The 144179-nt window shown below is 36.1% G+C and overlaps 8 protein-coding genes and 4 long non-coding RNA genes across 16 annotated transcripts; 9 read left to right on the top strand and 3 right to left on the bottom strand.

The window, feature by feature from the left end:
* Nucleotides 1–30578: 30578 nt before the first annotated feature.
* Nucleotides 30579–68764, top strand: LOC115958463 (uncharacterized protein ycf45). 3 transcript variants are annotated; one of them, XM_031076872.1, is made up of 9 exons: nucleotides 30579–31215; nucleotides 45068–45093; nucleotides 47793–47943; nucleotides 48494–48685; nucleotides 50302–50464; nucleotides 50571–50806; nucleotides 67624–67803; nucleotides 67890–68012; nucleotides 68163–68764. In XM_031076872.1, the coding sequence occupies exons 1-9, from the start codon at nucleotides 30772–30774 to the stop codon at nucleotides 68469–68471; spliced, it is 1824 nt and encodes a 607-aa protein (XP_030932732.1). In that variant the 5' UTR covers nucleotides 30579–30771; the 3' UTR covers nucleotides 68472–68764. The 3 variants fall into 3 exon arrangements, with proteins under 3 accessions (XP_030932732.1, XP_030932733.1, XP_030932731.1); XM_031076871.1 differs by lacking the exon at nucleotides 45068–45093 and adding an exon at nucleotides 46263–46477 and having other exon boundaries at nucleotides 30580–31215; XM_031076873.1 differs by lacking the exon at nucleotides 45068–45093 and having other exon boundaries at nucleotides 47779–47943.
* A 5363-nt stretch (nucleotides 68765–74127) lies between these two features.
* Nucleotides 74128–74980, top strand: LOC115956675 (serine/threonine-protein phosphatase 7 long form homolog). Its single transcript, XM_031074984.1, has 3 exons — nucleotides 74128–74217; nucleotides 74329–74882; nucleotides 74974–74980. The coding sequence occupies exons 1-3, from the start codon at nucleotides 74128–74130 to the stop codon at nucleotides 74978–74980; spliced, it is 651 nt and encodes a 216-aa protein (XP_030930844.1).
* Nucleotides 74981–74985: 5 nt separating this feature from the next.
* LOC115955288 lies at nucleotides 74986–75610 on the top strand. Its single transcript, XR_004084084.1, has 3 exons — nucleotides 74986–75110; nucleotides 75221–75308; nucleotides 75529–75610. It is a non-coding gene; the product is annotated as an uncharacterized LOC115955288 (long non-coding RNA).
* Nucleotides 75611–75643: 33 nt separating this feature from the next.
* LOC115958394 (filamin-binding LIM protein 1-like) lies at nucleotides 75644–77064 on the top strand. Of its 2 annotated transcripts, none has more exons than XR_004084523.1 (3): nucleotides 75644–75924; nucleotides 76017–76842; nucleotides 76937–77064. XR_004084523.1 is itself a non-coding variant. In XM_031076812.1 (3 exons), the coding sequence occupies exons 2-3, from the start codon at nucleotides 76413–76415 to the stop codon at nucleotides 76984–76986; spliced, it is 480 nt and encodes a 159-aa protein (XP_030932672.1). In that variant the 5' UTR covers nucleotides 75644–75924; nucleotides 76017–76412; the 3' UTR covers nucleotides 76987–77061. The 2 variants fall into 2 exon arrangements, 1 of the variants encoding a protein (XP_030932672.1); XM_031076812.1 differs by having other exon boundaries at nucleotides 76937–77061.
* Nucleotides 77065–77844: 780 nt separating this feature from the next.
* On the top strand, nucleotides 77845–78610 carry LOC115955314. Its single transcript, XR_004084093.1, has 3 exons — nucleotides 77845–77874; nucleotides 78145–78267; nucleotides 78525–78610. It is a non-coding gene; the product is annotated as an uncharacterized LOC115955314 (long non-coding RNA).
* A 190-nt stretch (nucleotides 78611–78800) lies between these two features.
* On the top strand, nucleotides 78801–80174 carry LOC115954789. Of its 2 annotated transcripts, none has more exons than XM_031072724.1 (4): nucleotides 78801–78918; nucleotides 79007–79132; nucleotides 79397–79533; nucleotides 80124–80174. In XM_031072724.1, the coding sequence occupies exons 1-4, from the start codon at nucleotides 78808–78810 to the stop codon at nucleotides 80158–80160; spliced, it is 411 nt and encodes a 136-aa protein (XP_030928584.1). In that variant the 5' UTR covers nucleotides 78801–78807; the 3' UTR covers nucleotides 80161–80174. The 2 variants fall into 2 exon arrangements, with proteins under 2 accessions (XP_030928584.1, XP_030928583.1); XM_031072723.1 differs by having other exon boundaries at nucleotides 79004–79132.
* A 3675-nt stretch (nucleotides 80175–83849) lies between these two features.
* On the top strand, nucleotides 83850–87864 carry LOC115955390. Its single transcript, XM_031073504.1, has 3 exons — nucleotides 83850–83875; nucleotides 84771–87538; nucleotides 87637–87864. The coding sequence occupies exons 1-2, from the start codon at nucleotides 83869–83871 to the stop codon at nucleotides 87536–87538; spliced, it is 2775 nt and encodes a 924-aa protein (XP_030929364.1). The 5' UTR covers nucleotides 83850–83868; the 3' UTR covers nucleotides 87637–87864.
* A 459-nt stretch (nucleotides 87865–88323) lies between these two features.
* On the bottom strand, nucleotides 88324–92385 carry LOC115956674 (serine/threonine-protein phosphatase 7 long form homolog). The gene is made up of 5 exons (XM_031074983.1): nucleotides 92275–92385; nucleotides 91407–92170; nucleotides 89636–89726; nucleotides 89130–89522; nucleotides 88324–88917 (listed from the first exon to the last, which is right to left on the bottom strand). The coding sequence occupies exons 1-5, from the start codon at nucleotides 92383–92385 to the stop codon at nucleotides 88324–88326; spliced, it is 1953 nt and encodes a 650-aa protein (XP_030930843.1).
* Nucleotides 92386–93046: 661 nt separating this feature from the next.
* LOC115956673 (high mobility group B protein 3-like) lies at nucleotides 93047–93897 on the top strand. Its single transcript, XM_031074982.1, has 5 exons — nucleotides 93047–93113; nucleotides 93221–93374; nucleotides 93454–93561; nucleotides 93649–93706; nucleotides 93820–93897. Exons 1-5 carry the CDS (start codon nucleotides 93047–93049, stop codon nucleotides 93880–93882), a joined length of 450 nt encoding a protein of 149 aa, XP_030930842.1. The 3' UTR covers nucleotides 93883–93897.
* Nucleotides 93898–100133: 6236 nt separating this feature from the next.
* LOC115956672 lies at nucleotides 100134–100886 on the top strand. The gene has a single exon (XM_031074980.1). It carries the CDS (start codon nucleotides 100134–100136, stop codon nucleotides 100884–100886), a length of 753 nt encoding a protein of 250 aa, XP_030930840.1.
* A 3173-nt stretch (nucleotides 100887–104059) lies between these two features.
* Nucleotides 104060–105428, bottom strand: LOC115954433. Its single transcript, XR_004083906.1, has 2 exons — nucleotides 105158–105428; nucleotides 104060–104194 (listed from the first exon to the last, which is right to left on the bottom strand). It is a non-coding gene; the product is annotated as an uncharacterized LOC115954433 (long non-coding RNA).
* A 3418-nt stretch (nucleotides 105429–108846) lies between these two features.
* On the bottom strand, nucleotides 108847–109411 carry LOC115954833. Its single transcript, XR_004083960.1, has 3 exons — nucleotides 109378–109411; nucleotides 109172–109229; nucleotides 108847–108938 (listed from the first exon to the last, which is right to left on the bottom strand). It is a non-coding gene; the product is annotated as an uncharacterized LOC115954833 (long non-coding RNA).
* Nucleotides 109412–144179: the final 34768 nt, after the last annotated feature.

Here is a 144179-nt window from a genome sequence, read left to right as displayed (position 1 = left end):
CCTTCATATTGTCACATTCTTTTCTTGCAACAAAAATCTTTTAGTGACATCCATCTTTGCGATGACATTTCCATAATGACATTCATCTAGGCAATGATGCTATAATTGGTACTTGTTTTTGAAGTTGTATTGGCCCTTGGGTTGGCAATGAAGCAATACTAGCACTAGTCTTTGTAATGAAGCCTTATCAACACTTGCATCTGCCATGAAGTTGTGTTAACACTTGTCCTTGTACTAAAGTCATGCCAACATTCATCTTTGCCATGATATTGTGTCAACAAGTATTTGCATTAAAGCCATGCCAATATTCATCTTTGCCATGATGTTGCATCAACATTCGTATTTGCATTGAAGCCATGCCAATATTCATCTTTGTCATGATGCTGCCTCAACACTTGTCTTTGTAATGAAGTTATGCCAACATTCATCTTTGTTATGATGCTGTGTCAACAGTTGTATTTGCATTGAAACCATGCCAACATTCATCTTTGCCATGATGCTGCCTCAATACTTATCTTTGTAATGAAGTCATGCCAACATTCATCCTTGTCATTATGCTACGTTAACACTCGTATTTGCATTGAAGTCACATCAACACTTGCATTTGCATTGAAGTCATGCCAACATTTGTCTTTGCCACGATGCCATGTCAACACTTGTCCTTACCATGAAGTTGCGCCGATCAACACTCATCTTTGGCATAAAGCCGCATCAACACTTGCATTTGTACCACAACCTTTTTTTTACAAAGTTGCACTAGCACTCATTTTGAGAAGAAATATAGTCCAAACATCAAAGGCACATAGCATTGTAGCCAGACTATAGAGATGCAAGAATTCCACCAAAAGATATGTGGTTCAGATTTTGAAGATAGAAGGTGACATCGCCTAGACTTTAGGGATGCCAAAAAAAACTTTGAATATGCAAGAAATGCCAACAAAACCTTGAAGATTGTAAGGAGTCCCTATCAAGACTTTGAAGATGCAAGGAAATGCCAACAAAACCTTGAAGATGCAAGGAGTCCCTATCAAGACTTTGAAGATGCAAAGAGATGCCATCAAGAATTTAAAGATGCAAGGAGAAGCTAACAAAACCTTGAAGATGCGAGAAAAATGTTGCCAACACTTCAAAGACACTAGAGTATGCTACGAAAACTTTGAAGATGTTAGAATATTTCACCAAAAATTTGACATTGCATGAACATGCCCTCAGAGGAGAGATAATGCAACACTAACTTCAAAGTTGTGAAGGGATGCCTCTAGAGGAGAGATGATGCAACACCAACTTTAGAAACATGATCTACTACAACTCAGAAAGGACATGATATTGTCTAGATTGCAGAGACATGATGTGACTTAGAAAAGTGGTGATGCTGTTCAAATTTCTGAGTTGTGAAACAACACCACTCAAAAGAGAGACAATATTGTTCGGTCTTGAGAGATGTGAAGCGATGCAATGTAAACTTTAGAGATGCAAGAAGATCCCTGTAGAAGATAGGCAATGCTGTGCAGATTTCAATGAGATCCCTTGTAAGACGAGGTTGAAGATTTTATTTTACTCCACAACTGAGAATCAACTTATGTTTATCATCACTTCAAGGAAAGCTTAAGTGATGCCTTGCCAATCAAAGGGATCTTGAAAGCACGTTAACAGCCTATGGGGAAACTCTTTAAGCTAAACTGGCAATCTTTTTTCTCATTCATGTGACTGAACTTAGTGGAAATTACTAAGCTGCCTATGTACCCCGATAGAGAGATCAAGTCATTACATACTTCAAAAAAAAAAAAATATATATATATATATATATATTTAGAAAGCGATTAATTTCTCTTTATTCATATTCTTTCAAAGGTAATGGGAAGACATCATGTACCCTTGCAGTGTTGTAGTAGGCTGTTTAAGCTCTTACGGAGGAGTGATCCTCGATTTTCAAGCGTAGAAGTGTTGCAAGAGCTTCCCATTGATAGGGTTAATCCTTGCATCATCATCGTCAATTAACTTGTGAGCTTCAATGGTCTTTGCCCCTTGCCTAAGAGTTGGAAGTACATCACAAGCAATAGTCACATGGTTTGACCCTACAACTTCATTAAAGTCTAGATCAATCTTGTTTTCTTTGTCAAGTTTCATGATTTTTTTATTTGAAAACAAAACATTTTTGGATTGGGTGTCCAATGATGCAATGGTATTTACAGTAGTTAGGGTCATCAACTTTCTCCATGTCTTTTGGTCACTTGAATTCTGGCAGTTCAATTAGTTTCATTTGCAGCAGTTGTTTTAAGATGTTTGATACATCTTCATCGGGGAACGATTATACTTTTTACTCCCATTCCTTAAAATTCAAACAACGCATCTCATTCTTTTGCCATCTTTTAAGCCATTTTTTATTTACCTTTGCTCCTCTTCATAGAACCTTGACTACGGTAATGTTAACAACCATTAAGTCTTTGTGATTGTCTTTTGCATTCCTATCATTCCTCCTTACTTCCTTCCTTTCTTTCCTTTCCTCAGGTATGGGAGGTTTGGTATTTCCGTTTCTAGCAATGCTCAGCTCCATGTTGTGTGCACAAGTTGCTAACTCTTCAAATGTTCGGGGCTTTATCCCTTGAAGAATGTAAAGAAGTCCCCAATTCATGCCTTGGATGCAAATCTCTACAGCAGATATTTCAGAAAGCCTATCTTTGCAATCCAAACTTAAAGAATGCTATCGATTGATATAATCAACCATTGGCTCATTTTCCCATTGTTTGGTATTAGTAAGCTCCATTATACTCACCGTACGACGTGTGCTATAGAATCGGTCAAAAAGCTCTCTTTTAAGCTGTTCCCAGCTGTTGATTAACTCAAGTTCTAAGTTTGAATACCAATCAAAAGCATTCCTCTTGAGTGAACAGACAAACTACTTTACAAGGAGGCCTCCTTGAGTCCTTGCATTCTCATAAGTTTCTACAAAGTGAGCAATGTGTTACTTAGGATTTCCTTTGGCATAAAACTGCAAGAACTTAGGTGGTTGATACCCATTTGGCATTCTTGCCTACTCACTCCTAAGTGCAGGAAATCGTAGCAATATAATTCTCAGAGTACTAAGGTTGAACCACAAGGAGCGGGGTAAATTCAAAGACAATATAATTTAAAAAAAAAAAACTTTTAGTGAAGATGAAGAATAATTTTTGCCTGGTAATTGTAAACAAGAATAACTGTGAAAGTTGATTTAAGCAATAATGTAAATACTAGGGCATCAGGGTGTTTCGCTATATCAATATGAAATTCTTTGTGATCTAAGAAATTATATGTTTCATAATTGATTGTTCTTGTACAATTAAATATTTATGATTCGGTTGAACTAAGACAATTCAAGAGCGCATGATAACCTAAATTAATAATGCAGTTAGAAAAGTTTTTAGAAAAACCCATTCACTTTAAACCTGATTTCTATTTCAAACTATTAGAAATTCATCTAAATAATAAGAAAAACATGATTGAACTTATTGAAAGCATGGAAGAACTAATACATCAAAAGAAATCTAATTGAACAATCAAATATATTGTTGATAAAATCCTAAAAAGAATCATATTGAATATTCATACTGTATAGAAGAAACATAACCCCTAGCCCTAGCAAAGAGTTTAGGCTACCATTAGATAAAGGAAAATACAAGGCTCTCTTTGCCCCATTTCGTTCCACATAGCCTCCTTTCAAGACCCTAACGTAAAAAGTGTCCAAAGAAAATAAAACTTTTACTATTTTAATTTTCGTCCAAATTTATAGTAGTAACTTGTGAGTTAATTTCCGCCTTCAAAAATTGTGAATTTCAAAAAACTCAAAACTGGAGAGTTGTAGATATTTAAGTCACGGTACCAACCCATCCAGCTTGTGTCAATTGGATTTTTGAGGAGAGAGATACGCCTAAATACTGATCAGTGCTCAAATCTGATTTTTCCTTTTTAGATTGTGCCTCATTGATTTCTTTCCTTATTTGAAGCTTCCAAATATGGTACACGACCCAAGCACTCTAGTTGCACCTCCTTAGACATTTAAGTATGGTTCTTTAGCTCCTCTTTAATTCTATTTTGGCCTCCATTCTCTCACAAACTTCTGTAAACTCATATTTTTCACATGATTTCCTGAATGTAGAAAATTACACGCAATGAATGACATCTTATTTAAGAAATTATGTAAAGATAAATAATAGAGACTAATGCAAATCATGGCTTAATTATAAAAATTAAGTATAGTAATAAGGAGATATTGCCCACATAAATATATAAAACGTATACATTTTAAGGCGTTATCAATTCTCATGTTGTTAATGTGTTTTGTATAAGATTTTGAATATGTAAGAGAACTTGTAGAAGAACCTCTAAAATGTGCCTAGATGGTATTTATTATTATGTCTTGCAATTGCTAAATTGATAACGAAGCAACCGAAATAGATTGTTCTCGTCGAGGAATGACTTTAGTTTCTTTCCCTTTGTCATCCTTTATGGATTTGAAGTTGGATGGGAACTTATGACCATGGCTTGATTCACCCAGATCTTGTACTTTAAGTTTATTTACTAGAGTTGCAATTTGGAGGTTCTTATCTTGAAGTGCTTTTGTAAGAAGTGAAAGTTCAAAAACGTGTAAAAACACCTTTGAACGTTTAGACCCCCAAAAACCAACTTAACCAATTCAAGCAATATGTCAAACAACTAGTGTGCGGAAACTTAACATATGCTATAATATGAAATTGGTTAAAAACTATCTAAGTCATAACAAAATACAATCCACAGCAGATAATAAAAAGGCAAAGATAGAGAGGAAGGAAGATGCAAACACAAAGACAACACGCGATGTGTTATCGAAGAGGAAACCGAAGCCCTCGGCGTAAAACCTCTCCGCCGCCCTCCAAGCGGTAAACAATCCACTAGAAAATACAGTTGGGATACATGGACAGCAATAGACCCTCCAAGCCTAATCTACCCAGTGCACCTAAGCCCTCCAAGCTTCTTGCTCCAACGAGGTTGCGCCGAACCTTTTTTTTTTCTAGCTTCCCAGATTCCGCTACTAGACCATAGCATCTGCCATCCTTGGCATCTTCCAATGCTTCCCAAAACTCCAAAAACACTCAACACTCTAAATGGGTGTGGGTAGTGTTTGGATAGAAATCTCCTCTCAATAGGTATGACAATGAGAGAGGGAATGAGAAGAGACTACAAAGATTTCTCTCTAAGAATGAGTAGCTCTCTCTAATTGGGTGGGTATTTTGAAGAAACCTCTCTTAGGGTTTTTCTTTCTGAATAGCCACGCATATCTTGTGGGAATGAGGGGTATTTATACTGGTGTGAGATTGGAATACGAAGAGTCAGTTTTTCCAAAAACAGGGCTGGTTGGCGACTTGACCTCGTGACTTGACTAAGTAGCGAGTTCAAGTCGCGAGCTAACTTAATGGCCAGTCTGGATTTTTGTCATGTAGTGCTCCAGGTGGCGTGATTGTTCAGCTCCCCTGTATGCTCTGCACGTGAGCAACTTTTGGCAGCTTGCAAGTCGCAAGCCACCCGCGAGTCCTAGCCGCGAGTCTCTGCTTCACTGCACTGTCTTGAGCATTTCTTCACACTCTCTCACACACTACCCTTACATGATTCCCACCTAAATACAATGTTTCTAAGTGCTGTATTACAAGCAAATTTGTCATGGAATAAAGCCAACACATGGTTGATTAAATTCAACCTTACAATCTCCCCCTTTGGCTATTCCGTGACAAAACACCCTAAAACAGACTCTAGACTTAAACGTGAGTTTGGGAACAATGGCAAAACTCACTCACACCTAAATCTAGAAACTGTGAAGCACTTGAATCATATGAACATGAATCTCCTGAAACACAACAATACACCATGATTATTGTATGTAGAAAATTATAAAATGCATATGAAACAGGCAATATGAGATCAAGCAAAGATGGAGTTAAGAAACAAATCATGACTTGATCAACCAAGTGAACACCACAAGGTAGTGATCACAGTGCTCATTCACACTTGAAATGAACACAAGGACATACAAGTTAACAAGCACAAGGCAAGACACTTGTATGTTCAACACTCAACCAATGCATAACACACAAGGTATATGCATCTAGGAACAATCCTACAAGGGCACAAGAGTGACAGTACATAAACCAAAATGCAGGACATTTAGATTAAAGTACTGATTTCAACATAGCATAAAGGCTGCACTAAGCAAGGTACAAACCATATAGTCTACAAATATGCATAAAAACATAACCCTAAAAGCTTACATAAGCAACATGGGTGCAAACACATTATATTGAATAAAAACTTAAACAATATAAACTAAAAATGCATAAAGTTTCTCCCCTTCAAAGTGATGAGAAGCTGTGATGCACTAGGAACATATATACTTGTAACCTGAAACACTTGCACAAAACACATTAGACCCTCAAGGTAAAGCAAGTAATAAAAGGACAAGTATAATGTAACAAGCAAATTGCAATCAAGTAAGCATGATGTAAAACATATGAGCAACTTGATCAAACATCAAAATAGTCATATAGAAATGACTACAATGATCACATAGCAAAGCAATTGATCATCCGAACATGCATTCAATGAAGCACAATAGCATAAGGAAGTATGCATGTCCAAAACAAAAAATGATGCGAAGAGAACCACAAAACATAACTCAAAGCACCATAAAGCCTGTGCTTGTTCAAAACAAAGTTTTCTTATTATCTCAATGTCTTCTCCCCCTTGGTATATGCATCTCCCCTATGGAATATCTCTCCCCCTACAAATGTGCATGAGAAATAGAATTTCTCCCCCTAAGGATGTGCACAAGAGTCATATAGAAACGACAAAATACTCCGGAATATTCTCTAGAGTATACTCTCCCCCTTTTTGTCAGGAATAGACAAAGGGTCAAGAAGAAACGAGGGCAAGAGATGAAGGTACGAACAATGCTAATGATGCATGAGGGGTGCAAGATGAATGAGAAAATGAAGCTCAAACCCATGACAAAGTAAAATGCTACAAAGCATAAGACAGACATGACATGCTAGGATGAAGAAGCAAGGTATAGATCAATGCATGACAAGGGTAGCAAAGGTGTGTGCAAGAGGTGGCTAAGTGCAATGCATGACCAATGCATGAAAAATGCACATGTGGGGCAAGGTGTGTTAAATACACAACCAATGAACCAAACATGTTCCTAATGAGGAAACATGAGAAACCCCAAAGTTTGGTACTCATCGGAGTCCAAACAAGTGAAAAAATGTCTAAGAGACATTTTATCAAACACCTAGCATGCACACTATGAACAATAATGTGAAACAATGCATGAACATCATGAAATTCACCCTTAATACATGTTCTTTCTACCACAAGAGTCCAACATCCAATGCATATTAACAAAAGAAACCAATCCCATGAAGAAATTTGACAAAAATTAAGTTTTTCCAACCCCAATGATAAAAATCCCAACCAAGAGCACATAACTCTCCAAAACATAATCCAAGGATCAAAAATAATGAAAAGAATTTATAATTACCTTAGAAATGTTAATGGAATGAAAAAATATTCAAATTGGTTGGGTTTTGATGTAAAAATATTGAAAGAGGGGTTTTAGAGAGGATGAGAGAGGTTTAAAACAAGTTTCCCACAAAAAGCCCTTTAAAAAGCTGTTTCTGGGCGTTTCGCGACTGGGCGAGTCGCGAGGTTCAGTCGCGAAAATTTTCGCGAGTCGCGAGTGAGTCGCGAGCAAGCCGCGAGTGAGTTGCCAAAAGCTTCTGGATGAGCTCGCGACTGGGGTTTCGCGACTGGCGAGTCGCCAGCTGAGCCGCGAAAAACTCTGACACCTGTTTTTCAATACAGAACATGTTTAAACATTGAAAAACAAAGTAAGCACTAAACATAAACATAAAAAGTGATAAAAATCACTTCCAAAAACATATAAAATGATCAAAAATCTTTTTGGATTAATCCATATAAGATGGAGCACACACACATCACATTTAGACAAGTACAATCTAACAAATGAATAAGACATTCATTGAACATTAGGCATGTGTGTTGTGTGTGTGTATCAAATGTGGAATAGTCCTTAGTCTAGAGTGAAGTTTCAATGATCAATTCAATCAAGTCATACACAACTAGTGCTAAGTCAAGTGGTCTATCTCAATTATAGAAATGAGCATATATGACCTCCCACAAGAAAATGATTACATATGATGAAGCTTTTCATTTGGCTTCTTTACAATTCATAACATTTGATCATTTTGAATCAAAACATCTCATTTTGAGATCGATGCCTGAAATTTGTGATATTTCAATTTGATGAACAAGTCTTTGGCTTTTTGGGCATCATATAATTTCATTTAAGTCACTTTCCCTTTTTCCTAGTAGAATACTAGTATGTGCGACGGATTTTGCAGCTCATTATCCCTTTTCATTTTGAGATTTATATTTATTGAGTTCTTTAAGCAATAAAAATAAAAGAGTGGGAAGAGATATAAGCACAAGTCTACGCATGTATCAATACCAACATGACTATTGACTAATCATTCATGACAAACTTGAAGATCGATTTACAACAATCACACAAAGATGTCAAGATTTTTCCCACAAAGATATAAGTGCAAAAATAACAAGCTAAGCTCGTAAATGCACAAAGCCATTTGTACAAAGGTACAAGGTCAAACTCACATGTGATATGTGCTCAAACATATACGATCAAACTTTTTGAATTTTTCACTTTTTATGTGGTTTTGGATTTTTTACTCACATAAAATTGAAATATAACAGTAAGATCAAAAACAAAACAATGCATATAAATAGATGCAAGATGCACAAAATGCATGAAGTTATGACATTTAATGCATGAAGGGTCCTACAAAAATCGAAAGAATTAGATCAAGGACCAAAAGAGCAAAAGCTCAACCATAGGAACCCTTCCTCATCCAAACGGAACGATTGTTTGGAATGAGTGTCTCAAGAGAAGTGAGACGAGGGTTGGAAGAATGGGAACCGGAGATGCACATAGTCAAGGAGTTAAGAGCATTAAACATTTTCTTTAACAACATGTTATTTTCACTCAAAACCGGTTTACTCTTTTTAGCACAACTTTCAAAAAGCTCAAGTTTTTCTCTTCTTTTGATTCTTTTAAAAGCATGAAACTTAGAGCATTGAGGTCTTAAATGACCAAAGGCACCACAATGGTGACAAACAATGTGTTTAGGTCCACTAGGCTTTTTGAGAAGGGATCTTGCAACATGGTTTTGTTCCCTCTTCAACTTATGACATTGAGGTCTTATATGACCAATCACACCGCAATGGTGGCAAGTTGGAACAAACTTAGATCCATTCAAAACCTTAGGTTGAGACCTAAATGAAGGCTTTGACTTAACAGTCTTGCTCTCCACCTTTTGATTTCTTTTATGTGGAGGAACGTACACCAATTTGTCCTTTAAGGTAGAACACACACTAGGCACAAAATCGGGTACCACAACATGATTGCAACAAATATTTTCATCCTTTTTAACAACAGGTTCAGCAATCAAACACTTGGCATGCATCTTAAGAGATTCATTTTCACATTTAAGATCATCAACAAGTTTGTTAGACAAAACAAGTTTAGCATCCAAGTCCATATTCAAACATTCAAACTCTTTCAGCTTTTCAAGAGAAATTTCAGCAAGTTTTTTATATTTCTCAACCAATTTGTTGGATTCATTGAGCTTAGCAATCAAATCATCCTTTTCACAAAATAACTTGCTCAAATTCTTTTGAAACTTCTTAGCATTTTTCTTCAAGAGTTTGTCATCAACACCCATAGATTCAAATAACATGTCATCACATTTATAAGGATTAACACTCATAGAGTCATTTTCACAAACACGTGGCATGTTACATTCATCACCAACCAAATCATGCAAAGAGGCATACAAAGCACAATCCATGGCAAATAAACACAAGGGGTCAAGGATCACACTTAGGTATTTAAACCACCACAAGTGTACCTGCTCTGATACCAATTGAAAGTTCAAAAACGTGTAAAAACACCTTTGAACGTTTAGACCCCCAAAAACCAACTTAACCAATTCAAGCAATATGTCAAACAACTAGTGTGCGGAAACTTAACATATGCTATAATATGAAATTGGTTAAAAACTATCTAAACCATAACAAAATACAATCCACAGCAGATAATAAAAAGGCAAAGATAGAGAGGAAGGAAGATGCAAACACAAAGACAACACGCGATGTGTTATCGAAGAGGAAACCGAAGCCCTCGGCGTAAAACCAGCAAAATACAATCCACAGCCTCTACGTAAAACCTCTCCGCCGCCCTCTAAGCAGTAAACAATCCACTAGAAAATACAGTTGGGATACATGGACAGCAATAGACCCTCCAAGCCTAATCTACCCAGTGCACCTAAGCCCTCCAAGCTTCTTGCTCCAACGAGGTTGCGCCGAACCTTTTTCTTTTCTAGCTTCCCGGATTCCGCTACTAGACCATAGCATCCGCCATCCTTGGCATCTTCCAATACTTCCCAAAGCTCCAAAAACACTCAACACTCTAAATGGGTGTGGGTAGTGTTTGGATAGAAATCTCCTCTCAATAGGTATGACAATGAGAGAGGGAATGAGAAGGGACTACAAAGATTTCTCTCTAAGAATGAGTAGCTCTCTCTAATTGGGTGGGTGTTTTGAAGAAACCTCTCTTAGGGTTTTTCTTTCTGAATAGCCACGCATATCTTGTGGGAATGAGGGGTATTTATACTGGTGTGAGATTGGAATACGAAGAGTCAGTTTTTCCAAAAACAGGGCTGGCTGGCGACTTGACCTCGCGACTTGACTGAGTAGCGAGTTCAAGTCGCGAACTAACTTAATGGCAAGTCTGGATTTTTGTCGTGTAGTGCTCCAGGTGGCGTGATTGTTCAGCTCCCCTGCATGCTCTGCACGTGAGCAACTTTTGGCGGCTTGCAAGCCGCGAGCCACCCGCGAGTCCTAGCCGCGAGTCTCTGCTTTACTGCACTGTCTTGAGCATTTCTTCACACTCTCTCACACACTACCCTTACATGATTCCCACCTAAATATAAGGTTTCTAAGTGCTGTATTACAAGCAAATTTGTCATGGAATAAAGCCAACACATGGTTGATTAAATTCAATCTTACAAGAAGGACAACCCTTTGTTCCATTTCAGCCATCTTTTCTTTTATGTTAGAGGTATTAGTCATCATGACTGACACAACTTCCCAAGATGATGGAGAAGAAAGTGAATTAAAGTGAGGATGTGAAATCTCATCTTTTGGGTACCCTATAGTGGGAGAGAAATCATGTGACCAACTTCTTGTGGAGGAAGAAGGGGATTTGCCCCCCTACACTTAGTTGTTCCAAGGTGGAGATGTCCTTGTTGATAACCTTATTTCTTTCAATAGGGTCTAAGGAGATTATTGTTTGGACCTTGGCTTCCTTGGTTGATTGTGAGCTTTAGGTTGGCTACAATTGATTGCACCAATGCAGTTGTTGGTGGTAGCTATACCAAGTCTAACTGAAGTAGCTATTGTTGTAGCTTAAATGTTATTGCTAGAGGCCATTGAAGCTAGTAGCAAGATGATGGAGATTTCTTTCTTTGAAGGAGAAGGAGATGAAAGGCAGAGACATCCCACTAAGCATACCAAAATCTATTGACGACTAAATTTCTAGTTTGAAATAAATCAAACAAGTAAAATAATTTCACAAATGTGAATTTGTATTGATGAATGTATGGTACAATTCTCTATAATTACAAAAGAGTGATCCTTTGATTCGATCTCCTCAAAAGACTTATTTGTTGGAATTGTGGTAATGTGCTTTTGACTCAAACACCAAATATCCTTCAATTTGTTTAAGGAATTGCTCGAAGATCTTTGAAGCAGAATTATAATGAATCTCTAGCTATGCGCTTGTTAAAAATCCTTTGTTCTTCTCTGTCTTCTATGTTTTTCGTGTTCTTCTCGTGTTCTTCATCTTTGAAGGTTTGTGGTGGAAATTCTTCGGAGTTTTGGAGGCTTGAATTTGTAAAGTTTCATTGATTTGTAGTTTCTTGAAGTTTCTAGAGGCTTTTGAGCTTGATTCTAGTGAACTTTGAGATCTAGGAAAATGATTTGAATGATTTTGCTTCGAATGTTCTTAGTATTCAAGGTTGAAGTTCTTGAAGTTCCTAGAGGCTTTAGGGCTTGATTCTAGCAGAGTTTCTATGCTACTAAATCTTCTTTGATGTTGCTTGAAGTGTGAATATCTTCCAAGATATGTTCCAAGATGTCTTGGTGTGTGTAGAAATGCCTTAAGAAGGCTTCTATTTATAGGAGTTTGGGGGGGAGGGGGGGGTGAGAGACACATGGCGGAGTTTGATTAGTGACACATGTCACTACTTGATTGGAAAAGCTTTAAGACGTTTCCTTTAAGACATATGGCATTGTTTGATTGGCCGAAATGTCTTAATTTTCAAGATGACACATATCAGCAATCAATTGGATCATTTATGTCATTGCTTACACGCATCGATGTGTGGCTTTACACGCGTCGATGTGTGGCATATGTCATTCTTACACGCGCCAGTGTGTGATTGGTTTTTGCATGCTTTTTATGCTTTTTTTTAATGACACTTGGCAAATCTCTATTGGTTTGTGAATGGTGATAGCAGAACCTAGTAGTAGTATGTGGCGCTTTGTAATTAGCTATACTATGTGGACTTGGTAGTATGATACATCAGCTGGTGATAAGTTTAGAATTTTCCCTCTCTACATCTTTTATTTCGAGGCGTGCCGTAAGTTATAAGATAAGTATATTTACTATATAAAACTAAACTAAGTGATCTGATTGAGCTTGAACTGAAAATCAACCAATTCGATTAATGCAACTGTGGACACAAATTTCTCAATAGTAGAAAATCATACAATTGAAAAAAAAGTGTTCCATATATATATATATTTGTATTAGTCAAGTAGTGGGTACAATCTCTGTTTTGACTCTTTTACGAAAAATGCTCTTCTGATTCTATCTTCTTTGTGGTCATGGCTCAAACGCGAAATTTTCTTCACTTTGGTTGGAAGATGGATTGAATGGTCTTCACAACGAATCTTTGGTTTTGAGCTTATTAGAGATTTGTTGTTGTAGGCACCGCATTTTGTACCCCTTACAACTCGGGCCCTTGTTCCCTAATGATGCTGAAATTCTAAGGCCCAAGGTTAGTTTGGGGCCCAATTAGATTACAACTTGATTTGAGAGGTGTTAAAATGGAAAATATAACTTTTTATGTGAAAATAAATCTATTTTTGTAAAATAAAAGGTCAAGGAAACCCTCGGCTTGTGTATGCAGGTCTACTGCATGCGTAAGTAAGCACAGACTTGCGCACACAGCTAGGGTTTTAGAAACCTATGAAAGACAAGTTTTCTGCATTAAAGATTAAGGTTTGGAATGAATCTCACATCATCTGGGAGCCGTTTCAAACCCCCATTTTTCAACTATATAAAGCCTTACAAGATATATTTCGAAAACATAGAGAAAATCTTAAGGGAAAACCTAAGATTCATTAGAAATAGTGGATCAAAGAGGGAGTTATTCACAAAACATCCTCAAGTCAATCTTATTTTGATTGGGACCTTTTCTAGTCTTGATCCTCGAGTTTTGAAATTTACTAATCATTTTTGTTTGGTTGTAAATTGATTTGATTGAAGGGAACAGTCAAAATCAAGCCAAAAGAGCTTTTGTTTTGAGGTATATGTTCTAACCTCTTTTCTTTCATTTTTGCCTTTAATCTTGTTTCTTTGCTTTGTATATGTGTTAACTTGTTTGTTTACTTTAGGTTTTAGTTGTTTTTTGTTGTAAAGCATGCTAGGTTGCTAGATTTGTTGTGCTTTCAGTTTTTGTTCTTGCTTTTTGGGTTAGGGTTCTTTAGGCATGTCTGCATGCACATGCTTTTGCATGCATACGTAGGCTCAAAGTATTCATACACGTATAATTGGCCTGTGTATGTAGACCTATGTATGTGCACGCATACTCATGCCCAGAAACCTTAAATCTGAGTTTTTCTACTTCTGTTTCTTTGTTACTTCCATATCATATGCCTTTGTTTGGTCTCTTTTTGTGCTTTCTAAGTCTCTGTTCCTTTGTTTAGTCGTTTGTTTGTCTTTAACATGCTAGATTAGGGTTTTCTTTTTGTTTCTTGCTTTAATACCATGAACATGCATTAATATGATTAAGCATTAATGCCATAGGTGTTGTGATGCAGTGAGATAAGTGTGGAAAGACATGCATTTACTTGGACATGCATTGATTTGGATATGATTTTGTTTGGATGATGAAACATGGCAACAACATGTTTGTTTGATTCTTCCATGATATGATGTCATATGAGATAAGAAATATGATAGATGTATGCTAGAGTTTGTGATGTGATGATAAGCATGATAAATGTATGCTAGGGTTTGTGATGTGATGATAAGCATGATAGATGTATGTTAGGTTTGGGATGAAATGACATGTTGTTTGTTTAGATGTATGCTAGTGTGTGTGTGTGTGTGTGTTTAAGATGCAATGTTGAATGTGTCTTTAATAGGATTAAGACATAGGACAATGAGTGAAAGCTGACCTACAAGTTGGGCGGTTTGGGTGCCTAACACCTTCCTAAAATTGTACCTTAACTCTAAACCCATACTCTAGTAGTGAGATCAATCATTCCACGTAAGGGCACTATATTCATGGTTCCTAAACCATAAAACTAGGTGGCGACTCCTTGTTTCTTTGCCTAGGTCCATTTGGCCGAGGTGTACTCCCCAAACCCAAATGAAAAAATGGCACTGATCACGCATTGCACCCACAATTATCCTTCAAGTTCTTCAAATCCTACGAATGTTCTTCAAGACCTTCAAATGTTCTTCAATTTATTCAAAGATTCTTGAGATATAATTTCTCCTGAGTTTAGACTTCTTGAGAAACTTGGTGTTCAAAATGAGAGGGGATGTCCTCTATTTATAATGGTTTCAGGGGATAAGCTCCACTTTGAATTGATATGCTTGAAGATATGTAGTAGACTCTTGATTGGCCCAAATTTTGCTTAGAGATAATTATCTTTATTTATCTATTTTGATAAATATCATGTTTTGATAAAGATAATAATCAACAAAGATAAATAATTATCTCTATTTTATTTATTTATTTTAATAAAGATAATTATCCATCAATTTCGAATTGAAAATTTATCTTTATTATATTTATTTATTTTAATAAAGATAATTATCTATCAATTTTGAATAAGAAATTTATCTTTATTTTGTGGACTAAATGACACGTGGTAAATTTTAATATGCCAATGTGATGAAAATTTGGATGACATATGTCATCATTTGATTTAATTAATTTAATGACATATTAATTTAGAATTTGTCACTAAATTTTGATATAGCATTTTATAATTGGCTTAAAATTTTGCCTCCTACAGTAGCAATTGATGGTGAGTCTGACCCTTCAAAATCCAACAAGAGATCGGGTTGAGTTCCAGGTTTCCTCCTTTAAGAGCAACCACATCAACTCATTTAAATTTTTTGTCTATTTTACACGAAAAAACCTACTTTTTTTATTTTACACATCCACTTTTACAAAACACTCCTCTTTTATTTAAATAATCAATTTTCTCAATTATTTTATTATTTCTCTCAACTAACCCATTTTTATATGCGTGCTCTCTCTCTCTCTCTCTCTACCCATTTTTTCTGATTTGTTGCTCTCCCTCTTCTATCTCTCTATACCCATCTCTCTCCCTCTCGGTCTATCTCTCTATACCCATCTCTCTCCCTTTCGGTCACAAGCACCGATCCACATCATCTTGGTCACAGCACCGATCCATAGCTCCGATCCACAGCTCTGATCTCCATAGCTCCGATCCACAAGCACCGATCTCCTTAGCTCCGATCAGGCAAGACCCATACCCACGAGCTCTGATCAAGCGAGACCCATGAGCTCCGTTCGTTACAATCAAGCACCAATCTGTCTCTTTGTTGTTTGTTCGTTTGGGTTTGTTTGTGTGTGGGTGTGTTTGTGTATATCCGTGTATTTTTTTTTTTTTTTTTTGAGCAAGTTTATCTTTGTGTTGATTTTTTTGTGTAGATGTGTTTATGTGTGGGTGTGTTTGTGTGCATCTGAGGAAAAAGAAGAAGATGAGGAAATGAGAAGTTACTAAGTTTGTTGAGCACGGAGAAGAGAGAGAAAAAAGGGAGCGAACGGGAAATTAATAAAATAATAAATGGACAAGCTATAGCGACCGTGTATATTTACACAGTTACTATAGCTTGTGTAGAGATATACATATTTTTACACAATTTTAGAAGTACTGATGTGGAGCATTTCTAGGTCAAAATGTGTAAAAAGAGCAATTTTTTGTATTTTGTAAAATTATCTATGAACTGATGTGAATGCTCTAAAACCCAATAATGAGCCTCATTTGATTGACAAATCACTTCTACCTTTGCTGATCTCCATTGTTCTTCATCGTGTGTTGCCTTTCCAATGAGATCTCGACAGATCTGACAAGATCTAGCAAGTGTCCAGCAGACATAATAGCTTTGCCATGACTATCTAATATCCACCAAACCTGATGGTTTCAACCAAACCAACCATTGGATTAGTGAGGCCATGGCGGTTCAGAGACTTGTGTGCTCACGATTGGCAATGGGTGGCGCAATTCAACACTCGAAGTTGTTGGGTCAAGTGGTGGGTGAACCCAAACTCAATCCGACTTAACTCACGAGTACCCCTAATAAAAAAAATAGTTTGGGAGAGTAAAATGGGAGGATTGCTAAGGGCATTGGTCCCAACGTGAGCCCACCCCCTATACTCAGCTTTTATAGTTACTAATATTTTTCTTCCTCATTTATTTATATGGAAATAAAATATAAACAAATCATATACTAAATATGATTACACATTGTGGTTAATGCAAGTGTACTTTCAAATGTTAGTTTTTGTAGCTAGTTGTAGTATAATATCTAATTCTATAGCAAATTTTGTAAGTTTCTAGAGTATTAACCCAAGATAAAGTGATACTGGCTTCAAATTCTCTATCTACTGGGGATAGTTTTTCAGTCTTTTTCTTGCTTATAAAGTATGCTAGCATGCTAGGTAATCACCATGGAGTACTGTAGACGTTCAAGCTACGTTGTCACCATAAATTACTCACTACTGAATTTAATAAGAGAGCCTTACAATTGCAGGCAACATGGTAGCATTTAGCCCAAGTGTTCACAAGGGTACAACTCGACCTGATCGGGCCAAGCATGGGAGCAGCTCTCTTAAGCTGACATCTTGGCAGTTTTTCTACATTCGTGGCCTTGGCTTAACGCAGGTAATTTTTATGGTTTGATGGTAGCATAAAATAAGGCTCACGGCTAGTTATTGTTTCATTAAACCCATAAACTTGACATTACATTCGTTTTAATTTAATACAACATTTGATAAAAAATGGGAAGATTCATCCTCTAAGAATGTTACGCAGGTAATGGTTATGGGACATGGTTATTTGACTCATTAGACCTTATCTTTTACTGTGAAAAATTTAAGTATGTGGAAAGGAAAAGAAACTACTAAATTCTATAATTAACCCTATAATTTGGGAGTAATTTTAAATTAAACAGTTTAAAAAGTTTTAATTAAAACTTTGTATTTTTTATTTGTTTCAATCTATATTCTTAATGAATCATTGGTACCTTAAAAGGAAAAAAAAAAGAAAAAAAAGAAGTAAACTACTTATGCATTAAAAAATTGGTCACAAGAGCACCAAGTGATCTTTTATTGCGAAAAGGGTCTCAAAATAATTAGCATTCTAATTAGGACTTTAACTACAAAATTGGTTGTAATCTTAACCTATAACCTTATTCAATATCTTTTTATTGAAGGTAAATTTTGATAAATTCACCATTGGATAACATAATCTTCTTATGTCTTCTATGTTTGCAAAATTTATAGCAAATTAAAGATCAATAGTTATGTCATCAATAAATTTTTTAAATTGTAAATTTTTGTGATTTAAAATTATACATAAAATATAAACTTATAGATCGTATAGTAAATAATATTTGATTGACACAAAATTAGACGTGTATTAAGAGTGTAAATAATATGCAATTCAACGGTTATATTTTCAAAATATATGGTAATATTTATTTTATTAAGTAAGGCTTAAGCTACAACCTATTTTGTAGCCTTAAGCTACAACCTATTTTGTATCTAAACTTTATTCTTCTAATTAAACAATATTCATTTGTTAGGATATTTGACGTTCTTTATTAGTAAACTTCTAGTGTCAAAATGCTATATGTAATTGTGGTAGGGTCGTGTACACTGGGCTATATTGGATGATATACTATTGTATTTTTGTTGTGGCTGTGTATGCTGCCGGTTGTTAATGGATGCCATTGCTATATTTGCTGTTGTGTATATGAGTTGCTATTATTGTATGGCTCCATAGCTGAAGCTAGCTGCATAAATTGTTCAAGCTGTTGAAGCATGGTTGGAGCTACTGCTTGCAGTTGAGAACAAGACAATTGTAACGCCTTTGACCCATCACTGGCATTATATTGTCGGTTTTGGTCACATAAATTTCACAGCTTTAAAATGCTTCATACTAATAAGATACAACCAGAAGATCAGCCAAAGAATCAAAAGTCAATTTCTATAAGAATGGAAAGATCTCAAGCACAAACATAGGAGGATGTATTTTTATGATTTGATTGTAATTGGCATTGAATCTCTTATTGATTTGCCCTAATTGAATTTGAATTATTTCTTTTCTATATCTTCTATATAAATTCAATCTCTATTCACGTTGGCAATGTTAAGTTTGTTGTTGTTGATACTTGTTTCTAATAAAAGGGGCCCAATAACAGAAAAGCCTAGTAACGAGCAAAGAAGAAATAAATGAAAGAGATTGGTAAGCAAAGGTAAGAGCAAATGGGCCACAAAAGCCCAAAAAGAAAGAGATAAAGCCTAATGGGCCAGACTGGTAGAAAATAACAGTAGACAGGCCCACAGGCCCAAGAAATAACAAAAATAAAACAAAGAAATAACGGGCCACAAAACCCCAGAAAGAAAGAAAGAAGGAAACAAGGCCCAATAGGCCAACCCGACAGGAAATGGCAACAGACAGGCCTATGGGCCCATGAAGAGACAAAAGTATGGTAAACCTGAGAAGCCCACGCCATCCTTCCATTAAGGATAAGCACAGACAGAAGGGACACAGAGTAGAATGAAACAAAGTTGAATGGCAGAGACAACGTGGGAAAGAAAGAAAAGAAAAAGAAATAAAGAGTAGTGGAGCAACCATGCTATGGTTGAAATACCACTACCTGTACCCAGCCAATACATGGGTGGTGGGCCTTCAGTCAAGAGATTTACAAAGGGTGTGGTTTGGTGGAGGGGGAAAATGACCTATTTCAGGTTTTCAGCCATGACCTCTTTTAAGAGATGCTTTGCTAGGATGGCACCTTTGCCCAAATATAGGTAGTAAGTGGCTGGGACTATTTGATGCATGCTAGAGAGGTAGGTAGTGAGAGACCCTTGGCCTTGTCCATCCAAGGGAGAGGGAAGGGCTCACAGCAGTACCAAACAAATCGGAACTTGTCATGGAATGGGTAGTGGAAGGGAGAGAAGGTACTGGGCATGCCCAAAGTAGGTGGTGGCCGAATAACCAAACAAAAATGGTTGGTGAGCCATAGGGGTAAAAGGGAGAAATCCTATAGGGATAGCCTAGTATAAATAGAAACAATAGTCATAATGTAAAGGGGATAGCAACCAAGGCCAGAAAACAAAGAGAATTGAAAACAAGAACAATAAAGAGAAAGGAAAAGGTGAAGTAAAAAGGAATGAGAGAAAACACGGTAGAAAAGTATATATTAATAGGTTATCTTTTCCCTCATTCTTAAGAAAACCCACTCTTTGAAATTCCAGAAGCAGCAATAAGTAGCCATCTAGGCACATTCCCCAAAATGCATAACCTTGATGGTATAACCCAATAGCAAAGTTGTTCAAGTTGGGGTTTGAGTTCCTTTTCAATTCACTTCTTACGGGAAGATCCATCATTTTACATTCTGCTATAGCATTCTTAAACTCCGTTGTATTGTTTAACTTCCTGCTATATTGACTGTACTAGTTATCCTGTTGACTGACCTTTCTGCTACAACCAACTTACTTGCTATAGCTAACATTTCTGCTAAAATACATTTACTTTTAAATTTGCAAAACGTGTACTAATGCTTGCCAATTAATATACATATCTTTCTTAATATTTGTCGTCTTTACCTTTGGGATGCTGGGCTTGTGCATAAACTGGCCCTTAGCAAGGTTCTACTAGAATAATAGGTCAGACTCAACTCTTCGACCTACCGTAGAACGGGCTTGAGAACAGCAAACGGGCCTCAACCCTTTAACATAAAAAGCACCCATAGTTGTCTTGTTGAAAAATTTGTGGGTAAAAAGAGGGGGTGAAAGAAGAAGAAAATTCCTAGTTTTTCTCTTATATTATTTAAACATACAAACTGATGTTATGGCTTTTGTACTAAAATCACCAATTTAAAAAGAAGTGCAAGTCCATTATTTTAACTAGCTTTTAAACCCGTGCAAATGCATGGGAATTACATAAGTACATGTATTTTCGGGTTCTTGAAAAAAAAAAAATCTATTTTCAACAAAATAGAAATAAAAATAATGAAAATTTTGTAAGAGTCCACAAATAAATTTTTGTACATAAAAATAATTAGAATCCGAGAAAGCAAATATATTCAAATAATTTTGGGTAAATATTTGGAGAAACATTTTGTTTCAAAAGTTGTACTTAAATAAATTTAATTAAATAAGCATGTAGCTAATGCAATTGAATTTATAAAATTTTAAAAATAACACTTGGTATGAATTTCAAATTTAAAATGTATATAGCACTCAGTATGCTATCCATAAAATATGTGTTGTCTTACAAATAGATTTTCTTTTAAGCCTATTCTAAACAACTAAAATTGTAACATCCACTATGGTGGAGAGAAAAATATTTCTAGCAATTGAAAAAAAAAATCCAGCTAAAGAGAATGGTGTGATCATCCTTCCTTGGAAGCAAATTGGTGGAGAAGCAAGATTGTTGTCCATTTCACATCCTTCGTCTTAATACTTCTTCAGTTAAAGAAATTGAACCCATGAACCTAAGTTTAACAAGAAAAAAAAATCAAAGAGATTTAGACATCAAATTTAGCACTAACTTTAATAAGACAATTTTAATTATAAATATACAAACCAACCTCAAGAATATCTCATCATCTACCAATCTAAATAAAACTTGCTTAATTTAATGTGCATGATAGTGGATGACAAAATCTTTGGTTTACGCAATGGTGAAAGACTAATGATTCCATAATGACATAAGACTTGATATGTCATGTTAAACTTTACCTTGAAACTACCCAACTACTCATCTAAACCCTTTTTTTCACTAACAAAATAAACATTTCCAAGATGCATGATACTAAGAAAAAGTATGCAGTCCTTTCCTTACCTTGCATAGACTATAGAAGTACCTTTAAAATTCAAATGTAAATATAATGTAAAGTGAAAAGTTCATCCTAGCCGTTTGATGTCATATTTGCATATTACCTGACTTGACAAAGAATTTTGGGATCGATCCTATTAGAGCCAACACTTCTTATATTGATTAATAGACTTTGAAGGTCACCAATAGCACCTGCACTCACCCAGTCCTGAATTTGTTTGTTTTCAAAAAGTTTCTCAAGCTATTTGCCGATTGGGAGCACAAAAACACGTAGAATTCCCATATGCTTCAAGAGTTACAAAATAAATAATAAATATAAAAGGAAAATTAAGTTTTCTTGACCTTTCCATTTAATTTAGTAGCTCTTCTCAAATAGTAGCCAAAGGTCTTATAAGTTAAGGATGACTGATTTGCATTAACATATGGGGGAAAATATATCATTGTAAATACAAAATTCCTGAGAAGAGTCAATTGAGGTGCTAGAAGCTACATTAATGATCGGTTTGCCCAAAAAAAAATGTACAATGATCATCATATATAATTCTGAGTGTAACTTTGCTTTAATAATAGAAAGAAAAAAAATTCCAAAGCCAAAGTAATTCTTCAAGCACTTTGATAGTTTGAGGGGGAAAAATTAAATGTCATGAACATAATGTATATTGCTTTTGGATTAGATTAAATGCCATGAACACCACAATTGAGAAACAACAACAATAGAGATACTCTATAATGTGCCCCGTCAAGATTGATAGGAAAATCATACATTCTTGTCCAATTCAATCGGTTTCTCTAACAACACAAATTATTCAATAGACTATGGATGTTATATATAAGTAACAACAACATCAAAATAGGAACTTGGTGCTTCTTTCTACTTTTTTACCAGTATGTGCGTGTACACAATGTTATTCACCTTTCAAGCATATGTGAAAATATCAACCATTTGAATGATAAAAAGTAAACCATTGCATTTCCTAACAGAGTTATTAGTTATATTAATTCTTTTCATTATTATTTCAAGTTCTTTGATTTTAATATTGTCAACAGACCTATCTTCAATCAATTCTTTTCACTACAAAATGCTTATAGTTTTATTGCTATTATTATGCAACCATCAATGCTCGAATGAAAAGCTTAATTTTTTTCAATTAAAAAAAAGTAATTGAAAACTATAGGCACTGACTTAATCTTATCAGCTTCTTCCTGTAGTTTCCTCAACAATAATGCTTAATAAACTCAATCTAGTTCCTTTTAAATTTGTTTTAGAATAACCGAAACATAACCTTTTCTATCCCAAGTTCTTTGTAGGATTTCATCGAACACCTGGTACTCATTTTAATAACCCATCTAGAACCCAATCGCTAATACAGCTCCCCAACCAAAAAATCTAATTAAAAGAAAATTAGTCAACATTTATAAGGTTCATCCACTTCTTCTGGATCTCCCTTTTGTTTAATTTTTCTTCCTTCTTTTTATTTTTTTATAATGGAAGTTCACTCAACATTCTCAAATTTATTTTCAATATGCAACATTAAGAAGTAGGAAAGCAACAACAAAGTAGCATTGATCGCATGACTAAGGACCTGGATAGGCTTGCTCTTGTGACTGCATTATTAAGTCATGTTATAAATGAAAAGAAGTAACTACATAAATTGAGAAATCAACACAGAACATGTAAGGAAACCAAATGATTTAATTGATTAAATAGTTGTATGTTATAGCAAAAGAGTGTTGAAATTACAACCAAAAAAAAAAAAAAACTCTAAATAATGAATTTACTATAAATCGATATATATACAAAATATAGAGATGAAGGATAACAATGCAACAACACTCATCAAGGTTCCAAAGGTAAGCACTGATTAATCACATCAAGTGCAACAACAGAAATAGAAAGCTACATGATAACTTATGGAATCTTGCAGAGAAAACAATATCTGATTTCCACATAACTGTCAAAAATTTGAACCACAGGACCCTCAAAACCTCTCTAAGGAGCATAAATGATTTAGGGCAAGATTTCTACTTATAATCACCTGACTAACATGATGAATAATAGCTTTCTGTTGATTGGTTTCCCTTAGTCTTTCAATAGACTAAAACTTCCCTTCCAAACATCCTTCATGCATAACCATTAGTTTATAGGCTACCTACATTGTTAGAGAAAGTGCACAAACCCCAACACTCAATAGTAAATATTAACCTCATATTCAAATGAATAAGCAAAGACCTAGTTTAGACATGATTGCACAGAAAATGGATGACATGCTTGCATTCCAAAACCAATGGGCCAATGCCCCTAGTGTAGACATGTTTGATGCAAAACAAAAATGTCCTAGCCTAAAATTCACTTTGGAAGTTAATAAAAGTTAACTAAGGTTTATCTCAAAACCCGCAAATCTAATATCAGGTGATAAAATGGTCTAACAACAGTAAATGGAATAGAAAGAATAAGACATAAACGAATGAAATAGCATAAATTAAGAATGGAATATTTGTTGTTGTAGGGAAGGAATAGTACAAATCTAACCCAAAAAACTAAAACCCAACCAAAAAACCTAAAACTAAGCCATAAAGAAATTGTTATCCTTAAACCAAACCTATTTAGCGCATTTTCTTTCTATTTGCTTCAAAAATAAAGCATAACATTAACCTACCATATGCTTCTACCAATTTTATAGTAATATTCCCTCTTGTATAATCATTTCCATTATGCTTTGAAGTATTGATGATGTGTCACCTATAATTTCCCATGCAAAATATTAGCACAAAAAACAAAACTCCCAAATCAAAGCATTGAAACATAAGAACATATGGAAAATGCTAAAGGTATTACCAATTTTGCAACAAAAAGTTTACACAACTTATATCAATAAAAAAAAAAAAATTAAAGTGGGTGCAGTTTATGAATTTGCCCATCCATTACCGTGATAACTCCTATTTTTCAAAAGCCTCATTCAATATGTTGGATTTATGAATGCAATATTATGCAAACTATGAACATTTCCAATTAACAAGCAACCAAATAAGTTCAAGAGATACACCTTACAAGGGAAACATGAAAAGTTCAGATTTACATAAATAAACCCAAATGTGTAGGAGTATTTTATGTATTAGTCATGTTAAAACATGTAAAGTTCGTTAATCATAGGAATGCTTTCTATAAAATACAATAAAATTTTAGTAGTAGGAGATTACAATTTAATTGAGTGTGACATCAACCACAGATAAACTCTAATTAGATAAATGTTATATCGTAAAAATTCTTATATAGTTGTATAAATCAACTTAACATAAATTTTATATCATAAAAGTTTAGCAATAAGTTGCTCTTGTACCCTATTCAATTCTTTTCCTTATTCGATGCATTCTATTTAGTAAGCCTTGCAACATTTGTGAAGCATTTGGCAGAGGTATATGCTACTTATATTTGTTGATTTTCAATGGAGTTGTCCTTCTTTGACTTTCCCACAACAACATTTTTTATTTCCTGCAATGGTCAACAATTTAATTAAATGGTGCATCAAAAAGTGTCTAAATATATGCATATTGCTCAAACATCATAATGCTATTTAATGATAAATATCAAATCAAGATGAAGACATCCCAAGCAATAAAAGTTTTTCGTTAAATATTTTTGTAACATAGACTTTTTATCTAGAACAAAAACATATAAACATTAAAAATACCAAGACAAAGGAAAAGGCAAAATATAGAAAAATTGTGAAGTTACAGACTTTAGATAAAATAAGACAAAAATGAGTTAGCATGCTATTTGATCCATTGATATCTGATTGGGTGCATGGTCAAATACTCATAATTTAGCAGTTTATAACATTGCTATCACTATTCAGTAAGGTTTAGAGTTCATGCTCTTCTACATATAAATATCCACAATAATGATCTCTAAGAGAATGCATTAGTTAGGGTTTTTATTTTTTTATTTTTTTTAACATTTATTCACAATCTATCAATCTCACTAGTAATGAAGAATTCAAAGGTTGTCTCAAAGGGAATATGTCAAATAAAATTTTATTTTAAACAAATCAAAACAAAAACACACACACTACGAAATTCCCCAATATTAGATAATTTCTAGGTTGTCTTGTTGGGGTTTATGCCCTAAAATCCAATTTATTAGAATGTCATAAATAATTAAATTGTTTTATTATATGAGACTATCTATAAATGAACTAATGAGACATTATCTTAGTCCATTAGATGCATAGTATGTGATTTATGTGAAAAGTCACAAAATATATAAATCACAAGTTCTTTGTAAATTCAGAATTTTAGTTCATTGTCGGTGATGAAATTAGGCATTTTATCTGCGAAGACTATAACATATCAACTAAGATAATTTGTCTTGATTATGGAAGTGGAGATTTCTAGTTGATATGTTCTAAGAGTTAAGACATATTGAACAAGACCACTGTGAGATTTATTATTCTCCTAACGACTGTCAAATAAATAATAAATTTTATGACTTCTATTTTCATCAACTCTAAATCTTGAGAGAATAATGGACTTGATCATGAGGTGTAGATTGCTTTAATATATCAAGAGTGAGATCTATAAGTCACAATCAAAACCTCAGTATGTTGGGCAGCCGCATTTAGTGTTGATGGAACATATACTCTCAAGATGGAATTCATAATTTCTTAACAGAGATATAAAATATTCCCTTAAGATAAGTTTAATAGGTTTGGTTATTCAGAGTGTTGGGCTCAACCACTTTAGTAAGGAGTTACTAAAGTATATATTTATGGAATTGGATTTCATAAATATATGATGAATAACTTAAAGAATTAAACCGGGTACTCAACGATTAAGATGTAGCAATTTTCAAAGTGGTAGTCTACATTCATGATTTTGTATTATTACGAATATTTTATGGAAGAGTTGCATATATAATAAAGTTTTGGGATATAATTTATTAATAAGGCTTAAAATGCAATTTTAATAAGGCTTAAAATGCAATTATTTTCATATAGTGGTAACTTTGGATTTGTCAAGAGTTGACAAAAAAGCTCAAGACCCATTAGAGCTAGAGTCTTATTTGTTCCCTTTTGGTCCCACTCCAAGCTACATACTAGAGCCCAATTGGAATGTCTCAAAATGGTAGCCCAATTAGATAATCAGTTATATATATATAAGGAGAGAAACATACAGAATATAAGATATGTGGTTTTTTTATTAAGATCATATAGATACATGAAATGGTTTGTATGTGAGTGTTGGACACTCTTTCATTTTCCTTTGAACAAATTCATAGAAACTAATTGAGAGACCACACTTCTTGGGCATAAGTGGAATTGGAGTGAAGATTAAAAGTGTTCTCAAGAACTTTTGATCTTTGGTTTTTGAAATTCACCACACCAAGGTACGCTCTCTTGTTCTTGAATTCTGAAATTTACATAGTACATGTTATCAATTGCGAATGAAGTAGATCAGCTAATTTTCCGCTGTGTATGTTTTCTATGCGATACAAACATGTATTTTTCCAACATGTCCTCGATATAACTCTCAAAGTAAATAAATTTAATGGGTTATGGCATGTTTTTACCTTGAAGTTAGAAAATATAACAAACATAATATTCCTACATCTGTTTTAAAGAGTAGATTCAGATGAACTTCAATGTGAAAGTTATGACGATTAGCCCTACTCATTATGTAATCACCTTCAAATATATCAAATATAATATTTCTAAATTAGTATAAAATGTGCACATGTCCCAACCATATAAAAAGAGTGTTTTGAATGTTAGCCAAAAGATAATTCTTTACTTGAAAATCTCAATTACATAAAACCAAGAGCTGGACAGAAAGATTTGTCTTTACTACTACCACACGTCCCAAACCACTCTAGGAGAAATTGAAAAACTTTCAAACTTCATCATAAGTTGAAAGTAGAGACTATTATTCCTTCAAAATTAGGAAAAAAGAGCTGTAAGTAGTATTGATTCAACTTTTCACTTTGGCCAACTACAATAGAATTGTCGAGATGTTTTAACCGTTAATTAATTATCTTCATTGTTAATAGTGAAAGATTCAATAGCTTTAATGCCAAAAGACAACATAAAACATTATTTGAATCTCACAGAGTATGAAGCTACTCTAATTTTAATTCTGATAGATCAATATAAGTTTACAATTCCTTATAGATAAATGCCATTAATTAGAGGTGTGCAAGTAAAACAACCAAAATAATTTAAACTGACAGGACTCCAACAAAACTTCGATTTTACCCAAAACCCTTTCATAGATCCACCTCAACTTCACAGAACATACCAACTAAGAGGACAACAGTTTGCAACAAACCTTTCATATAGTTATATTAAAGTCTGTTGAAGTTAAAAGGGAAAAAATATGAAGCTATTTTATCAAACAGTTTGCATGCATATAACAAAAGGCAAAATTTGAGGGAGGGAGAATGGGGTGGTTTTCTAGAGATTCTATACCCATCTAATATTCATGTAGACAAAAAGAAAACTATTTAAAGAATAAGGAGAAAAGTACATAAAAAGGACAAAATACCTTGAGATATAATGAGATTGAGTGAGTCTTGAAAAAACCATTAATCTGATTCATTGTGCAATGCATGAAACAAAACAATTAAGTTGAAAATAATATAAAAGGGGGAATTTGTAAAGCTAGCTGTTAATTTGCTGTTACTCATTGTAAATTTGGTTAAATAAAAAAAAAAAAAAAAACTTAAAAGAATGGCATGAATGTATGTTCTTCTGCAAAAAATCCTAATTTAAAGCCTAAGATTAATCTAGATACCTATATAAAAAATAAGCCAACCAAAACCTATATAACGCAAAATTATTTATTTATCTAAATTATTGGTAGTGGTTTTAGGAATTTGACAGTGACGGAATGGTGTAATGATAACGGGTGGCGGCTTTCGTAATGGTGACCCTCAAATTTCTCTATGAACCTTAGGGACTTTGTCTCTCTCTTAATTTTGTCTCAAATTTAAACAATGTAAGTAGAACTATCTCTAGCAGAGTTGTTTTTAAAACCCATAAGATGATTAACCAAACAACATTGTGAAGAACAAATAAAAAATAAAAAATCAAGAGCATATTTGAAACCTTAAACTTGATTTATTTTAAAGAATTTCAGATTCAAAAAATTACATACCCAAACCTACGGCTAAATCAAAATCAATTCGATTGAAATCCCAAAGCCTAAATCATATTTAAACGATAAAATTTTAAAACAAATAAAAAAACCTTACCGGTAATGGTTTCAACATGGTGACAAAATGGTAGAAAAAATAGTGAATCGGTTTGCTTAATTTGCCATATGATAAAGCCGCATTATTTCTTTTGCATGTTTGTGTTGAAAGAATGGGTTTAAGCTTTGGTTGAGGGGAAAAACCTTTATTGAAACCATAAATAACCGAAATGCCTAAATCAAAACAAAGAAAATACCAAAACTGCCAAACATAAATGATTGTTACCGCAAGATTTTGGTTTTTTCTTTTAAAAATTTATTAAAAAAAAATAAAAAAAACAAATAAAGCAAAAAAAGAAAACTCACCCTGTAACAATGTACCGCTGCTTGAGGGATGCAAATTTTTTGGTGGTTATAGTCCGATAGTGGTGTTGGCCTGAGATGTCTCTCCATCTCCCCTGCGCCTATGCTTTTTTGTAGTCCATGCCGAATTGTAGAAAAAACAATGATAGAACCGACTGTTTTGTTTTTATAAGAAGTGAATCAAAGATGATAATTTGAGACGAAAGCATCAAAGAAAGAGAATAAAGCCGTCTATTTTTCATAAGGGGTCAAAGAAGAATCCTAGATGTCTCAACAAGGGAAAATGAACGGTGAGAAGTTTCAAAAAACAAAAAACAGTAGAGAGTTTTTGCATGTTTATAAATTTGACCAAATTTGACCCAAAATACCAATCTAAATCATAATTAACACCTAATTGATTATCCAAATAAAAACTGAAAACCCTAAATTTTTAAATTTAAAACAGAACTTTACCAGTAGCGATTCCGATAGTCGGGTAGTGAGTGGAGGCTTATGGTGATGGCAGAAGATTTGGGTGGTGCCCTTACAATGATGGCAGAAGACCTGGGTGGCACCATTCTCTCTATCTCTGTCTCTCTTTTCTTTCGATCTCTCTTTCTCCTTTCTCCATGTAGCATTTTTTTTTTTTTTTAAAGCGATTAGTTTCCTTTTATATAAAGAGGGCTCCCAAACAGTGTTTTAACGTAGTGAAACATTATAATTTATTGCTTTTAAACAGTGTTGTAACGTTACCAAACAATGTAATGTATCTCTTTTTAACTTATACGTGTCTGAATTTTCGATGGGCTTTTTTTCTATATGGCAGCACCTCTTTAATTGCAGGAAAGACTTTTGCTTTTATATATATATATATATATATATATATATAGTATTAGATATGATATGATTTGTTCTAGTTGATTCTATGCGATGCTATGTTATGTTTTTATTTTTATTTACCACTCTTTCCTGTGATAGTCACTAAACAAAGTCAAGTCTATTATCTCATCAAAAAAAAAAAAAAAAAGAAAGAAAGAAAAAAAGAAGTCAAGTCTATTATTTTCTAGGAAAAAAAGTCCATTGTTTTAATTGTTGGAAAGAGCTTCGAATATACTCCAATGGAAATTGTTTCATTTTTTCCCTCTCTTTCCCCCTTGGCTTTGTTTTTAGTTAATTTGAAATGTAAATTATGGTTGGTATAAATGTTTTAAATTCCATTTCGGATCTGGTTTTGATTTGTTTATTGAAGTAGAACATTTTTATATCAGCCTACTTCAACGTAGAATTTGAGGATTATCACTAAATTACTAGATTGGTTGGAATTTAGTGAAACTTACCAGAATAGATAGAATGAAGCAAAATAGACAAAAATTAGAAGGAGATAGAATAGATGAATAATTTGTAATAATTAAACTAATTGGAATGAAAAATTTCATCATTCACGGAAAGGAATTCAGAACTATACCTTTTTAGTGTCAACCGGCTACTCTATCCTTTCTTAAAAAAAAAAAAAAAAAAAAAAGATTTCAACCGACTACAAATTGTAAAATTACAAATATATTGTTAACATTAAAGAAACGCAAACCCACCATTGAGACATTCATGATTCATCACAAAAAATCTCCATTTGAATAATTGAAACCCCAAATCCAAACCCTAAAGGCAATCTTCCCGCCAAAGCAGATGCTCAATTCTGCTTTGCTTCCCCAAACCACTCCATTCCCACACGGACACCAACTCCAACTTCCCACGACCCAATCCAAAATCCGCTCTTACTACTACCAAAACCGATTCCCACCACGAACACGCCCATTTCTTCCTCACTTTCTCACCAAATATTCATCTGGGTATCGAAAATCTCTTCTGGGTTCTTCCAGTTTTGACTCATCGGCTCCTCCTTCGTTCTATGACGACGACAGCGACGATTTTGATGTCGAATTGGGCCGCCTTTTGGCTTTACTGCCCGAAGAAATGCGGCGAAGGGTTAGCGAACACCCTGAGCTTCATCAGTTGATTGAAGTGGTCATGGATTTGGGTCGGAAGCCACTGGCTCGGTTCCCTTCTGGAGACTTTGTTTTATCGGATTTGCCCATTATGACTGAGGATATTCAGCATGCCACTTCTCAGGTGAAAACATGATTCTTGCCCACCACCTGTTTGATTAAATGATTTGAGTTGTGATTTTGATGTTTTCAATTCAGGCTGTTGTATGGTTCTCAATTGTGTGTTTTCTGTGTGTGTGTGTGTGTGTGTGTGTGTATTCTCTGTCCGGTGTGATTGTTGTTTAGCTAACATTGTGATTTGTAACATTGGAAATGCTATTCTTCACGAATGAGCATTCTCGAATAATCATCTCAAAGCCATGTCGTGGGTGCAATAATGCAATTTTTGGGAGAGTGGTGGTCATTTCCTTTCAAGATGATAAGTATCACTTGATATAATGGGAAATTGAAATTATCCGATATAAATGTTTTTATTTTTTATTTTAAAAAAATCTGAAAATTGAAACATCATACGCAATTGGCCTAGGGTAGCCTTGGAGTGTTTTAGAATGAGAACTGAACATGATTATTTTGATATAATTCTACATTAAAAAAAAAAAAATGTTCTTAGATGTTTGCATGGTATGATGAGACTTTGATAACAAGAGAACCTATCTGTGGGGTGAGTGCCCAGATTATGCATTGATATGGTGAAACAATATGAATAGTCATGCACGTGCAAGACTTGTTTGGAGAATTTCATAGTATGAGTAAGTTCAGGAAGGATCATCATATCCAATTCAGGTGGCATTAACTTGGTTATCAAAGAAAGGGGCAGTAGCATCAATAATGCCTTCGATTGAAAACTAATTTGGATGGTAGGTTTATTTTTACTTTCTTTGGAGAGGTTTTGGGGAGGAGAAAAATTTTCATATGGAAAATTGAAATGTCATTTGTAATTTTTTATAGTTAGGGGGCTTGGCCGTTAAAGAAATTTGTGGATTTTTTTTTTCTTCCTGCTGATGGATTAGATATTTTATTAGAAGGAAGGAAAGCTCGAAATGGCAAGTTTCCTTAAAGAATTCAAGTGGGCATATGTGTAATTAAAAAAATCATGTAATAGAGCTAGATGACACCCCCAATCGTAGTACATTTGATGGTGCAACCATAGTATGGTAAGAGGAAGAATATCCATCCCCTTTGAAAACCTAAGGTGAAGGCAAAGGCCAAGAATAAGTGTCCATGGTAGTTAACTATGGTTTAAAAAAAAAATTGTTTGGTTATTCTAGAGTCAAGGGTATTTTAGTAATTCTACAATTGTTAGGTATGGGCTGTAGTTATGAGCTTAATAACTTAGTCCTATTTAGTTTATGGGTCTTTGTGTGTGTGCTTTGGTTTATAATTCAATTTGGGTTTGGTTTACTGGTCAATGTAAAAGTCCTAGTTCTACTATGTAATTGTCTCTTATTGTATTCAAACAAGTTAGAGTTAATAAAATTCAGTGTTTAAGTATTAAGGCGCGTTGGCCTTAGGGTTATTTTTCCTCCCTTTCTTCTCTCTCACTCTTCCTAACTAGAGTACACTTTTTGCCTTTAAAGTTTGGGTTGTTTTTATTGGCCTGTTTCAAATTTTAATCTTGCTCTCTCATGTTTAATTCTGTTTTATATTCCCCCCACAGTTCATTTCCATTTTCCATTTGTAATTTGATTGTTTGTACTACGACGGCACAAATCAAGAACCCAGATCACAACGATCAATAAGATTGGGGAGAGATAAACAAGAACAAGATGGCAAAACTAAATTCTAATCAAAGTACAGAAAAAAAAAGACTTAATTCTAAAATAGACTGTTCACAATCCTCAAAGCATTTAGCATTTCGCTTCTGCTATAAACACCAAAACAAACATTGCGGCACAAACCTCCATAAATCAATATTTCAATGTCTACTGAACTTGTGTTGCCAAGATGCTAACTGCTCACTAACTTTATATGGCATATCCCAGTGGATACCAAACAAGCAAAATAAAAAAAAACAAAGACCACAACCACAACTCATATGTTATTAGACAGTGAAGAAGAAGGTGATCCACTAATTCCCCACACCTTATACACATAAAACACCAATCTAGCACTGCAATATGCCACTTTCAAAGATTAATTGTAGCTAAAGTCTTACCTAAGGTAGTGGTCCAAGAAAAGAATGCTACTCTAGGAGGAACATTCGATTGCCACACCATTTTCCAAGGAAAATAGAGGATAGGAGATATAGAGTGATAGAAATTTTGAACCTCAAAACCTCTACTTATTGCTTGGTTTTAGCAAAGTTTGTTAGCACTAACACCCCGCACATTTGTGGAAAAAAGCATATCCAAAAATAGAGCCAATGAGTCTACCTCCCAATCCTGCGCTAGACGATGGAACAAAAAGTCCCAATGAAGCCTCCCATCAGAGAAACGCATGACCTCCAACACTGAAGACTCCCTTGCCTGACTAATGCTATACAATTTTGGAAATTCTTCCTTAAGAGAACAATCCCTACACCATGCACCCTCCCAGAACTTTACGCTAGTACCATCACTCACATCAAACTAAAGAAATTTACAAAAAGCCAACCAACCACTCCGAATGGATTTCCACGTTCTAACACCATAGGTCCCTGACATTTGTTTTGTACACCAACCACTCCCTCTGTCCTCATATTTCGCCTTAATGACCCTTCTTCAAAAGGCCTCTCTCTCTGTTCCATACCGCCACAACCATATTCCAAGCAAAGCAGAATTAAATCTTCTCAGACGCCTAAACCTCCATTATGCACCGGCATACAAACCTTAGACCATTTCACCATATGTACCTTAGGAGCATCAGTACCACTCCAAAGAAAGTCTCTTTGTAGTTTTTCCATATGATTACCTGGGAAGCATGGGTGCAGCAATCTGGTCGCTGCAGCCGTGTCGGATGCCTCGGGGACTCTGCGTGCAGCTTGGACACGGCTGCACACGTCCCAAAAGATTTTATTTTTATTTACTTATTTATTTTTTACAGCCAGCAATTTCTCTCCTTCTCTCACTTTAGTGTGTTGCAGATATGCTAAAGAAGCTTCAATCCCAAGGTGGCCATGTGTATGGTTAGTAAACCATACACTTTACAATCAGCTACCGCCATTTTTTTTCACAACTTCCAAGTATGTGCATAAATATTTTATATAAAAAAATATTAAAATTAAAAAGTTTTATTATATAAAGAGTAGTATTATGAGCACAATATTTTCGCAACAATTTTACAACAAATTTTTGGTAATAAGTTGTTAATGGTTCTCATTTGGATTCACCACTTACTTTTGATAAGTTGTACTATTGACTTAATTTCGTGATTGAAAAAAGATATGTTGATTTCGTTTCCTTTTTTGCTAAGTAAAAAATATGTTGATTGCTTCTTTTGTTTTATAAGTTTTAATGTTGATTGAAAAAAAATATGTTGATTGCTTTTTTTCTTTTGTTGATTTATCATGTAATGGTTATGTATTCACTTTATTATTTACTATTGTTTTTAAATTGATATATGTTTACCATTATATGAAAAAAAAAATGTTTATCAATATATTGAAAATAAAAATAAAAATATATTTAATAATTAATTAATAAACGTATCCCACCACACCCATGTCCTACTTTTTCAAAAATTTCCATGTTGCCGCACTGTACCCGCACCCAAATCTAGGCAGGTGCTTCCTAGATGATTAGCTACCTTTATCGGTAGGGGAGAAAGGAAATAAGTTCACAAACTAGATAGAGTACTCTTAATAAGAGTTACTTTGCCCCCTATAGATAAATACAACCTTTCCCACCCAGCTAGACTCTGCTCCATCTTCTCCAAAATAGGGTTCCAAATTGTCTCCTTTTTATAGGTAGCTCTTAACAGAAGGCCCAAGTATTTCAAAGGAAGTGAAGACTGTTGAGAACCCAAAATCTCCGCTAATTCCTCCATATTAGGCATGTTACCAATTGGGACCTATTTTGACTTCAACAAATTAATTTTTAACCTTGACACCACTTCAAATCTAGCAAGGTGCATGGACATGGACACAGGTACGGATATGATATGGCAACACGAGCAATTTTTGAAAAATTATAATATGATACGGTTGATAGAAAACTGTTACGACATAGGTACAACACGGATATGACAACCCAAATGAAGTGTTCGTGTAACCTAGCTGCAAGAATCCTAGGCAAAGCAACTAAATGATGTGAGTCAGCATCACAAAAAAGTGTATCATCTGCAAATAAGAGATGAGACAACATTAGCAATGTATCAGCTGAATTACCTACTGAGAAGCCTGTAAATTGCCCCAAAGTAGTAGCCACATCCGATATATGACCTCCGCAACAATATAAAAACAGAGCGGAGATAATGGATCCCCTTGACGAACACCCCTAGGGCTTCCAAAAAAATCAATTGGAGTACCATTGATCAAAATAAAGAATTTGACACTTGATATACACCACATAATCCACCTTCTCCATTTTTCTGAGAAGCCATGCCACCTAAACAAATACATAAGAAAATTACAATTCACATGATCATAAGCTTTCTCAACATCCAAGTTGCAAATAACCCGTGGTACCCCTACCTTCATCCTATTGTCTATACATTCAGAAGCAATTAAAACAGAATCCAAAATCCTAGGAAGCACTTGCATGGATACGGGTATGGGTAGGGTATAGCTAGGGGTGTGCATGGTTCGGTCGGTGCAATTATTGGGCCAATTTACAACCGCACTGTAGGGATCAGTTACCTCTTCTCCATCTCCGATCATTGTCGCTGGAGGTCTGTTCTTTGGCTTCCATTGGTACGGTTTTTGGGCATCGAGTTGGCTCAATTGGTTGGTTTTTCTAACCCACATACTCCCAGATTGAAACCCACACTTTCATAGCCATAAATCAAAACTCGCATACCCACAAATCAAAACCCATGCATTCACAACCATAAATTGAAAACTCACATCTACAAATCTTAAAGAGAAAATTAGAAGTTCAAAAAGAGCTAGCCAGTACCTTGACAATCTGATCAATACCCAGTTAACCACAAGTAAAAAGAGCTGATTCAGGGACATTGGAGAAGGCAACTAGATTTCAATAGAGAGATGGCAGCAAGTGGTGGCTAGGGTTAGGGTTTGAGAGAGAGAGAGAGAGAGAGAGTGACGCATCAGAGAGCTATGAAGCATGGGTGCGTTTTGGGACTCGGGTGCAGGTGCGGGACTCGGCAATTTTTGAAAAAGGTGGGTGCGGGTGCGGCAGGACTCGGCGATTAAAAAATTATTAAAAATATTTTTATTTATATTTTTAATATATTACTAAGCATACTTTTATATATAAGTTTTTGACACTTGAATTATTGACAAAGGTATTAAAATAGATGAAGCTTCTCATAAATAAAAAAAAAAAAAAAGATGTGACTTAGCTCAAAAATAAAATAAAGGATATATGTAGTAAGTATTAAAATAGGTGTAGCTTCCTATTAAAAAAGAAAAAAAAAAAAAGAAAAAAAAAGGGTAGATGTGGCTCTCACATGTTTGGTTAGAGAGGTGTGAGAGCCATAAAGAACAAAATAAAGCTTTTAAGCTTTTAAAGTTGTTCTTATCAAAAGAAACATAACTCTTCAAAAAAGAGAAGAAAAAAGAAATAGAACAGAACTCACTCAAGAAGAAGAAGAAGAAGAAGAAGAAGAAGAAGAAAGGGGTTAAGGCCGGTGAAGAAGAAGACAAAGAAGCAAAGAAGAAGAAGACGAAGAACGGTGAGTTACAAACTGATACGGCTCGGAGAAGTCTTTGAATTTCAGCCTGAATTGGCAACAGAACAGAACGGCAACGCTACGAAAAAAAGGAAGAAGAAGACGAAGAAGCAAAAAAGAAGAAGAAGAAGAAGAAAGGGGTTAAGCCGGTGAAGACGACGACAGCGGTGTATCAAATCCACTGGTATTTTTGGTTTTAAGGTTTTTTTTTTTTTTTCTTTTCTTACTGGCCGATTTCCTTTTTCCGGCCGAAACACATTGTTATTCGGTCGATACGATCTGATTCGGCGCGAATTGGCCCGAGTTTGAGTTGCGTCGACGTGAGTCGAGGGGAAAAAAAACACGTGGCAGGACGCAGCCCAATGCGCAGTCAGTGGTGTCCCTCGTGTGTCCCTGTGTCGTGCCGCGTCGGACGCGGGTGCGGCTCCTCTGGTGCCGCATCCGTGCATCCCAGTTGGAGAGTTTGCTGTGAGAGGAGAGGGGCTTTCTCATTTCAATCGTTTGTGAGAAAGAGAGACTTTGGTTGACACCCAAGCCGATTACTATATTTAAGAACTAATGATCCCAAGGGCCAAAGCCCAAGCCCAAGCCTAAGCCCAGCCTAAATCAAGTAGAGAAAAATTGTGCAATTTGATTTCAGCAGTCAAGCCCAAGCCTAACCCAAATTAAGTAGAGAAAAATAAGCTTATAGTCCTAAAAATAAAACCCAAACCAGCCCATGAATATCAAAACCCTAGCATTAGTCAACATCCCTCTCTCATATTTTGTTCTTATTTCTTATCTTGCCGCTTAGCTCTCTGTTACAAAATTTGGTATGTCTTGTTCTTTCTAACTCTCTTTACATGTTTTTCTAACTCTCTCTATATATTTCGGTGCGGTTTGGTTAGCATTGGAATATACCATCCAGCTCTGATGGGAAGACCGCGCCGGCATTGAAGTCAACTAATCTTCTCCAATTGCTAACTTTGGTTCAATTGGTCGGCATGTAGAGTGGTGCGGCTTAGTTGGTTTCGGGGCAGAGGGTTGGTGTAGTTTGGTGCTTGCACACCCCTAGGTACGACGACATTGCAATTTTTGAAAAAGGACACAATTGTGGTGGGATATGTATATTAATTAATTATTAAATATACATATTTTTTATATTTTTATATATGGTTAAGCATTTATTTTTCATATAATATTAAAAATATATCAATTTAAGAGAAATAATGAATATTTTATTTCTATATATTATTAATTATTTATTTATTTTTATCAAATTAAGAGTAATAATGGATAATAAAGCAAATTCATTACTTTAAAGGGTATTCAAAAATTAGAATACGAATCAAGGATAAAGATATTTATTAATTTTAAAATGCAATATTATTATCTAGAGCATGAATGTTTTCTTTATTTTGTGAAGTGGTATTCGATTCCTCTTGTCCTTGTGTCTCGGTTGTGTCCTGTATTTTAAAATTTTTATTTTTTATTTATTTTATTTAAAAAGGACACAACTGGGACACCCATGCAGAAGTATTTGAGGAGTGTCAAGTGTTCGATGCGTGTCCGACACAGGTGCGGCACCCCAAATGAAGTTTCTGTACTTCCTAGCCAAATCTGCCTACCATTAACAAAGGCTTTTTGAGAATCTGAGGTAAGACTATGTGCCTCCCTTCGAGCAATTGAATAGCCAAAACCTTAGATCTAATTTTATACATCCCTCCCACCAAACTAATAGGATGAAAATCCTTCACTTCCACAGCAAAAGATTTCTTGGGAATGAGGACAGGGAAAAAAAGATTAAGAGTTATGCAGCACGGGTGCGTTTCGGGATTCGGGTGTGGAACTCGGCAATTTTTGAAAAAGGTGGGTGTGGGAGCGGCGGGACTCGGCGATTAAAAAATTATTAAAATTTTTTTTATATAGTGAATTTAATATTTTTATATAAAAAATTCAAATGAATGGTAGGATTTATTATTAAAAAACAATTATTTATGATTCTTTTTTTAATAAAATCAATACTTTTGGTAATTGTAAACAAAAAGCCACATTTCAAGTAAGCCTTTACTCATTTTCCAATTCCCAAACCCATCCACATTAAATAATTGACTTTTCCACCTACTTAATTTATATTCTTTTGTTACATACCTTTATTCTTCTTCCATCCATTTTTTTATCTTCTTCTTCTTTCTCTCTCTTTTTTTTTTTTTTTTTTCCCTCTCACAAGGCCACATGAAGCAGAAAAATGGCAGCCGCTGCCCATTTCGGCGGCTGTTTTGGCCGGAATCGGCCTGTTTTGGCTGTATCAGCATGTTTTGGTGGCTGTTTCGGCCGTATCGGTTCCCGTTTCTGCCGGAATCAGCACGAATAAAAAAAAAAAGAAAAAAGAAAAAAGAAAAAAGAAAAAGGGAGAGTCGGCGAGTTGGACGTTGGACGCCTCGTTGGACTTTGGTGCGACGAACTTGGAGCTGCGTCGGTGCTTTCTAGATTAAGAGTTCGTTTGGCATCAGCTTTAGCTTTTAGTTTTTAGTTTTTATCTTTTATATATAGCTTTTTAAAACTTCATTTTTTTTCCTCATTTTCTCACTTTTTTCAAGATATAAGTATATTTTAGCAAACTTTCAACAAAATGCTTTCAGCAAAAAGCTAGATAAGCTGTTCTTAAATAGACACTAAGACTCCTTTCAAACATAGCTTGCTCATGGAAATTATGAAGGACAACCATAATATTTGATTTCAAGATGCTCTAGCAAGATTGAAAAAAGGCCATGGAGAAATCATTTGGACCTAGTGACTTATCATTGTTGAACCCACTAACCATCCCAAATACCTTATCCTCGTCAAAGGTCTATCTAACCGCATAGCATCTTCCTCAGAAATTCTTCTAAACTCCATATCATCCAGAATAGGGTGATGAACCTCATTTTTAGAGTAAAACTGTCTATAAAAATGAGTAATACTCTGCAATGGATCCTTGGTCGAAGGACATCACTCCATCCACCATAAGCTTATCAAGGGAATTAAACCTTCTGTGAGAGTTGACCATACGATGAAAGAATTTTGTGTTTGTATTTTTTAATGCAAAAAAATCTTGATTTCTTCCTCCAAAAAATTTCTTCCAACAGAGTCATTTTCTCCAACTCTTTGTTTATTCTTTCCTTATCCAAAATTTCCTCCATCGTAAGAGCATGACTATCCTTAACAATCACTTGAAGATCACTCCACAACTTCTTCCCCTTTTCTTCTACATTACCAAACTCCTCCACATTCCATCTCTTGAGATCAACCTTCAGAGCCTTCAATTTACTTGCTAAAAAAAAACTAGGAGCTCCATGAAAATGATAAGACTCCTACTAGGAGCGTATCCTTTCTACAAAACCCTCTTCCTATGGCCATATATTTTCAAACCTAAAAGGCCTCATTCCTTTATGAAAATAACCTCCCTTTAGAAGAATTGGAAAATGGTCCGATAACAACCTAGACTACTGCTTTTGACAAACAGAAGGAAACTTATCCCCCCAATTTGCTGTCACAAGAAATCTATCTAGCCTTGGCCTTGAAACAACCTCACGAGAATTAGACCAAGTGAAATTCTCACCTTCTAAAGGAAGATCAATCAAACCATGCTAAGATATAAAATCAGAAATCTGATGCATAGCTTGAGTAAAAGAGACATAGCCCGAGTGTTCAGAGGGAAATTGCACAATATTAAAATCACCTCCCACACACCAAGGCACATTCCACCAGTTGCACAAACTAGATAGCTCCTCCCATAACAACCTTCTGTCTCTGTTAGAATTAGGCCCATAAACTCCAATAAATGCCCATTCAAATTTATCAACCACATTTTTAAACCTACAAGAAACCAAAAAACGACTTACTGCTTCCTCCAATATACCGAGATAAAGAGGGCTACTCCCGTCTAATATTTTTCTACAAACTAACTCCATATGGACTAGAGAATGAGCTAGAACACCAACCACCCCCATCACAACCATACTTCACCTTTATCACTTGTCGCCAAAGAGCATCCATTTCGTGCCCAAATCTCCATAACCACTTTTCTAATAAAGCTACATTAAAAATTCTCAGGTTCCTAATCCCTAATCCACCTGAAGATAGTGGAGCACAAATAATAGCCCAATTAACAAGATGAAATTTGGGCTCATCCCCTAGGCCACTCCATAAAAAGTTTCGCTGAAGTCTTGCAATTCGGTTAGCCACTGAAGCAGGAATAGGAAATAAAGAAAGAAAATAAGTAGGAAAATTTGAGAAAGAGCTTTTAATTAAAGTGACTCTACTTCCCTTGGATATATTTAATTTTTTCCAACTTGCTAATATTCTTTCCATCTTCTCTAGAATTGGATTCCAAATTGTCATGTCCTTGAATTTTGCCCCTAAAGGAAGACCCAAATATTTCATTGGAAGAGACCCTTGCTTATAGCCTAAGACAGCCACCAAAAGCTCAATGTTATGAACTGCCCCTATAGCCACCATTTTAGGCTTACCCAAGTTTATCTTTAGACCTGACACAACCTTAAATGAGCATCATATGTAGAATTAGCATTTGATCAATATTAGCATCACAAAAAATTAGAGTATAATCAGCGAAAAGGAGATGGGAAACCACCAAAGATCTTCCTGCAGAATCACCTACATGAAAACCTGACAGGCGACCTTCATGGACAGTTTTATCCAACATTCTACCAATGGCTTCCATAACCAACACAAATAACAAAGGGGACAAAGGATCGCCTTGCCGCAACCCCCTTGAACTCCCAAAAAAACCATAAGGAGAACCATTAACAAGGATAGAAAAATGAACATTTGATAAACAAAATGAAATCCACTGCCTCCACTTATCAAAAAAGCCACAATGCTCAAGCAAGTGTGTAAGAAATCCCCAATTCACATGATCAAAGGCTTTTCTCTATGTCCAATTTACATAACAACCTTGGCAAACGATACCTCAACTTACTATCAAGACATTCATTAGCAATAAGAACGGAATCAAGAATTTGCCTATTTAGAACAAAAGCATTCTGAGGTGTTGAAATGATATCTCCTAAAACCATGCAAAGTCGAATAGCCAAAAATTTAGCAAGTATTTTATAAACCCCCCAATAAGGCTAATAGGCCGAAAATCCTTGACTTTCACTGCTGCAGCTTTTTTAGGAATGAGAGCAATGAAAGTTGCATTCAAGCTTTTTTCAAATTGATTTTAACGTGGAAATGGTGGAACACAGCCATGATATTTGATTTGAGAATCCCCCAGCAAACTTGAAAGAATGCCATCGAAAAACCGTTTGGCCCAGGTGATTTGTCCCCATTAAACTCCTTGATGACTTAAAAAATCTTAGTTTCCTCAAAAGGTCTCTCTAACCAATCCGCATTATCCCCTGAAATCCTTGGAAAATCCAACACATTCGGGAAAGGTCGTTGATCTTGCTGCTCAGAGTATAAATTCATATAGAATTGTTCATTCTTGAGAAGATAGCATTGTTAAAGGAGATTAGCTGGAGAAAAAATCCAAAGTGTTGTACTTAAAGGAAGGGGACTCCAATACGATGTTTTTCATAGGATGGCCAACTCTAATAGAAGAAATAACCGTATTGAAAATCTTATGATTGATGGGGCTTCGTCTTCCAACCAAGATAGGATTGCCAACCATAAGGTGAAATCCTGGTGGGAAAATTATCATTTTCAAAGGACTCCTAGTTACATACTTGGCAAGAAGTTGAGTGCTCTAAAAACGGATCTAAAGAAGTGGAACAAAACAGATTTTGGCAATATCACAGGCAAGAAACAACAACTATGGAGGAAGTTAAATGTTTTAGATGTTAAAGAGGAGAATCAACCTCTAACAGAGGAGGAAACATTGGAAAAAGCAACCTTCCACTCTGATTTCACCTTGTCCAAAAACCCCTCTGCCTTCAACCACATATTCTCAAAACGAAAAGGGATTCGCCCTCTTTGATGACTCCCACTCTCCAAAAGAATTGGAAAGTGATCAGATAACACTTCAGGTAGCCTTTTTTGGGAGAAATGTGTGAAATATTCTGCCAATACCGAAGAGAAGAGAAACCGATTTATTCTAGAAGCTGAGGTAGAGTTAGACCGTGTGTAAAGACCTCTCTCCAAAGGATGATCCATTAGCCCATGAAGAGATAAAATCTGAAAAGTCATACATGTAGCAAGTAAATCTTCCCACCACTAACCTCTCTGATGGAAAACGGATAACATTAAAATCACCTCCCAAACAGCATGACAAATTCCACCAGCTGTCCAAGCCTGCCAATTCCTCCCATATAATTTGATGCTTCTTGTTCAAATTTGGACCATAGATACTTGTGAAAGCCCACTCAAATTGATCACAAACATTTTTGAACCTACAAGATACTGAAAAATGCCCCATTCCTTCCTCTATCTTTTCAACCACCCTTTGGTCCCACATGAGCAGAATTCCACCAGAAGCACCCTTTGAACCCAAATATAACCAATCTATATAAGGACAACTCCATATACTTCTAACAAGTCCTCTTGTAACCCATTCCAATTTTGTCTCTTGCAAACAAATGACATCAGCCCTCTAAGTACATAATAAATTACGAATCTGAAGCCGTTTTTCCTTCTCATTCAAATCTCTAACATTCCAAGATAAAATCTTTAAATTCATTGGGAAATAATTAGAGCCATTTCCTTACCATTATCACTGCGCCTTGCTGAAGTTAAACCATAATTGATAGAGCTAAATAAACACCTCAATTCCCTTATTCCTTTCCTCCCTGAGCTTTTCACAGTTTTGAGTTTTTTCCTTAGTAGTCCTCTGCTATAACTCAGCTTTAACAGCCAATAGAAACTTGGTTGCTAGCTCTTCCAAACCTTTGAGGGATGTCCCCAGAAAATCATTAAACCCACTGAATTTTTCCTAAAACCATTCTGAGTAATTGTCCTTACCTAGCAATTTCTCCACATCCAGAGTTGCTGACCCTTCACAGTTATCCATAACACCCATAGGCAAAGAGAAAGCCAGTGGTTAAATAGTTAGAGGCAGCGAAGACCCTTCAGTATATTGAAAAGCATACTCAGAACAGACATTTGAAACCCAATCCTCCACAACAACATCATCCCCTTTTTCCTGTCCTAATATTATTTCCTTAGATTTCGATGACACCCTTAGTACCATTGCCAATTGATTCGAGTCATCCACTGCTCGGCATTCCCCCATTTCTTGATGATGTTGTCTGTATGCTTATGGATGATCCGTTGGATGTCATGTTGCAAGGTCACATCACCATTGGAACATAGGGACTCGTCCACAGAAGCATCGGAACACAGAGACTCATCCACGGAAGCATCAGAATTGTTGATCACTGAGAGAAGCTTCTTGGTGCATGTTGGCTCCATGTGGGTCAGAGTTGGCTCAAATTCGGTCTTATTGCTACTCACCAAAGAAGCTATTGTTGATGCCGAAATATTGGGTGAGAGAGAGGAACATGTGAGGAAGGCTTAGAGCGTTGGTGGATCTGATTTTGTGCCAAGATGGAAGGAATTCTGGGCTGGTATGGTCTGGGCTGCCATTTAAAAACAGGTTTTTGTTTGGGCTTATTATTGTAAAGGTTTGGAACTTGGCCAACCGAAGGGTCCATGTCCACCTCAAAAACCTTGGACCAGCTAATCCCCTTACCATTAGGCCCACATTCCATCCTAATATAAAGATCCATAATCAACCCACCTTCAATACCGTTTGAAACAATTCCATTTATGACAGACGTGATCTTTGCCCCAATCTGTGCTTACTCCTTACCAGAGTTGCTCTCGTGTGAATCATGGGTTTGATTTCCAGGATTTGCAAAATTTGAATTTTGAGAATTCAGCATTAGGGTTTATTGTTGTATATATCCCATGAATTAGGGTTACCAGTTTTATTTCAATGAATTTTATTATTTAAAAAAAAAAATGTATTAAGGCTGATGATTGAGTCTCTAAGAATTCATGGCTGGTTTGATTGTTTGAGCGAACTGGTTAAAGGAGTAAAATGTTATGAGGATAGTTGTGAAGGTTTTTAATTGTAAACCAATCCAGAGTGGATAAATGCCTCAGGTGTATTTTATTTTATCTCTTTGCCTGATTTGCTCGATCTTTGTAATTTCCATGTTTAAATTTAGTTTACTATTGTATACCCCTGTATACATGGGTGACACTCTTTTTCTAATTCAATCCAGTGTAGAAGTGTTCTGAAGCTCATGAGGTATGTGGTCCTTGTGTCTTGATGTGTTATGTCTTTGAACTCATTATATTGCTGCTATAGCATGTCCACTCTTCTTCAATATAGATATTACAAGCAAAAGAATATTTTATTCAAAAGAGTAGAGATACCAAATGTACAATGCATGCATTTTAACCACTCCTAAAGAATTACTAACTAGGATTTTGAAATCTATATGAAATCAATATAAGACAAAGAAATGATGCTACCCAATGTAGTCATCCACTCATGCAAAAAGATATTTGCAAAATTTGTTTAATGATATGATTTGGGCATTTAACACTATCAAAAGTTATTTTGTTCCTCTCTTGCCAAGTTGTCCACTGAACGCACAATGGAATTGCTTTCCAAATCTTTGATCGAATATGACAAGGAAATCCTCATTGCCAACACTGCAACAACTGAAGCAGTCTTTTGCATAAACCAATTTACCTAAATAATGTAAACACACAATTGTCCGGATATCTCATGCCATTGAACAATGGGGGAGTAGATGCTAGATTGACTCTCTGTTAGCACATACACCATGAAGTTTCATTTTTGGAGATTAGTCACTATCATGATTTTACCCAAGCTACCTTGGCACCCCATATATTCCACGGAATGGCACATCATTTGTCCCTTTCAAAATCTCAAAATATGAATGCAACTCAAGTTGGCCATGTTTAGGCCCTCTCCATGCCATAAGCTCCTCTCTCTGCTAGACCGAAAGTGTGAATATTACTAAGTGAAACAATTGTTCAAAAAACTCTAGTTCACTGCCTTAAAATGACCGAATTAACTGAGGATCCCAATGCTGTATATGTTGGTCATGTCCATATATCAAGTAAGTTGCCACTGAGGCTTCCTTATCCATTGCTAGACTGAATAAATCTGGGAAAAATTCTTTGAGAGGGTAGTTCCCACCATTAATCAAGCCAAAAAAGGCACATGAGAGTAACTCTTCTTCAATGTGAATGTATGAAATGACTCCTTTTCACAGTATTTCACTTCATGTTACCACCTGACTTTTTGTTGGTGGTGAAAGCATGTTTTCTCAATTTGTTAATTGATGCTATAAGAGAATACCCTGCACCTCTGTTTCTCTTTTCTTTTTTCATTGGGTAAGGTTAAGGACCTGGCTTGTGACTTACTGGAACCACACGTGTCAGGTTGGTGACTTTATGATTGACAATCGAGCAGGCATCAGCAGGACATTACACCGCATTAGTGCCATAAGGAATCGGAAGGGTGCAATTATTGGTTTAACTTGTCGAGTTGGTCGGGCAATATCTGGTAGTGCAAATTTGCTTCGAGATTTGGTGCAAGATGGGTCTTCTTTGTTGCTCATAGGGCCTCCAGGTGTGGGAAAAACCACGATTATTAGGTTAGAGTTTCCTATTTCTTGATACACTTTATATGCATCCATGAGCAGCAATTCCTTCTTTCCCCTCTGCTTTGTGTTTGATTTCAAAGTCTCTGAATTCAAACGTGAAATCCCTGGATTAGTAACTCCATATTCAATAACTAGAAAAAGAACTATACCTTATGATATTTGGTGTGCAATATGCTGCACTTTTGATGTCTCTACATTATTTCATAAGCAATATAATATTAAGATTGACGGAGACAATTATCCTGCTGGTGGAGTTTTTGCTCTCTTGAATATTTTTATTGAGAATGTGGAAGTTTTGGAGTTCCAGTTGAAAACCTCTTTTCTTAGACAGCTAAGAGAGTGGTCTAATGTCTTGGGTTGAGTGATAGTTGTACTTTCAAAGAATTTATTGCTTCACTTTTGTTTGCTTGTAATTATTGACCTATTTTTTTAGATTTTCACACGAGTTAGCTTTTATGCAATAAATTACATTATATATATATATATATATATATATATATATATAAACTTTTTAGCATTTGAAGTTCTGATATTGCAATGCATATCTTTCACCACTGCCTAGAAAATCTCCAATAATCTTCAAAGTTTTCACCTAATTTAAAAAGAAGTGTTGCAATTTCCCATTTCTTAGGACATGCGATGTAAACAACTCAAGGAAAAGTGCTAGCTACATCTGCATTATATTCAAAAAGGATTAGTCTAGTCACAATTGAGACTCCTTGTAGTTAATAAAGTTTAGATCAATCCAGTATATGCTCGATGTGGGACTCATCTCACATCTACACAACATACACTCAATCAATATCCAATCAATTTGGGGTATCACAATAATGAAAGAAATTGTTACATACCTCTAGGATTGATTTTTTTTTTTTTTGGCCAACTACACCTCTATGTTTTGGCTCACAAGACACTGTTTCCATGCTCTAAAAACCTCCTCCAAGGGAGAAATACCAAGAGAGAGATTTTACGTTTATTACTACATTTACAACTTTAAGGGAATCAGCCAACCAATATAAATAGTTGCAATTCCCTTATAAAACCCATGCGTGTTTAATGCAATTAAACACGCTAACTTGGCTAACAGGTAATGCCCACTAATGGGTGAACTGTTTTGGATAAAGATAAACATCTAGCATGTCTCCCATTAGTTATTGTTTATTGGGAAGGAATAATTTCTTAGTAGTGCATGTACTCGACTCTCCAGAATAACCCATAAGAAATAACCCAACTAAATGGTTTGTGTGCATAGTTTATTATTTGATGGTACTTTATGTGTCTGTTCTGAAAAGTTACCCAACTTCAGGGAAGTAGCTCGAATGCTTGCAAATGATTACAAGAAACGTGTGATGATTGTTGACACCTCCAATGAGATAGGTGGGGATGGTGATATACCTCATGCAGGAATAGGTAGTGCACGCCGGATGCAGGTCCCCAACTCTGATATGCAACATAAGGTATGATTTGGAAGTAAATGATTTCAACTCTATTTGGTTTAGAAAATTTTGGTTCTTTTAGTTGTGTTACCAAATAAGGCATGATTGATTTAAATTTGGTTCTGGATTTTTTCAAAGTTGTATACTTTGGAGAAAGTTTGAGTAATTCTTGTCTCTTGAAATATTAGAGAGAGAGAGAGAGAGAGAGAGATAATTTAGTCGGAAATTTTATATTGGCTAGAATACTCTTTTAGTCCTTGATTTATTTATTTTTTTTCCAATTAGATTTTTGTTTCTCCAATTTAAAAAGCTGTAATTTAGTCCTTGACAAATTTAAAAGGTATCAATTTTGCCCTTGTGTCAATTTCTGTTAAATAAATTGCACACGTGATAAATGGAGTGGTAATGTGGCACATTAAAAAGTTGAGGTGACCTGGAATAAATTTAATGGAAAATTGGTGGAAGGAAAAAATTGCTACTTTAAAATTTTAGGGACAAAAACTGAACTTGATAAAAGTTTTTAATCTAGAGTTTTCAAGGTTGCTTGTGGTTATATATTTATAGTTTTCAGGTATTGATAGAAGCGGTTGAAAACCATATGCCTCAAGTGATTGTGATTGATGAAATCAGCACAAAACTTGAAGCAATGGCTGCAAGTACAATAGCTCAACGGGGAATTCAGCTAGTTGCCACTGCTCATGGAGTAACAATTGAGAATTTGATAATGAATCCTGCATTAGAGATGCTTGTTGGAGGAATACAGGTGTGATAACTATATCATTGTTTCAAATTTAAATGTGTAATTAGCTTACAACACACACACATGTTAAGTTACACTTGGTGTAATTTTAAAGAATGTTATGCTACTCAAATTTTTTTTTTATAGGATATGAATTTTGACAAAACCACTATTGGATTAGATTTTCTTATTTTACACTCCATACTTACAAAATTTCAAAACAATTTGAGATTCATAACTATCTCATTTATAAAATTTTTAAATTTCAATTTTTGTACTTTAAAATTATGTATAAAATATGAGTTTATGGATTGAATTGTAAATAATATTCAATTAGCATGAAATTTGCCATGTGTGTTAAGAATATAGATGTTAAGTTACTGATTTTCCCAAATTTAAAGCTATTAGGAAATAGTGAGTTTAATCACTTAATCATAATTTTAACACTCCTCCTCACTTGTAAGCTTAAACTTCCCCTTAATAAGTGGAGGCCCAACAAGTGGGAATTTAACATTTTAAATTACCGATTGTCCTAAAGCTTAAGTTATTAAGAAATAGTGAATTTAATCACTTAACCATAATTCTAACAATAGAAGACATGTAATCTAATGGTAAGATTTTTAAAATATTAATTCGATAAAAAGTTACTAGGTGGCGTAACATTGCTTAAAGTTACACCAAGTGTAACTTGATCTTCACACTTTATATATATATATATATATATATAATTTATTCCTACATTGTAAGAGCTTCACTCTGAAAATTTTGCATGTTAAATACCTCTCCATACTTTTAATGATAATTTTGCAAACCCTTTGACTGTGAGCTTGCTTGACATATAAGTGTAATTTACTGGTAAGGATATACTGTTGTTATATCCTGATGGTGTTATTATCTTGTTTTCCCTGAAGAAGACCTTGGAATGCTATTCTTAACATTTTGTTGATACATCTCTTGTTAGGTGTAATTTTAAATTTAAGTGTGAGACCTTCCGCAGCCATTACCATCTGAGCCAGGACCACAGCTTTATGGCTAGAGTCTTGACACCATCCGTGGCCTTCAAGTTTGAATATAAATAGTGAAATGTAGTCCGTCAAGAACTTGTAACACGTCTTTATTACTTACTGATAACATGCTGTTGTTCATTAAAAATTTATGGACAGACCAATGAATGCTACGATAAACAGTATTGGGTACTCAGAACTTTACTCATAGCAAGATAGAAAACAAGGGATACACCTTTTGACAGACACGTGAACCAAATTTTGGTGATGGTAAATATTGATATCAAAAGGATCCGAAGGCAGTCACTTCCAAAATTTTTACTCTACGACCCACATTAATTGTGACTTGTGAGGTCAGCAGGGAGGTTCTTCAGAAAATCAGACATATATGAATGGAACCAAAAATGATGTGTTTAAACAAGTATGCCAAGATAGGCAAAGAATAAGCTTGGTAAACTGCAAAAGCATACCCAAGAAAGCAATGTCATAATTACCACCAAAGGTAGTCTTATATATCAGTTTCAAGCATGAGTTGTTTAAACTTCAATAATTGTCTATCAAATATGTAAATTGGACCTAGGAAAATGATGTTATATCTTCATTCTACTTGGTGACATTAATGCAATCATTTTTTAGAGTGTGACACTAGGGGATGAAGAGGCTAGTCGAAGGGGTGTCCAAAAGACGGTTTTGGAAAGAAAAGGACCTTCAACATTTATGTGTGGGGTTGAGATAATTTCAAAGACTCAGTTGCGAGTTCATCGTTGCCTAGAATCAACAGTGGATGCTATTCTATCAGGTATGATTTCCTTTTTCTTAAGTTTCATAATTTGATTTCTAAAATCGTGATAGGACATTGGTAAGTGCCCTTATTGTTTGTCTTGCTTTTACTTTTATTGGTGAAGGTCGTTTTCCAAATGTTGAAGTTCGCAAGATGGATTATCTGAAACTAGATGAAACAGCGGAAAGGGAGCCCTTTATTTACAGTTCCTCTGACAAAGCAAATGAGATTATAGTTGAAGATGCTCAAGACTTGAGCAATGAAATAACTAGCCTTGATGCTTTCTCTTCTGAAGTTCCTCCAAACATGGGAGAGGATTGTTGGGAAGAAAGGATGCCCCTTCGCCTATTTGTTTATGGGGTAAGTCATCACCCTTCAACTTTGACAATTGAATGCAATTAATGTCGTCTTTATGTGCATTCGTTCTATTATTTCTAAAATATTCAATTCTGATCTTATTGGGAAAGTTTTCTTTGATACTTTAAGGGAAAATTACACTTTACCTTCCTAAACTATGCGAATGCATACTTGCCCCTCTAATCTATAACCCCTTGCACACTTTGCACCCCACCGTTTACTTATGTGTTAAATTGGATGGAAATTAGACTCATGTACAAGTCACATGATAGCTGCAAAGTTGGCATATAGTTAAAAGTACGAATTGTCCCCATTTTAATCTCCTAAAACATCATAGGTCACTCCCATATCCCACGATTGAGTCCCTCAATCCTTGTGTCTTCTTCCACAGTCCCTCTGAGTCTTTCCCTTCCTCTCAATCTCTCGCTTCTCTCCCTTACTCATAGGCTCTTGCTTCAAGGATTTTGTGTTTTCTCATATAATTTTTCTTCCTCGTGTGATTTTTTGTCTCGTATTAATTTCCAATTCCTTGATTGCTATATCTAATCAGTTAGTCCTACTCCATGACAATTCAATTTCAACAAATTCATTATTTCTGAAGCTCCTTTTTTTTTATTTTTTTTTATAAGTAAGAATGATATATATTCAAGAAAGGTGCTGCATGAAAAGCACAAAGCACACCAAGATTTACAAGAAAAGGAAAAAAGAGAAAAGAAACAGAACAAACCAAGCAGCAAATTAATCACAAAAGAGAAGAGAACTAAGAAAAGAAGGGAGAGAATCACTAGTTGTGAGTCCCCATGCCAGTGACTAGTCGAATAAAGTTCCACTAAAAGAAGCAAGCAGCTGATATTTGGAACTATCCGCATCCTCGAAAGTCCGCCGATTCTGCTCCTTCCAAAGACATTGTAGTAAGCACAATGGGGCTAAATTCCAGATTTTAGACGAGTGCTTCTCCAACCAATTCCACCAGCCAAAAAGCAGATTTGGAATCGTTCTAGGTATGACCCATGAAATTCCAAAAGAAATACAAGCAAAACTCCACAACCAATGATCCATCTTACAATGAAGTAGTAAGTGAACCAATGATCCATCTTACAATGAAGTAGTAAGTGATCCACTGTCTCTCCACAGTTTTGACACATAATGCACCAATCCACAAAATCAAAACCCCTTAGTCTCAGGTTATCACCCGTGAGGATCTTATTCCAAGCTATAGACCAAACGAAAAAGGAAACACGTTGAGGGGCCTTAACTCTCTAAATACCTTTCCAAGGAAAGGCAACAGAGAGAGAGAGTAACTGGCAATTTGTTATAAAATGACTGGATGTCAAAATCCCCATTAGGCTTTATCTTCCGTCTCATCTGGTCTCCAACATCCATTAAAGGAATATTAGCTCCCAAGATACGAAGAAAGTTCACCCCTTCATCCATCTCCCAATCATTAAAGTCTCGAATGAAACGAACATTCCAACTTCTTCTCTCTACCGCCCCTAGCCTTGTCAAAGAAGATTCTATAGAGGCTTCCCTGTCAATAGCAATACCATACAGCCTTGGGAAGGCAAGTTGGAAAGGTTGATCCCTACATGGCCCATCCTGCCAAAATCTCACTCTATTCCCCATCCCAACAACAAACTGAGTATTTTTGCTAAAATCCTCCCAACCCATACGAATACCTCTCCATAAACCACACCCATGCACTCCCCTACCCAACTTAAAAGTGAAGAAACAAAAGAAACTAGTAACTAGAGAAGAGAGGAATCAAATGATTGTATTATTACCTACTTATTCCACTATGTACAACTCTGATTAAATAGAGAAACCCTAAACTTATAATAGGAATACAATAGCAGAAATAGGAAATCAAATAATCTCTAATTACTCAATTTCCTTTTCTGAATATTTCCTTCTCTAATATTTCCTTCACCTTCACGCCCAAGATTATACCATATATAGCTATCCACACATACCATACATAGAATCTGTCAACACTCCCCCTCAAGCTGAGGCATAGATATCTCTCATGCCCAGCTTGTCCAAGATTCTATGGAAGTGATTAGTTGCTGCCCCCTTTGTCAAGATGTCTGCGAGTTGATCTCCAGTTCTTACATATGGAGTGCAAATGATGCCTTTACGCAGTTTCTCCTTGATAAAGTTTCTATCAATTTCCATATGTTTTGTCCGATCATGTAGAACTGGATTATGAGCAATATTAATTGCTGCTTTATTGTCACAAAACAGCTTGATGGGATCCTTACTATCATATCCAAGCTCCCTCAATAGTATCTTCATCCATAATATCTCACATATCCCATGGGCCATTGCTCTGAACTCAGCCTCTGCACTGGATCTTGCAACCACAGATTGTTTCTTACTCCGCCAAGTAACTAAGTTACCTCCAACAAATAGACAATATCCAAAGGTGGAGCGTCGGTCTATGATTGACCCTGCCCAATCAGCATCTGTATAAGCTTCTATCTTCAAGTGATCATGTCGAGCAAATAGTACTCCTTTACCCGGTGAGGATTTCAAGTAACGGAGAATTCTATGAACAACTTTCATATGTGTCTCTCGTGGTGAATGCATAAACTGACTTACCACACTTACCGCATGAGCGATATCTGGTCTAGTGTGTGATAAGTAGATTAGTCTGCCAACTAGTCGCTGGTATCTCCCTTTTTCTACTAGGGGGCTGTTGAGGTCTTCTCCCAACTTGACATTCTGCTCTATTGGATTATCAATAGCTTTGCACCCTAACATTCCTGTTTCTTTGAGAAGATCGAGTATGTATTTCCGTTGAGAAAGAAATATTCCATGCCTTGATCTTGCCACTTCAATGCCTAGAAAATACTTCAGATTTCCCAAGTCCTTTATTTCAAATTCTTGTGCCAAGGATTGCTTTAGTCTTTGTATCTCTTCCTCATCATTTCCAGTTAGCACCATATCATCCACATAGACAATAAGAGCTGTTATTTTTCTTTGTAGTGAATGCTTAATAAATAATGTATGATCAGCCTGACTTTGATTGTAGCCAAATTTCTGCATAGCTCGGGAAAACCTTTCAAACCATGCTCTAGGAGATTGTCTCAGTCCATACAAGGCTTTCTTTAGTTTGCACACTTTACCATTAGAAGCTGGTAGCTTAAGGCCAGGGGGGAGTTCCATGTATACTTCTTCTTCAAGATCTCCATGGAGGAAAGCATTCTTTACATCCAATTGGTGTAGAGGCCAATCTTGATTTGCTGTCAATGAGATAAGAACTCGTATAGAGTTCATCTTTGCTACTGCTGCGAATGTCTCCTTATAATCAATCCCATAGGTTTGTGTGAAACCTTTTGCAACCAATCTAGCTTTGTATCTTTCCACTGACCCATCTGCTTTATGCTTAATTGTAAACACCCACTTGCATCCAACTACCCTTTTTCCATTTGGTAAGTCAACAAAATCCCATGTGTCATTTTTCTTAAGAGCTCTCATCTCTTCTTGCATCGCTTCTTTCCATTTTGGATCTCCTAATGCTTCCTGGAAGGTTTGAGGGATAGACACAGAAGATAACTTGGATAGGAAAGAACGAAATGCAGGTGAAATATGTTGATATGAAAGAAAATTTGATATGGGATGATGAGTGCATGATCTAACTCCTTTGCGTTGTGCAATAGGAAGATCAATATCATTTATGGTGGGTATAGAGAGAACAGGAGCAGAATTACCTGAGTCGGGTTCAGATGATTGCTCGGGAGCTTTAGGAGTAGTCTTACTTTTTTGGCGCCTTGAATAGACCCTTAGTTCTTTCACAGGTGTCTCATCTAGCTTATCATCAGTGGATGACAGCTCATTATTAGCCTCTTGCACTTTAACATCAATGAAATCAGTTTTCAAGTCAACATTAGTGGAGGTACTAAGAATAGGTAATGACACAGAAAACTCCTCATCACCATTATACTCCCCCTGAGGAGGAGTTTGAGGTGAGAAGTCAAATTGTGTCTCAAAGAAGGTTACATCCATTGACACAAAGTGTTTTCGAGAAGGAGGGTGATAACATTTATATCCCTTTTGAGTAGGAGAGTAACCTATAAAGACACATTTGAGGGCACGAGGATCTAATTTACTCCTAGATTGACCATGAAGATGGACAAAGCAGATACACCCAAAGACACGGGGAGGGATGATAAAATTAGAGGATGGTACAGATGAAAAAAGTACCTCAAGTGGTCTCTCGAAGTTAAGGACGCGAGATGGCATTCTATTGATGAGATAAGTTGCAGTGAGCAAGGCATCTCCCCAATAGGACTTTGGAACACTGGCAGTAAGGAGAAGAGCCCGTGTGACTTCTAGGAGATGTCGATTTTTTCTTTTAGCAACCCCATTTTGTTGAGGGGTATAGGCACAAGTGGTTTGATGAATAATACCATGTGTATGAAGATATTTTTGAAGAGTACCAGATATATATTCCCCCCCATTGTCCGAACGAATCGTTTTTATTGAGGTGTTGAATTGTGTTTGAACCATTTTGTGAAACAGTTGAAAGACAGTAAACACATCACTTTTGTCTTTTAACAAATATACCCATGTAGTTCGTGAAAAATCATCAATAAAGGAAATAAACCAACGACACCCATTTAAAGAAACAACCCTAGAGGGCCCCCAAACATCAGTATGAATAAGCGAAAAAGGTGCAGAACTTTTATTACTACTAAGAGGAAAAGACACTCGATGGTGGTTTAGCTAGTTCACATGTCTCACATTGGAATATGGAAACATTATTATGCTGAAATAAAGAAGGAAACAATTTTTGTAACAATGTAAAAGAGGGATGTCCTAGTCTGTGATGCCATAACCAAATCTGAGCTGCTGAGTCATCTGATTGCACTGTATGATAAGCCTTTTTGAGCCATCCTTGTGCTTTGGGCTGTTTGTCCAGATAGTAGAGACCATCCTTAAGGCTACCACTGCCGATCATCCGCCCCGTGGTTAGGTCCTGAAAACAACAGTAGGATGAGTAAAAAATGGCTCGGCAATTTAACTCAAGGGTTATACGAGCAATAGATAATTAATTTGCTGCCAGGTTAGGAACATGAAGGACAGAGGATAAAGGCATGGATGGAGTCAAAACAATTGAACCTTTACCACAGATAGGTGATAAAGAACCATTGGCTACTCTGATTTTGTCCTTGCTGGAACAGAGGTTATAGGAAGAAAAAGATGAGGATTTACCAGTCATATGATCTATAGTTCCCGAGTCAATTACCCAAGGATCATCATACTCCGTTGACGATGCATTAAGGGTTGTAGCTAAATTACCTAAATGGGCAAAGGATGAGGATGTATCAGTAGGTGTTTCCAATCGAGCCATAAACTGACGCAGCTGTGCTAACTTCTCTGTGTTAAGTGCCCTTTCATGATTAGGAGCTGGAGTAGGTGCTGGAGTAGGTGCTGGAGGTATGTCCTCTGTGGAAGTAGTGTGATTTGCACGTGGACGAGAGAATCCACTAGAACGGACCCCTCGCCCTCTTGTAGGACGGCCATGGAGCCTCCAACATGTCTCCCGAGTATGGCGTGGCCTATTACAATGATCACAAAATAATTTGTCCTTGTCATCTAGAGCATTCTCATTCCAATGACCTTTGTCCCGATTCTTAGAATCTCTTTTGGCACCACGTTGAAAAGTAGTGGCCAGTGTAGATTGTTCTGGAGTAGATGAATATAACATGACACCCCGACGACTTTCTTCATTTTGAACATATGAGAACACCTCTTTGAGTGAGGGAAGAGGATCCTTTCCCAAGATTTGGACTCGAACTTGATCATATTCAGCTCGTAGTCCTCCCAAGAATTCATAAATACGTTCATCTTCAACAAATTTTTGAAAGTCTATCGCATCTTGTGTACATTTAGCTTTGAAAGTTTGATAGTGATCTAATTCTTGCCACAAACCGCAAAGGTTATGGTAGTAAGTTGCGACAGACCAATCACCCTGCGAAGTCGCTTGAATACGATGCTTCAAATCATAAACTTGTGCTTTATTTCCCATTTTGGAGTAGGTTTGAGCTGCTGCATCCCAAATCTCCTTTGCAGTACGAAGAAATAAATATCCTTGACTGATCTTTGGTTTCATAGAATGCACCAACCAAGACATGACGGTAGAGTTCTCTGCCTCCCATCTGTCATGTGGGATCAGTCTCCAAGGGCTCTGTGATTTTCCCATTCAAATAGCCCATTTTCCCTTTACTGCGAATAAACATTAATGCAGATTGGGACCATGTTAGGTAGTTTAGCCCGTCCAACTTTTGAGTTGTAATCTGGAGAGTTGGATTCTCACTTAGGGAGGTCACTTGACTCTCTACCCCTTTAGTGTGAGTTTCGGAAGTCTTACTAACTTCTGACTTTTCCGAATCAGCCATCCAAATAAAATAGCTCCACAACCGGGCTTAATACAAAAAAGAAAAAACTGAAAAAAAAACTGAAAAAAAAAACTGAGTAGCACAAATCAAAACATAGAGTAATATTCAAATAAAGAGACACATAGCCTTTTTTTTTATTTTTTTATTTTTTATTTTATTAAGAATAATTACATGTGGTAAAGCTTGGCAGGAAACAGAAAACAAACCAGATGGACGACACCCAGAGAAGCTCTGATACCATGAAGAAACAAAAGAAACTAGTAACTAGAGAAGAGAGGAATCGAATGATTGTATTATTACCTACTTATTCCACTATGTACAACTCTGATTAAATAGAGAAATCCTAAACTTATAATAGGAATACAATAGCAGAAATAGGAAATCAAATAATCTCTAATTACTCAATTTCCTTTTCTGAATATTTCCTTCACCTTCACGCCCAAGATTATACCATATATAGCTATCCACACATACCATACATAGAATCTGTCAACAAAAAGTCCATTCCCCCACTCTTCCCCAAACTTAAAAGCTACCACCCTCCTCCAAAGTTGAGTCTCCTTGTTCCCAACCCCTTCCTCCACATACGTTTTTCCCACCACCATTATTCCTTCCCCCTTTCGCACAACACTTTCCACCGCCACCTTATCCTAATGCACAAGCTGTCCCACCTTTCGATACCCCAAATCTTCTGCCCACACCACAATATCTCTTTCCTGGTCACCCTACTCCTATCCAACAACTCCAACAACCTATCTACTAGCCAAGTCAGTTTGGTCAGTACACACCCCAATATACACCGGCTCAACCTCCCTTGCCCCTAAACATCCCAAACATAGTGGGGAATTCTGCCTCTTTTCGTATTGACACAAAGGCTTTCTTCTTGGCTTTTGATGGGAGTTGTATGGATTCTTATTCCATCATTGAAAAATGGGGCAAGCATGTTGGTTCTATTCGGGTAGGTAGATCAGGTTTGGATTGGATCATTGCATGCTTGGTAGAGTTATGCTGTTGGGATTTTAGCAAACAACAAATTTTCAAAAGGCTTCATGAGAATTATAAAATTTTGGAGTTTTCTATTAGGTCGAATAAGATTTTGGATCATTGAATGCTTAGATATTAGATTGAAAAGTGGTATTCCGGGTGTGATTGTTAAGTTGGATATTGAGAAGGCTTATGGTCATGTAAATTGGAATGCTTTGTTTTACCTTATGGAGAGGATGGATTTTGGGGAGAAGTGGGGGAGATGGATGAAGGCATGCATCTCTACAGTATGTTTCTCGGTGCTTATTAATGGGTCCTTAGCTGGTTTTTTTGGTAGCTCTCGTGGTCTCCGTCAAGGAGATCTTTTGTCTTTATTATTGTTCTTGTTGGTGATGGAGGTATTCAGTAGGCTATTGAAGAGGACAAAGGAGGGAGATTTTCTTAGGGGTTTCCAAGCTAGTCCCAATGGTGGTTTGCATATTTCTCATCTTCTGTTTGCTGATGATACTATCATTTTTTGTGATGCATCCAGGGAACAATTATTATATATTTGGATGGTGTTGATTTTCTTTGAAGCTATTACAGGCTTGAAAGTGAATGTTATTAAGAGCGAGATTGTGCCAGTGGGTGAGGTTGGGAACTTGGATGCGTTGGCTCGTGTTTTATGTTGTAAGGTTGGTTGTTTGCCCATGTCTTACTTGCAAATGCCTCTTGTGGCTCATTTCAAGGATGCTTCGATTTGGAACCCTATTATAGAAAGGATGGAGAAAAAGCTTTCAGGTTGGAAGCGGTTATATTTATCAAAAGGGGGTAAGCTTACTTTATTGAAGAGCACTTTGTTGAGCCTTCCAACTTATCATCTTTCTTTGTTTACCATTTCACATGTTGCGGACTGATTAGAGAGGATTTAGAGGAATTTCCTTTGGGGGAGATCTGATGAAGTTTTTAAATACCCACTTGTTGCTTGGGATAAGGTTGTTTGGCCGGTGGAGGCAGGTGGTTTGGGGATTCGAAAGATTGGGCTTTTTAACCAAGTTTTGCTTGGGAAGTGGCTATGGCGCCTTGGGAAGGAAGTTACCCATTTATGGCGTCAGGTTATTGCTACCAAATATAGGGAGGGTAGTGGAGGTTGGTGCACTAGAGTTGTCAGAGGGACACACGACTATGGGTTATGGAAGAGTGTTAGAAAAGATGTAGATAGTTTCTTTAGTCATGTGGTGTATGTAGCGGGAGAGGTTAGTCGCATTTTGTTCTGGCACAACCCTTGGAGTGGTTCTTCTTCTTTGAAAGAGTTATATCCAGAATTGTTTGTTTGTGCTGTAGTTCAAGAATCTTTGATTTTTGATCTGATTTTATATGCACCAGATGGGGGAGGTAGGAGTTGGAACTTACTTTTCCGTCGTGATTTCAATGACTGGGAAACGGAGAGATTTTACTCTTTTTTGAGCATATTTCTGCTAGAATACCAAGGGAAGGGTGATGATGTTTTGATTTGGAATCGTAGTGGTAATTTTGATGTCTGCTCCTTTTATAATTCTTTATTAAAAGCCCCTTTTGTTTCTTTCCCCTGACAGAGCATTTGGTGTATTAAGGTACCTAAAAGAGTGTTTTCTTTTTATGGAAAGCTGCTAGGGATGAGATTCTTACCATAGATAACCTTGTTAAGAAGAACTCGCCTTTTGTTAATTGGTTTTGTGTTTGTCGGTGTGATAAGGAAACTGTGGATCACCTTTTACTCCATTATAAGTTTGCTCATGCTTTGTGGAGTGAGGTTCTCCTTATGTTTGGGGTTCAGTGGGTGATGTTGTATACAATTGTCTCTCTTCTTTTTGCTTGGAGGAATTGGTTGGGGAATTATTCTTCAAATGTTTGGAATATGGTACCGGTGTGTCTTATGTGGTTAGGATGGAAGGAACGCAATGCCTAAACTTTTGAGGACATTGAGAGACCTATTGAATTGTTGAAAACATCACTAGCTGGGACTTTTTTTGATTGGTCTCGTATTTGGGGCATCACGCATTGTATTTCCTTGTTTGATTTCCTTATTTCTATTAGATTGGCTATTTGATTTGTTTGTATTCTTTCTTTGCTGTGTGTTTACGATTGTAAAAAAATTGCATTTTGCTATCAATAAAACTTTTATTGCCTATCAAAAAAAAAAAAAAAAAAAAAAAAAAAGAACGTAGTTAGTTTCCTTACCTAAACCACCGTTGGCCATGGGCGCACAAACTTTATTCCATCCTATCGAATGAGTCTTGCTCCCACAAAACATCCATTTGCAACTTTTCAATTTTGTTAGCCACGAGTAGGAATGGTGAACAATGATAGAAAATAAGTAGGAAGACTAAAGAGTGTACTCTTGAGCAACGTTAATCTACCCCCTTAGACAAATACAACTTTTTTCACTCGGCCAACTTACGCTCAATTATTTCCAGAATAGGATTCCAAATTGAAGATGATTTATGAGAGGTCCCCAATGGCATGCCAAGATAAGACATAGGCAGAGTTCCAACCTTGCAGCCCAATATCTCAGCCAAGGCATGCACATCATTTACCTTCCCTATTGGAACCATTTCACTCTTTTGCACATTGACCTTCAAGCCTGTCATAGCCTGAAAACAAAGTAACAACAACCGAACATGAAGGATCTGCTCCACATCAGCATCATAAAACAAAATCGAATCATTTGCAAACAAGAGATGCGAAACACATTCCCATCCACCCCTCTTACTATTAGCTTTAAAACTATGGAGTAAGCTTGCACCCTCCACTCTTTTCACCATCTTACTAAAAACCTCCATCATAATCAAAAACAACATAGGAGATAGCGGATTCCCTAATCTTAATCCCTTTGAACTACCAATAAAATCAATTGGAGACCCATTGATCAAGACAAAGAACTGAATTGTTGATATACATGTGCGGATCCACTTACACCACTTCTCCCCATAACCCATTCTCTCCAAATCCAAGAGAGCCTCCCAATTCACATGATTGTAAGCCTTCTCAATATCAAGTTTACAGATGACCCTTGGAACCCTACTCTTCACTTGACTATCAACACATCCATTCGCAATAAGAACCGAATCAAGGATTTGTTTCCCGCCCACAAAACTATTCTGAGATTCAGATCAATTGATCTAAAACCACTCTAAAATGATTTGCCAAAACCTTAGCCAAGATTTTATACACCTCCCCACCAAGCTAATAGGCCGAAAATCTCTGATATTCGAGGTATCACTCTTTTTTGGAATTAAAGCAATGAAAGTAGTATTAAGATATTTTTCAAACTTACAATGTTAAAAAAACTCTTCAAAGACTACTAACACATCTTTCTCCACTACTCTCCAACAATGATGATAAACAGGCATAGTAAAACCATTCGGATCTATAGCTTTGTCCCTTTCCAAGTCTCTTACAACCTGAAAAATCTTCTCTCTCTCAAACTTCCTTTCAAGCCAAGCCCTCTCCATATCCCCAATACATACAAACTCCAAACCCTCCACTATAGGCTTCCACCCCTGTCTCCTAATACAAAGTTTTATAAAAATATACCACCTGAGCAGCTACCTCATATTTCTCTTTATAAACCACTCCATCCACCTCCAAGATGCTTAGATGATTATACCTTCTATGGGAGTTAGCCATCTTGTAGAAGAACTTGGTGTTATTATCTCCTTCCTTGATACATAACATCCTTGATTTTTGTATTCAAGAAATTTCTTCCAAAGAATGAAGTTGCTTCACCTGGGAACTCAAATCAACCCTATAACATTTCTCCCCATCAGTGAGTCCAAGATCCCCTTCCTTAGCATCTAAAATTTTTCATCTCCTCCAATAATTGTTTCTTATGACAATCTATATTACCAAGCTCTCTATGATTCCATTGAATAATGTCCTTTTTCAATGCTTTTAATTTTTTTGCAAGCACAAAACTAGGTGTACCTACAAATGAATCTCGATTCCACCAAGATTGAACTCTATCCACAAACCCATCCGTCTTCAACCACAGGTTCTCAAACCTGAAATGACTTTTTCCCCTTGCCATATTCCTTGCCTCCAAGAGAATCGGACTGTAATATGAAATAGGATGAGGTAAAATCCTTTGAATAACATTCAGGTAGTGTTCCTCCCAGTCAGAAGTAACCAAAGCTCTATCAATCCTAGAGATCGATGGTTGATTTGTACTACTTGACCAAGTATAGCTTTCTCCTTCCAACGACAAGTCAATCAAATTAAGATCTTTGATAAATTCAGAGAACTTTTCCATAGTCGGGGTCATATGTGTCCCACCCATACGTTCACTTGGAAAATGTACAATATTAAATCCCCAAAGCAATAGCACGATACTCTCCACTACTGCTAAATACTGACCAACTCATCCCACATTTGACCCTTCTTATTGTTTTCATTTGGGCCATAAACCCCTGGGCATGCCCAAATAAAACCATTCATCACCCCTTGCCACTTGAGCAATACTGAGTAAGTACCAACCATAGCCTCCATCTTTTTTCAAAGCCCTTTTATCCCTTATAATCAAAACCCCACCAGTAGTTTGATCCGCCTCCAAAGCAACCTAGTCCACATACGGGCAGCTCCACCAGCAGTCTAATCTGCCAAGCACGATTGAGTAGCTGAGAGGCTCTCTTTAGCCTCGTCGATTTACGGCATCACTTCCAGCGACACCAAGCTCGACTAAGAAACCGAGGAGCTCTCTCCAACCTTGTCGGCGTTAGGGAGTGAATTCTAGAGAGAACACTTGATGTTTTAAGAGATTAAAACGGGGACAATTTGGTCTTTTGACTATATGCCACCTTTGTAGCTGTCATATGACTTGCACATGAGACTAATTTCCATCAAATTTAACAGACAAGTAAAAGGTGGGGTGCAAAGTGTGCAAGGGGTATTAGTTCAGGGGGTGTGCATTCACATAGTTTTGGGGGGTAAGTGTAATAGGGGATATAGTTTAGGGGGGTAAACTGTAATTTCTCCAGACTTTAATGGTTATTAGGACTGTCAATCAGGGCTGAGCATGCTGGCATCATGCTCAAGGGGCTGAACTTTACGGTAGATTGGGGGGAATTTTTGAAAATTTTTACACTAGTTTTATATTTTAATTACATTTTTAGTACTGAAATATATTTCTGGCCCTCCAAAAGTTACCTGTTTCAATATGGTCCTTACATCTCAAATTTTATACAATCCCCGTTTCTAATTTTGTTCCCTGCATTTCTATAACCTTGGCTCTGCCCAGGTATGTAGCCCATTGGGGGTCCGCCATTTCTAAAATCTTGGATTTGCCCATAGTTGTCAAAACATGAATCATTTTGATTCGATTTTTCATTTTGTTGTATTGTGTATTATATCAAAACATGAATCATATCATGATTTGATTTTTCATTTTGTGGTATCGTGTATCGTAAGATACAAAAATACTTTATAAGATTTATAGAAAAATTATAGATATAAATATATAAAAGGTATATATTTATTATAAATTTGGAACATATTCACGTAATGACTAATTTAATCATCACTTATGTAATAATATTTAACAAAGCTAATTAAATAAATCAAATTAAAACTTATAACATCCACAATCAAATTGGTGAAGGAATGGTTCTTGTGGGTGCCTTGAAGGTATGGACAGCAACAGCCCAGTGCCATGTATTTCTGAATCAGGGATCACAACTGCCGTTACTTGGTTGCGTAGATTTGGGGACCATTGAGACTTCAAGAGTAGTTGAATTGTCAACCCAACAGCCAAAGAATTTAGGAAATTAAAATATCTGGCAGTCACTGTGAAGGTAGTTGAAGGATAAGGGCAGGTAGATCTTGTTTGGGGTTATTACAGTCATCTCTATGAAGCTGTGTATTTGTATTTTGAATGTGCAAGGGTTGAATAACCTTAACAAGAGAGCAGTGGTGAAGAATGTTGTCATGAATTGGAAAGGTGATTTAGTATGTTTATAGGAAACAAAAATTGATAAAATGGAGCAGTAGATTGGGTGGAAGTTGATGCTAGGAACACTGTAGGGGGTATTTTGTTGAAGAATGTAGAGGATGGCTTACAGGGAATCTTTTTAGTGGGGTGCATAGCCCAAATTACGACACTTGGAATGGGGTTTGGGAGGAAGTAAAGAAATAAGGTTGTGGGAGGAGGCTTGGTGGATTGGTGTGTGGCAGAGGATTTCAATGTCATTAGATATCCTAATGAAAGGTCATGGTGCTCAACATGATTAAATAATCCAAGATAAGGCATCTTTAGAAATTTACAAAAATACTAATAAAATTTGTAAATTCTCCATACAATGATTAAATTGAAGATGCTTATCTTTTCCAAGCCAACAAGTCATGTATATTTCTCCATAATCAGTGTCAAACACAATGTACGTTCCATATGCCTTAAATAATAAAATAAAAGCATGGCAAGGCTTTACAGATAAAACAACAAAACAAGAGCCAACTATATCCAGCCAGAACCCAAACTAGCCAAACACTTATTATCCAATGACCATCAAATTCCTCCAAAAGCCTCACATATGTAATTTCCCAAAAACAAAACCTGACTCGGTTTTACAAAGCCAAATAAACTTGTGCTCTAGACTTCTAAAAAAGCCACCCTCTTCGTCCACTTAATTATATAAAATATTTAGCCTACCAAATCAAATAAATAACCTCCACAATGCAGCTTTTAATAAAAAACCGATTTCTACTTATAAAAAAAAGACAACCAATTCCTAGAAAGGCCAAGGCCTCCAAGTCTTAACTGACATCCAAACTTACCAATAATAGTTTAAATGCATAAATTTCAAAATAAAAATTATAAAATACATATTTAAAAGCTCTTGGGCATTTCCCAAAAAAAAAAAAAAACTTGTCTCTCTCATACCACTCTAAATATTCCCATTTACATCATACTTTGGCCTTTAACATTCAATTTTCGTAAATTGAAAAACCCCTATATGAATTGGATAATTTGGATTTAACAAAACAGTTGCTACCTGAATCCTCCTAACCCTCCAATCTTCCATTATTTTGTGAAAGACTTCAAATATTCACCATAATAATCACGTGATAACAAAACCCAAAGGATTTTATAGAAGAAATTGAGATAAAAGTCATTCTTACCATTTTCAAGGTATCTTTTTACCTATAAAAAAAATACCTTGCAAATGGTGACACATTAATCTAGAGACATTTTAGAAACTTTGATTAGCTGGCCTGAAAATGGTGACTGGAGCTAGGTAGGTGATGACTTGAGTTTTGGCTTTTAGTGGTGTTGATGTTGGAGTTGCTGTCCAAGTGATGTGGGAGAATTGAAGAGGGAGTTGGGTAGAGAAAGAAAGGAGAGAGGTTTTGGAGGAAAGGTAACCCCTCGTCTTTTTTTTTTTCTTTTTCTGGGGTTTTTTTTTTTTTTGGGGGGGGGGGGGGGTTCCATGGGACAAAAAATTTGGACCACATGTTAAAAATATATTGATAGAGAATTTATGAAATTGTCCCCAATAAATCATGTCGTTTCTTAAATGCCTGGGTGTTACAGTTCCATTCTAAATGGTGTAGATTTCTTTTGACTGCTTTGATTGTGTTGTGCTTGTGTTGATACCTAAAGTAAAAAAGAAAAGAAAGACTAAAATAGACTAACTCATTTATTAAAGTAGAATTCAACATAAAACGAGGCTTGACAGTACATTTGACATTCCAAACTGTTATCCCAAAGATATTGAGCCTGATGTAAAACTGCAGCACATGTAACACACTTGCAACAGCCCTGTCACGAAATAAAAACGAACATTGTATTGCATGGGTGTTTATAATAGAAAAAATTGCCAGACATAAATTTATGCATTTGTGTCCAAAACACCAAAAAAAATGCTAGATTAAATGTGTTAGGTTTTGATTGACTTTATTAAATTGGATAACTCTTTGCTCTTATATTCTGGATTAACTTATTTAAATAGGAGAACTATTTTATTACAGTTTTTTTTTTTTTTTCCTTTTCTTTCTTCTTATTCGTTATTTATTTTATTTTAAAAATTTTTATTTTGATTACGTGATAGAACACATCTAAATTTGTTTTGTGAACCTTCTGTGTAGGATATGTGATCTTAGTGATCATTTGGTTAGGAATTTATTAATTTTATTGTAATGTTAGTATGTCATTTAACTGAAGCCTATTTATAATTCTAGGAGAATGCATATTCATATATAAGGGCTTCTTTGGAAATTGATTTAAAAAACTGTTCTCTAGATCTAAAAACAAAAACAACTGGTTTCATCACTGAAAGTTTGATTTGTCAGCTTATTCTCAAAAAATTTGTTTTCAAGAACAAAGACTCCAAGAGGGTTGGTTTTGGAGAACATGTAAAAGATATTCTCTGATTCTGGTTTCCAAAAGCAAGGGAAAAAGCCCTTGATGAACAGTGAAAGACTTTAAGTGCACATTAACAATCGTACAACCTTTTTCCCATTTCCCCTCTCTCATTATTCCTACTGTGATTCTCTCTCTAACTCTTCATAGGTCCAAGCCATCGATTAGTGACTAAGGGATTTTTGGGTCATCAATTGGTGGTGGTTAGAGTTTGATTAGAAGGGTGCGAGTTTTGGTAATCATTGTGGTAGTTAGAGTTCAGTGTTGTGTTGTGGCAGTTTGAATTTGGGTCATTGTGGCTTTAAGTTACGGTAGGTTTCGGTCACTGCAGTTAGAGCTTGGCACCCATGTGTAAGGAATTTTGTGCACTTGATAGTTGATTTACCTTATTTTTTGTTGGATTGTGTGTTTTAGACATTGATGAGGCCCATATATGTATGCTTTTGTGGTTTATGGGTTTGTATTGATTCTGTTGGTGGTTGGCGGTTGCTAGCTGGATGCTTCTAGCTGTGTTTTTTAAGTATTGTATAGTTTGTGTTGATTTGCCAATGAGCTAGATCCTCTCCTTATGATAGCAAGGTGGAGGATGAGATTATGGGTTCGAGACCCATTGGGGGTGTGCAACCTATCAACAACAAAATAAAAGAAGTATAAATTCATGTTGATTTGCATGTGTGTTTGCATGGTTTGTATTTCTGTTTTTAGTAACTTCCTTAGAGCTTGCTTCTTGTATTTATAGTATTGTAGCAACATATTAGTGTTTTCTTTGTTCTTCTCTGCAAAAACACGTTTATGTGGGTCTTTTAATAAGTATCATAGATTAGGTTTATTGAGTTCGATGATCATGCTAAGTTCAATGAAATATCAGCAATTGATTGTCTACAGTGTTTATTAAGAATCTATTCAATATGTAGCTCATTCAATGAGCAGTTATTCTAGATCCTGGAGGCAAGTGTGACTGTTAAGAAAATGCTAAGTTCAATGAAATATCAGCAATTTATTGTCTACAGTGTTTATTATGAAACTATTCAATATGGAGCTCATTCAATTAGCAATTATTCTAGATCCTGGAGGCAAGTGTGACTCAAGCGATTAAGCAGTTGAAACTGAATGATGCTGCCATTGAGTTAACTGAAAATATCAGCGAGGCAGATGCACTACTTGCCTTGCAATCCAAGCTCAAGAAGAACTCCCGGATTCAAGCTGCTGTTAAATCTCATAACACACCCATTTATGTGACCAAGGTAATTAATTGTAATTGCTTTCCTTGTTTCAACTGCAACACCTAGTCATCAAAATTTTAACCATGAAGTTATCTATTTGTTTTTAGACAAGCTCGCTGGTTCATATAACAAAGGGTATACGGGCATTGATGACTGATCTTAAAGATGGTTTGAAGGATTTTGAACCAGTAGATGAGATGAAATTATCTGAGAAGCTTGATGCCTTAGAGGTATAAGGATCTTCTATTTCACTGTGGTGGCTATTAATGTCACGTGTATATAACAAATTACTTTACACACAGTTACACTGGCGTGTATACATTTTCGTGAGCTTGTTCAGAATGCCATTATGCTTCATAAAGTAGTTTCTTATCTTACAGGAGGCAAGAATTGCCATTGAGCAGGTAGTCATCCCAAAAGGGGAATCCATAGAGCTACTCCCAAGGCCGTCCAATGTTATGTCTCTTCAGATGGACCTTATTCAAAAATACCAACTGGAAGCAGAGAGAATTGGTACAGAGTCGGATGTACGTCTCCGGATCCTTCCCCACCATTCTAGGATGGATGAAGAAGGAAAAATCAGTGTGAGAGACAATGCTACTGGAGAATTAGATGACTTTGTCAGTGCCAATGGCGACCCAAATGGTTCGTTGTACGTTGTGGACAGGTTACCACTGTTGCCTGATTAGTCCTCGTTAGAAAGTTGTACATAGACCATTGCTACTGATCATCATTGTAACACGTATATCAGCCTTTCAAACTCTGGTTCCTGTCCCATCTGATTTTGTAAAAATTGGTTGCTTGACATTATTGATTTACCATTACCAGCCAAGGCCTTATAGGTTTATTTTTATTTTCAAATATTTGTAAAAAATCTCTGTGGTTCAAATATGTAATATTTAATGATAGTTTCAATTATATTATGTTATTAAAAGAGAGGAAATATAAAATTATAAAATTAATTTAATTAATAATGTGATTATGTTATTTGAGTGAATTCACAAATATTTGATATTTCATTACTTAAATGCATAAGTATATATTTTTTATTTGTATGTGATTAAATTTGTTTGTCTCTTATTGGTTTTTATTTATATTTATTTATAGATACGATAAAATTTCAAATTATTGTGTTTACTCTATAATGATTGTTATTATCATCAGGTTAAGATGTCAATTAATTTTTGGTGTAGGAAGGGTTTGAGCTCCAAATTTTTATTAGTTGAGTTAAATGGAACTCAAATTTTTTATTAGATTTTGTTTCAATTGTTGTGAAAGCAACTAAATTTGGACAAGGTCCGTATCTTAATTTATTACTTTGACTTTATTTGATCCTTTATGAAGTCATCAATTATTCCTTTTCTGTTTATTTTTTGTTATCCACATCAATGTTTCTCTTGTTCTCTTGTTTTGGTGCAGCGAACTTAATTAAGATAAAGATATAGGGAAACTTGTCACTGTACATAACCTAACTATACCCAACAATGATTAGAGCATCCATATCAGTTCATGGATAATCTTGTAAAATACAAAAAGCAGCTCTTTACACATTTTGATCCAAAAAACACCCACATTAGTGGGGGCGATTTTGGCCCATTAGCATTTATTTTTGAAATATTTAGGCCCGAAACACTGTTTGGAAAATAAATAGGTAAATACCAATTTCGGTAGTACTCGAGCTTGGAGAGCTCGAGTACCCCATTTTTCTGTTCCAACGTGGCACCTGACGTTGGAACAGAAAAATTTTAAAAATAAACTTGGTATCCGAGCTCAGGAGGCTCGAGTACTGTTCACCCACGTTGTCTCCCTATTTCCCCACAGTTAAACCATATGTTCCCAGAGCTACCATCTGTTACCCAAAGCAAAACATACCCACAAACCAAACCTCTCAATCTCGCTATCTCCCTCTCTCAATCTTGCTATCTCCCTCTCAATCTAAAGCTATTTCCACACAAATACTCTCATTCTCCCTCTCAATCTCGCAAATACTCTCATTCTCCCTCTCAATCTCGCGATCTGCTTCATTCTCCGTCTCCGTCTCGCTCTCGGTCTCCCTCTCACAAGGTATGTCTCGCTCAGCTTGCATGTTCAGCTTGTGGGTATTTTTGTTTGTAAATTTGTTATTTTTATGCATAGTTTGATTCTGGGTTTTGATCCGAAATTAATTTGATTCTGGGTTTTGATCAATTTGGTTAGTTAGTTAATATATATTTGTCGGTGATTACTAGAATGTTGGTCTGGTTGTGCTTGTCTTTTGGGTTTTTTATTTTCTAATTATTAGGTAAAATGAGTTTAGGGGAGATGAGAATTGCAGTGCAGTAAGTGCTATAAACATTTTCTAATTTTTATTTTCTAATTAAACTTTACAACTATGAAAAATCATAGTTAACAGTTCATGGTTAGTTGATATAAACATTTAACTACAATGAATGCATTTAAGTTCTATCAAATGCTATTTGAATGGTTATGGATACACACTGTTCTTACATACACATATAGGAGCAAATAAATGCTAACATTTTACTTATACCTTCAGCCTTGCATGTAGAAGATGGCAAGATGCTTTAGTAAATTCCGCACAATCTTAGTGCTTAACAGGTCTTATGCTGTCATCAGACAATTTTCAAGAAGCTAAAAGATATTTCAAAGAGGCTAAAAGACTAGCTTTGATTTGGTCCTCTTAATTTCTAGTTAAAATAAAATACACATCCAACAGATGTATATATTACATATATGTACTTCTTTTAGTAAGGAAATTTTGGAAGACATTACCTATGAGAAAAAAAAAACGATAACCCTGAAACAGTCATGCCTGTCTTTGACATCCGCTTTTAACCATCCCATCTTCATATCTCACATACTAAAAGTTTACAAGCTTCTTTTGTTGCCCTCTAATAAAATGTAGCTGTAGGATGATCAATAGGCTTGAGAATAACCCATGTAATTCAATCGAGGCCGAATATTGTAGTGATTATAGCTAGGAACTCCATATTGTAGTGCCCTCTAATAAAATTCACGACGTCCATCCTGTTCTTGAACTGCTCCGAAGACTATTTCATTTGTTTCGCAGCTCTTCTCATAGTAAGTTTGAGGGCTAGATGAGAAGTGCCTGTAATGATGCTGCTGTTGTTGTTGTGGCTGTTGCTGAATATGTTGCTGCTGTTGTTGAACTTGACGATTATCACCATCCCATCCATTATAGTAAGGCTGACTTTGTTGTGCACTAGGTACGACCCTTTTTTTTTTAATTCTTTAGGGAGTAACTAGTGATTGAAAACACATATCCTAGGATAACTTACATCTTTGGAAGAAAACATTGCTCGCACCCTTTGCTGTAGCAACGCTAGCATGTAGCCAAAAAATGCAGCTGCAACAAGCACTGCTATCCCTGCAATATCAAAACACATCTTACACACCTTTGTGATCTTGAAATAAAAATGACATAGGGAAGTGTTGATTTTTTTCGTTATACCTAGGTGGAAACTGCCATCATAGTCGTAAGAACAGTCGTCATCATTAAGTTGGATTTCTCGAATTGCCTGGTTTCCTTTGTCTATAACCAAAAGAGAGCAGCTACTTCCAATATAAACCAGATCAAAATCGTTTGAAAACTTTGCATCTTCACTTGGACCATCTACATGACCTCCTCCTCAACCCCATTTTCCACCTGCAATAGTTGTGAAAGGGGAGATACTCTACGCACACTAGATGTGTGTAGAAGATACTCATAAAAAATGAAAACACTAATCATTGCCTATGAATAGAGAGTGAATCAATGAAATCTAAGAATAGAAATTTACTCATTATTTCCTATGATCGGGACCACTCGAACAATGATCTTAAGAATCCAGATTTTATCTCTAGAACTGTTGACTCCTTTTCATTAAACATTCACTTCCTTCTCCCTCCATATGGTCCACATTAAACAAAGGTGGTGCCATTATAAGTAAGAGAGCTTCTATGTTTGCTAGACCAGCTATAAAAACCAAATAAATCATCTATCATTCTCTTTGGCATCACCAGTCACCATTGTTCTCTGTACATAGGGGAAAAAAAATGAGAGCCCTTAACTTAGGAGCAACTTTGCAATGAAGAAGCAAATGGTCTACTTTTTCACTATAATGATTTACCTAGGTGATTGACAAAGTGAGACCAAGTCTTCCCATGTCATCAACCCATTAGCCTATTAACCTAACTCAAATCTTTTTTGTATAACTTTATTTGTCTAAAACCTTTTTCAACCAAATAACTATTCACTTATTATTCTCTAAGTGAGTTCCAAAATTATGTACCTCAAATTATTCTCTAGGCCTTTATCCTCTAGGTTATTGAACTAACTCAAACTGTTTTGGTATAACTTCATCAAAAAACTTTTGAAGTATATAACTTTTCACTTACTATTCCTCAAGTGAGTTTCATAACTATGTATCTCATGCATTCCCCTACTTTGTCCTCCCTTTTCCTGATTACTAGGCATAGGGCATTGCTTTCCTTTTTCTTTTCTTTTTTCTTTTTTCCTCTCACATTAGGTACATTCATAACTCTTCTTAATTTATCCACCATCCTCTGCTTAAAGGAAAAGAAAATGTCATTTAGTACAAGGATTACTGGCATAAATTGGTGTATTGCTCTGGTCATCCCCTAACATCAAATTAAAAGTTCTGCTTGAGGTGATATTACCAAATTTTGTCACTTCAACATATCATCTTTTAACATATGATTTTATTTTTTATTTTAATCTCTCTCTTTTTGTGACTCTACCTTTTAGGATTACCTTAAGGTATAGTTTTGTTCTTAAATTAGAAATAGATACTCAAACAATTAACATAGTATTGAAGTCATACATGCATGTACTTAGTTTGTTTTTGTCTTTGTTTTTGTTCCCCTTCTGTTGAGATCTTAGTCCACCATTTGATGTCATAGACTCACAGCCAGACAATATATACAACTAGAGCTCAAATTTCAAGTTGGAAGAATCTCATAGGTTTTTCTTTCTTTTTCAAACTAACATATGGAAATCTGTTATTCTCTTCTTTATACAACGGTGAACTTCTAATAATCCTTAAAACTTTAGAGTTAATACTCTCAAGTCTCATTCTTTTCAAGTCTAAAGCAGCAAGTTAACCATGTGAAGAGGAAAGCTTGTAACTTGTTGGTTGAATTTGCACTTATAAAAATAAGAAGCAACATTTGTGATCGTTTTGCTCTTGTATGATACTCCATGATTTGTACTTTGTAGTTTCCCTCCCCATGTATTGATCTTTCCAACATTGTTCAATACGCATATCATGGAAGATGTTATTCTTTCTGCTAAATATAGTTAAGGAAGACAAGGCTCACACCTCAGTCCATACTTGTGGTGCTATTATTTCATAATTGCTGGAATTTTATTGTTTCTTCATTTTATGTTTGATTTTGTTTTCTTTCATTCTTTCTGCTGCTTCTTTCTGTTCAAGAATGGCAGTGGCTTTTGTCTCCAATAATTTTTTCAGCATACTAGGTTAATGCAAATGTGAATATGCAAGTTTATTTGAATATTTTAGATTTATTAAAAAGAGAATTTATGCAATTTGTATTGTGAAGAATGTTATTGCACCACACAATCGCGTATTCAATTTTTTTTTGTAATTCATTTTATTCAAGTCAATAAGCCATTAAAACTCTATATTTGAGAAGAAAATTGAACTACCCATGATGTGCTTACATTTTTGGCATTTTTTGGGTGTGATTGGTATGTAAATAACCCAAATGGCGAAAAGTGACAGCATCAAAATTTATTTCAAGATTTTGTACTAATTAAATCAATTAAAATTTATTAATGACTGCAATCTCTTATTCTTTAAGGAAACTGATATGGTTTTGAGAATACTGATTGCCAATGTGAATGGGAACTTGGTATTATGGTCCAAATGTATATCTTTCCAATGTTACTCGGAAAATTATAATTGTATCCCGGACCCATGAGCTGCACAAATCTTTTCACGCACTCACGCACATGCACACATTGCATGATAAAAAGTTCTGTCTCATGTTAAAAAATAGTGAATTTAATTATTATTTTAACACGTTTTTTTGTTATTTATAATTTATTTTAGTAGTTTAGAGATAAGTTTCAATTGTAGAAACACATGCTTTAATACTATGTTAATTTATCAAAAGAAATGTTAATTTGTTAAATGAATCAATTGTTGAAACACATGCTTTGATAACTAACTTTTCTAAAATAATTTATTAAATTAGTGAAAGACTGTATTAGATGAATAATGTTGCCATTTTCAGACAAATTTGTTTATAATTAAAAATAAATAAATAAGACTGTCTTGATGTTGTTTCCAAATGCCAGATATGGACCCACATGGAGCTATACAGACTTTGTGCACGAGGCAGGATAAGCATCGTTCAAGTTTGCTTTTGGATGCTCATTTGGAAGGCGAGGTATGCATTTGTTCAATATATGTAGTCGAAAGATGGGCGGAATTTAACTTTGAAGCGTACTTATTATGTGGTACTATAATTATTATTAATACTACGCTGCTCTATTTGCAGGAAGTGCCAGGTGTATTGACTTGTCGTCACCGAGACAAAGGTCTGCTTGAAGGAGGGGTAGATGGGTTAGATCCACGAATTCTCGCTTATATCACTGATGCGGGGTTAGATGGGCTGCTTCGGGTCCCACATATGGACATTGACCACACATTGATCATAGCGTTGGTGGAGAGATGGCGGCCGGAGACGCACTCATTTCACTTGCCCCACGGTGAGATGACCATCACACTACAAGATATGGAGGTTATAATGGGGGTACCTGTAGATGGCTTGCCGTTGGTGGAATCTATACCCTCAACGGGCAGTTGGCGTGACGTCTGCAGAAGATTGCTAGGGTGTATACCGCCAAGTAGAGAACTTAGAAACAACAGAAAGAACACTGGAGTGCTGGAAGGGGCGAGCATAAAAGCCAAATGGCTTGAGGATCAGTTTCGCGACCCTCTCCCGGTTGACGCCCCTGAGGCGCTTGTGCAGAAGTATGCTCGTTTTTACATATTGGAGTTGTTAGGTGGTACGCTATTTATGGATAAGTCTGGAGAACGGATCTCAGTTAGGTATTTGCAATATTTCGATCCAATCAGCAACGGAAAGAAGTATAGTTGGGGTAGTGCAGCACTAAGTTGGCTCTGTAGACACCTCTGTAAGGCATTAGAGAAGACAGCCAAGCAGATTGGGGGTGCACTACTATTGGTGCAGTTGTGGGCGTGGGCGAGGTTTCCCCACATATGTCCTGTGATGAGGCATCCACACCAGGCACTGCCTCCAAGTCCACTTGCTGTCAGGTATGTAGCATCTTAGCATATGTACTGATTTTCCTTTTCCTCATTAACTTTGTTCGCATGGGAATTATGTAAGTAACTAATATGAAGGTTATGTTTGTGTTGTTTGCTAGATGGAAAGGGGCTAAGATAACAACTGAACATTCGATGCACGTCCTACGTGCCTATCGTGTGTCGCTTACTTCACTGCGGCCAAATCAGGTATCGTGTCTTACAAATGGGAACCGCTTTGGCATGTAGTTTTTGTACTTACAATTCACTTTGGAGTGAATAAACATTCTTAATTATATATCTTTCTTACTTATCAAAAAAAAAAAAAAACATTCTTAATTTCAGAGTTACATGTATTGTTCACATTCGTTACACATTTTTTCTAATTATATTGTTAATATGGTTGTTTGCATCTGTTGAATCATTGCAGATTGTTTGGGAGCCGTACAGAAATTATTTGTGTTCTCTACCCGCATATTGTACGGCAGGCCAACGTATATGGAGGTCTATTGTGCCGCTGATACATTTTTGGGTGGTTAAAGGCCATCATCCCGAACGTGTTCTCTGACAGTTTGGGATGAAGCAAGGCATACCAGAAGATGTTGATACTTCAATTGAACTGCACAAGATCACCCTCCAGGGCAAGCACGAAAAAGATTGGGCCCAAATACATGCCCCGCATATTGCTAAATGGGCTGCGCACGCCAAAATTGCCGATGCACCGGCCTTTCACGGGGAGATGAACTACAATGACGAGTATTTGGTTTGGTTTCGTCCCCGCACTATTCGCCATATTACAAAAGAGACTTCGTACTGGGACACTTTGGTAAATTTACAAAGACTGTTTCGTTATAAATGTACTTTGCTTCGCATAGTTTAGTTAAACCTACTAACATTACTCTTGTATATTTCTGACAGGTTGAATCACAGTTGCACATTATAACGAAGTGCGAACCAGGGTCTGAGATCTACACCGACTGTATTAATGCCTTGCAAGCTGTTGAAGAGATCGATCGGTTATCCTTGGACCATGCACGTGACGTGGGCAACACAAGTGAACCAGCTGTACGACGTGGTCGGCAAGCAAGTGGACGTCAAGGGCGTGGAGGATGTCAATCTAGCCAGCGTCATACATCTAGTTGGCCTCCCACATCTGGTCAGCGTCACACACCCGTGCCCACATCTAGTCGAAGTCCCACATCTGCTTAGCGTCCTGCATCTGGTTCGCGTCACACACCCGTGCCCACATCTAGTCGGCGTCACACACCCGTGCCCACATCTACTCGGCGCCACACACCCGTGCATGACCACACCATGGAGGAAGCAAGTCAGACAACAGATGAGATGTGGGACGACACTGCTTATGACGTAGGCTCCATGGCACACGATGATGCGGGTCCATCCCATACGTTTGCCCATAGAGACACATTTGGGTCCCCATCCATGAGGAGCGATGGTACTTGCCCACCCACACCCCCTAGTACATCTCTGTTGCCCACCACCCGTACGTCTCCCCCACTGACTACCGGCCCTGCCCCCGCAGTTTTAGATGATAGAGATGAGATGAGGTTCATGCCCACTCCTGGGCGACCCACCCCTGTTGCTGTCCCCCCTGAGTTTGTGCATACCGAGTTTATCCAGACACAGATACCCACCCCCCCAGCAGAGCCTTCGCACATCGAGGATCGGCCACGAAGGCCGCAACGCACATGGACACATCCTCCTAACTGTGGGACTGGACATGGTACTATAGTTTGATTCGATACCGATTACATATACATCGCTTTATAGTTAAATCATTTGCATATTAATATTTGCTTGTGTTGTGTTCTTTTCAGGCAAGGTGAGACCAGTGAAGGAACCGGTGAGGAGAAGAAAACGAGAATGATTCAAGGGCAGAATTTGTGCTACTTTGGGTTTGTAATGGTATAGGATCTTTTTGTCATGTATAGGATCTTCTTGTATATATTTTATATGATGAGCCACTATTATGCAATCCACATGGATTACAAGATATAGACTGGAATGTTATAGGCATTCTTATATAGATGATTTCATGGTAGTGGTTGATAAGCATTGTGCATGCTTTAGTAAGCATTGTGGCAACAATCAGTTGTTATGGGATGTTTCTATTAATGGGTATTTGCTAATTGTAGAGATGAATGTGGGATGTTTAGAAATGCAATACAAGGAAACTTTTTGTTGAAGTTGGGCGTAGCGAATGTAGATGCAATTATAACTGTGAATTTTATTATTAATTGTGTGTTCAGCCTCTAGAAAGGGTCTACGAAGTGGAATTATTAACATTGTTTAGATTTAGGTCCAATGTAGAGTGGATTTGGCGACCCAAACCTTTCAAATCTCACCTGCCAAGGGCTGGAATTTTTACTATGTATTTGTATATTTATCAAATTTTTCACCTTTGAAAATTATGAGGAACCCTTTATTGTAAAGGTCAGCTACTGCCATATCAAATTAGACGGGGGGGAATTTTCAGGTTCAGTTGAGCAGTTACAAGTTTTGGAAGGATTTTTTGTTCAGTACTTACATAGTACTAATTTTTTTTTTTTGGTAAAAGGTACCAAAAGGCTGGGACAAGTTGGTTGTATCTATTATCTCTATTGAAACTGGGAAAACAATTGCGAAGTCAAGCAAAGCACTTGTACATAATGGAAGTTGTCAGTGGACGGATTCTATTTCAGAAACTATATGTTTTTTTCAGGATGACTCTTCAAAGGAGCTACATGATTGTTTCTTCAAGCTTGTTGTCTCCATGGTATTGTTGTTTCTACCACATACTCTTTCTTTTGGTCATTAACCTTTTTTCATCTTCCTTTTTTCTTTCCTGCTAAATGAGATATGATTCATGACATTCTCTCTTTGCCAATTTTCCAGCCTCTAAATAAATTTTGATTGTGCTTCTTGTACTTCTTTTTTATTTCAGTTTATCTATTAGAATGTGTGTGTTATAGACTTGTAGTCATTAGCTCCATCTGTTTAAACATTCTGGTTATCTAAATAATTTTGGATGACTTTCTTACTGTAGGGTTCAGCTAGATCTGGCATCCTTGGAGAGGCTACAGTCAATATGACAGGCTATATGAGTTCACCTGCTCCTGTTCCAGTTTCACTAAGATTGAAAAAGTGCAATCATGGGACAATTTTACAAGTGAGTTGTACAATTGTATGCTATTTGTTTCTTGGTGTTTGTTTAGACTTTGCCACGTTACACATCATTAGAAAAAAAATTAGGACCTTCTTCTTATACCTATCTGATTCTTTTTCCCCCTTTTGGGAGAGATATTTTATGTCTTTATTATGAAAGCAACATCCTGTTCTAATTTTAAACCTTCTTCAAAGTTTTTAGATTTGGTCCACTTTGTCATAACTTCATATGAAGCTAACGAAGGCCATTATATAACATAGGTATATTATCATTCCTATCATAGCGGAGAAGCACATAAAGAGTATTGTGTGATCATAGAATACTTATGAAGTTGAAGGAAAATTTTTATTAGACTACTATTAGACTCAGTATGCGTTGTGGTATTGAAAGTTAGACTGGGAAGAAGTAACATATTCATGCTAAAATGAGAATATTAAAATGAATAGGTGGAAATACACAGAAAGATAGGATTCGAAATGAGGAAACTATTTTAAAGATCAGTGTGTAACAAAGGTTCAAGCCCTTGAAGAAGAATTAAAGCTGATGAAGGATGGGAAGCAGAACCAGAGGGAGTCCAGCACTATGAAGGTTCCTAGTTTGTCTAAAACCCATGCTAAAGTTACTCCTGTCCATGAAGATATGAAGCCCTCAAAGGTCAGTTTCATTTGTTCTGCAATTGCATGGTAATATTCAGTGTCAACACTAACTAAATAGCCTTTTTACTTGTACATTGGTTTAGAAGAATGAAGTGGTGAAAAACACTAGTCAGCAACGTGATAATAAAAATAAGCAATCCTTGAAGAATGCTCAAGTACAAGAACTTGCAAAAGATCATCAGAAGCTTTGTAGCAACCAATATCAAAGAGAGGTAGGGTATTCGAATATTTGGTTTATTCAAATATTGCCCCATAGCTATTGTACATTAGACTCAACTTATTTAGATAGGGCTAAACGGATGGTGGAAAATCTGCTGATTGTCACCAAAAGAACATTTTCTCATCTCTTTGATCATGCATATATCTCTTGTTATATCTGCATGAGAATATTGAATTGCAAAGGAATCCTTTAGTATGGATGATCTCATCTTAAACTTTTTTTCACAACATATTACTCTGTTGTTTAATTCTTAAAGGATGGTAGTGGCAATGAGATTCTTGATGAAAGTCCTCTTGCTGTTGGAGTCGATCCTGCTTCAAAGATTCAGTTGCTTGAGCATGAACTTGCCAAGGCTATGGAAGCAAATTTAAAATATAAAGCTGAGCTTGACAGGTATCTATAAAATAAGGATCTTATACCTTCAAAACACATAAATGTGCATATTTTATTGCTTGGTATGGTATCATCCGTATATGCTTCTCGTGCTTTGTGAAGGAAATCTTCATTTAAAAACAAGCAAAGATGGAAAAAGAAAGGGCTTTCCATTTTTAGTTCCTTGGATGCAATTAGATTCTTCTCATTAATTCTAATTAATTTTGCAGAATGAGAATATGAGAAGACGAGATTCCCAAAACTGATAGTATCTTTTTGGTCTATATATGGATTACAAAACTACAAAAAAATGATTCTTACTGACTTCAGCCTACCACACTTACACAAATAATGTACATTGATCAAAGCTTTTAATGTTGATTCCTTGACTTTTTCTGAAATAGTGATCAAAAACAAACTTCTTAACCACAATCATCATAGTCTAGGAGTCTGATTTTTAATCTTATTACTCAACAATAAATAGCAAATAAAAGAACTGTAATTTTTTTTATTACAGGAAACTAGCATATGCCTTAAGCATGCAAAACTCTACTTAATTTTTTTAGTTCTACTTTTCATTCTCAACAGAATTTTCTGCATCTTTGCTGCAGGTTGTCTAAAAGCCGAAACAACCATGCACACTTCTAAAAAATCAATAGCAGAAGATGACATAGTGGCAAAAGAAAGTAACGGACGCACAAAATCATCACTAGAGGCAGAGTTAATAGACATTCGCCAGCGATACCTCCACATGAGCCTCAGATACGCTGAGGTAGAAGCTCAGCGTGAGGAACTTGTGATGAAGCTCAGGGCTAGCAAAAATGTAAAAAGATGGTTTTAATGAACTCATGACCATAAACAAGCAATTTCTTGTACTTTTTCAGTCTCCCCAATTCAGGTAGCTTGTTCCACGAATTTTTGAAGTATCTAAGATTTCTCAATCTTTTACGTATATTCCAGAGTGTGAGTTATTGTAAAGAAGAATAATACACCCCTAGCCCAAGTTTGTAAATGAAGGAACAATTGAGGCTGACAGGATTATAGAGACGTAAAAGAAATAGAACAAAATGGTTTTCTTTTTTCCTTTTCTTTCTTAATTCCTTTCTTTCTTCTTCTTTTATTTTTTTATTTTTATACAAACAAGAGGAGGAAAAAGAAGGAAAGAAACCCCAAAGTATAATGTTTTATAATATGGGAAAATGGAGTAGGTCTACTTTCCTGAACTACTTTTCAACAAGATTTTTAAAAGTAATACAGCAAAATCCAATAGCATTTCAATTGTCACTAAATAAATTCGAATATCATTTGAATATTCTTGTAAGTATACTGTAATTGTTCGTACGGAAGCCATTGGTGGTGCAAAGAGCTTACAAACTAGAGTTGAATTTTACAATGGGCTTCTTCTTAGAAATTTTTTTTTTCTTCAAAATTTTGTCGTGTTAAATTGTTAGGGTTGATTTCTTTTTTACTGAATTGAATTCTCAATTTCTTATTCAAGTAATGATTAGTTTCTGTGCAGTTACAATGACAATTTACAATTTTTATGCACCTGAGCATATAATTTTCATATGAGCATATCATCTTTCCTTAAGTGTGAATCTTGAAAGTAATTACAAAGAAAACTGACAATTCCTTATCATACGGCTTCATATATGCCTCCTGAAACAGTTATTACAGGACTAAATTTGCAGAGAAGAACTTTTACCTTCAAAAAAAATAAAAGCAGCCACTAATGATTGCTATTCTGCCAACAAAATTTGAGAAGGTGATTTTGGTCCTGTGTACAAGGTATTACTCGTTTAGCAAATGTTTTGCAAAAAAAAAAAAAAAGGTCTCTTACATGGTTGATCCCATTGAGTATTGATTTTCCTGCTTATCCGATAGGGTTCGGTGCAAGGTGAACTACCTGATGGTATTGTCATAGCAGTTAAGCAACTCTCATCTAAATCAAAGCAAAGAAATTGTGAATATTTAAATGAAATAGACATGATTTCTTGTTTGCAACACCCAAATCTGGTGAAGCTTTATGGATGATGTATTGAAGGGGAGCAATTATTGTTAGTCTATGAGTACATGGAAAATAATAACTTAGCCGATGTATTATTTGGTGAGTATTATGTAATCTTGCTTAGCACTGAGCTATTATGAAAAAAAAATGAGATTAACTTTTTTCCATTGTTCTTGAGGGTGTGGTGGTTTTTTTCCTTTTTCATTTGTCTGTGCACTCTATATACTGATGGAAGACAATTCTCAGTAGAAGGTGCAAAGCACCTGTGTTCTCATGTTGTGGCAAATTTTGCTGTGACTTTAGTTATTGCTTTCCTTTGTGTTGTTGCATAGGTTCTTAATGAATGTTTTCAGTCCCTTTTTTTTTAAGAAAATGGCAGATTAGTACCCGATTTAAGTGACCTCGAGTACCAATCTGCGTGGGGAAAAAATTAAACAAAAAAAAATCCAAGGTAGTATGCCTTTTTTTTGAATATAGGCAGATTGGTACCCGAGCCCAGGAAGCTCGGGTACCAATCTGCCTAATTTCAGACTCACCCAGGTATTTAAGCCAGGGTAATTTCGAAATTACGCAGATTAGTACCCGAGCCCATGTAACTCGGGTACCAATCTGCCTAATTTAAACTTAACGTTGGCCTAGTACTCTCAAGAAGATCATGAACTTAGGCAGATTGGTACCCGAGTTTCTTGGACTCGGGTACCAATCTGCATGACACAAGGAAATTTGATAGTCTATGTTCAAACACGCAAAAACACAAGGAATTTCCACACCTTTACGGATCTTAATTTTTTTTCCCCTAGATTAGCGAAAAGCCTCTGAGTCGATAAAAGAAATCAACAAGAAAGAGCAAGAGAAAAAGGACCAAGAAAACCGTAAAAAGTTGATATTATCTCCTGCGTTTTTTCCCATGAGAGCCTCTGAATTGAAAAATCAACCAAAAAAGAAAAAGAGAACAGAACCAAAAACCGCAAAAAGTTTGTCATTTTTCCGCTCAATAAAATTTCCACACCTCACGTGAAATTTCAGATATGTTTTTTGTATAGATTAAGGAAATAGAACAAAGAGAACAAAAGCCAAAACAGAACCATGAAGTTCTACCGAAAAATAAAATTTTAAAAAAAAAAAAATAAGAAAGAAATTGCTACGGATGAAAAAGCCGTGTCTACTAATTGGATCTTTGCAAACCAGTTTCTTAACCCAGTTGCTATTCATCCCTCTATTCTGATTCTACAAGAAGAAAAAAAAAATTTAACAAATCAAAAAAACCTTCAGATCTATCAAACCCAAAAACCCTTCACCCCAGAAAACAAATTGAGGAGAACAGAGATAATTTTTTTCCCCAATTAAATATATATGTACCTGAAACGACAGAGTTGAGCCAATCAATGACTTCTCTGCGGGACTTGAGCTTCTTGTTAGTGTTAATATGCCCATTTGCAACCCAAGGAATTTCGGCGAAAATGGGTAATTACCCATAAAACCCCAACTATTTAGTTAGTAGGGTCGGTTTGGAAACATATTGGCAAACTAGCAACTCAAGCCTCAGAGGCTCGATTTAGGGGCCCAAAATCGAGCCTCTGAGGCTCGGTTTACGTGCTTTGGAATGGCCTTGATGTGGCAGGAGTCTACGTGGAACTCGAGTTTTTAAGTCTCGAGTTCCACGTAGGTGCCACATCCTAAACTCGAGTCTCTGAGACTCGGTTTGCGTAAAAAGTTAAACCGAGTCTCAAAGACTCGAGTTTCAACCAAAAACACGCGCGCGTTGAACTCGAGTCTTTGAGACTCGGTTTTAATTTGGAAACCGAGTCTTAGAGACTCGAGTTTCAAACCATTATTTCCCCTCCTGTCTGGTCTTATCAAGTGTCTTTGCTGTCCTCTGTGCTAGGAATACGTGCTCTGTGCTAGTCTATTAGCTGATACGTGTTGTGCTAGTCTATTAAAGCTTATGTTGAAGGACATGTTTTGTCTGTTGCTTGTGCTAGTCTATTAGTCTATTTTGGTGCTTTTGCTAGTCAACACAGTCTTTGTTGCTTCCTCCAGCAGGTAAGATGAGTACGTTGCTGACCCATGTGAATATAATTTGTCTGTTTTGAGACATATTCAAAAAATATGTTAAACTATCACAAGCACCAAAAACTTCTCTCAGACTATGTTGAACCTAAAAAAACTCTCACACAACTCTCTCACATGAAGAACAACTTGCCTCAACAACTCTCACCTTCAGCAACTTCAATCACAGAACCTCTCTTAAGAACTCTCACAGAGACTCAAACTCTCATACATATTTAGCAGCAAAACATTGCTCCTTTCACTCTCATACAATCTCAGCAGTACATTTGCACATCATTATGTCAAGTAAGAGTCTCCTCACTCTCTAATTAGTTGTTTAGTGTATATAGCTGCTTTAAAAAGTGTTGCTTGCATTGTTTTAGTGTATATGCCATTTCCTAATAAAATATTTGTTTGTATTAGGCAAATATATTTGTTTCCTGATAAGATATTTGTTTGTATTAAAATATGTATATTTGTTTCCATATAAAATTTATATAAATATATTTATATTTATATTTATACAACTATATAATTAAATATTTATATATACATATTTTTATTTATATATTTATAAAACTATATAATTAAATAATTAAATATTTATATAAATATTTTTATATTTATACAACTATATATATAAATACTTATATAAATATATAAATATTTAATTATATAGTTGTATAAATAGGCTAAATATATAAATATATTTATATTTATATATTAAATTAGATGATATGTCTAATTTGATTGATCATGATTATATTCACATTAGTGTTTTTCTTTTTCTTTTTTTGTCTGATGAACCCTGCTCTATGTTATTTCATCAATAGTAGTGTAATAGGGTATGGCATTAATTTAAAATTACTTGAATGATGTTGTTACATAATTGCACTCATTCATTTGCACATCCTCATGACTTTTGTTGTTTGGTTTGATATTTTTATTTATATTTTTGTTAGAGCTGAGTTTCAATTTTGTAATGGGGGTGAGTTTTGTCTTCAGTTTTTTTATTTGTTTGAGTATGAAATTATAATGATTGAGTGTGTTTGTATGTGATGTGGGGTGAGTATATGCAATTGTTACACTTTTAGAAGTTGTGATTCTTGTACTTTGAGTAGATAGAAAAGTTTTTGTAATTGATGTGAAATGAAAGAGATCAAATATGTCACTAACATAAATTTAGTTGGCTCTCTAATAGGTGCACAATCTTTGAAGAATATTGACATAAATGTATACTTCGGTGGACACCTTTACAATCCTGAAGGGATTGACGGATTCCCATTTAGAGGGGAGGGTATCGAATGCTACTACATGATGTTACGTCGTAAGTTGAAGACGTTGACTGATTTGAAGAGGAAAATAATGGACGAATTGAAATTGAACCCTGCTTGGTATGACATCAAGATTATTTATCGTTGCCCACAAGAAGTTCTTCATGAACGGATAAATTATGGGTATATGGCGATTAAAGAAGATAAACATGTAAAGATGATGTTTAATAGGATCCAGAAAATGCCCCAAGTAAATGCTGCTGAGTTGTATGTAAGTTTGGAGGCGAGTGTAGACAACAGTACTGAGGTGGTGCAAGAAACATCTACGGCTTTACAATTTACAACCCTAGATGATGGATGCACTACAATGGAAGGGTATGCAATGGGAGGTTATACGCTCTCATCTCAAGATTATGTTGCGAATACTGGTGGAACCCTCTACTCTCAAGAGACACATTTAGAGGAGGAAGACGAAGACGAAGACGAAGACGAAGATCATGCTGCGAATGATGGTGAAAATAATGATGATATGGATCAGTACGAAGAGAGGATTGAGCGAGGTGACTTTGAGAACGATGTGGATGAGCATGAAGTCGTTCCTAATTTTGAAGAGGAAAATATGGAGTACCATGATGAAGGTGATGCAGATGATGATGATATTGGTGTCCAGCATGATACAGATACGACCACTGGCTACAGACCTCCTGCGGACTCATTCTACGCAAATACTTGGGAAAATATGGTTGATCCTTCACGTCTTCAGATACCATATCTTTGTACTTGGCAAGATGGGATGCATTTTTGTAAAGGGTTGACTTTTGCAAATAAAGCTGCGGTGAAGCGTGCATTGATAATATACGCAGCAAAGGATAATAGAAATTTCTCCATCCAAAGGTCGAGCACAACTGAATTGTGCGCCGCATGCATTGACGACAATTGCAAGTGGTACGTTGGGGCATACATGAAGCCTAAATTCAATGGTCTGTGGATGGTCACGTCTTATGTGGGTCCACACAGTTGTATACCCTTTGGGCTGCGAAGAGATGGTAGAATGATGGATTCTAATTTTGTTGCATCAGAAATTGTGGGAAGATTGCGAAAAAAGCACACTGCTACTGTTGATGAGCTTTGGGAGATCATCCGTACTAAGTATGATCATGAGCTTTCTTACTATAAAGTATGGGACGCAAAACAAAAGGCAATTGCTAAGATTTTTGGGGATTGGGAGGAGTCTTACCAAAGGTTGCGAAAGTTGTTGTTGGCATACTTGGATCAGGATTCGGGTACCCAGTATAGCTATCACACCATACCTAAGCCATTAGAAGGTACTACGTTACTGCGCTATGTATATTGGGCATTCGCTCCATGCATTGCTGCATTCCAGTATTGCAGGCCAGTGATCAGTATTGATGGAACTCATTTATATGGTAAATACAAAGGGGTATTGATGATTGCAATGGCAACCGATGCTAATCAAAAGGTTTTGCCTATCGCCTTTGCTGTTGTGGACAAGGAGTCAGGGGCTAGTTGGGGGTGGTTTTTAGAGTGTCTCAGGACTTCGATAGAGCGTGTTATTGAAAACAAGGATATTTGCATTATTTCTGACCGACATAAAGGTATCAAATGCGCCATTCGAGAGTGGCCTAGAGGGCAAGGCGGAAGAGAACGGGTATATCATCGATATTGCCTTCGACATGTTGCTAGCAACTTCAACACACATTTTAATAACCCGACTCTAAAGGCATTGGCCTTGAAAGCTGGATATGCGACTTGTGATGCTAAATTTGTGTCTATAATGCAAACCATTAAGGAGGCCGAGATTAATTTACTGAGGGGTGTAGACCCTACTGATCGCCGGATTATACGTTATATGCCATACACATATCTAATGAGTGAGGATGTAGACAAATGGACCCAGTCACATGATGGTGGAAGACGTTACGGGGCAATGACAACCAATATCTCTGAGTGCTTTAATGGGGTTCTTAAAGGTGCCCGCGGTTTGCCCATTGCTGCAATGGTTGAGTTCACTTATTTTAAACTTGTTGCATATTTCCACGATCGACATAAACAAATTACTTCTGATCTCTCTCGAGGTAAGGTGTGGAGTGATTATGCAATGGAGATCTATAACAAAAATGAGCAGAAAATTGCAGGACACACTCTGAGGAATTATAATCATGCAGAGGGTATATATCAAGTGGTTACCCCGTATAACGACCATAGAGCTGGAGGGGGAAATCACAGTCATGATGTGCGCATATTTGATAGAACCTGTGGTTGTGGAAAGTGGCAAAACTTGAAGATCCCTTGTTCGCATGCAATTAAAGTTCTTAAAGCTCTGCATCTCGATGCGCCCAGCTATATTGACCCATGTTACAGTCTGAACAACGCCATTCTCACATATTCACATAATTTTGTGGTGCCAAAGTCAGAGTCATTATGGAGAGACGTTCGCGGACCACGGTGGGTGCCTGACCCACGATTGTTGCGGGCCAAAGGTCGTCCTACGATGTCAAGAATAAGGAATGAAATGGATGGGGTACGGCGAGAACGGGGAAGCCGGAGGGAAGATCCGGAGTTGAGGGAGATTCAACCGAGGCAACGATGTACAGTGTGTCATCAAGAGGGGCATAACCGTAGATGTTGTCCCAATTCCCATGGGGCTTCGACAAGTGGTAGTGCTATGAACTAGGCAAGTGCCGTCACTGTTTTTATATAATATACTCAGAATGTCATTTGGTTTTTGTTCTTTGCATTTGGAAACTAATAACCGTATTTCATGTTTGTCAGGCAAGCGGAGACTTTATTTTCGTAAGTGACATTGTACGTGGGACTTGTCGTTATCTTCTGTATGGACAAGCTAGGTGATTATGTAGAGTATGTTGTATCAGTATGGACAAGTGTTAGGTGACTATGTATAATATGTTATATCCGCTAGGCGAATATGTAGACTATGTTGTATTAACTTAGTTGTTATTTTGTTTATTGTTGTAAATTACGAATAATTGAACTCTTTGCTATCCATTTTACTCGTTACATTAGTTGCGTGATGCAGCTTTTTCCTATAATACGAACAATGATATTACTTTGGCAAGTTCAACCACAAGGCCCTTCTAGTATTGAACTGCCATTGTGTGCTAAGACTTTTGTCCAACAATCATTTTATTGAATAGTTACTGTTTTAATTTGGTTGTAAAACTTTAATGTATGCTCCCTTCGCCTATCATACGTATGTAGTTGTTTGATGTGTTCTGGACCCTGGAAAATTTGCTGCAGGGGAGAAAACTAATTCTGGTCCATGCACCTGTGGCAAAAAAAAAAAAAAATCCCAGTAGAACTCAAGTATCTAAGACTCGATTTCTATTTATGGAAACCGAGTATAAAATACTCGAGTTCTATTGGGATTTTTTTTTCCTTTTTCTTTTTACCCCAATTTGAGAACTAAAAAACGTAATTCAATGTGGTAAATAATTCTGGTCACCTGCGGCCAAAAAAGAAAAAAAAAAAATTCCCAGTGGTCTCCTGCTGCATGTCAGGTGGGGTACCCAGGTCAAAGGATGGAATCGGTGATAGCTGAAGAAATGACTGTGGGGTGGGTGGACGGACGTCAGACCCAGAACAAGGAAGTGGGGTGGGTGGACGGACGTCAGACCCAGAACAAGGAAGTGGGGTAGGTGAAGGGATGGTGGGCGTAGGGGCTGGATGTGGGCTAGGTGAAGGGATGGTGGCAGTAGGAGCTGAATGTGGGTTGGGTGAAGGGATGGTGACGGTAGGGGATGGATGTGGGATGGATGAAGGGATGGTGGGGCTGGCGGATGCATGTGGGGTGGATGCACAGGGATCGGGGGTAGGGAGAAGCTGAGGGGTAGCAACAGGCGGACGGGATTGACATCCGGCCGGAGCTGTGCTCGTGCTTGGGCCGGTAGGCATAGCTGCCTCCTCAATCGGGGCCTCAGGGATAGGAGGTTGGACACGTGTCATCGCCTGTACTGCCGTCAACACCTCAGTAATGTCGTTGTGGTCCTCCGTGCCCACTGGATGACGCCTCAATAAACGGACGTATCCTTCAATCTGCACATGGAAAAACCACACATATTAGACCTGCAATACGAAATCAACAATGCCAATTGATAATAAAATAAATGTTGGTTCTGCTACTAATAATTGCAAATTAAAGGGAGATGAAGTGGTAAGCAAAAAATGTAGTAACAAACATCATGCTCTCTAAACAGTGGTTTCATGGTAAGAAATACGGTAACATGTAGAAGAGATTGAGAAGTTACCAGCAGAGTCACTACAGCACCAGGCCTATCGATGAACCTCCGAGTCACCCTTTTGAACCAGTCATGGTACTCGTGCTCTGGAGGCATATCACCAAGCACAGCTTCACAACGCCGATCAAAGCGATAACCCCACTCAAGGATATGCGCAGCATGCTTCTGCATCCAATTAACACCGATCTTCCCCCTCAAATCAATGCCATGAAGCACTCTGTCAGTGTTAACAGCGCGGGGAATTTCTTGGATCATCCCGAATTGACGAACAACACGATCCGGTGTATGTTTCTCTACTAGGTGGAAACATACAAGCGGCACCGTTGCCGTCCATACGGCCCTCCCTGCAACACACCAGGGCGGGAGGTCGTCAAAATGAGCTTCATATGGCTGCCACACCACCTACAATAGCCAAAAAAGAAGTACACAACACATTAGGGAACAATGTTTATATTTCAAAGTTCACGAAACCTATATGGACGTTCGTAAAAGCGTAAAATAAGGCATTTTCATACCTGGTCTGGCAACATGGAAGCTAGTTGCTCGCGATACCTGTCCCTGAAGATGTGGGCGGGCCTATTTTTCTTGTTTGGGACCCACAACCACCTACAATCAAGAAGAATGGATCAATAAGTACTGAGATAATGTTAAAACTATAATGTAATCACATATATGAAATGAAAGGAAATAAAAGGAAATTGAAATTTGAAGAAATAATGTAATCACTTAAGATGAAGAAATGAAGAAATAAAAGGAAATTGAAAGTAAGGTGGAGGGTGAGGTCATGTGAATTGCAATAGTAATTAATTCAAAGTTAGCTTTTTTATACTTTTTATTTATTTATAATTTTATATGCTTATATTTCTTTATATATTATGAGTCAAAATCCATATAATTTATTGAGTCTTAAAACTATAAGTCCATATTTCAACTAATATATCAATTTCAAGTCTAAAACTCTACCCAATAATTATAATAATACTATTGATTCTCAAAAAAAAAAAAAAACAAAACTATTAAAACAATTTTTCTATTAAAATATTCTAAAAAAATTACAATTAAAAAACAGAAATATAAAAGCTCAAGTTAAATATTGCAGTACTAGTTTTATTACTTATATATTACGTGTGGACCCACATAAACAAAGCCTAAAACTTTTTTTTTCAAGTCTCTTTCTCATTTCCAACAACTAGTCACATGCTAGGTTCACAAAACAAGAAAGAAAACACAAAACAAGGCAATGAAAATTCAAAATAGAATTGAAGAAGGACTAGCGAACGAAGAGAAAGAAGAAGAAGAAGAAAAAGAAGAAAGAAGAAAAAGAAGATGAAGTAGCAATAGCAACTGCCTCGCCTCAGCCTCTCCACACAACTTGACTGAAAAGCTCATATGTTTAAATAGCTTTCACACTAGTGTTTTATTTTGATCTTTCTTAAATACAGTCCTAATGAATCAGGATGGGCCACATATATTCTCAATTATATATTTCTTTGTTCTAGGGGTTTCTGTTGAACTTTATATTCTCAGTCATAATGCTAACTCTCTTTACATGAAAACATCCAACTATATAAGTAACATATTATATTCCTTTTTGATTGGCCTTCCAACTGAGTTTTCTCTACTTCTTTTAATCATTACGTTGTTTCGATATCTTCTCTTGCTTCTTATAGGCACAATCCCCAAGTTCCAAACTGAAAAGGAATATTTAGATTTATATTGTTTGAAATGGCTTTCATCTTGAATAGACAAATCATTGATGGGATTGTGGCTGCATTGTTGACAGCCTCAATCCTAGTGGAAATATGCATATAAAGATGGTAAAACAAATTTCCACATATAGATGCATTTGTGTTTGTGTGTGTGTGTGTGTAATGCATTGTAGTTGTCAAATATAGAATCATATTGGGAATCAATTATTATTATTATATTCTTTTTTTGGTATTGTGCATCATAATGTGCAGACATTTTGAAAATTTATATAATACTATAATTCATATAATAATTATACATATATAATAAAATTAAAGCATTTATGCTGATTCACCTCTTACTCATTATATGTAGTGTCTTTTACATTCTTTATAAATAACCTAAAGACTCTCTCTATGAGTGTTACTGATTACAATAAAACCTTTATAAAAAACCTAAAGAGACTACGACTTCAAATAGCAAATAAAATTCCTCAAGAAGAAGTTAGAACCAAATAGAAAAAGAACTCAAAACATAATATAAGACTCGTGCTTTGGTGAAGACAGTATGTTATAGCAGTATGAGGTAGAGACTTACTTCAGGGATAGTGGACCACGTACTGAAGGACCGTAAGCACCCACTGGCGGGCCTCGCTCAACTGTCGGGCACAAATAGGGGAACCTGGCCCATGCCCAGTACTGGAGCAACAGCAAGCACCCACCAATCTGACTGGTGTCCTCGCTTGCCCTGCATAGCTCTCGATACAACCATGCAAGGCAAGCACTTCCCCAACTGTACCTCCGTGGATTGTGAAGGTTTTCCAACTGCTGCACCCACATTAGATGCACCCTATCGCCGGATTTGTCCATGAATATTGTGTCCCCCAATAGCGGTAGGATGTAGCATCGTGCGTACTTATGCAGCTGATCCTCTTCAGCATCAGGCGGCAATGGGTTAGCAACTTCCTCCAAAAGGCGGTTGATGAGAATCCTCTGCCCATCAAGTTGCTTATGGTTATTTTGAGTTACAAGTTGAAAACCAAGGAAGTCCCGGCACACATTCACCCAAGTTTTTTGTGTGCTCCCTGATATAGCGTCACCATCAACAGGAAGCCCGAGAAGAACCTCCACATCCTGCAATGTGATGGTCACCTCACCATGTGGCATGTGAAAGGTGTGAGTCTCGGGCCGCCATCGCTCCACTAAGGCCGTTATCAGGCCATTGTCAATCTCTCTACCTGGGACCCACAGGAGTCCCTCCAAACCAACTGTGGTGATGATGTTCCTCACTCGGTCGTCCACCATTGGAGGTTGCTTGGAGAACTCTGAACTACGACTACGGCAAGTAATGGACCCTGGATCCTGCACATAACAAAATCATGGATTAATATAGTATATGCAAATACGTGTACATTGTATGGATTAAATGCATGTGCACAAGTTACTGTTTTAGTTGAGTGTTTTACCCGCCCATTCCAAATAGCTTCGGACCGATGCGTCGCCTGCTGTGTCAACACCGAGTCGTCAATGGGTCCAGGCTGTGTATAGTCAATGCGTCCAGCATTTGCAGCAGCCATACTGAAGAAGAATGATAAGCAGTTAGTTTCAAAATTGAACACACAATATGCTTAAATATATAGGTATGACTTAGAGCAGCCATAATGAAATGACGACTATGGTTGCTTGTTCATAATTGCAGAATCATAGCAAATTTCTTAGAACTTTGAAGGGAGGACTTCACCGGGAATTAGCTTACTAAACCGGTATTTTGGTAGTTATTTATTTAATTTTTTTTTTTCGGTATGAAAGTTTCCAACATATATCTACTAAATCCTTTTCATGAGAATGATTAAACCAAAATACTCCTCACATGTTTGTGTGTATACTGGCTTTAAAGTAAAAGAAACAACAAGAGAATGAGCCTAATCTGTTCATACATGCACTAATTCAAACATAGTTTGAATTGAATTTTTGTCTATCAATAGAGTATAAAATCATAAATTACAAATTAAGTTTTAACTATTTCAAGTATCTTGCTTTATATGGTAGTCGATATTTACACTATTTATGCTGTAGGTAACTTAGGTTGATTTCAATGGATTTAACTATAGCATATTGCTTTGCTTTGCTTTGCTTTGTATCTCACAGTCATATGATTGTGGACCATTGGGTAATCTTAATTTGTTAAGAATCAAATATGTTAATATATGGGACGCTTTTTAGTGCTAAATACTAACTATGAGCACCATGTTTGGGATTACAGTGCCAGCACTTAGGGGAAAGGACTACGGCAAGACTAAAATGCGTTATCCGGACTACACAGAGACAGAATAAGGTTGCCAGATGAAAAATACATAAGGCCTCCAAAAATGTTTTTAAGTGCACAAGCATCATAATTATCTGTTCTAACAGCATATATATATGAGAATGCAGGACTTGCGAGTAGGAAATGGCCCCATACCAAAGATGGGAGAGACTGTAGTGGTAAGCCACTAATTGTGGAGAAGATTGTGGAGAAGCCCAGTGACCCCCCCAAGAAGAAGCCTACTACTACTACTACAGACAGGTACTCTTCTTCTCTTCCCTTTCTCTGTCAATGCAATCTTTTCTGGGTATAACACTGTTTTTTTTTTTTTGTTTGGCAGGAAGAAATCAAGTTCAACAGCGCCGAAGGCAAAGAAAGCAAAAACTGACAAGAAGTCTAAGGATCCAAATGCCCCCAAGCGCCCACAAACTGCCTTCTTTCTCTTCATGTATACTATCTCTCAGTCCCTCTCTTGCACGTTTGGATTATCTTTCCGCGTGTGTGTGTGCTGAAATGTTTTCAATTTCTGTGTCAGGGATGACTTTAGGAAGACTTATAAAGAAGAAAATCCCGATTCGAAGGGTGGTAAAGAGGTACAAGTATTTATTAATTACTGCCCTTGCTCTTTATTTTTTATTTTTTGTTAGGTGATTAAACTTTGGACAGGTTGTTCTAATCTTCTTGTTTGACTTACAATGAATTGTAGGTAGCAAAGGAGGGTGGTGAGAAGTGGAAATCTCTAGACAGAAAGAGAGAAAAATATTCCTAGGACATTAATAGGTGGAAAACAATAATTATTGACTATGGAACAAGATACAAATGCAGCAAATGAAAGGCAAAAAAAAATGGCAGAAGAAGAAAGGACAGAGTTACCTATAGAAGAATTAACATATAAGTGCCTATATCAAGTCATTTTTGGACTTGTCCTATCTTCTCCTATCCACTCTTTATGGTGTCCTTTTCACAATGGGCAACTACGGATTGCAACAAATAGGAAGTACTTATCAAATTGTCGCCATCTTCATTGACAAGAAACACATCACTAAGACAAAAAGTCTACTTGCATCTAGATTCAAACTTTTAAACCTGTAACACCAACGCCTTATAATTAGCAACTATAATTTCAAGCCATCCGTACTAAGGATAGAAGGTTGCATAAGTTATAAACTTATAATGGTCACGTTTCTGCCACACTGAAATGAAGGAGTTCCTTCTGTAGGCCTTTCTCGAAAGTGTATCCATGTGTGAGAATTTGCTTGAGCACAAAATATACTTCCCTACATACTAGAATTTGATATCTGGTTTAAATGAGGCCAACAAAAATAAAATAAACCAGTAAGAAAACCATCTCCTTACAGGGGAAAAAAAAAATCAAATTTTCTAATCACATTTCATCACTTGGCAATGACTTATACATAGCCGAAACATATAAATAAACACTGAGAAAGAACCATGGTAGGCATTCGAGTTGTTTTCTTTATATATGACTGAGCTTTGGTGACATTTTTATACTTCAATATGGTGTTTTGATTCTCCACCCAATAAATTTCTGTGCGTGCTGGATATAACCAGAATATTTTACCTCTATAACAAATTCAGTACAGAAACCAAAATAGAAAAAAAAAACAAAAAAAAAAACGAACTGATTACATTGCAAAATGCATAGGGGACTCACCTTTTTTTCTTCTTTTTCTTTCAGATGGTGGAGACTGAGTTACAGCGGACAGGGACGTGCGACAGTGGGTCGGTGAGCGAGAGAGTGAGAGGGTGACTGAGCGGTGAGGCTGAGAGGGTGAGTGGGTTGGGGCCGGCGTCGGCGTCGGCGACGGTGACGCTGAGAGAGTGAGAGAAGGAGAGGGTGAGTGAGAGTGGGTCGGAGACTGAGAGAGGGGTTTCAGAGGACCGGTGAGGCTGAGAGGGTCAGTGGGTGAGTGGGTCGGCGTCGGCGACGGTGACGCTGAGAGAGTGAGAGAAGGAGAGGGTGAGTGAGAGAAGGAGAGGGAGAGTGGGTCGGAGACAGAGAGGGGGTTTGACTGATGAGGGAGAGTGAGATTGGAGAGCGTTAAATTCAAAAAACGCCTATTAGAAATCGAGTGCCTGAGACTCGATTTCCATTTTGGAAATCGAGTCTTAGACAGTCGATTTCCATGTGTAGTCCACGTGGAAATCGAGTTTTAGACACTCGATTTCCACGTGTACTCCAACGTCTTTTTTGCCATGTCAAAGGACGTAAACCGAGCCTCAGAGGCTCGATTTAGGGGCCCAAAATCGAGCCTCTGAGGCTCGAGTTGCTAGTTTGCCAATATGTTTCCAAACGGACCCTACTAACTAAATAGTTCGGATTTTATGGGTAATTACCCATTTTCGCCAGGAATTTCCACACCTTTAAGTTTTTCTTTTTCTTTTTTTCTTTTACTTTTTGAGGTTGTTATGCTTGTTTTCTGGCTCTCTTTTTACTTTCAGATTTAATGCCCATTGCCACTGTGTTGATGCATGGATCAGTGCGGGGAAGAGCAATGGAAAAGGTCAAAAAAAAAAAAAAAAAGACGCGAAAAGAGAGAGTTACAGAGGGAGCAGAGAGAGAGAAAATCCAAAGAAGAAGATAACATTTGTAAAATAAGCTAAATAAGTACGTGGTATGTTTTCATTGGCTAAATAATTCTCAAAGTCTCATCAACCCAAAGAAGCAAAATTTTTTAAAAAAAATTCACCCAATGTACGGGTGTGGTGGCCCTGTAGTTTTTGAAATTGGCAGAGGTACGCTGGGCCACTCCTGGGTACTTTGCAAAGTACCCGAGTCCACCAAACTCGGGTACTCTGCTAGTGGCTTTTTTTTTTTTTGACTGTAGGAAGTCTGCTAGTACCCGAGCATGGTGGGCTCGGGTACTTCACAAAGACCGCCACCGAGTAACGCAAACTTGGTTGGCGTTAATTATTATTATTATTTTTTTTTTGATTGACGAAAAATTAATGTACAACGAAGCCAACGTTTTTTTTTTCTTTATTTTTGTCATGAGAATAAATAAAATCCAATTATATCAGGACATGTAAGTTCCCACAGTTTTTATAAAGTGTTTGTAGTAAAATTACAGATGTCATGTCACTTTTTCATTAGCCACATAAGTATTATTTTTATATTGTACACACAAACTTCCATACACATTATTATTTACACAAATAACATTATAACAAAAAATAATGCACACAATCAATATTACATATACTCTCATAGACATATAATATAAAGAATAATGCTAGAGATACAAACTGTCAATCAAATTTTTTTACAAACTGCTGTTGTGGTGAGTGATTAAGCTATTATGAAAAAATGCATATTAATGGTATGCCTAAATAAAAACTAATAACAAGTTGGCCACATCAACATTTTGTACAAATTGTTAATTATGGTTGTAACATTACTCTACAATCTACAAACACTTATTCTAATCTTCAAGCAAAAATGAAAAAAAAAAAAAAAGATAATAAAAAATAGCTATAAATGAGCATTTGATCTTCCAAATTTAAGTGAAATTCACCTTTTTTTTCCCTGCCCACTTGTCTGACGCCAACCACTAAGTTAAGGCAAATGGTACCTTTTGACTCTCCCTCACCAGCTTACTTGTACACTTTATGACCATAATGACTCTTGCACTAACATCACAAGTCCATGTGAAGAGTCAGTTGTTGCCATGTGAAATATTTCTGAAGCTATTTACAATTGTTGGGTCACCATCTGCAGATGAAGGGTGTCAGTTTTTTCCATTGAAGGCAAACCATTTAACCTTTGGGTCCTGCCTATTGTATACATAGAGGTAAGTTAAATGTTTTGTCTGATTGTGTGTGCATGTGTGGTTCGTATGACATTATTTTTGCATGACCACAGTTCATGAGTTCAGTTTTTTGCAACACCCTGCGTCCATGTACAACTGCTGATATATATATATATATATATATAAAACTTACAAGTTATCTAAACAAATGGAGAAGAACTATATTGTAACAAAATATTTTAAAGAAACAATTGCAAATAGAAGCATTTTTTTTTTTTTTACCTGAAAAGAAAGAAAAAAAAAACCATTTCATAATTACTAATAGTTGAAAGAGAGATAGTAAATCCATAAATTATTATATGCTTTAGAAGAATAATACATATAGTTTAGACATGTACTTTGATTCCTTTTCCTTCAAATAAATTAAGAAAAAAGAAATCATGTATAAGTTTTTTATTTAATTTTGTGAAATCTAAAAATATTAAAAATATAGCAAATACTTGTAAAGTTGTGTATATATCTTGCTGTCTGATTGCTTCTCACAATATGCCCCATTCAGCATTTACTTCTCTATCCTTCTAAATATTTAAAAAACTTAGTTTATAACAAAAATTCAGAATTTAAAATTGTAAAAAAATCTATACATAACTGTATTGTTCACATTCATTTATGAGATAAGCAAGAAAGGCAAGTGATGTGAATAGTGATATTGGTAAAGAAAATGAACGTTTATACAATATCAAAATTCATTTGGGGGGAGCCACAATTAACATAAACTATATCTAAATAACAAAAAACTCAAGAAGAAGAAAGAAATTCGTATCATTAAAACTTATATTTGACTATGCTTTGGGGAATTCATTTTATATTTTATGTTTCTATGTATTTAGTTATTTAGATGTAAAAGAATTCGTATCATTGTCATTATATTTGCCTATGCTTTGAATCTTAGATTTTATATTTTATTTTTCTATGTATTTTATTTATTTAGATGTAAAAGAATACTATGTCATTGTATATTGTTTATTCTATAATTTACAAGTTATCTAAATATTAAATAAAACACAGTTTTTGTTTACAATTTGCTGGCAGCCAAGTATTGTAATTAAATATATTATAAATTATAGATATGTGGTTAAAACGATTGAAAATTATTTATATCTCTATACAGAAAGTTTAGGAGGTTGAGTTTGAATATAAATTATTTTTATCATACGTCATCTTTATTTAAGTGGTTATAGATGATGACAACTTTTATATTATTAATAACAGGTCGGTGATGGATTTTCACTTTTTCTATGTGTACTACGACGGGGAGATGTATTATCATGAGTTGCATGGGTTGTCATACCAAGGCTCGAACCAAAAGCAAAAATACGTTAAGGTGAAACGTGGGATAGGGCTTACGAACTTGCAACGAAGAATATTAAAGGCGATGGGGTTAGACCACTCTAGGCATAAGATTTCCATCGTGTATCGAGCACCTCAACGGGTTGTAGACACACAGGTTTTCTACAATTCACTACAATTATCGGGTGGCACCGAAGTGAAGATGATGTGCGAAATGGTTGCACAAATGGTGGCTCGAGGATTCATTGCTTCGGATCTCTATGTCACTGTTGAGCCCGCCACAGTAGAGGCTGGAGAGGGTTCAGAACATACTGTTTTGGATGGAAGAGTAGATGAGCACATCGAGTCAATACCAGAAAGATCTTATCAAGGGTGTGTAGAGAACACAGGAGATGGGTATGGCAATGAACCGTGGCAGACATTTGCCCATGGGAACTCGATTGAGGAAGAGGAAGGGCCCCAGCAAGTGCATGAAGGAGAGCATTTACCTGATGATGAGCTCCATAGGGGCACATCCGACAATAACTGTAATGATCACGGACTTGGTGATGATGCAACCCATATCGATGTTACTAGAGATGACTTTGAGGAGCTCCTAGATATCATGGGTGAACATGAGGATGTTGATTATATCGAAGATGTGGTTGTAGAAGAAAATAGAGAGACATGCCCCGGTCCCGATCCTACGCCGGAATGGTTCACCCAAAACACTTGGGATAATATGTTTGATCCATCACCGGTTATGCAAGCGGAAGTATTACCATGGACGCCTGGGGAGCAGCCAATTAAAGGGATGGTATTCGTAACTAAATTGGCGGTGCGACGTGCGTTGACTTGGTATGCAGTGCGAGATAATTTTAGCTTCAAAACTGAGCATTCAGACTTAGAGAGGCTTATGGTGAGTTGCGAGGATGATTCCTGTCCATGGTCAGTCCGTGCGATATGTTGCAAGGGAGACAATATCTGGAAGATCGCAAAATGCAAGGGCCCCCACATGTGCGACAAAATTCAGAATGCTCATGATGGTTGGATGATTGATTCGGTGTTCTTATCATATGTACTTGAGCGCTATATATGAGAAGACCCTACGTATAAGATAAAGAACTTACGCCACGTTGCTTTGGCAGAGTTAAAACACGAAATATCTCATTACAAGGTATTTTATTCTTTAACTTGCATTATATTTTCAATACAACATAGAGACATCAGTCTTTTGGGAAGTATAATCATGATATTTTTTTTCCCAAAACCCATGAATACTTTATATTATGAAAATTGAAATTGAAAAAAGAAAAGAAAAAAAAGGAATGCGGAGCGAAGAAATAATATAGTCTTACAAGTCTTGATTTGTTGTCTTCAAGTTTCTTTATTTAACTTGTATTCATTTCTAACGTAATCATTATGGTTCACATACAAGGTATGGGATGCCAAGCAAAAGGCCGTTGCATCTATATACGGGGATTTTAAGGAGTCTTATGCGGAGTTGCCGCGTTTTTTGGCAGGACTGAAGGACACAAGTCCGGGTACAGAGTATAAGTTAATAGTGGACGATAATTATGAACAGGGAACCTGTACATTCAAGTCCGTATTTTGGGCGTTTTGCCCATGTATTGTTGGGTTCAAGAAGTGTAGGCCTGTGATTAGCATTGATGCAACCGACCTCTATGGAAAATATAAAGGGAAATTGATGATTGCAATGGTGACAGATGCTAATAATAAAATTTATCTAGTAGCCTTCGCCGTTGTCGAGAGCGAGAGCACAAAGACTTAGGGTTGGTTCTTGGCTTGTATAAGAACGTATGTTACTGACCGGAGACACCTGTGTGTCATATCTGACAGACACCCTGGGATACAAGCTATTTTTAGAGACAGTAATCGAGACTTTTCCCTGCGGCCTCCCATGACAGAACATCGTTACTGCCTTCGTCATCTATGTAGTAACGTCAACACTAGATGGAACAATGAAACTTTAAAGAATCTAGTATGGAGGGCAGCAAGTGCTACCCAAGAGCGAAAGTTCAATGCCACCTTCGAGTTAATTGAGAATGTCAACCGGGATGCGCACCAATATCTAAAGGATGTGCCCAAAGAGAAATGGGCTCTAAGTTTTGACAAGGGTTATCGTTATGGGGCAATGACGACAAACGTCTCTGAGTGCTTCAATGGTGTTCTAAAGGGTGCTCGTAGCTTGCCCATTACGGCAATGGTGAAATACACATGGTTCAAATTGAATTCTTACTTCGATGGTCGTCGCAATAAGAGCATAGCACAGTCAAATTCGGGACAAAAATGGACTAAATATGCCTTGGATATCTTCATGAGAAATAAGGCGAAGGCGGAGCGTCATAGGGTGACAAGATTGAGCGCGCAACAACAATCATATCAAGTAGATGCACCGCATAATCCAGAGAGTGCTGGACATGGGGATCACACACATGGAGTTAATTTGTTGCAAAGAAGTTGCACATGTCAAAAATGGAAGTTGTACAAGATACCATGCTCACATGTCATTGCAGTTTGTATTAGGTATCGACATGATGTAGAGCAATACATTGACCCATGCTATAGCGTGGATGCACTGTTTCGGAGCTATGCTCCCGTTTTCCCTGCATTGAAAGATAGATTATCATGGCCGGATCCTGAAGAAACTTAAAGGGTCCTCCCTAACCCCCGATTGATTCGAGAGAAAGGCCGCCCTGTCTCAACACGAATCAGGAATGAGATGGACGAGGGTAGGAGACGGCCGAGAACCACACCGTGGAAGGAGGGGGGGAGGAAGGTGCAATGCGGGTTATGTGACCAAGAGGGGCATAACCGAAGAACATGCCCTAAGCGGAATGAGGTACCAACAAGTGGTGGTGTTGCAGACTAGGTACGCTAATTTTAAACTGTGGCATTCTTCTAAATGCAACTTGAAACAAAATGCACGCTATATGCCATTCAATTATGTATTTTTATAACTTAAGAAAGATTGGAAAAAATTTGAAGGACCAACTATGACATATATCGTTAAAATATCATCGTTGCTTGTGTACATGTGGTTCATTCCAATTCCAAAGTTTTGGGACTAAGACTTTCTCTTCTTATGCTTGGTGTTGATGACTGCATTATTTCTAGTGTTGATTTTGAATGTGTTGGATCATTATGTGTAAAATGCTAATGCCCATTTCTTACAAGTGTTTTTCAATCGTATCATCCATTGGATTGAAACAAAAAATAGGATATGATGTGAATGAAGTGATAAGTATTCAAATTCAGCATGCTGAAGTCCTTATTTTTGCAAAATATTTCAACAATTGATGGTATTCTAATCAACTCATTTTCCCATTTATCAAGTGCTGTCATTTATCTACCACATTGTTAAACAAAGTTCAAAAAAGTAGGACTTGTTTTGATTTTGTGTAATTATTAGAATGAACTTCCAGATACTAATACTGTAGTCTATTTGTTTGATATTACATCATAAGCATGACTACTAGGTTGCTGATTTATCTGTTTCTGTTGTTTTCCAAAGGATGCTTCTTCACATCGTCTGGAGGCTTGAGGAGTTATGAACACCCCCTTAATGAGGTGAAGCCTGTGCCAAGGGTGGAAATTTCTGGTTAGGTGTGTGGTGTAACTTTCACCGTGGATGAAGAGTCGAAGAGAGAAAATGTCGGCATGCCAAGAGTTGGAAGTGCTGCCAACTGCTCATCTAACTACTAATATTGTTATAGTTTCCTTTTATGGCATGGCTATCATTATTAGTGGGCCTTGCCTTTGATCTCCTTTTTGTTATCATACTACTCTCATCTTGAAAGGCTTGAAATGCTTTTATGGATGCTTAGATTTATATCCTTTTTAGTACAACCAAAGACATGATTTTATGTTGCTGTACATGTTGCGTAATGTCAAACTAAGCCAGGATCTCAAGTTTGATACAAGAAATAATATGATTGCTCTTCAAGACTGATCAATGGTAGATTTCTATTTGATATTTTTCTCCATTTTTATCGCTTCTTGAATCAGGCTTTGATGATGATAATAATTTCGGTCACATTCTTGATGATAATCAGGGCAGCTAAAGCTTTTCAATGCTTTCCTATTGGTCTGATTCATGATTTACAACTTTAAACTAAATCATCACATGCCGGATAAATACTGAAATACTGAAAGACGCAAAAAGAAAAACTGAAAGAAGATACGAAACCATTCTAATTAATTCTCGCCAATTCAAAAAAAAAAAGAGAATTACCCATGTACTGAGCTTGGTGGACTCGAGTACTAATCTGACAGTCATTTTTTTTCTGTTTTGAAATTTGGTAATTCCGAAGTAGGCAGATTGGTACCCGAGGTTGGTGAACTCGGGTACTAATCTGCCTAGTTTTTTTCAGCAAGTAAGTTCTGGAAAGAGGCAGGTTGGTACTCGAGCTTGATGAACTCGGGTACCTTGTGAAGTACCCGAGTCCAGGAAGCTTGGGTACCAACCTGGCAATTTTCAAAATTGTCAACGTGGTACCCAGGCCTATTTTGAAAATTGGCAGGTTGGTACCCGAGCTTCTTGGACTCGGGTACCTTGTGAAGTACCCGAGTTTAGCAAGCTCGGGTACCAACTTGCAAATGAACAAAATAGGACTGGGTACACAATGTTGACAATTTTGAAAATTGGCAGGTTGGTACCCGAGCTTGGTGAACTCGGGTACCTTGTGAAGTACCCGAGTCCACCAAGCTCGGGTACCAACCTGCCAATTTTCAAAATAGGACTGGGTAACCAATGATGACGATTTTGCAAATTGGTACCCGAGTCCAGCAAGCTTGGGTACCAACCTGCCAATTTGCAAAATTGTCAACATTGGTACCCAGTCCTTTTTTTTTTTCAGAACTACTTTGGGCTACACGTGCTAGCCAATACCAACATAGTGATATACTTGTAAGCTTTCACCCATAATATAAATCCCACATCTACAATAAAGTCCAATTCAGACACATATATATAGTCATGAAATAATGAAAGAATATTGTTACATGTCATAGAAATTGATCTTTCTCTTCTTCACTAATACTTCTAAATCGTCTTCTTTTTAGTCACAAAATTAAAACAACATATAAATTACATTCCCATCAAGATATTTGGACCCACCAGCCATCTAGGAGACTCTGGAACGAAGAATAATCCCATTAGTTGTACAAGACATGGAGTAGTACCTGAAAATGAAACCAATTTTATTGTTTTAACAGATTTCCCTTCAGATGACCATAATTTGGATTGGCTACCTTCTGTTGAAGCTAACTAAGACGAGAATTGTTGAAAAAAACCTTTTATCCCTACCCTTGCCTTGAGGAAATCTTTGACCTTAGCAATTACCTCAAAACTCTAACTTCAGTTGAAGAAGCAAACTAAAAACATCTGATTATCAGTAAATATAGATTAAAATGTTGACCAAAACTAATATTCAGTCAACAAAATTATGTTCAAGTATCAAACCTAAGTACTAATAACCAACTCTATTCAAGTTACAGATGTCAAATTGTAGTCCTTTCTAACATATATGATTGAAATGGTCACAAGAGTGTTAACTCATCAAGTCACAAGCTTGGGATTCTTCTTGTGCACAATAAGGACTGCTATTACTAATTGATAATTAAACAGTCCATACAAACAATATTGTATCCAAATATGTACATGGGCAGATTAGTGTATATGATATGCATGACATTGTAGAGGGGCTCTCACATTAATATTTTGGTAGGTTTAAAACATACAATAACACAAGAAATTGAATAATCATCATCAACCAAAGCATGCAGTAATTCTAGTCAATAACCTTTGCAGATTGTTCTGCCTAACTTTTTCAAGCTCAGGTTGAACGTCTTTCAGAGCTTTTGAAGCTTTGACCATAGGATCCACTTCTACAAACTTCAGCTTCTTACTCAGAATCTCAAGAGTTCTCATGTATTCATCATTGATCTGGACAAATTCCACTGCAAGTATGTTAACAGCAATAAAAGAAACGGAACACAAAAATTTCCCAAATCACTATGTTAACCAGGAAGCAACATGGACTGTACACCATGCACATTCAAGGACGTATGTTGTAGCTCAATTGTGTTATAGATATGTCCTGCATATTAACAAATCAACTTTAACCTATAATGTGAATATCAGAAGAGCCTAAATCATGTATATAAGCATAAAACATCTAGAAAGTGCTACTCTAAGTTGCAATTTAATAAAAAAAAGATGGGCAGCAAATGAAGCAGATGACCAGATCTTTCCACAATCAATCCACAATAACCCCATCATGCAATGATTTTTTTTTTTTGATAAGTAACCCATCATGCAATGATTGAATCACTAATACAATAAGGGAGGGGCGAGAGAGAACATGAGCAACAGTTAATCATTTCAAGTAAACACATTTTTCCACACATTAAGTTCTCCCTCAAACCAACCTAGCAAGCCTTACAAGGACATAACAATGATATAAATCAAGCATAAAACAGCATATGTAAATCCCATTCTGCCATCCAAGGCTTGATGTGATTGGTATCAAGGCAAAAGGGTAAAGCTTGTAGCAAAATATTAAAAAAGGAGCCTTCTTAATTAAGGCAACTGTAAACCAAAATAAATGAAGCACAAATAGACCTCTCTCAGATTAATGTATCAATGCTTTTCTCATAATTCAAATCCCAAACATTAAAGAATAACCAAAGTCCTGATAATATCATTGGATGGGTAAATCACTGAAACTCTTCTTCTTCTTTTTAAGTAACGGACATGTAAACGAAGGGTAAACAAAAACAACTTTTTGGATGAGGACATCAATGAGCAAGTTTGTAAGCCAAGACCATTTGTGAGCAAGTTTGAAAGCTACGAGAAACATGTAATAATAGCAATTATGACAGTAACAGTAAAAACGCAGGCTCTACAAAAATTATAAATACCTCTCCGTCAACGACTATGTCAACCATCCTTGGAGGGACTATAATGTCTTCGACAAACTTTGCCAATTTTGATTCTGCCGAATGTTTATAGAACATAGAACAATCATAAGAAAAACGGAAAGGTTTATAGAACAATAATTTAGAGATGTCACTTTGGCATTACTCAAATGGCCCACTTCCAGGAAAATTGTTCAGATAGAAAAACTTCGAAAAAGTTTTTCCCCACATTTTCACACTTTTTTCGGTTGTGTTCTTTTAACTCCAAAAAGAAGTAAAATGCTATCACAGCACAAAAACAAACAGCTCAATAATAATTCAAAAATGGTACCCTTTCTTTTTTGATAAGTAATAAGATTATATAAATCAGAAAAAAGAGTCACCCAAGTATACAGGAGATATACTGGTGTAGACAATCAATTACAAAAACTGCATAAATCTAAAAGAGAAAGAAACTTGTCATTGAAAAAGACAAGGAATGCAATCCAACTAGGTCATATCACAAATCACCAATTGAAGAATCATTACTCAGCTAGCTTTATCCCCTGCTGAGAAATTGTTGCCACAAAATATCATTGAAAAAGCACATATAACCCCCAAGAGGAACTTCAAACAAATACAATTTTTCTTATGTTTTTGTTTTACTAACTAGTGGTCATTAATATCTAATAGATATACAAGCATGTTTCTGTGGTTCTCAAAATTTAAACTCCAAACAAACAATGAAGCGGAGCTACTCATACAAACAATGATACCTTACGATTCTTAAGCTTTAGGCCCATATCCATAGACTTCTCTTGGAGGACTTTTATGTCTGAACTTATGGAACCTATTTCAACCTGGGACAAAAAGAGGTAAGGAGAAAACCTTCATTGAAATTCAAACCCTGGGGTTTTACAAAAAGAGGTAAGGAGAAAACCTTCATTGAAATTCAAACCCTGGGGTTTTACTAAAAGAAGAGGATAAAAAAAAAAACAACACAACAACAAATAATTCTGCAAGAATCAATGTAAAAAGAAAGTTAAACAAATAGAGCCTTTATACCATTAAATGCATCTAAAGTTTGTGATTCATATTCTCCTTATTTACATATAACAGTTGAATTAAAAACACTATCAATTTTGACAAATGGATGTATAGGAGAGGGAAAAAATGACTGCACTAGTTATGACATCCTTAAAGCAGCAGTGATATAAAGCTAATTCCTACAATCTTTTTCAGCTTATAAATAGCGTACTTGCAAAAAGTAACCAGCATTGGGAAAAAGGGAAATTTTACTACCATAGACTAATGGAAAACATGTATAACTTATGGTATTTATGTGAGGTAGTGATTTATATCCAGGAACCGCTACTAAAATCAAGAATGCATATAATCTTGTCCCTGAGCAAAAACAATGTATATAATTTTGTCAACATATACAAGAATTTTTTTTAAAAAAAAATTATGATCATTGCAAAGTGACAAAGATATATGCAACTACATTTTCAGCCGATATGTTTTATTAGAGGGTGATCAATTGTGTATATCCATCAAAATATATTTTATCAGTATAAAACAAATGAGAAACAGTCTCAATGAAGCTGCAAGCAAGTAAATAATTGCTTATTGCAAAGTAAGGGACAACATACTTGAAATCCACTGAGGAGAGTTTCCATCTGTGACAAGATTCTATCACATTCACGAATTTGATCATGAAGCAACACTAAATTATCGCTTTCTTTTATGTAATCCTGCAACGTTGAAGAAGAAGTTTTAATGCAATAAAAAACATTTAATCTTTATAAAATATATAATAAAAGAGTACTCAAAAAGGATTCTGAAGGTATCTCTGCGACACAAATCTTTACCAATGAATGAAAAAAAAAAAATCAAAAATCAAAATAAACCAAACACACATTTTCTATTTAAATTCTTACCAAATAAATCTTGTTTCTATAATCTAATATAGTGCCACAGAAGAGCAATACAACAAAAAGGATGAGCAATCTAACAAGTCAAAAAAGTCTTATTCTTAGTTGATGTGCATACACATGCTCTCAAGCACATCTTCCCCATACACATAAATTGAGACAACCTGCAACATCTGATGCTTCTCCAACTATTCACTTAGGAGATATGATCATGCACATGCCATGGCCAAAGCGACACTTAAGGTAACTAAAGTTGGAAACTAACAATTTTAGGGCAAGTTTGGGCCAGTTGTAAAACCCATAATGGCACACAAGCTAACAGTAACAAATTGAACTATTTTAAATTGGTCAAACTCAAACCTAAGGAGAACAAATTAAAATGTCCAACACAATTAGAACAACCATTTTAAAGAATTGTAAATACCTAATTAATAATAATGACCAAAAAATAACCATAAACCAGAGCTCATCACGAAAGGGCGTTTAGTTCGCTATGATGTACCATTGATGTGATGCATATTACGATGATGTGACATTAAAATTTTTGGTTTATTTTATTTTTTCTAACATTACTATAATTTAAAATTACAAAATATATCATATCATCTTAATCTCATCCCTTCCTAAACAATGTAATGTTGTATTCTTGTATTGAGATTACATTAATGTAATATTACAATAACGTAATATTATGTCGTAATTGAACATCACGGCGAACCAAAGGCCCCCAAAGTGTATGTCACTAAAGCTGTCCTCCTTCATGGCCCATTAGCTCCAAGTGCTACACCTAATTATTATAACCTTAAATGCAGGCTACCTAGACAAGCAAGCCTAACTAGATGAGGTAGGGCTTACTTTGCCAACTCTAAGAGAATGAGAATGTGTCTGGAGTACAAGGATAAAAATGATAACAGAGCCATGCAGTTAATTGACAAAGGGTGGGACAGAAAAAGATATATTTGGTCCAAAATCTAACCAGTCAAAGAAAGTTGGCACAAGGAAACAATGATAGTAGCATGAAACTTGGGCAATATGAAAGTACTAGAATATAGGGCAGATATGGTAATATAAACTTCCAGATCTGATACCAAAGCTTCTCAAAACTTCACACAAATAAATCACAATCCAATAACTGCATGGTCTATTTGTTAATCACCACTAGTTTTAACTTGGATAACTACACTAACAAAACATTCAGCAAAAAGTGTCCCATGAGACACTAAAACCAACTTTCCATAATTCATTATGAAAAAACAGTGATGGTGAGTCGACACCCAAATCACCAACTAAATGATCTCATGACAATAAGCTTTCCAAAAGGAAGCAATGCTCCACAAAGTTTTTGCACAATATGGCTAATGGGCTCTAGCTAACACGTCACCTCCTCCTCAATAAGAAAGGGCGGAGGGTAAGGTTTTGGGTTCCAAAACTCACTAATTGCATGTAAACTTACAAATCAAAGAAGAAGAAAAAGTTTTGCACAATATAATATGATGTAGAAGTGGAGAACCAAGCATTACAAAGAAGACTTCCTGACATAGAAGAGAAGCCTCTTTACACTATTTTTTTTTTATATGGATAATTATAGGATTTCAGGCAACAAAGCATCAAACACTTTTATGTTGTGAACTTCATAGAACTATGAGCTATGTGAGACAATTTTCCGGTTAAAATAAAGCAAAGCCTTGTAAGAAAGTTTACAAAAATAAATCATGTCTCTATGAATTATAAAACTATTGATTGGCAAAAAAGGATTTCGTTAAGTAAGCACAAACCTAAATCAAGTCCAATTCAACTTTCCGTAAATTGTTCTCAACCCCCTTTGTATACTCCCTTAATTTTGTACCTTCAAATAGTATGTTTGCAACTACCTACATTATTAAAGAGACGGGGGTCATAAATATATAAACCTCTAAAAATAAACATGAAAGCATTCTTCCGGTAAGCAACTGAAAACAATTTACATAATAAAAAACGATTAAAATGTACAAGGAAAAAGCAAAAGAAATAAAATAAATAAAGAATTGCAGCTTAAAGGACCGTTGATAAAAAATATATATCTAAAGGAATGAATTTTCAAAGGAAATGATATGGAATTACTTACATCGTCATTTTTGCATTCTTCCAGTTCTTGCTCTAGTCCATCCAAAGATATATCATCACTGTCAAACATGAAAACCAAATGTATTTTCAAGATGCCATATTCAAACTGGAGGCTGATGAACTGGGTAATGTCATCATATAATAGGAATGAGAATATAATGTATTTGTAAATGAATCAAGACACAGAAACATAAGGATGAATCCTACCTGCTGGCATCCTCCTCCACAGACAAGTCCCCAAACATGGACTAGCATTACATAGCCCTCATTTTAAAGAAACAAAAATGTAAAGCAACCTTGTGTGCATGTTCTTTACTTCGTTAAGGCTGAAGTGGTTTTTCAATTTCTTTGGTAAAAGTAATGGCTACCCTACCTCACTATAGTGTATTCCAAACTATGGAATGCTTCAGTCCAAGTTAAAATTCCGTTTTAGGAAAAAGAAAATAAACAAGAGAGAGAGAGAGAGCATCTTATTCTAATAAAGAATTATGGTAGTGTACCAGTGCAACATGGTCAACAATTAGGGTGGCACGCTTAAGGATGTTTTCGACGAGAACGAAAAGAGACTCAACATCAAAATTTTCGTCACCATGAACATGGGTTGCGTAAATGTGGTTCATGATGTCGAGGTTGGACATGGTTAACACGCTCAGCTCACTTTGTTGTACTGAACTCGGCACCAACTTGCTGCCCATAATGGATTACTAATTGGGTAACACAAGAAAAAATAAAATAAAAGAAAGGTTAGAAAATCACAAGGTTTGGGGTAGAAGAGTGAGGGTTTGCTTGAGTTCTTGTTGTGAAAAAAACTTGAGCTTTTTATAGCCATCCAGCACCGAATACTATAGGTCACAAGGAAAATCTAGACTATATTATTTTCTTAACGAAATAAGTCCCCAGAATCCATGTCAACGAGATATTAACATTAAGCCTAATGCACAGGTACGCTACCACAATTAATTTTTCTACTCGAAAAACTGAGTAGGATAGGTCCATTTTGAAAATTTTGACATTTTGGTCAAAGTCAAAGATCTCAAAATGCATGTTTGGTAATGCAAACATGCATTTTCTAACTGCACTTTTTCAGAGCACAGCTTTTTTGAACTTCAATTTTTTCCTAGGTGAAGCTTTCTCAAACAACCCCATTTTCAAAAGGCTGAAAAATAAGTTATGCAATACAAAAATATTACCTAGTCTGCTCAGCAGCTTGGAGCTTCGCTTCAAGGCGCTAACCAAGATCTTCCTCATTAGATGAGGACCGTGATGGGCTTCTGGACTTTGCTCGAGCCTTGTTTGACAATTTCCCATCGCATTGCTGCACCCAAAACAACATGACAGAATAAAGCTCATGTAAGATTCACTATTCAGAGGGACTAAGAACAATTAAAAAAAACCAATGTAGGATTCATGACTACAAAAAAACTATTTTAAAAAATAGGTACAAAACTAAATTTCTTATTGAAAAAGTAAGGGATAATTTAAATTCAATTCAACAAGTAATCATTTTTTTTTAAGGAAAGAATGTTAAAAAGCAAAATATTTTGAAAATGGAACAAAGAGACGCCCACCAGACGTGAAAAGGAAAGACCAGAAAGTGCAAAACAGAAAAAACTCAAACAGAAGAAGCACCCACCTTTACCTAACAACCCCCCCCCCCCCAAAAAAAAAAAAAAAACCTTCAATACAAAGCTTTTAACTTTTAACCTCCCAAAAAAATTTTATTTATAAATAAATAACATAACCCATGATTCTTTGAGATTCAGGAAGCTTATATCCAAATCCTATTACCATGTTTGGTTACCAAGATAAAAAAAATCAAAATTTTGATCTGGCTCCTGAGAAAATTACAGACTATACCAACTTTTATGAAACGATCACACCGTTTGGTGATCTCTGAAGATTTTCTGTAAATGAAATTCAGATTGATAAGTCTTCAAAATGTTTAATTAACTAATCAGCACGTTTAAAACAAGAGTCTTTAACCACCTGAAGAATTAATTAGCTCAGTTAAGTTCCAAGTAATTTCACAAACCAAGAACCACACCAAAAAGAGAGAGAGAGAGAGAGAGAGAGAGACCTGGCGGCGAAGATCGGCGTGGCGGAGCTTCGCTTCGATATCTTCGACAGTACAGTTCTGCGGGGACTTAGACTCCGAGAGTCTCCGGCGAAGCCTGCGAGGCAATTTGGGTGGAGAAAGGGCGAAGAAGAAGAGGAGGACGTAAACGCCGTCGCACCACTGTCATCCAACGGAAAGTCCATTACCATCGCTCCTCCAACAACCACCGCTTTCCCTTCCCCTCTTCCCTCAGGCGGTGACGGCGACGGCGACGGAGACCACGATTCCACTCCCCCGACCATCATCGATACGCGAAACAGATCACAACGACGTCATTTCAGTCTCTTAAGACAGTGAGAGAGCTGAGAGGTCGCCGCCGACGGGTTTTCTGCCGCCGATGGTGTGAGGGTTTGGGGTTTGTATGTTTAGGTGTAAGTGAGAGTGAGAGTGAGAGTGTGTTCTGGGTAGGTGAGAGTGAGAAGTGAGAGATAATAGTGTGTTTTTAGGGCTGTGTACCTCACATGTCAGCAGGCCGGGGTGGATTAAAAAAACATGGTACTCAAGCTCACCAAGCTCGAGTACCCGAAAAAGTGGTACACTCCTATATAGTTCGGAAACAGTATTTCTGGACAAATTATTTCCAAAATTGATGGTAATGGGCTATTTTTGCCCATTAGTGGGTGTAAAATTATGCATAATTATACAAGAGCTACAGTAACTGTGCATATATACATGATTACTGTAGCTCTTCTATACATTATAACATTATTTTAATAATTTCCAATTTTGCTCCTTTTTTTTTTTTTTTTTTTTTTTTTTTTTCAAAAAACCAATTCCCTCATCAACTGGTTCTGCCTCTGATACACACTCCCACAGACAAAATCAAAAATCAATCAGAAAATCAACAATAGACACCACAAAACCAAACACCCACACACGAACACACCAACGGAGACAGAGAGAGTGGATCGGTGTGCTTGGATCGGAGTTTCAGATCGGCATGCTTGAATCGGAGTGCTTGGATCGGAGTTTCAGATCGGCGTGCTTGAATCGGAGTGCTTGGATCGGCGTATTTGGATCAGTGTGTTTGGATTAGCGTTATTCTCGCCGTGCTTGGATCGGAGTTTCAGATTGGCGCCGTGCTTGGATCGGAGTGTAGCAGTGTAAATAATTTTTTTAATAGTTTCAAATCAGCGCTTGTGGTGGTTGATTGGCTGAACCCATAGTGTTCGGCCATGGTGGTCTAGGCTAGGTGGGATTCGGGTTTAGAGAACTAGAAAGAGCAGGGGTTTAATTTATGTGGGTTTCTGCCTTTGTGATGGTTGTGTGATGTTCGACCATGGCCATGGAGCTCTAGCCATGGAGGTTTGGCTTTGTGACGGTGTGTGCGTGTGTGGAGGCAGGGGGTTTGGGATGAGAGAGGGGCAGAGATTTGAGATGAGGGAGATATAGATATTAATGAAGAGGTATATAATAAAATAATAATAAAAATGATTATTTAAATAAATAGACGTGTATAATAGACAAATTGATATGAGTGCTTTGTAAAAATGATAATGTAAAATAGAAAAAGTAAGTTTTAAATGTGTAAATTTACAAAATTTTTGCATCATGTGGATGCTCTTAGGTCATTTATATTAGATTGTTTGTGGTTTTACTATTTTTCATATATATATATATATATATATATTCAAACCTTGACCTAATAAAGAGCATTTCCCGCCCTGTCCTTCGTGCTAACTTTGTCGTTGTACTATTCACCTCCTTCCACCTCTTATTTGTTTATTAAATTTTTAGTAAGGCCACAGGTCTTTAAATTCTGATTTTAAGTACATCCACTAGTCTGTTCGTTTTTAATTACCCTAATAAAAGAGAGGGAGGAACCTCCGGTATCTATTTTTAGACCACTTTTTAGCTGAAGCTAGGGATCTCCTATCCCAACATTTGATTTATAATAACAATGGCCTTATAAAGTTGCAATTGTCCTATAACATTACAACCTACAAACTATAGAATATCCTGCGAAGATAGTGGAATCTGTGACCATTACCTACTTAGCACTCGGCAGCCATTAATACTTGCTAGCTGCTTCCAAAAATAGCTCTTTCATTTTGACTTCATTATTCATATAAAATTTTAATTTAATGGCAGTGGAGGTCCATTTATATAAATATAGCCGACTATGGTAGCTCTGAGAGACAGTCCACACCTAGTAGTTTTGAAAGCCAGCTCTGAGGCTTCAATAATGGCTGCACTGAAATTCTTGTTATGCCTTTTCCTACTCTTTGCTTGCTTTCCTAGTTCTGAAACTCGTCCTCCTACTCCTTTTTTTAACAAGAGCGACCGACCATTGATTGAGATTGCCAAAGAAGTGTTTAAGTCTAGCATTGCAAGAAAAGCTGCACAGAGTTTTGAGCCTAATCGTCTTGAGTCCTGGCAGACCTGATCCACGACATCACTTACACTATGTTTGGTTTGAGGGAATAGAGGTGGAAGGGAAAAAAAGGAGCGAGGGAAAGTAACTTTTCCCTTGTTTGTATTGGTGGAAATAAAGAGAAGAGAAAGGAAATGCAAGGATTTTGTTTCCCTTCAAATCCACTATTTACTTTCCTTCCAAATTGAAAAGAAATGGAGAGTAAAATAGGAAGTTTAAATTTTAAATTTTTATTAATAAATTCTCTCCTAACCAAACAACATGAAGGATGAAAATTTTCCCTTCCCTTCCATTTCTTCACATAATCACATTCCCCTTTCTCATTATCTCTTCCTTTCTTTCCCCCTCCATTTTGCCAAAAATAGTGTAATTTATCGCTAATTTCTTGCAGAGTTGTGGTTTATGCAAAATTTTGTTGTAAATTTTGTTTCTGTTTCCTACTTTTCTTTTTTTGAGTCATAATCGAACCTAAGATGAGTAAATTCTATTGTATCCTTTACCATCTCTTAATTTGGACTCGGGGTAAGAAAGTTTGCTTAGATCCGACAAGAGATGTGCTTCAAATAAGATGTAACATTTCTTTAGTTAAGTAACTAGTTGAAAGACTCTATGATGTGCGTGTAAGCTAATAGTTTGTTTTAAAATTTCTAATAAGAATTTATATTTTTATGGTTCATGTATGATACTCATTATGTGTTATAATATTTGAAATTAATTTCAATTATATTACACATCTACGATTTTATTTGGGAACTGTATATTATATGCCACTAAATAAGTTAAAACAAATGTAACCTAAAAAATATCAAAATATCCCAAAACTTATAAAATGACTGAAATACCTTAAAACCTAAAAGATTACTAAAATACCCTGAAAGTTTAGGGGTGGCAAAATCAACCCAAACCCATTTGGCAACCCAAACCCACCCATATAAATGAGACCTAAACTCACCTAATGATTAATTGAGTTAAATGGGTATTAATCAAATTAAACCCAATTAACATTAATGTTTATTGGGTTTTAAGTAGGTATCCAATTAGACCCAATTATGATCCAAGTATTATTTCTACAAATCACTCAACTCTAATATAAAGCAAATCGTTAAAAATTACAAAAATACCCCCTAAACCTAAAAAATGACCGAAATACTCCCGAAACCTAAAAATGGACCAAAATGCCCTTAAACCTAGAAAATGACCAAAATACTCCTGAAACCTAGAAATTGACCAAAATACCCTCTAAACCTAAATATGACCAAAATACCCCTAAAACCTAAAAAAAAGACCAAAATACCTCTTAAACCTAAATTACAAAAATACCCACGAAACCTAAAAAATGACCGAAATACCCACAAAACCTAAAAATTGACCAAAATAACCCTAAACCTATAAAATGACCAAAATACCCTTGAAACCTAGAAATTGACCAAAATACCCCCTAAAACTAAAAAAAGAACGAAATACCCCTAAACTTAAAAATCACCAAAATACACCCCTAAACCTAAAAATGACCAAAATACCCCCGAAACCCAAACATTACCAAAATACTCCCCAAACCTAAAAAATGACTGAAATACCCTATAAACCTAAAAATGACCAAAATAAACCTGAAACCTAAAAATTGACCAAAATACCTCCTAAACCTAAAAGATGACCAAAATACCCCTTAAACCTAAAAGTTACCAAAATACCCTCCCTAAACCTAAAAAATAACCTAAATACCTCATAAACCTAAAAACGACTAAATTACCCCCAAACCTAAAAATTGATCAAATTGCCCCCTAAACCTGAAAAATGATTGAAATACCCTTGAAACCTAAAAATTAACCAAAATACCCCAGAAACCTAAAAAATGACAAAAATATCTCCAAAACCTAAAAAATGACAAAAATACTCCGAAACCTATAAAATGACAAAAATGCCCCTTAAACCTATAAGACTATAAAAATACACCCTAAACCTAAAAAATGACCAAAATACTCCTTAAACCTAAAAAATGACTAAAATGCCCCCCGAAAGCTAAAGAATGAGCGAAATATCCCCAAAACCTTACAAATGACTAAAAGACCTCCAAAACCTAGAAAATTACTGAAATAGCCCCAAAATCTAAAAATTAACAAAACACCCCTAAAACCTAAAAAGTTAGTGACATTCCTCGAAACCTTCAAAATGAATGAAATACTCTTAGAACCTTTAATTTGACGAAAATACCCTCGACACATCCAAAATACCCCAAACCCCTATTTTGGTCATTTTAGAGGCTTTGGGTGTATTTTGTTCATCTTATAGGATTAGTGGTATTTTGGTTATTTTAGATATTTTGAGGGGTATTTTGGTGGTTTTATAGGTTTAGTGCTATTTTGGTTGTTTTAGAGGTTTCATGGTATTTTTGGTAATTTTAGAGGTTTCAGGTTATTTGTGGTCATTTTAGAGGTTTTGGATTTATTTGGGTCATTTTATAGGTTTAAGGCTATTTTGGTCTTTTTTCTTTTTAGGTTTCAGGGGTATTTTGATCATTTTTTAGGTTTAGGGGGTATTTTGGTCATTTTCTAGGTTTCAGGGGCATTTTGGTCATTTTTTAGGTTTCGAGGGTATTTCAGTCATTTTTAGGTTTCGGGGGTATTTTGGTCAATTTGTAGGTTTCAGGGGTATTTTGGTCATTTTTAGGCTTCAGGGGTATTTTGGTCATTTTTTAGGTTTCGGGAGTATTTCGGTCATTTTTAGGTTTAGTTGGTATTTTGGTTACTTTATAGGTTTTGAGGGTATTTTAGTCATTTTTAGGTTTCGAGGGGTATTTCGATCATTTTTTTTAGGTTTATGGGTATTTTGGTAATTTTTAGATTTCAAAAGTATGTTGGTTAGTTTTTAGGGGTATTTCAGTCAGTTTTTAGATTTTGGGGGTATTTTGGACATTTTTAGGTTTCAGGAATATTTCGATCAATTTTTAGGTTTAGTGGGTATTTTAGTCAATATTTACGTTTCAAGGTTATTTTGGTCATTTTATAGATTTCAGGGGTATTTTAGTCATTTTAGGTTTCGGGGATATTTTGATCATTTTTTAAGTTTCAAGGGTATTTTGGTCATTTTTTTAGGTTTAGGAGGTATTTTGGTAATTTCGAGGTTTCAGAGGTATTTTGGTCAATTTTTAGTTTTTGAGGATATTTTAGTCATTTTTTAGGTTTTAGGGGTATTTTGGTCATTTTTAGTGGTTTTTTTATGGGGTATTTTAGTAAATTTAAAGGATTTTAAGAGTATTTTAGTCATTTTAAAGATTTAGTGGCATTTTGGTAATTTTGATTATTGGGTAATTGGGTGGGTTGGGGTTTACCCATAATAATTGGGTTGGATTGGGTTGGGTTGTGTTTGGGTTAGGAGTAATTAGTTAAAGGGCAATAAATGGGTAAATGAGTTTTATGTACCCAAGCTAATTATGCCCACCCCAAACCCACCCATTTGACACCCTTACCTAAAACCTAAAAATTAACCAAAATACTCCTGAAACCAAAAAAATTACCAAAATGCTCCTGAAACTTAAAAAAAAAAAAAAAAACAAAAAGACATAAATACCCTGAAATCTAAAAAATGACCTAAATATCTCCAAAACTAAAAAAAATGACCAAAATACCTCAAAATATTTAAAATGACCAAAAATAACCCGAAATCTTTAAAGTGACCAAAATTATCCGGAAAACCTTTAAAATGACCAAAATACCCTCATAAACTCTAAAACAACCAAAATACCCTTCAAAACCTCAAAAAGACCAAAATACGCATGAAACCTCTAAAATGACCAAAATATACCAAAACTTCTAAAATGACCAAAATATACTCAAATCTATAAAACGACTGAAATACCCTCAAAACCTTTAAAATGACCAAAATACACCAAAAACCTCTATTTTGGTCATTTTAGAGTATTCGAATGTATTTTTGTCATCGTAGAGGTTTAGGGGTATTTAGTTATTTTAGATATTTCGGGATGTATTTTGGTTGTTTTAGAGGTTTAGGATTATTTTCATAATTTTAGAGGTTTCATGGCTTTTTTTTTTTTTTGGGGGGGGAAATTTTAGAGGTTTCGGGTTATTTTTGGTCATTTTTGAGGTATTGGGTGTATTTTGGTCATCTTAGAGGTTTAGGGGTATTTTGGTCATTTTAGAGGTTTAAAGGTATTTTCTTCATTTTAAATGTTTCAAGTGTATTTCGGTTTCTTTTTAGATATTTTGGGGGTATTTTTGGTCATTTTAGAGGTTTGGAGGTGTTTTGGTTGTTTTAGAGGTTTTAGGCTATTTTTTTTTTTAAGGTTTTAGAGGTATTTTGGTAATTTTGGAAGTTTTGAGGGTATTTTGGTCAATTCCTGAGGTGTTTTGCTCATTTTAGAGGTTTCGGTATATTTTTGGTCATTTTAGAGGTTTAAAGGCATTTTGGTCATTCTATATGTTTTCAAGGGAATTTTGGTCATTTTAGATATTTCTAGGTATTTTGGCTCATTTTAGAGGTTTCAGGATATTTTGGTAATTTTAGAGATTTTGAGGATATTTTGATCGTTTTAGAGGTTTTTGGGTATTTTTGGATCAATTTAGAAACTTTAAGGGTATTTTGGTCATTTTAGAGATTTTGGGGAATTTATTTTGTCATTTTAGAGATTTCAAGTGTATTTTGGTCATTTTAGAGGTTTTTTGGAGTTATTTTGGTCATTTTAGAGGTTTTTGGGTTATTTTGGTTTATTTTAAACGTTTGAGGAGTATTTTTGTCATTTTAGAGGTTTTTTTTTTAATTATTTTTTATTATAGTATTTTTGGTCATTTGGAGTGTATTTTAATTTTTTTGCGGTTCCAAGGTGTGAGAGATGTGTCCCTCAAAAAAAGAGATTTGGGTAACTTTTTAGGGCACCTCTCTTTTTGGGTAAGTGGTATGGAGTCATCACTTATTTTTCTTTATACAAAAAAATATGAAAAAATATTAATTACAAAATACATGACTGAATTGTTCCATTCATTGATTGAATAAAAATTACATATCTTGGAAAACTTGAAAGTTACATAACTTTGGGTACTAGTTACAATCTACCAAAAATATATGGCTTGTTGTCCTAGTTACATTCTACTCAAAACAAACAAAGATAAGGCTAGATCTACTTAGCTAAAGACCTAAATCTGAAGGCTAGGTTATAGAATGGGAAGGTGTTAGGCACCCATTCCGCCCAGACAAAGTTTGGTCTTCTAGACTCTTGTGACCAATGTACTATGTTATGCATGTCATGAATGATATGTTGAACAAGTCACACAAAACTAAATCACATAAATTTATTTATGAATGAAGTCTCTTCTTTTGTTAAAAAATCAGATCTGTTTTGTAGTATTTAAAAAAAAAATGATTTGTATTTGTCCAAAATATCAGATCTGTTTTGTAATATTTAAAAAGATGATATTTGATGACAAAAATTTAGATATGTCTTGTAATATTTAAAAAAAAATGAAAAGGATTTTTCTTTTAAGAAGAGAGTTTCACTCATAATATGAATTTATGTAACCATGAATTAAAATAAGCACGAACACAATAATACACAATCTCTTTCTTTATTTCAACAATTTGCATGTATTAAGAAAATTAGATCAGTATCTAAGAAAGATACAAATCAGTTTTTAATTGAGAAAAATTCTGATCTGCATCTAATGAAGATGTAGATCCATTTTTATTTTGAGAAGAAGTCAGATCTACATCTTATAAAGAAGCATAAAGAAAAAAAAGGGTGAAAGAAACAACCTCTTGCATGAGCACACTTTGTTCTTGAGGGGATGTTTTAGGGTTCAAAGAAAAATTTTCAATTCTCTTTGAAACCTAAAAACCCTAATTTTGCAGCAACACTCAAAGAGAAGATCAGAAAATATACGTGGTTTGAGAGTAAAAAACGTATGCCTCTCAGAGCGTAAAAAAATGGTGCTGAATTATGAGGTTCAGTCTCTATTTATAGAGGTCATAAGACTCTAAAAAATAGGTACGAATGATTAGGGTTTGAATCCAGACGCATCCTTTTGCGAAAAGGTCGAAAATGGTGTGCCTTATCGTCATCCGAAGGCTGTTGGGCCAAAGCCCACATGATGGCAATTCGGCACTCCAAAAGTGCCAAATTAGCTCTTGGAGGCCGAACGTGCTTTCGTGTTCGGGTGCCATTTGGTCTCTCCTTCTAGGGCTTTTTGGCCAGTCCTTGTACCTAGACATGTTTTCAACCTTTGTTTATGATTTTTTTGTCTCTTTTCTAGATAATTTAGGCTTTTTTAAGAACAATTATCTTGTGCAATTATCTTGTGGATAAATCCCTTAAAAATAAATCTTGATAATGTTTAGATTATCCCCAATTTTGTTGTTTTCCAATTATCCCTTTTATTCCTATGCATGCATCCCTATTTTAAACACTAATTATCAACCAATCACAAAATTATCTAATTAATTTTAATTGCTTAACCAATTGGAATTAATTTAAATTAATCATGTGCGGTCGATTCTACCTAGACACAATGCATGCTGACCATGCAAACTTGATCATGCGATATCTTTCGATTCGTTGGTTTGATTCAGAAACTGGAAACACCGCTGTGACTGTGGGAATCTCAAGATCATTTTTATGATATACAATGAATGAATTAATGCATACAATGCAAGAACAAATTAATGCATGTGATGTAAGAACAAAATGATGCATGTGATGCAAGAATGATTTTTTTTTTTTTTTTGGGTACATGGATGGTCACTCCAGTCATCTTCCTTGATTAAATCATGGGTGCAAAATTGAGTGTCTACACAAGGATATTTTGGTCTTTTTAGTGGTTTTGGGGTATTTTAGAGTTGAGTGATTTGGGTAAATGATACTTGGGTCATGATAATAGCTTAAAATTACAATGTTATCTTAGTTTTGGTAGGCATTATCACATCGTTTTTTTTTTATAAGCACACTGAAAATATTATTGAACAACACCAAGATCCAAATACATCCTGGATAAAAGCTTATTGAATACAGCAAGGAGTCTCTTCAATCCAAATTACATCATTGACAAGGTTTTGAGCTTGTCTAACTAGAATATGGGCTGGTTACTTACTAGTCCTTCGCACATAAGAATAATTAACAACACCAATATCTGAGCCTAAAGCATGAATCCACAATAGCAGAAACCAAAATAGAAGGCTTTGTAACCCGCTTGAGAGCATTAGAAATAATCAAGGAATCTCCTTCCAACACCCCAGCCTGTAGCCCCAAATGTCTTGCTAACAACCCACTAGCTTCATAGGCTTTGGCTTCAACTTCAAGCACCCCCAATGGGTTTCTGATTTTTCTGCATAATGCAGCTAATAATCTGCCTCGTAGGTCTCTTATAACTACACCAATGCCAGCCAACTTCTTTGTGGGAAAAAGAGCACCATCGACATTAATTTACATGAACCTGATGGAGGAGGAATCCAAGCCGAATGCAGAACCCCTTCTTGTCTTTCAGCTAAATGCAGAACCATATTTGAAACAACAACATCATTTGTCTCAACTGCAGACCAGTACTCCTGAAGGTAACTTGCTACCCAAAAAGCCATAGCCGGACCTGTTTTGCCTTCACCTCCACGGTAAATTTCATTTCTATTACACCATAATGCCCAAGCAATCATAACCAGTCATGGAAACTTCTCCTCCCCAGCTACATTAGTCATCATTACAAGCCATAAAAGGTCTTGAAAAGATTCGATATGAACATCCAGAGGTAGCAGGTGCAACTTCGAAGCAGCCCAAGCCTCCTGTGCTTTCGAACATCCCTAAAAAATATGACCATTCGTCTCAGCATTATCTTGACAGCACACACACAAGTCTTCAGTGATAACATTAAGCCTCCTCAATTTGAATTTGGTTGGTAAAGTGTCACGACAAGCACGCCATAAAAAATGACGCATCTTAGGAGGAATTGGCAACGACCAAACCTTCTTCCAAAACTTCCTCAACAGACTACCATTAGAAGTAGTTCCACAGTTTCCTGATTTAAATAAACTAACCGCTAACTTATATGCACTCCTAACAGTGAATTTTCCATTGTTAGTTTCAGCCCAAACAAGTTTGTTCGCTGGTAAAGTAGCACTCAAAGGAATGCTTTTAATTAATTCAGCTTTATGAGCTATAAAAAGACTATCAATCACCTCATTTTTCCACTTGGCTGTACTTGAATTAATTAAGTTAGCAACCATCGTATTAGCACTCAAAAACATCATTGGAGAAATTACACTATGAGTTGAAACCCGTGGCAGCCACTTATCTTGCCAAACTTTGATATTTGCTCCATTGCCAACCCTCCATCGCAACTCTTCAATGACCAATCTTTGGGCAGAAATTAGACTCCTCCATGTGTAAGAAGGATTGTGTCCAATCTAAGCATGAACAAAATTACATGTTGGGAAATATTTAGCCTTAAGGACCTTATAAACAAGAGAATCACCACCCATTTGAACATGCCAACCCTGTTTTGCAAGAAAAGCCTTATTGAACAATTTTAAATTCTTGAATCCCATTCCTCCATCACATTTAGGCTCACACATTTTCTCCCATCTAAGCCATGCAATTTTCCTTTTCTCCTTTTTTTGTCCCCACCAAAAATTCTTAATCATCTCCATTAGTTCATCACTAAGCGAGTCTAGAAGTTTGAAACAATTCATAGTATAAGTCGGAATTGCTTGAGCCACTACTTTTATTAGAACTTCTTTCCCCGCCTTTGAGAGCAATTTCTCTTTCCAACCCACCAACACTTTTCCCAATTTCTCCTTAATAGCATTGAAGGTAGTTCTTTTATTTCGCCCCACTAAAGAAGGCAAGCCAAGATACTTGTCATGTTGCTTAATTATTTGGGCACCAAACTGATTCTTTATCTCTTCTTGAACTTCTCTTGAGGTATTACTATTGAAAAACAAAGATGTTTTTGCATGGTTTAATTTTTGACCGGAAGCTTTCTCATACACAACAAGCAATTGTTGTAGTGCGTCACAATCCTTCAACGTCGCCTTGCAAAAAATCAGACTATCTTCTGCAAAAAACAAGTGAGACAATCTTGGACCACCTCTACAAAATTTCACACCCTCTATTTGTCACTTGTCCACTGCTGATTAAATCAAAGCATACAAGCCTTTTGCACACAAAAGGAAGAGGTAAGGTGACAAAGGGTCTCCTTAACGGATCGCCCTAGATGGAATAATGTGCCCCCTTGGTGTCCCATTAATTTTAATTGAATAAGTTACCGTAGAGACATATCTCATGATCAAATCCCTCATCTGGTTAGCAAAGACCAATTTCTCCATAACTTTTTCTAGCCAAACCCACTCTACCCTATCATAAGCTTTACTCATATCTAATTTAAGAGCCATGTCCCCAACCTTACCCCCCTTTTTCTGGCTAATATGGTGCATGGTTTCAAATGCCACCAACACATTATCAGTAATCAACCTTCCATGGACAAAAGCACTTTATGTTTCACTAATAATCAAGGGTGAAATCCGTTTCAACCTATTTGCAATAGCTTCTAAGGCAATCTTGTACACAACATTGCATAAACTAATAGGCTTATAATAAGTTATCTTCTTAGGCTCTTTAATTTTTGGGACAAGTGTTATGTGGGTCTCATTAAAATTTGGTGGAGAAATACCAAAGTTTAGAAAGTCAAATACCGTTTTGGTGACCACCACGCTACTAGTGCTCCAAAAATGTTGAAAGAAAAGAGGAGGCATCCCGTCAGGCCCCGGTGCCTTAAGTGGGTATATTTGTTTCAAAGCTCCTTTCACTTCACTCTCCACAAAAGGCTGAACCAGCTAGTCATTCATTGCTTGAGTCACCTTAGGTTGAACGGCCAAAAGCAAATCAGAAAATTCCACCTGATTACTAGTAGAGAAAAGATCCCCATAGTACCCAATTGCCATCTCCTCCACTTTATCCTTTTCAACTTGCCATACCCCATCACCATCTAATAAACCATCCATAAAATTCTTCCGATGTCTTGCCAAGGCCTTGGCATGAAAGAAACATGTATTCCTATCACCATTTTGGAACCAATTAATCCTTGATCGTTATCTCCATATGTCATCCTCTCTATCCAACCAAGAATTCAATTCAATTCGAGTATGTCTCAATGCTTCCACTACTTCCTTGGATACGAGTTGCAATTCTAACCATTCTAATTTTGTTTGAAGCTCCACTATATTCCTTCCCACATGACTAAATTCAGTAGCATTCCAAGCAGTCAAGTTAGCCTTACACCGATCCAAATAGTCTTGAAGAACCCAATCCGACCCTACTATTTGACCACTCTCCCATGCATCCTTGACAACTTGTTCACACCTCAAATCCTTCAACCACATTGATTCAAATTGAAAATTTTTTCTGTCTCCTTTTCTTCCATTGATAATCCAAATGAAGGGATAATGGAGAATGATCCGAAAACGAAGAAGACAAATGGTGAAGCTTGGCTATAGGATAAAGAGACATCCATTCCAAAGTCACCAAAGCTCTATCCAATCTTTCTCTTATTTGACCCCACTAGATGTTTGATAGAGCCAAGTGAACTTAGATCCAATGAAACCCAAATCACACAATCCACAATAATCAATAGTATACACAAAATCCTCCATCTGCTTTCTAGGACGAATACTTCCACCTTCCTTCTCCAAGAGACTTGTAATCTCATTAAAATCACCATTAACCAGCCATGGTAAAGAAGACATACATTTCAAATGCTTCAATTTAGCCCAAAATTCATGCCTCTTAGCTGTATCTGGATGACCATAGAAACCCGTAAAATGCCACCAACTAATTACCCCACTATCCACCCATGCATCAATGTGATTTTGAGAAAAAGTTTTAACATCTACCCTTAACTCCTCTTTCCACAACAAAACAAGACCACCACGATTCCTAATACTAGGAACTACAAAATGGTTTTTCATTTTGCATTTTTCCTTAATCGAATCTAGCTAATCTTTTTTCAACTTTGTCTCCATAAGGAAGACAATAATGGGCTCTTCTTTATTAACCACCTTTGCCAAGGCATTAACTGTTCAAAGGTTCCCAAGCTCCCGACAGTTCCAACTTAAAAGACTCATTGTGCTCGGCAAGGTTGCTAAGCAACCTCCACCATTAGAGTAGTTGAACATACCTCAATTTTCTTCTTCTTCTTCTCCACTTCAATAGAATGATCTTCCTTACTTTCTGTTTCAGCAACTTTTCGCTTCTCACCAAGGTCAGGACACGCTGCTTTCTTCTCTGTACAATTAAATTTTTCGTCACCAATTCGTTTCCAGGTTCTTTTTGGAATACGGGTTGCTAGAGAAGAGCTATTAGGAGATAAAGGACTTGTATTTTCAGCGTAAAACAAGTCTCCTTTTGAAGATTTTCTAAGCCTCCCACGTGCTCCTTTCTTTTCTTTAGGAATAGAAGTCTAGCCCATTTTAAATTCTTCAACCTGGATAGCCTCCAAAGCGTCCGCATCATATCTGACTTCATCCCCAATTAAATCCAGATTTTCCTTTGACACGTTTGCGTATGATGTGGCATGAGAAAAATTAGGAGCAGCGACTAAAGCAACACCAGGTTTATCGGGATTCAAATTTAAAAACACTGGAGAGGAGTTAATCGACTGATCTAATACGTGTAATTGCTCCTTAAAATTCAGATCCTCCCTTACAGCGTCCTTCCCAGCTTGCAACATCACCGTTGAGAGCTTCACTGAGGAAGAAACATACTCCTTAGCCTCCATTTTCCTATCCACCCTCCGAGTCACCATGTCATTCTCATTAGTAGCACGAGAATCAGATGGAGTGTTCGTGTTATCAAGCCCTGGTGAAGTCCTGATAAACCATGAGGAACTCGAGTATCTAGAAGTACCATCACACATCAACACCACAATTCAAAGCCTCATATCCTTTGACTTCAACAAAAGACCTCTTTGCCGGATTAAAGAGAAGAGCCCTAATCCACGGACCAAATTGCTGGTCGTCTAATTTCAGAGTACCCTTACTTAGCAACCAAAGTGAACAATCTTTATCGTCATGCGAGACAACCCACACCAATAACAAATATTAGGCAACCTTTCATACATAAAAGCAGCCCAACCTTCATTCTCCTTATCCCAAGAAATCTTTCTTCCCCTACACAAAGGCCTAGAGACATCTACAATCACCCTCACCCTCATGAAATTGGCTCCCAAAATTTCTCTTAAATCTTTTGGTTTAATAACAGGTCCAATAGTTTTGCCAATACCGAAAGCCATTTCAACAGTTTGGAGAGGAAAACATAAATTACGAATTTGCACCTAGAAAGCAGTCGTTTTGAAACCTAGCATGTGAATCGAAGCATAACCATCAAATCTTTCAAAGACAACAAGATGTCTGTCAAAAGCCCAAGGTTCACCTTGAAAAACTCTTTCAGCATCAACTTCCAATTCAAAAGCAAACAACAGAATATTTTCGCCGCCAATAGTGACATTGAAACCACCTTTTGTGTGCCATAAAGGCCTAAAAGTTTTTGCAACAGCCTTAACATTTAGAGTTCTACGTGTAAAGAATTTCCTGCAAGTACAAACTCCCTCTTCTTTCTATCAAGTCTCAAGGCAACCTTATTTTCCTCAGACTCCGACTGTGTTAATTTCTTCCATCGAGTTGATAACTCCTCCATTGAAAAATTTAAATGAAAAGTAGGCAATGAACAAAGTACTACTAAACACAATCCGAAACACACCAATTCTCCAATTAAACGAATATACTAGAGAACCCACCTTCCTTCTTAAAGAGAAGGGAAACCATATACTACAAGGAAGAGAAGTACTTACCACTACAGAGAAGCCAAACTGCTCTTACTTGAGAACTTTAATACCTTTATAATTTAGTAAATTTCACTTCTCGTTAATAACCAAATTGTAATGTGGCATTATCACATCTATTTTGTGTTTATTCCCATACTTACACATAAATATGAGAGTTTGCAAGTTTTCTCTAAAATATACTCATTGGGTGTATTTTTCTCTTGTAGGAGATTTAAACTAATGATCTAAGCATGTAGACATGAATCCAAGAGAATCCAAAGGTGAAGATCAATTGAGAATTGGCTTTTAAAGAATTTAATGAGTCAAAGATGTGTGGAAACATAAAAAGAAAGAGAGAAATTTGTTTGAGACAAAGATGGAAAAAATCCTGGCATGGAAATATTCTAACCATTTTTGATATTTTGGTCATATCTTTTTACTCCAATATTGGATTGATGTGATTCCTACTACCACGGAAAGAAGACTTAAAGATGTAGAACTTTGCAGTTTACCACAGAATCCATCGTATTCAAGGCCAAAACCGACCTGGAAGTTGACCCACTGTTGAAAAATGGGAATTGACATTTTATATTTTCCTTTTTGGGAAGCATGTGTTTTAGGGTTTTGAATTTTATAAATACTAGCTTATAACCCATGCAAATGCATGGGATTTTTATTTAAAATTTATTTATAATTTTGTTGTAATATTTTTATAGCATCTCAAAAGTATTTTTATATATATAACATCATCAAAAGTAAATCAAATCACACTTCATCATAGTAACATATATTAACACACTTTGAATAAGGGGGAAAAAATTAACTTACAATAGTGGAAAAACAAATAGTTTTCTTCATAACATCATAAAAATTTAGATTCATAGCTCAAAATAACATTTATAATCTTAAAATAAACCAAAAGTCAAATAGTTTAACCCTTTAAAAGTTTATGGGTCTAATGTTGTGAGCAACCCAACCATTGATGATCTTTTTGAATACCTGGACATATCAGAACTTAAAAAAAAAATACATTAAATTGATTCCAAATGAAGAACAAGTACAAATGTGAAATTCGTTCTACCATCTCAATTTTTAATATCATGATCATGAATCACTGTTAGATAGCTTATCATTTCTTTTTCCTTTAAAAATGTCTAATAAAAATCTCTAAATCGGGAAAAAAAAAAACAATTATTTTTATGGTAAGCATTAAATGTAGCTTGTACTCATTTTCTTGCCCACTTATCCAATCTGACAATAGGTAAATTATCACATTTTATATTTCCTAAATTTCATCATGATTTTAATTGCCTCATTTGCAACAAACAAATGTCCTAACACCCAAACACAAATCCACAACTACCCAAAGTATACCAACCACAAATTAACATAAATTCATTGGAAAGATGTTTAAAATAATAATAACATTAAGTAACACCATTTTTCCAATTCAAAAAAAAATGAATTCAGTTAAATTTTCAATTAGAATTACTTAATATATCAGTTGCATTCACTAGTAAATTACATTATCAATACAATTTTCCATTAACGTAATATTTAACTTTAGCTTTACAAATTGCAAATGGCTTCAATAAAATAAAAAGGAAGCACTAACTCATTAAAGTTAAATAGGGGAAGCACTATTTGTCATTGAGCAAGAACAAAAGAAAGAATGTGTAGGACTTTAGAAGCACTAATTGCATATGTTGCTTGCGATTCTCTTTCAATGTTTTAGGGCATTATGCTCCACCACTGGCTATTTATTTGTACAAAAACAAAAGATCTAAACCCCAGACGTTTGTCTCTAGGACTATGATCTAAATCAATAAGTTTAATTTTTAACCATTTAAATAAGGTTAGCATATATTTATATATGCTAGAGTCCAAAGCTTTTTGTCCAAACTGCTTAAAATTAACCACTATTATAGACACCTACCCTAATTTTGCAAAATTGAATTGTAGACAACATGTTCATGAAGAAATTGTTTGCAAAGTCCTTGACAGGAATTTTTTCTTTCTTTTTTTGGCTGAATGAAAATTTTCATTAATAAGAAATAAAGGATACATTTCTGAATCAAACCTCCCAAATGAAAGAGGAAGAAGGAATTACTACAACATAAAGACAAACTATTTGTGGGTGCAAATTTTTCTATTGTTAAAGGATCATTGGATTTAAACTTTTCTTTGTCTAAGCTTTAAGATAGATTGCATTTCACCTTGAACTACTACTCTCAAAACTGAATCATTCACTGACATAGTAACATCAACATTTACTTTGACTGTACATGGTAGGGTAATTTCCATCTTTTGATTACTTGAAGTCCTTGCTTATGATCTTCTCATCAGCCATTTGACAGGTACTTGGCATTAGCTAATGCACTTATTGAATCATTAGCCCTTACACAGCTTTAATTCTCACGGATATGACAAAGAGGTTGTTGAATTGTTCGACAAAAGGGTCTAGTATTAGACTTGATAAGATTGTGAATATTGCAGTTTTGATCTTGCTGCCATATTGAACTTGTAAATGAAGATCAGGTGATTTATGGCTGTGTTGTAGGTATGCTGCTGCAAGGAGAGTTGAGGACGCTTATGAGCTAAAATAAAGTAGGCCATTCAAACCTGACGAGTTTGTAACCAAGACATCAATCATCCTACTGCTACTTTTCACATAAAATTTTTTAATTACAAATGAAGAGGAAAAATTATGCATGACGAAGCTATCTGGACGGAGATGACACGGATAGACATGGCATGTACAGACCGAACGGCCACGTGGCATCCAGCCCATTATTATGTGGTCTCCAAGGAACCTTAAATGGAAAATACTTGCGACACACGATTAGCCCTGGTTTGTAGAATCCCAACATGAATAGAATTCTAGAATATACACGCATTAATGAGTATCTTCCCCATAAGGAAAAGACTTATTCCGCAAGCAAAAGAGTCTGGCCCAACGCAACTATACAAACCCAAAGACCCTCAAGAAAAAGGTACGCACAATTTCTCTAAAGCTAATACTCTCTAACATTGTTAAAGCTCTCTTCTGACTTAACCTTCGGCGGGTCTTTGATCTGTACCACACTGGTACTCTCTGTAAGGTCTTTTTCTGTGTTGGGCAGGTCTGGTATTGAGCGTGTTGGAACCGTATGGCTCACTGGTGATTTTTTCAACATCAACAGTTGGCGTTGTCTGTGGGAAATACGAGTAATCAGTCATTGCTTTATCCCTAAGACAAAAGGTCGTATGGTCCAAACTCGATCGATGGCATCAGCCAACCAAGAAACTGGAAATCCCCCCACTATTGTAGAATGGCAACTGTGGACACTCTCGGCTACGATCGAGCAACTTACTCAACAAAATAAAGCTCTTATGCTACAAAACCAAGCGTTGGAAGTGCAAATTAAGCATTCGCAAGAACATCAAGTCTTATCGCATGATCAACGTAGAAGTGGTCATAATCACTATCTACCCCTTCGAAATATTATAGAAGGGAACAATAAATAGAAGAGAAGACTGACGACTACAATACTGTAGGACGACAAACAATTGGCCAAAGATAAGGCAAGAGGCCTAGACACTCTAACAGCCGACCCGTTCGCTCCACCCCACTAAACGCTCCTATCGACCATATACTTACACTTATCAAAGACGACCCCATGTTGGAATGGCCGAGGAGGATGAATGGGGATCCAAGCAAGCGATTAAAGCACCAAATATTGACATTACCACCATGAACATGGACATGACACAAAAGAGTGTTATGATCTAAAACAACAAATAGAGATCCTTATAGGCCAAGGGAAGTTGCAGCGAACTGGAGCAACCCAGCAAGACGGAAGACCAATTCTCCACGAAAAAGCGCCTTTTGGACGACAACCACCCTACAAGAGAGACTTGATGGGTAGAAGCTACCTCACCCTTAGAATACCGAATGCCTGAAGAATATTTACTCTACTTGTGATTAAAAAAAAAAGCGAACAACAAATACCGCCTACCCTTCTACAATATCTCCGAGGTAGTACCGATCATCAAAGTCACCAAGGTGATGAACAATCTGAGAGATGATCAACTCAAGCAGCGAAGGCAAACATGGAAGGGGGGCAATAGACGAGGAATATTTGTACAACGCATCGGGTGGACGGTCACTATACTAAGTTACGTACGGGTAGACATATGGCCAAAGTCGCCTGCGGGTGGACGGCCACTACACTAAGTTACCTACGGGTAGACGCATGGCCAAAGTCGACTATGGGTGGACAGTCACTATACTAAGTTACCTACGAGTAGATAAGTAGCCAAAGTCACCTACGGATGGACAGTTACAGCGCTAAGTCACCTACAGGTAGATGCATGACCAAAGTTGACTATGGGTGGATGGTCGCCACACTTAGTCACCTCAACAAGTCCATGACCCCAAGTGGACGACCAACAAGGTGATGAGGTAACACTTAGTCACCTCAACAAGTCCACGACCCAAGGTGGACATCCAACAAGGTGACAAGGTAACACTTAGTCACCTCAATAAGTCCACGACCTCAAGTGGACGACCAAAAAGGTGACGAAGTAACACTTAATCACCTCAACAAATCCACAACCCAAGGTGGACGACTAACAAGGTGGCGAGGTAACACCTAGCCACCTCAACAAGTCCACAACCCAAGGTGGACATCCAAAAAGGTGACGAGGTAACACATAATCACCTTAACAAATCCACGATCCAAGGTGGACAACTAACAAGGTAACAAGGTAACTCTTAGTCACCACAACAAGTCCATGACCCCAAGTGGATGACTAACAAGGTGACGAGGTAACACTTAGTCGCCGACCCAAGGTGGACGACCAACAAGGTGACGAGGTAACACTTAGTCACCTCAACAAGTCCACGACCCCAAGCGAACGACCAACAAGGTGACGAGGTAACATTTAGTCACCTAAACAAATCCGCGACCGAAAAATGACAACCCAAAAAGTGGACGGACAAAAAAAAAAAAAAAAAAAAAAAAAGGGGACGGATGCATGTCCATGAAAAAAAAGTGGATGGACACAAAAAAAAAAGAAAGGAAGGAACGTATGCATGTCCATGAAAAAAAAAAGTGGACGAAAAAGAAAAAAAAAAAAGGACGGATGCATGTCCATGAACAAAAGTGGATGAACACCAAAAAAAAAAAAAAAAAATTGATGACGAGGTAACACTTAGTCACGTAGGCAAGTCCACGACCCAAAGTAGACAGACAAAATACCTTAAGAATGGGACGCAAATAGAGGACTACAACAAGTCCCGAAGGTTGAAAGTTCGGGCATCATGCGTCCCGGAGGCAGTGTATCAATGGCCTATCGTGCAGAAGGATGCCCAATCCTACGTAAAAGCATAAGACAAATGCCAACGCTAAAATAAGACCTCAGAGCTAAACACTACAAAAGGAAGCCGACAGACACCTAATCCTCATCCTAATGGGATGGATCGACAACCAAGGGTACTGACGATCAAAAATGCCAACGGCACCTGATTCTCATTCAAAATTTAAGTCTTCCTACCTTCAGGTGGAAGGACGAACCAACCCATAAGCAAGTGCCTTGGTACGAAATTTAAGTCCTTCTACCTACGGGTGGAAGGACGAACCAAGTCACTTACGAGTGTCTTGGTCGAAATTTAAGTCCTTCTACCTACGGGTGGAAGGACGAACCAAGTCACTTACGAGTGTCTTGGTCGAAATTTAAGTCCTTCTACCTAGGGTTGGAATGATGAACCAAGTCACTTACGGGTGCCTTGGTCGAAGTTTAAAGTCCTACTACCTACGAGTATAAGGACTAACCAAGCCACCAGCAAGTGTCTTGGTACAAAATTTAAGTCCTTCTACCTATAGGTGGAAGGACGAACCAAGTCACTCACGAGTGCCTTGGTCAAAATTTAAGTCTTCCTACCTTCGGGTGGAAGGACGAACCAAGCCACCAGCAAGTGCCTTGGTATGAAATTTAAGTCCTTCTACCTACGGGTGGAAGGACGAACCAAGTCACTTACGAGTGTCTTGGTCGAAATTTAAGTCCTTCTACCTACGGGTGGAAGGATGAACCAAGTCACTTACGGGTGCCTTGGTTGAAGTTTAAAGTCCTACTACCTACAAGTGTAAGGACTAACCAAGCTATCATCAAGTGTCTTGGTACAAAATTTAAGTCCTTCTACCTATGGGTGGAAGGACGAACCAAGTCACTCACGAGTGTCTTGGTCGAAATTTAAGTCCTTCTACCTATGGGTGGAAAGACAAACCAAGTCACTTATGGGTGCTTTGGTCGAAGTTTAAAGTCCTACTTCCTACAGGTGGAAGGACTAACCAAGCCACCAGCAAGTGACTTGGTACAAAATTTAAGTCCTTCTACCTACGGGTGGAAGGACGAACCAAGTCACTCATGAGTGTCTTGGTCAAAATTTAAGACCTTCTACCGATGGGTGGAAGGACGAACCAAGTCACTCACGAGTGCCTTGGTGAAAATTTTAAGTCCTACTATCTATGGGTGGAAGGACCAATAAAGTCGCCCATGAGTGCCTTGGTGAAAATTCGAAGTCTTCATACCTATAGGAGGACAGACGAGCCATGTCACCCAAAAGGGTCTTGGTTAAAATTTAAGTCCCCTGCGCCATAAATAATTTTAGGCCAACCTGTCAAAGACTGACAAGTCTCTCAGGATCCAAATCGAACCATCACCCCACGGGTCCTTCCACTCCGAGATCACGGACCCATAGGATGAAAGGGGCAACTGAAGAGGAAAAATTATGCATGACGAAACTATTTGGACGGAGATGGCACGGACAGACGTGGCATGTATAGACCGAATAGCCACGTGGCATCCAGCCCATTATTATGTGGTCTCCAAGGAACCTTAAATGGACAATACTTGTGACACACGATTAGCCCTGGTTTGTAGAATCCCAACATGAATAGAATTCTAGAATATACACGCATTAATGAGTATCTTTTCCATAAGGAAAAGACTTATTCCGCAAGCAAAAGAGTCTGGCCCTACGCAACTATAAAAACCCAAAGACCCTCAAGAAAAAGGTACGCATAATTTCTCTAGAGCTCATACTCTCTAACATTGTTAAAGCTCTCTTCTGAGTTAACCTTCGGAGGGTCTTTGATCGTTACCACACTGGTTCTCTCTGTAAGGTCTTTTTTTGTGTTGGGCAGGTCTGGTATCGAGCGTGTTGGAACCGTATGGCTCACTAGTGATTTTTTCAGCATCATCAACAAATAATCCCTTGGACAATAGTATCATTAAAAGTACATAATCTCAGCATGAATCCCATTAATACACCAAAGAAATCATGCATAGATTATGTAGTCCTCTCCAATCATCTTATGGGTCAGATTTATATATAAAAAAAATCCTCCAACTACCTTTTAAGTTGTAAACTTATAGTTATTTCTTTTTGCAGATTATGCATGTGTGATCCTAACAAAAATTAGGGGTTTAGAGATTAATCTAGAGAGATCCTAAACCTTCATACTTTTTGAAAGGTATTAGAAATAATGCATTGAAATACTGAAGGAAAAAAAAAGGGCACAATATTATAGTGAGTAAATAGACATTCCTCACTATGGTTAAAAAAGCATCACATGGTCCAAAATAACGCTGAGGCAGCCAATAATTTTGCTTCAAATTAAAGTTTTGACTATTTGCAATCCACACAACATAACCCAAAAAAAAAAAAAAAACACGATTAAATAGTAATAATCAAGTTGTATCTCTCTTCAATAACTACTTAAAATCTAAAAGATAGAACAACAAGGAAACATTTTAAAGAAACAAACTTATCCTTTTTTTTTTCCCAAGCAATTGCATAATTTTTTAGTGGTGCATTGGTCAGATCCAAGGCAAACTTCACATATGCCACAAAATCTCTTTCTTGTGATTTGGTTGAGTTGCCCTCAATTCCTACACATAAATCAAGTGCACTTAATTTGCATAGAGTAAGAAAATGTAAATATTAAGTATTCTAAATGGCACAATGGATTCTACAAAGCCACCTTCCCTAATCACATCAAAATATGCCCAAAGTATCCAAAAGCCAAGACAAAATATTCAAATTAAAAACTTTCACCCCTAACCATATCACTGTTATCCTTATAAACAACTTTTGCATGTCAATTCCCAATTATTAAGCCTACGAAATTTGGAACAAAGCAAATGAGGATGACTATTTTTCAATTAATGATATATGTCTTAACACAACTTCAGGTATTGTTTTATCAAATTTTATTGTTTCTCTTTCTCCTAATCTCCCATTAAGTTATGCATTAAAATATGAACTTTGATAATTTTAGTGACATGTAATACAGTGTCAAAATTGATTAAGAAATTTAATTGATTTTAAAAAATTACAAGTCCTGTTTTATTCAGGTCCAATTTCTTTGTCATATTTGTTCCCTTTAAGAACAAAGAATGGTTTTGGGAAATGTTTATAGATTTTATTTATCAGAACCTATATTTGTTCTACATATTCACTGAAAAATTTAAACGAACACATAGAGAAAAAACACAAAGATAACCAAGACAAAAGTTATGAATCAGTGCAGTGTAGATTTTGTGAAATAGTGTAGTGAAGATTTATTTGCAAAAAAAAAAAGCAGATTTTAGATGTGTAACAGTGCAGATTTTATGTAGAAAAATAGTGCAGAAAAATAACATCTTGAGGAAGAAATTTTTTTAACAAATTGGATCCATAGACCAAATTTTATTCACTAAGAAATTTAAACAAACAAATAGAGAACAAACACAAGGATAACCAGAACAGAACCTTCAAACTCACATTGCTCATTTTATAGAACTTGGCATATAAAACAAAAATCCCAAAGCCAAAGCTTTTTAGTAAAATCACATACCAAATAAAATGGAGGTTATGATGTGGTTTTGGAGAAGGAGATGGGTAGAGAAAAGAGAGGATAGACTAACAGAACACAATGTATTCAAGGCCTAGTGATACCCATTGAGAAGCTTCAAACATGGCAAAAAAAATCCTTTAAAAAACCTTTCTTTTAAAGGTATAGATAATAGGTTATACAATATCAATTGATTTTTTTTTATTCTAAATAAAATTTGATTTGTGGTAAATTATGATAAAATAAGCTTCAAGACCCCAATATTTATAAACCACTTAAGTCAGAACTTAAATTCCCAAAGTCATAATCTATTCATTCTAAAGACAGCCCCACCGAAAGACATTTAACATTCTTTCAAACATTACCCTAACAAAACTGTGTGTGAGAGTGAGAGAGTGAGAGAGAGATAGAAGGGGGGGGGGTAATTATAGAGAGACAAAGTGAGAAAACTGGTGAATCTATTGGACAAAATTCTATTTTGATTAGTATATTAAAGCCAATGAATGTTTTAGAAACCAATGAATGTTGAAGGCTGATAGCAAAGGGGTTTTGAAGAGACCATTGTTGATTTATTTAAGTTTTAATTTTCTTTAAGAATACCTTACAAATTGGCTCCTTGACTAAGTCTACTCCCTTGCTTGGTTGAGTAACTGTTCTTGCTGAAAGAAACTAATACAAAGGGGAAAATATAGAGGCATTTACAATTTAAAGAAAATAGGTTGAACAGCTAAAATTGATGATATAAACTTTGCAACATTATCTGATAGCGCAAAGCAATAAAAATAAGGAACCAAGCCAACTAAAACTTAGGAAAAAGAAATTTTATTTTCAAAAAAAAAAAACCAAAGAAAACTAAATTTTGCTGAGAACTATCCCAAATACATCAAATGGCAAAATGTAATCCAATGGATGAATCCAATGATACTGATATTGAGATAGAAAAGAGAAGAAGTCAATTGGAGAAACAACGGAATCAACCTAGTGGAAGTCATAGGATAGAGAATGAGAAGAATGATAGTTAGAATGTCCTAACCTACTAGTTTTATCCAGCAATGTTTCTTGAAAACACTTGGTGAACGTTATAAATCTGTCTAAACAGAGGTAATTCAAAGAACAAATACATAATGGATAGAATCTATTACAAAGTATAAGATAAACGAAAGAGAAATTAGTCTTTCATAAACAATGCTAACCCAATCTCCAAGTATGTTTGATCATATCTAAAACAAATTAATAAAGTACCAATATACCTCATTGTCATAGTCAATCTTTCTTTAAAAGACTGATTTTCAATTGGTAATCTTATCACTTCTATGATACCATTTCTATTAAATGCTCTTCAATTGGCATATCTCATCCATATATGTTAAGAAATCACACTGGGTTAATTTGCAAATTTTAGCAAGTAACAAATATTGATTTCAGAATTTAATCAAACAAATTGGAATCAAAGAGAGACTATATACCAATTAGGAATAGCTACCACACATTGAATTCAAACCCACAATCTCATTGATTAAAGAGTACAAAAAAATTAATACTTTTTGGTCAAAGTAATTTCTCTTTCATGAATAGCTTTTGTTATATTTTTTTGGAACATAGTTTTTATTTATAATGAAAACATATAAACATTATAAATACCAAGACAAAGAAGAATGTACAATAGAGGGAAAATGTGAAGTTATAGGCTATAGATTAAATCAGACAGATATTACAATTTTACAGGTCAATTCAATCCAAATACTTGAGGAAAAAAAAAAAACTAAAATATGGAAAATAATTATACAACAAAAAAGGGCATGAGTAACAATAAAGAAAACCCAATTGGATAGCAAAGCAAAAAACCAATCCCTGATAAACAAACAACATTGGTTACAAAACATATAACATGGGAAAATAAATAAATAAATGCAACTTATGCATAGGTTAGTGCTTTTTAATTAACTTTCGTATTTATTTGTTTCTAATTTTAGTACAAATGAAAGTCAATTATAAAGTCATCAAAAGGATAAATATAATTAACAAATTAGTAAATAACAAGGTACTGGAATTGTTCTTCCATGAAATCGAAAGACCAAAACCCACAAACACCAAAAAAGAATAAATGCTATAGAGACCACAAACCAAATATAAAACCTGATTTGAAACTGAAATTAATGATTACATAATCATCACTAATAGAAACTCAAATCCTTCAAAACCAACACAATGTAATCATTGAGCTACACTGTATAGTAAAATTGCACAAAAACAAATAAGCCAAATTGATTGCAAAGCAGAGCAAGCATAAAAATAAAGATCCATGGACTAATCAAAAATATTAATGTGTTCATAAGATTTTAGTTTCAAGTTTAACACTTTTACTACTGCTTTGGTATCAGTTTAGTAAAACTACCATTATTTTTGATTGCTTAAAAAATAAATCATAGCAGTTTTAAATTGCAGCAGAGAAAAATGAAAGAAATATTGCAAAAGAAGCCTAAGAAAACATTGAACATATGGGTTGAATTGTCAACAACACAACATTTAATCAAATCTATGTCATTTATTTCTATGTTTCCATTTCAAAGAAGGCAGTAAATAATTGAAGAAAACAATGATTTCAATTTGGAGAAGATTATAATGTAACTAAAACAGAAAAAATAAAGATTATAGTTTGAGACTAAATCATTCAAAGAGAGAGAATAAACAGTCGGATTTTAATTCAAATTTGAATAAGAAGTACCGTTAAGCAGTTCCAGAGAAATTAGTGCATACCTTCTGCATACACTGGGTTTTAATATGCAATAACACCAATCAAGTAGCGACAACCAAGAAAGAAAGAATACCACCTTTTAAGCTAGTGAACAGAAAAAGAAAACACAGACACACACTCTTGTTTAGAGAATGACCAACCTGGCATCAACACATGATCTAGAAAAAAATGATAATTGAAATCTCATAAGCTATAACTAATGCAGATTTGAAATAAGTAGAAGGGAAAATTGGCTAAAAAAATCAATTTGTAGAGAAAAAAGCTGGCTAAAACATGAAAATTAGAGCCAATTGAAACACATAGGACAAAATCTAATATGAAGTATGAGATAAGTAGAAGGGAAATTAGACTATCCTAACCTATCAGTTTGTTCCAACAACGTTTCTTACAAAAATACCTGGTGAACATTATAAATCTATCTAAACAGGACATTCATCATGTCACTTTTGACATGTAACTTAAGTATTAAGGATATGTCAAAGCATAAAAAGGAATCTTCCACAACAAAGGAAAAAAATAATCCAATCTCTCTCTATTAGTTAATGAACCACCAACCTCTCCTTCAATTTCACATACACTGTTTGTGGAAGACACTAACAAAAACTTTGTAGACACAAAGGAACTGTAAGAAAAAAAGTAAAAGAGAGACCAAAAAAAAGAGTTGAAGTAATTGTTGTAAAAAACAACGTCTAAAAATCTGTTGCAAAGTGTATAACATACATTAGTTATCAATCTTTTTGTTTGTTATTTTAAAATGCAATAATTAACGCAAAGAATCCCATAATCCCACTTACAAAAAAATTATAATTACTATACACTCTGAAGCATCCATGTTGAAATTTGTTTATAATCCCTAATGTACATCCACATGCTTTCTTCCACAAGATCCACATCAACCTGAAGTAACTCTACCAGATTAAGATCCATTCATCCAGTTAAGAAGAAAATAGGGACAGAGAACTAAACATTCAAGAACATACTAGATCGGGCCAAGGAACATTTGGTACGTGCTCGGGCCTAGTCAAAGGCATGGAACTATACATTCCATCAGGATTCATCACATCATACTACCATGTCGAAAAATGAGAATAAGTCTCTTCAAAAGAACTAGAAGAGCTACTAGTATAGTGAGGAGAGGGAATCTCTTCCTCTTCCTCTTCCTCTTCCTCTCCTTCAGAAGATGGAGGCTGAAAGTCCAACATGCAAATATTGTTACCAAGCAGAAATATGGAAAAGGAAATTACAGAACAAAAATTTGATCTTAAAAGGGAAGAGAAATACCGTTTTGCCAACCAAACAACCTTGCAGATGATCCCGGACAAAGTCAGAATAATTTCCTTCTACTTTTGCAACAATATGGTCATCATGGGCCTGAGCAATCTCTTCATTAGCTAGAAAGTCAGCCAATCGAACAGTGCGACAAGGAGGAGTTGGAATTGTGGTAGGAGGGTACACATGTTCAACTTGGGGCAACACCTAATCACCAAGATACCAGTACTTTCCATGCCCACATTCAAACAATACTTGGCGGCTATTCAATTCTAGAGCCCGCTTACACTCAACATATTCCTCACATCCAGCCCAAGGATTTAAGTTCATCTGAAAAATCATAAAAAGTAACTCAGAAAGAGAAGAGATTGAATCATAACCAAGTGCCAAAGATTTGAAAAGGAAAAAGAAGAAAGAACTCACATCATCAATTGTTAGTTGTCAATCACCAAGCGCCAAATCTCCAAAGAATGCCTGGAGGATAAAGCTCCACCGGAAAGAACACCCTTCTTTGACTAGAACCTCTCTATTTTTTAGTGTATAAGAATGCTTGCATTTGCTGGATTTTTTGGTGTGATAATGTTGTAACTTGTATTGGTTCTGAAGGAGTCTATTTATATGCTCGATGGGTCTCACGAAATTATTAACCAAATTAATCTGATTAATTACGTCCATTATTTTGATGTAGTAGGTGTTATAAGATTAATTGCTAGATATTAATCTGATGAGCTAGAGTTACACAATTAATGGATGAGATAAGGAGTTTCTGAAGAACAAAAAGGCTCAAATGGATAGTCCATTAGGTGGGTTAATGGCTCTTCATTTTCTATAATAAAAATGGAGTATAAATTCGACCATTTACTTACCAACAATATGGTAATTATTTTGAACGGGCTGTCAAGTAAGAGGATCCAACAGATTGATTCATTTCCATTTTTGACACCTCTTTCCTTCACCTCCCCCTTGTGCACGTACCTAGCCTAATATCTGAGTCAATTCATATTAGCCCATTAATCACCACAATTAAAAAGAATAAAATAGTCTCTCTTCTTTCAATGTGGGATTAAACATTTTCACTAACTCCTCATCTTCCATATTCACTCCCACACCTTTACATTTATGTTGTAATATTTATTCATTTTAATTAATTTATATCGAAATTCTCCAACAATCCCTCATTCATTTTAATATTAAATTTTTTATTTAAAAAGAGATTACCAGGAAAAAATGAGTCACTATGGATCATGAAGGTATGCTCTGCATTGAACCTTCACTTAGTAAAATAGTGATCTCAACTCTTAGTCATAGTGGTATCCCAATTAGCATCATTAAAAGCTTCAATCACAGCATGATATTTTTTACAAAATAAGCCATAACTTTTGGTACCAAATAATATCTCATGACTCGCTTAATAGCTAGCCAATGATCTTTACTAGGCTTGCTAGTAAATCTGCTAAACATTCCTACTGCATATGCAATGTCAGGTCTAGTACAATCAGTAGCATAGTGCAAACTATTAATGATGCTAGCATAAAAATCTCATCATCATTATTCACAGGAAATAAATGAATGCTAGAATCAAAAGGAGTAGCTACATTTTTGTGACTATGAAAATTATATTTTCTCAATATTTTCTCAACATAATGTGATTGATCAAGAAATATTCCATCACATGTTTTTGTAATTTTCATGCCGAAAATAAAATGTTAGGAAATTTAGACCCCGGTTGAAAAAATTAACAAGTTTTAAACCCAAGTTGTTAATTAGATTTATTATGTATAAACCTTGTTAAAACAAATAAACATTCAATATCATGTCAATATCATGCACAGCGGAAAAATAAATAAGACAAGATATGATGACTCAGGAAAACCAATGAAACAAACTAGTTTCACAATAAAAAACCTAGGGGGAAACTTTTCCGAAAAGCAATCCACTATAATAAAGAGAAGTTTCAGATCTAGTACAAAACCTTTGTCCCTAGACTCTACAATCCCCGTAGATGAACTTATAGTAGAAACCTTCTATCGCTTCAGAACCTCTAAACTCTTCAATATATGAACGCCACCCTTTTGTACGATTCTAGTATGTGACTAACCAATGATGCACGACTCCTAATACATGACTAACTCACCAACTTGAAGAAGGATGTTGGCTGCAAAGTTCATCATTTCATCAACAATGAAGATCAAGAAGCATTTGGTTACAAAACCCTAAGACGCAAAGATGCAGTAGCTTCTTCTAGAGAGAATAAGACACTTAGTCACCTTTTGCATGTATTCTCCTTGTGTTCTCTTATGTGACGTCCTTAAAAATAAGCCTTATATATGTCTAGGGTTGTGAGAAAAGAAACCCTACACATACATGTCAGCATGGGCCAAAAATCAAATCTGAAAATTCTAATTTCGTAATTCTCGATAGATATATTTGTACACACAATTTTCATAAAAGAAGAATCACATGATCATGAAATAGTGTAACAAATAATCAATTTGTATTTGATTTGTATATATGTGAGTACAATCCTCTGTATGAATGCTTTACAATGAAAGAGTACAATAAATTCCTCTAATTCGATCTCCTAGAAATGTTACGATCTGAAGGGGCTATGAAGTTTAATCTTGAATCGTGCTTTGATGTCTCCAAGTTGAATGAATAGTTGACCGTGCTTGATTTGATGCGAAGTCCGTTAGCTTGATCTTGAACTAGATTAAAGGAGAATCCCCACTTTGATTTGAAGAAGTAGGAATAGGCCTTGATGAACAATGGAACTCTTGTGAACTTTAGAGATGACTCTCTATTTTGGCAGTGTCAATAGTGTTTTCTCTCTGAGTGTTCCCCTTTTTTTCATATGAGAAGCCTCTATTTATAGGCAACTCAATTGTATTTAATTTGAAATTTTCTCTCAACATTTATTGAGAGTTAATTACGGGTTTAATTTGGTCTTCCATTTAATAAGAACTTTCCATATAAGTTTTTTTCTTCTGATGTTGCCATATGGTTTTCTTCCATTTAATTTGATTTCATTTGCCAATCTTCCACCTCATCAGTTGGAGATTAATTTGATCACAAATATTTTTATTTTGAACAATTGAATGGTTGTAAGTACATCATAAAATTTTGATGTCTACAAATGCCCCCACTTCAAGATTCAGCTTTACGTCTTTCTGATGTTGTATATTACAACTTTGCCATCCTAGGTATCTTTTCATTGCTTTACCATATGGAGGACACACCCCTTTTTTTGAACACTGGGGCTTCACTTTCACGGGCTTGATCAGACACAAAAGACTTCTCCTTGCAAGCTCACCTTAGTTTTGTTAGGCAGGTCGGTGCCACAATTGTCTTGCTCGGCAAGCATTTTTTTTTTCTTTAGCCGCACCCTTACAAATTACAAGGGTTTCTTGCGAGTGCCACCCCTATAAAAGGACTTAATGTTTTACGGGTTAGAGGAAATTGAGCGCCGTTTCTCTTCTTCTTTTTTTCTTTAGCTGTAGCCTCTTTCTCATTCTTCCTTATGCTTGTCTTTGTATTTTTTTTTTTTTTTGAACTAGGGCCGGCTGAACCATATAAGCAATTGATGCAATTGCCTAAGGCCCCCAAATAAAAAAAGGGCCCCACTAGTTAAAAAAAAAATATATATATATATATATATATATTTATCTATATATTTTAATTACAAAAAAAAATTATTTTAGGTACTTTTATTGGTCAATAAAATGCATTTAAAAAGTCACATTGTATCTTAAAATGCAGAATAGTGCACAATAACAATGCACACAACTTGATAGGATAAGATTGCATAGTGCACATAACATTGTGCAGTCTTGTCCACAAGCCCCAACACATTACAAGGCCTAAGCTAAGCTGGCTCCCACACAACCCCACACTAATTAATAAGTTATCACATTTTTTTTTTTAATGCAAACTCTTACTTTATCAATTATTATAAATTATCACACCAATTAATTATTTGATGTTGTATATTATATCAACTCATTTGCATTATAATGATACTAATTTATTGAACCATGTAATAAATTAATTTTTATTTGTACAAATTTAGACTTTAAAGTTAAAAAAAGAATTCACTTAAAATTTTTGCCCAAGGTCTCCAAAATTGTTGAGCCAGCCCTGTTTTGAACCCCTTGATTTACTCTGTGCGGGTCATAGAAGTTGGCACTGTGTGAGCCAAGGTCTTAGAAGCTGGTTCTGCGTGAGCCAAGCCTCAGTTTCAAGCGAGTCTACCATCTTGTCCTTCTTATCTTGGCGTCCGACGGATTCGAGCATAGCAGTCCTCTTGCCTTCCTTGGACACGGGGTGGATGCTTCAGCAGCACATCCATTCCACTGACCTTTGTCTCGTGACCATTGGTGTGAGTGCTTCGTCTGCGCAACCTTCTCACAGCCTTCGTCCTGTGGCCACCAGTACGGGAGTCCATCAGCGCGCCCTTCTCGTTGCCTTCATCTTGCGGCCTTCAATATGGGGGTTCCATCAGCACGCCCTTCTCACTGCCCTTACCTTGCGGCCCTCAACGCACTTTGGGTACTCCAACTCCATCCTTAGCGGTTGCTTATGGCCATGACGCTTGTATTTTCTAGGCTTAAACAATTGGCGCGATGTCTTTCACACTCCCAAAAGCGACGAATGTATATTAGTTCTATTTGTCGCACTTGGTCACTACGAAATATTGGCTTGTCCATTGATCCCGCTTCCACAAGGGAGAACGCCCCACTTTCACACTTTCTATTGTTTTGCATGTACAATTTATGCCATATTATTGACACGTCCCAAGCCTTAAATTCAC

This window comes from Quercus lobata, chromosome 8, assembly GCF_001633185.2.
Source record: "Quercus lobata isolate SW786 chromosome 8, ValleyOak3.0 Primary Assembly, whole genome shotgun sequence".
NCBI lineage: Eukaryota > Viridiplantae > Streptophyta > Magnoliopsida > Fagales > Fagaceae > Quercus > Quercus lobata.
Note: the sequence above shows the minus strand (reverse complement) of the source record. Positions and strands in the feature narration are given on the sequence as shown.

Excerpts from the sequence above, each read along its gene's own strand:
- LOC115956675 (XM_031074984.1), top strand. The coding sequence starts at position 74,128 with ATGGACCCACATGGAGCTATACAGACTTTGTGCACGAGGCAGGATAAG. Across the intron at positions 74,218-74,328 it reads ATGCTCATTTGGAAGGCGAG|GAAGTGCCAGGTGTATTGAC; the intron begins GTATGCATTTGT and ends CTCTATTTGCAG.
- LOC115956673 (XM_031074982.1), top strand. The coding sequence starts at position 93,047 with ATGAGCACCATGTTTGGGATTACAGTGCCAGCACTTAGGGGAAAGGAC. Across the intron at positions 93,114-93,220 it reads CTACGGCAAGACTAAAATGC|CATATATATATGAGAATGCA; the intron begins GTTATCCGGACT and ends CTGTTCTAACAG. Across the intron at positions 93,707-93,819 it reads ATTCGAAGGGTGGTAAAGAG|GTAGCAAAGGAGGGTGGTGA; the intron begins GTACAAGTATTT and ends AATGAATTGTAG.
- LOC115956674 (XM_031074983.1), bottom strand. The coding sequence starts at position 92,385 with ATGGCTGCTGCAAATGCTGGACGCATTGACTATACACAGCCTGGACCC. Across the intron at positions 89,523-89,635 it reads CTTCCATGTTGCCAGACCAG|GTGGTGTGGCAGCCATATGA; the intron begins GTATGAAAATGC and ends TGGCTATTGTAG. Across the intron at positions 88,918-89,129 it reads GTGCTGTAGTGACTCTGCTG|ATTGAAGGATACGTCCGTTT; the intron begins GTAACTTCTCAA and ends TTCCATGTGCAG.
- LOC115958394 (XM_031076812.1), top strand. The coding sequence starts at position 76,413 with ATGGAGGAAGCAAGTCAGACAACAGATGAGATGTGGGACGACACTGCT. Across the intron at positions 76,843-76,936 it reads TAACTGTGGGACTGGACATG|GCAAGGTGAGACCAGTGAAG; the intron begins GTACTATAGTTT and ends TGTTCTTTTCAG.
- LOC115954789 (XM_031072723.1), top strand. The coding sequence starts at position 78,808 with ATGAAGGATGGGAAGCAGAACCAGAGGGAGTCCAGCACTATGAAGGTT. Across the intron at positions 78,919-79,003 it reads AAGATATGAAGCCCTCAAAG|AAGAATGAAGTGGTGAAAAA; the intron begins GTCAGTTTCATT and ends ACATTGGTTTAG. Across the intron at positions 79,133-79,396 it reads GCAACCAATATCAAAGAGAG|GATGGTAGTGGCAATGAGAT; the intron begins GTAGGGTATTCG and ends TAATTCTTAAAG.
- LOC115956672 (XM_031074980.1), top strand. The coding sequence starts at position 100,134 with ATGACAGAACATCGTTACTGCCTTCGTCATCTATGTAGTAACGTCAAC.
- LOC115958463 (XM_031076871.1), top strand. The coding sequence starts at position 30,772 with ATGCTCAATTCTGCTTTGCTTCCCCAAACCACTCCATTCCCACACGGA. Across the intron at positions 47,944-48,493 it reads ACTCTGATATGCAACATAAG|GTATTGATAGAAGCGGTTGA; the intron begins GTATGATTTGGA and ends TATAGTTTTCAG. Across the intron at positions 48,686-50,301 it reads TGCTTGTTGGAGGAATACAG|AGTGTGACACTAGGGGATGA; the intron begins GTGTGATAACTA and ends ATCATTTTTTAG.